The sequence below is a fragment of the Canis lupus genome, chromosome 14 (genome assembly GCF_011100685.1).
Source record: "Canis lupus familiaris isolate Mischka breed German Shepherd chromosome 14, alternate assembly UU_Cfam_GSD_1.0, whole genome shotgun sequence".
In the NCBI taxonomy this organism is placed as follows: domain Eukaryota; kingdom Metazoa; phylum Chordata; class Mammalia; order Carnivora; family Canidae; genus Canis; species Canis lupus.
In genome coordinates this window covers 12,084,646-12,228,824 of record NC_049235.1, presented here as the reverse complement: position 1 = coordinate 12,228,824, position 144,179 = coordinate 12,084,646, and the positions used below count along the sequence as shown (strand labels likewise).

At 35.3% G+C, this 144,179-nt stretch overlaps 1 protein-coding gene and 1 long non-coding RNA gene across 2 annotated transcripts; one reads left to right on the top strand and one right to left on the bottom strand.

Moving 5' to 3' along the window:
- The first annotated feature begins 41,256 nt into the window (after positions 1-41,256).
- On the top strand, positions 41,257-131,146 carry LOC111098738. The gene is made up of 4 exons (XR_005369161.1): positions 41,257-41,438; positions 55,247-55,332; positions 90,863-90,941; positions 130,906-131,146. It is a non-coding gene; the product is annotated as an uncharacterized LOC111098738 (long non-coding RNA).
- Positions 127,421-129,569, bottom strand: LOC482280 (zinc finger protein 300-like). Its single transcript, XM_038556376.1, is given in 1 exon segment — positions 127,421-129,569. A coding segment is annotated over 1 exon segment (1,782 nt). The 5' UTR covers positions 129,512-129,569; the 3' UTR covers positions 127,421-127,729.
- Positions 131,147-144,179: the final 13,033 nt, after the last annotated feature.

Here is a 144,179-nt window from a genome sequence, read left to right as displayed (position 1 = left end):
AGTGGCTGAATAATATTCTAATATATATATATTAGATATATATGTGATATATATATATATATCACAACTATTATCCATTATTTTGTATGGTGACATGTGGTAATTATATTTATTATGGTGAATATTGTGTAATGTATAAAATTGTCAAATCAGTACATTGTACACCTAAAACTAATTAACATTGCATGTCAACTATACTTAAATGAAAAAGAAATAAGTCTAACACATGGAAGGCTTCAAAATGTAATATTTGACTTGAGCCCTATTTCTCAACTATATTCTGAAGTAGAGGCTTTAATTTTAATGTATAATAGCACTTATGTAATTCAATTAGGCTCTACTTAGTTGATTTTGTTTCCTAATAAAAGAGTTATCAGCTTCTTAAATGAAAATATATTGTTAAGATAGGAATTAGAATATTCATACAGTTACAGTAGGAAATATTGCTTAGAACATAATGTCTTGCCTTTAAGTACTATTGTAGTGAGTATCTTAACAAAGTAGAAAAATAATATGATTAGCAAATACCTAGTTACTTAGTAATGTACAATGATATTTCGTTAGAATTTTAAGGGTTTTTTTTTTAAAGATTTTATTTATTTATTCATGAGAGACACAGAGAGAGACAGAAACACAGGCAGAGAGAGAAGCAGGCTCCATGCAAGGAGCCTGTAATGAAACTTGATCCCAGGACTCCAGGATCAGGCCCTGGACTGAAGGCGGCGCCAAACCGCTGAGCCACCCAGGCTGCCCAGAATTTTAAGTTTTTTTAAATGTGAGCACTGAATGTTATTGTGAGTGATAAGTCACTAAATTATATTCCTGAAACTAATATTACACTATATATTAACTAAATTTAAATAAAATAAATAAAAATTTATTTAAATAAGTAAATTTTAAATAAAATTCAAATAAAAATGAAATTGCAAAGAAAAAATGTAAATTATCAAAAAACAAATGAATGTATACCTATACAAGTCCCATTGAACATACTTTTAATTTATACTAGAGCAAATGCACTGTGAGAGTTTATTTCATGCTACTAATGCTTACTTAATAATAATATATTAACTATTAATTGATATTTATTAATATATATTTTATATTGTTGTAATCTATAATATATAACAATATGTAATGTAATATATAATATAATAATATATACAAGTGTATATAACATTCTATATAATACATTTGTCAATTAATTTATGAGTTAATTAGTAATATATGACATATATTACTAATAATATATAACGTAGGTTATATGATATATATAATGTGCAAGATTGCTCTAATCTGGGGAAGGAAATAGGTATCCAAGTCTAGGAGGCAGAGAGAACTCTCCTCAAAATCAATAAAAATTGGTTAACACCTCTACATATAATAGTGAAGCCTGAAAATCTCAGAGACAAAGGAAAATACTGAAAGCAGCTCAGGACAAGAGGTCCATAACCTACAAGGGTAAAAACATAAGACTGGCAACAGTCTTATCCACAGAGACCTGGTAGGCCAGAAAGGACTGGTGTGATATATTCAGGGTACTAAATGAGAAAAATATGCATCCAAGGATACTTTATCCAGCAAGGATAAAGTATAATAAAAGGAGAAATAAAAAGCTTCAGGACAAACAGAAGAATTTATGATCACAAAATCAGACCCACAAAAAATATCAAAGGGAATACTTTAAGCAAGAGAGAGCCCAAAAATAACATAGACCAGAGAGGAACAGAGACAATATACAGAAATAGTGACTTTACAGGTAATATGATGGCACTAAATTCGTATCTTTCAATAGTTACTCTGAATGTAAATGGGCTCAATGCCCTAATAAAAAGACACAGGGTATCAGTATGGATAAAAAAGCAAGATCCATGGATACATCCATGGATATACTGTCTGCAAGAGACACATTATAGACCCAAAGACACTTCCAGATTGAAAGCGAGGGGGAGGAAAAACATTTGTCATGTAATAGCCATCAAAAGAAAGCTGGGGTAGCAACCCTTTTATCATACATATTAGATTTTAAACTGAAGACTATAATAAGATGAGGAAAGATACTATATCATAATTAAAGGGTTTGTCCAACAAGAAGATCTAACAATTATAAATATTTATGCCCTTAACAAAGAAGCAGCCAATTATGTAACCAATTATATAAACCAATTAACAATAAAATTAAAGAAACACATTGATAATGATACAATAATAGTACTAGGGGTGTGAAAGTCCTCACTGCAATGGACAGATCATCTAAATAGAGGATCAACAAGGAAACAGGGGCTTTGAATGACACACTGAACCAGAATATATCTGGATTTCACAGATACATTCTTCGCTAGTGCACATGGAACATTCTCCAGAATAGATCATATACTGGGTCACAAATCAGGTCTCAACCATTACCAAAAGATTGGGATCATTCCCTGCATATTTTCAGACCACAATGCTTTGAAACTGGAACTTAATCACAAGGGGACATTTGGAAAGAACTCAAATCCATGGAGGCTAAAGAGCATTCTACTAAAGAATGAATGAAAACCAGAAAAGTAAAGAAGAAGAAAAAAAAGTAAAGAAGAATTTTTAAAAATTCATGGAAACAGATGAAAATGAAAATACAACTGTTCAAAGCCTTTGGGATGCAGCAAAGACAGTCCTAAGAGGGGAGTATGTAGCATGACAATCCTTTCTCAGGAAACAAGAAAGGTCTCAAATACACAACCTAACCTTACACCTAAAGAAGCTAGAGCAAGAACAGCAGCAAATAAAGCCTAAACCCAGCATGAGAAGAGACTTAATAAAGATTAGAGCAGAAATCAATGGAATGGAAACCAAAAGAACAGTAGAACAGATCAATGAAACTAGGAGCTGGTTCCTTAAAAGAGCTAATAAGATTGATAACCCCCCAGCCAGACTTATCAAAAAGAAAAGAGGAAGGACCTAAATAATAATAATAAAAAAAACATGAATAAAAGAGAAGAGATCACAACCAGCATCAAAGAAATACAAACAATTCTAAGAACATATTATAGCAACTATATGCCAACAAATTAGGCAATCTGAAAGAAATGGATGAATTGCTAGAGACATATAAACTATCAAAACTGAAACAGGAAGAAATAGAAAACCTGAACAGATCCATAACCAGAAAGGAAATTGAAGGAGTAATCAAAAACCTCCCAACAAACAAGAGTCCAGGGCTGGATGGCTTCCAGGAGAATTCTACCAAACATTTAAAAAGAATGAATACTTATTCTTCTGAAGCTGTTTCAAAAAATAGAAATGCAAGGAAAACTTCCAAACTCTATGAGGTCTAATAAGGTATAATTATGGATAACTGGTGTATTTCCCTTACCGGTTTTCGTGGTCTCTCTGGTAACGATGCTCTGGTTCTTTTTTTTTTTTTTTTTTTTTTCTTCAATGCTCTGGTTCTCATTTTCACTTCCAATGAATTGAATAGGGCTTCAAATACTCTTCTTCTCCAAACATGAGCAAATATCCAGTCCTGACTAACAAGCCAGTGTATTACATTATTCTGGCCCTGGTGATTAGGTGAGATGTAGCTGTGCAATCCAATCTAAAGCAAATCAGATTCCATCCCAAGAATTTTGCTTCTTTCTCTCCTTGAGTTCATTACATTGATAAAATTTCAAGCCTGGAGTTTCTTTTGGCCACTTATGGTTACATAAATAAAATAGAATCATATCTGAGAAGGAAGCCACAGGAAAAGAGCATCCTAGGACTGAGGAATTGATGTCTCTTCTTTTTGAGTATCTGGATCCAGACATCTCTAAAGCCATATTGTTCTCTGCACTCCCTAATTAAATAAAATAATACATTATTTTTAAGCCAATTTGAATTGTTCTGTCCAAATATAAGAATCCTCACTAATACATGCAGAAGGAAACTTTGTGTCCTATATATGACAAAATGGAGCACAAAAGATGTCTAGGACAACACTGAATAAATACTTAACTATCGGCATGTCCAATATGCCTTTAGCCTCTATATTGTTTAATATAAGGCTATATTTAAAAATAAAATAAACAGTATCTAAAACATAAAATTTCCATAAATTAACCAGAAAAGAAAAATACTTTTTATGTATTTTCTTCTTTAAGCTGTATTTTTTTCAGTGGTGTATTTGTTTTATTCTCCAGGGTGCATTGTATTTCTGTTATTAAACACATCAGGTTTCTACTAACCAGTAGAAATATTAAGTATCTTAAAGAAACCAATTTCCTCACACATTTAAAGAAGTTATTGGACCTACTGATTTCTCACATTCCTTTCATCCCTGAAATAAGACTAACAAATGCAAATTTATGCTTATAAACAATGGTTTGCCTAGTTGAAAATGTTCCTAAATTACCTGGCTACTTCCTTTTGAGAGTTTATAATTTTTGCAATGCTCACCATATACTCTATGAAAATGTATTGTACTAGGAAGTTATTGTATCATCTCATTCTAGAAAATATTTCAAAAGAAAATTTTAATAGAAACGAATATTATATGGAATTAAGTTATAAGTAAATGGTGAAAAAGTTGAACTAAATAGGTGCCTAAAGAAAGCTCTTATGGATAAGGGAAAGAGAAATGGGAAAGATCATTTGGAGATTAGCCAGGTTGCTAGGAGTTGTTGACTGGACAATATTGCAAAGAGTATGTAGAAAGATAATGGGGAGAGAAAATAGTCAACTTCAAAAGTATCAGGCTTCTTGATGGATAGGAGTCCTCAAAAAAATAGCAGGGTTTGGAATAAAGTATTTGCACAAATTGGGCAAAGTACCAATAAAAAATATTATTTCAAATATAGACTAAAAACAGAATGGGTAAAAATACAGAAAAAAAATTGAAGTAGAAATCCATGAGACAACTTTAAGTTAATGTCGCATATGTCTGAATAATAAAGGTGAGGTAGGTATTGTATCACAGAAAATGAAGGTATTGATGGACAATGTTTTGTAAAAGTCATCACATGGAATAGAATAGGGAATCATCAAAAGGAAATCACTGGAGGTTATTCAAACAGCCTTCATTTAAAGGGCAGCCGATTAGCTTGGCTTTTATGCCTTTATTCATACAGTCTCATCAGGGTGAATGATGAAACAGGTAGTCTTACCTTGAACTAGGAATTAATTGGCAAGATAAAAAAAAAAAAAAAAAAAAAAGGCATGAGGGATCCCTGGGTGGTGCAGAGGTTTGGCGCCTGCCTTTGGCCCAGGGCGCGATCCTGGAGACCCGGGATCGAATCCCACGTCGGGCTCCCAGGTGCATGGAGCCTGCTTCTCCCTCTGCCTGTGTCTCTGCCTCTCTCTCTCTCTCTGTGACTATCATAAATAAATAAAAATTAAAAAAAAAAAAAAAAGGCATGAGCCAAAGAAATCTGAGTAATACTGAACAAAAAGTGCTGAAGTGACAATAGTATCAAAACCGGAAGTCAAAGCCAACCTGAGGCTCCTTAGAAATAAGTTTTTATCTTTTTTTTTTTTTAAGGATTTTATGTATTTATTCATGAAAGACACAGAGAAAGGCAGAGACCTAGGCAGAGGGAGAAGCAGGCTCCAGGCAGGGAGCCCAGTGTGGGACTTGATCCTGAGACCCAGGATCACGCCCTGAGCCAGGGGCACATGCTCAACCGCTGATTCACCCATGTCCCGAAATAAGTTTTTATCTTGCTCAATCACCTTCTGCAGGCCAAGCAAGATGTTTGACATATACAAAATGCTAGTTCGCTTTGATTAAAACCAAACAAGGGGGCAGCCCGGGTGGCTCAGCGGTTTAACGCCTCCTTCAGCCCAGGGCCTGATCCTGAAGACCCGGGATGGAGTCCACGTCAGGCTCCCCGCATGGAGCCTGCTTCTCCCTCTGTCATGTCTCTGCCTCTCTCTCTCTCTCTCTCTCTCAGTTCTCTCTCTCTCTCTCATTAATCAATCAATCAATCTTTAAAAAAAGAATGATTGATGGAAACTGTAGGGAGACTATAGGGTAGCATGTAGTAAAGGTTATAACTGGTGGCATATGAATCTTATTCTATCATCAGACATATTTTGCTCAGAACTCCCAATATTTAAAGAACTTGTTTTTGAAATTCTTTATGGAGAACCTTTACCCAATAGTTCAGAATATCTCCACCTATCCTCTTTACCATATGCCTTGCTTGATTTATAAATTCATGAAATTTAGGTATTCCATTAATGCATTCACTTGTAGCTTTAGTCATGTGACTTGACTGGATCAACATAAATGTTACAGAGAAGAAAAAAGTGCTCATGAGTTGAAGAATGCCTGAACTTGCTGCTCATAAGAAATTCTGCTATCTATCATGTGAATGAGCCAAACTGCCTGAGGATAATGAGAAACACTAGTCAACTCATCCCCACCCTCCTTCTGCTGCTGACATTGAATCAGGTGCCAGACAAGGTTTGAGGTAGCATAGATCCAGCCAGGCTACTGCTAACCAGTGATCAGTTGGGCTGCCTAAATTAGAACTTCCCTGTAAATTCATAGACTCGGGATAAAACACACACACACACACACACACACACACACACTATATATATATATGTATATATATATATATATATATATATATATATATGGTTGATGTTAATCAACAATTACATCTGTTGATGTAAGTCACAAGAGTTGGGACGATTACATACTCAAAAAAACTTAACTGATATACTTGGGAAATAGGAGCTTCTCAGGAGAGTCATACTAGAAGCCTAAAAGTGATTGAGAAGACATGTTCAAAGCAATTTCACATCCTTTGAAGGACAGAGGATTTTTTTTTTTCACATTGTGCTCATTGAGAACACAGTTGCTATTTATTTTTGTGTCCTTTGATTCAGAGATGTTTGTAACAACACAAAATGAAGGGAAAATAAAATAAATTAAAGAGGAAAGAAACAAGTAGAAGTGTGTTGGAGCCACTCAATTTACTTCACACATAAAGTATTTCTTATTGGCTAAATATCTGAGGTTGAATTATAATTATTTATTATTATTTACCCTATCTCTTAGGTAGCTAGATTCATCCTAAATGATGAAGCTTGTTTTAATGCATAAATGAAGCTGAAAACTTTTGCATCCGTTCTCCAACATGCAGCTCTCCTCTCCGAAACAAACAAACAAAAAAATTAAACATGTATTCTTTAAAGTAAATAGCTTTTCAGAGGACATTACCATGGCCTTTTGGCACTTCGGAGATTTAGTGAGTTATTTTTAGGGCTGGCCCAAATCATCTTCTCTATTTTCCTATCAATCAAATCTACAGAAGTTGGCTAGCACTTGTCATCACAGCAATCCCAGTAAAATAAATGAAATAAGAAATGATGGAATAGACAAAGACATTTCAGTCCAAGAACAAGAAAAAGATCAGAAATGGCATTTCACAGAAATAATATTTCAGAACATAAACTACAAAATAACTAAAGAGGGCAGCCCGGGCTCAGCAGTTTAGTGCTGCCTGCAGCCCAGGGCCTGGTCCTGGAGACCCAGGATGGAGTCCCACGTCAGGCTCCCTGCATGGAGCCTGCTTCTCCCTCTGCCTCTCTCTCTCTCTCTCTCTCCATGTCTCTCATAAATAAATAAAATCTTAAAAAAAATAACTGAAGACAAATTTATATGAAATAAGAGATAGAGATAACATACTTTTCAAAAGTCGGTAGGGTTAAAGTGATAAAAGTCACAATCTTAAAGAAAATATTAAGTTTCCCCTGTTTTCAACTGGATTGGCTGTGAACAGCTACAGCTGCTTAGAAAGGCTGTCAGTGCTAAGACCATGAAGTTCTGAATCTTTGTCCCTCATGCTAACACTTGATACCAGCTGCAAAAATGGCACCACCAATTAGTAGCACCAACTGGCCAGCTAACTCCTAAATTCATTTTGTCTTTAGTAGAAATCATGGCTAATGTCTCAGGTATGTACATGTTAATTCTACAATATCTACCTAGCTTTAATATAAAAAAGGCTTTCAGAGTGAGTGGAAGAGTATTAATTTTCCTCTTTCTCTTTTTTCTCCTCCTGCCTTTCCCCCTTTTTCTTCTCCATCTTCTCCTTTTATTTCTCCTTTTTGGACTCTTTCCTCAAAATTTATAGATATAATTTCAGTGAGAGCTGGACACTATATTCAAAACTACCATGAGCTTCTCTGAACCAAAGAATCTGTAGGAAGTAAATCTGATTTACAAATCTCTTTTTAAAGTCTCATCATTTTGAAATATGTTCAAAGTGCCATTTGACCCACTTTTCTAATCTGAGAAAATAGTGGATATAGGATTGGATTTTTACAGACTTTGGAAATGAAAAATAGCACTTTCTACTCATAAGAGAAAATATAAAAAGGAATGGAAATAGATCATTCTAAAACAAAGGGCAAGTTTTAAAATATGTCTTTAGTTCTAGAAGGGTTGTGGAGTACAAAGGAGACAGTAATTTTAATGGAAATTTTTGGAGGTAAGAAAAGGTTTGACATACCCAAGATTCCTATTACCTGTCACCAGAGACCTGGGTCATGATTCTTTTTGGTAGCAAATATCTAAGGGGTTTGATCAGCACTGAGGCACCCTAGTCTGGGTGAGAAATTGTCTAGATATCGCATCCTTTGGGGTGGAGCAAAATAAAGGCTTCCAGCCTCAGTAAGAACTGGGTCTGAACTAATGAGATCAACTCTTAGAACTGGGGTCACAGAGAAATAAGAAGAGCCACAAGCATTAATGTTTCCGTCTGTGAACCATTAATCTTTGCCTGGCTAAAAACCTACTAAATCAGAGGCTGACACTGATATAACTTTGAAAATTACAATAAATAAAGTAGCAAATAGTGAATATTCAAGTAGTGAATATTTAAACCATGTCATAATACAGATTGTTAAAGGTGACTATGCTGGAAATAGGCAAACATTTCAGTTTATGTTAATCAAATTTTTAAAGTTTAGAATTTAAATGACAAAATATATGTAAATATAGGTGTTTACGCATATAGAAATTTACTAATAAAGTAAAACAGACTCCAATAAATAGTTTTTATTTTTAAAAGGATGAAAAAGCTGAGTACAAAATGATAGATAATTCAATAAAATTTGTTGATGATACTTCAAAAGCATTCACAAAGCTCCTCAACAGAGGGGAAAATAGCTAGCAAGTTTTGATGTTGAGATTTCAGGCTATTACACTGAGAATAGATAAACTCTGTATTGAAATTTTGTAAGACCTATCATAAAAATATGTTAAGAAAAAGAAGCTCCCATAAGTTTCTTGTTTTTTTTTTTCCAATGACCCTTAAATAAGTGAAAACCTATGGCATTCTCTCCAGTTGTAAACCAGAGGTTGGTATTTAGAACTAACTATGATAAATACAAATTAGACCTATAAAAGAACTGTGTTTATATGTCTGATACTTGCTATAAAATTAAATAGGAAAAATCACAATCTTTTGCCCATTAGGGATCTGTCCAAATTCATCTCTACATTACTCAGAGAGAAAAACAACAGGAACAAAAACAGAATGTACTCTTATTTTAGCTGCTCTTGGATTATGAACTTGGTCTAGGCAATATATCTAGTCTCAGTAACATTCATTCACATCTTAGTTTCATTCCCTTAATTTCTTCCTGGATTGGCTGATGAATAATTTCCAGTAGAAATATGTCAAACTGGTCTTACATTACTGTTTGCAATTTCAGAAAATCACTTGCCTATGTATATGGAAATGCTGATCATATGAAATGAGTCTTAACATTGATCAATTGGGCTACAGTAATCTTACTATTGAGTTTCTCCCATAACTGGTATTATTTTTAGGTCTAATTAGTAAGGTTATTTCTCCTTTGTAGCAAACATTTTTTTCTATTTTCCTTTTATGTGAGAAATTTTACAATTCTAGTGGGTCAATAATGAGAATCTTTCTCAAGCCATTTCCTGAAAGAAACACTTCAACTTTCGAGAAAATACAAACCTGTGCCTGTGAAAATCTGGAAAGAAAAATAATGTTTTTGTCATCCACTGAATGTAATTTAACTAAATCAAGAAGCAGATATATATGGCTATCACTGCGTCTGTGTGTCTGTGTGTCTGTGTTGTGTGCGTGTGTGTGTGTGAAATAAGACATCATAGAAAATTATACTGACTCAGGAGGTATGGCAAGTCTTTTCCTTTTTTTTTTTTTTAAGATGTATTTATTTGTTTTAAAGAGAGACAGAGAGCATGCATGCAGTGGAGAAGTGGAATGAGAGAGGGAGAGAACCTCAAGCAGACTCCCTGCTGAGCACAGAGTCCAATGCAGGGCTCAATTCCATGACCCTAGGATCATGATGTAAGCTGAAATCAAGAGTCAGATGCCTAACTGATTGAGTCACCCAGGTGCCCCTCTGGCAAATCTTTATAAATGAGAACCTCTGGCTTGCTATCACAAGATTTATGGTAACAGTTCTGACTTTTCAGTATGGAAGAACATTTACAGAAGGTATTTCTAAATTATTAGAAATATCTTCAGGCTAATTTACAATAATCATGAATAATTTTAAAATGTACTTTTCCAGGTATGATAAATGAGAAAATATTTAATTGACATGTGAGAAAATATTTAGTTTTCATAGAATTTTAGTTTAATATAACATTGCTGCACCTTGGGAAAATACAGTTTGCACTTTAGATATAACAGAGCAAGGAACATGAACAAATGTATTTTTCTAGGATTCTTTTTTCCCAAGTTAGCTAATATTGGCATAGTTGTTAGATTGTTGACTATAGGTATTATCACAAGTCACCATTTAAGAGCAGAGAGACAGAGCTGGATAGTAGAAAGTGCAAAGTAGAAAGTCCATTTTCTAATAGAATAGCATATGCAATTTTTACTGTCATTAAAAATTTGGGGTAGATTAGACTATGGTTCAGAAAATATGGGTTCTTTAGTTTTACAACTAAACTGGTTATAAGTGCTCTAAAACACTATATTTTTGAAAAGCCATCTTCAAATATCACTGAAAAAAATTAACTCTATAGACGATGTGAACCTAAATATAATATCATGAAGAAAAATAAGTTTTTTCTTTAAAATATTATTTTGAGAGGCAGCCCAGATGGTTCAGCATTTTAGCACCACTTTCAGCCCAGGGCCTGATCCTGGAAACCGAGGATGGATGACCCGGGATCGAGTTCCACATCGGGCTCCCTGCATGGAGCCTGCTTCTCCCTCTGCCTGTGTCTCTGTCTCTCTCTCTCTCTCTATGTCTCTCATGAATAAATAAATAAAATCTTTAAAAAACAAAAACAAAGCAAAAAATATTATTTTGAACTAATTTTGAATACCTCTGGTTGTTCAGTGTGCTCATTGTTACAGAATCACTTACGTATTCATTTCTTCAGTTGAAGAAAGACTAGGGAAAAATATTATTGTTAAAATTGCTTGTCATTTTGAATAATGGACTGAAATCACATAACTTATATTATCTGTTTCCTGAAAAGAAAATGCGTGAGTTGCAGGGAAATGGAGCCATTAACAGGAGGGAAACTAACTCTCCAAGAAAAGTTTTGCTTTTGGTCAAGGAATCAAATATTGATCTATAGCTATGAACAAGAACATCATTGACAGTGTAATTTCTTTATGAGAATGTTTGACTGAAAACATATTTTTATTATTTGCAATATTTTATACAGAAAACTATTTTTTAGGATTGTGAAAATTCAGGAGAAGTAACAATTGCTAAGTACATAATTAAAATACTCATATCCCTTCATTCAACTATCAGAACCAAGAATAAGAATAAAAGTATCTTTCAAGCAATAGTATTACTTTATGCAGACTATATACATAATCACATTCCAACTCATTGGAAGAATACATGTCATTGAATTTTTTAATATATAATTCCAACTAAACAAGAGAGATTACTTACCCTTTTATTTCACTTCTTTGCTAGCTTGAATGTCTAAAATAGCACTACAATCTCTGAAAACCTATAATGAATGTTGCCATCTTTCTGGACTCAAACTTTCTATATATACAGAATAATGTCACCTTTTCCTCATATAGCTACTGCTCATCCTGAAACAAACAGGGAATAGAAATTTCAAAAATTCAACATCCCTTAATATTTATCCTTTCTATGTTCATTGGTGCTCTCCTAGGTAACTTCGGATACTGCTAGTAAATCAACTTGGATTCTCTATAGACAAATTCCCCTCCTATGCAAATAGAATTTCAAGAGAATGGCTAAAGACTGAGTGGGAGGAAATCCTCCCAGAATGCAAACTGTGGAACCCAGGGTGAAGTTCGTCTCACAGGAAAAACTTTGGCATCTATCCAAAGGGTTTAGGCAAAGCAGCAGAAGCCAGACAAGATTCAATATCACAATAATCTTGTAAAGAGTCTACAAAAGGAGTGTTAGAAAGTTCTAGATCAAGGTACATGGCACTCTTGGAGTGTATCCATCACAGACATGTACATATTTATGTATGTATTATGTATGTATTTAGAACACATTGTCTCAGGAATGGACAAGAAGAGTACACAAGAACAGTAAGCCACTTAATTGAGGTTTCTTTAATTTCCATGGGTATTCTTTTTTTTTCTCAAAATATTTATTTATTTATTTTAGAGGGTGGGGGGATGTGCAGGAGAGGGAGAGAGAATTCCAAGCAGACTCTGTGCTGAGCATGGAGCCCATCTTAGCCATGAGACTAAGATCACAACCTGAACCTAAACCAAGAATCTGAACCAAGAGTCTGACACTTAACCAAGTGTACCACCCTGATGACCCATTTCCATGGGTATTTTAAATTATTCTGTACCTTCAGATCACTATTTCACAAATCACAACTGCTTAGGAGATTTGTGTATCCCATAAAAGATGGGTTTTATATATTTTTCTACAAAAATCTTATAGCACTGTTTCTCAAACATCTTACCTTTGATAGTAGGAAGAGTGTGGTATTGAGATAATAGATGATTGATAGATGACAGATAGATAAAGATAACAGATATGAACTCTCTGTAATTTATCTTACCTATGGCAGAAGCTATAGATCACCTAAATGTCTATGAAGGAATATCCCAAACACCGATATCATTAGTAAAGAGTCATATTCCATGCAAAAATTCAAGAACCATTAATTAGATTAAAAAGTCAATTATTCAATCCCTGATTTTATACGGGTTCCTTTTATGTGTTTTTATTTTGTTTCAATATTTATGTTTTTTATTATTAAAATCATTGAACCTGACAATAGGTTTCTTGATGTATATCTGTACACAGCATTAAATGCACCTTCAGTTTTCAGGAAGTAAATCCTGGTGGCAGTGAGGTTGATTCATTCTTTTTTAAGAACGATTTTGCTGTGGACTCCTGTAGTTCAATATTTATTGAGTGCCTAGTCTCTGAAGTACTGCTTTGTATTAGACACCTCATTGTTAGACTATTTGCACGTGGAAAGCACCCGGGCAGAGTTCAAACTCATTTGACGGGTTTCTTGGTCATGCCTGCCCTCTCATAATAGCAATTTAGGAGGATGTCTTCTGTATTCCATTAAATGATACACTTCAAACAAGCTTGAATATAATTCCATGGCAATCAAACATCTTAGATATCAGGAAGAGATGCTGTAGGGCTTGAACTGTTTTAGACATACTATGATAGAATTGATTCAAAGACAAGGTTAGAGAATGTGCTCCTGTGTCCAAACACTTCAAAGCTTTTTTTTGCTTTTTTTTTTTTTTAAGATTTATTTATTTGACAGAGAGAGAAGGAGAATGGGGGAAAGGAACAAAGGGAAAGAGACAAGCAGACTTCCCACCAAGCACAGAGCCAAATGAAGGGCTCTAACCAAGGACCCTAAGATCCTGACCTGAGAGGAAATCAAGAGTCAGACACTCAACTAACAGAGCCACTCAGGTGTTCCAATTTCAAAGCTTTGAAAAAGAAGTACATAAGCACTACATCAGAATATATTTTGATCTAGTCCAGCAATGAGCATCTAAATACTTACATTATTGATTTTTTGATATAACTGTTATTTAATAATATGGTTCCACAGGAAGAAAACTGAACTATTTAGTAAAATCTGGGTGCTACGAGGTCCTCTCACCTCTTACACTGTGTGAAAGGCTTCTACATCAGTTTTCTGCAATTCTTTAATTGTAAAATAGTACCATTTCCTAGGAGAACACCATCTAATATGGCTACATATAGTTCTAATGTCCTCAGCCAGTGATTCTTACATTGTGCCTCTTTGTAGAGTCTGTTTAAAAGACAGATGACTTGATGCCAGCCTGTAGAAATTCAATATTGAGATGCAGAAGTATCCCAAGTTATATGGCTTCTATATTCACTTCTCTCATAATTCCTGTCATACTTCATATAATTCCTGAAGAGCCAATCGGAAAAAAAATATGAATACAGCACTTGTTAATCAATACCTTACTATGATCTATGCATGAAGTTGTGCAAAGAAAATTTGAATTGATTTCCTAGCAGCACCAAACTCTCCCATGATCTACAGGCTTTCCATGTGATGATCACTATTCTCTCCTCCTGCTTAATTTCTCATTGCTTTTTTTCTTGTGTTTTAAGCTCTAGCTGAAACCAATTTGCAATTTCTTTTAATGTTTACCTTCTACTATTTGCCTCATTAAATTCCTATGGACTAGAATGTACACTGTAAATGTAAATCATCCACTACAATGTTTAGTTCATTGCCATATAACCAGCACCAGTCTCTGGCACATAGTAGATTCTCAACAAATATTTTCTGAAGAAATGAATAAATAAATGAATGTTTTAAAAGTTAATTTTATAGGAAGTCTTCCCTGCTCCTCCCCCAATACCTTCAAGCTAAATTAGATGCCCCTCCAGAGTGTTCCCATAAAAATACATATATTTTTCTGTTACTGTATATGCCTAACCTATTTGTTTACCCCTAAACAATGAATTCTTTGTTATTATTTGTTATTTTTTATTTATATTGTTTTTCAATTTCTCACACCTCATAGGACAGATGACACATATTGGGCATTCAATACATATATTTTGAATAAATCATGAATAAATTCATACTTAATCCTAAAAGGATATGTGTGTGTGTGCGCACATGTATTCATCCAGTTCAATTCTATCCAGGTTTCTTCTAGGTTTTGTCAAGGTTAAGCATGCATTTGCTTTCTGGAGTAGATTCTACTTTGGCTCTTTTGATCAAAGAGAAACAAAACTTCTAGATGTCCAAAAGAGAGAGATTGTTCCTTTCTTTTTTTTTTATTGTAGTTGTTTTATTTACAAGCACTTTATTCCTTTTCAAACTGAATGCCATAAAAACATTAATATATTATCCATATTTTTTTCCAGCCTCCTGTTGAGATATGAGAATTATCAGAGTTCTCAATGATTGAGTGGTTATCAGTCACACCTTCCATTATGTGTCATATTGCAGAGATGCCAAGAATCTATATGTAATCTGGACATTATTCAAAGGGTGTCCGTGACAAAGATTTGCAAAGATTTTTTATATCTTAAAATATGATAGGGAAACAGGAAAGCACCTGACAAGTGAATGTGCAGATCAAGGCAGAGATGGATTTGTTAACAGAAGTTAAAATGACATGTCCAGAAGAAAAAGTCATGGAAAAGTCCATAAGGTTTGTTTAGTTTTAGCAGCAACAAAGAAATATTCTGGAATGGATAGCATGTGATGCTAAATGATTAGAAGATGATCTAAAAGAACTACAGGGAATAGCAACAACAAGTAATAAATACTAAGATCTTCAAAAAAAATAAAACAAAATGCCTGACACTAAGGTTATTTTATATAGTTGTTCCAGATGTTGTTCGGTTGTTTTCATTCCTCTCTCATTCAAATAAGAGTAATTAATAAATAAATATGACCTAAAAGTCTGTGCAGAATTATAATTAAAACATTTAAATGTCTACTCTCATAACAAAACCAGCAATAACCATAGTTACAGAAAACTTCAAATTTTTATCTTTTCTATATTCATATTTTATTTTTTAAAAAGATTTTATTTATTTATTCATGATAGATATAGAGAGAAGCAGAGACACAAGCAGAGGGAGAAACAGGCTTCACATAAGGACCCCAATATGGGACTCGACCCCGGGACCCCAGGATCACACCCCAAGCCAAAGGCAGAAGCTCAACCACTGAGCCACCCAGGCATCCCTATATTCATATCTTAAAGTGGAATGATCTGTTTATTTATTTTTACCTTTTTATCTGAGACGAAAGTCACAGACCATAAGAGTATGGGTCCTTGAAATGTTCACAAACAAAACACACCCATGTCACCAGTCCAGATTATGACCCAGAACCTTCCTGGGAATCCCCCCTTGTATTTTGTCCTGGCTGACTCCACTCCTTCTTAGAAAGCCACCACCTGAATTCTCACTCAGACATTCTAAACATGGAGTTTCTGATACTTATGCATCAGCAAATTTGCAGTTCCACCATCATTTGAGGAAATCAGATCTGACAGCTCTGGGCCAGCCCTCCCTAGAGAAGAGACTGGAAGGAAGGGACAGCTGTCTCAAGGGTGTGGCCTCTCCAGTCCATCTCCTTCACCTCCTTGTTTTTCACCTGCCTCACCCTCTGGTGTGAGAGTTTGCAACACCTGCCTTTTTTCATCTCCTAATCCCAACTTCAAGTCTTTGTGCTGTTGACCCCCCCTGCTTGTTTTGTAACATGGGGCCATTAGAGAAATAAAAAGTAAATGTTTTAAAAAGTAAAAAGAGTTTCCCTTTTTCTCAGCTCACTGAATTACACTTCAGTGTAATGAAGAACATTATTTCAAAACTAGAATGTTTATAGCCATCTATAAATAAAGCTATGTGAAAATATGCTTCCTCTATCAATTACAGTAATCAGGATATTTAAAAATATGATATGGGTGTGAAGAATTTTGGCTAAATCAGGATTCTTCAATATTGTGGATGAATATTGAAGTATAAATATTTTGATTCTACTGTTTTGAAACCATCTGTCCAACTGGTTGTAACTGGCTACTGATTTTTGCTTCTTAGGTTGTTACCCAAGGGGCAAAATAAAGAGCTGGATGAGTCCTGAGTTACAGTGTGTAATTTTCAACTGAGTTAGATATTCTGAGGAAGGGATGTTAGGTAAGATCTGAGAGTTCTCTGGCAGAGGCAGTCACTCTGTTAAGTGGTTTTACCAGATACATGAATATATTAGACCTTGTTTGCTATTATGTATCTGCTAAACAGAAAACAAAAGAAAAGCAAAAAACAAAGTAGGGTTAAACAGTAAACCAACTAAAGGATCCACTCCATTTCTTTTATTGTATGCTGCAGCATACAACACTCCCTTTTCCCACAGTAGTTTAGACACAAATGAAGAGAGAGTTGGAGATCTTTCCAAACTGAGATCGTAATTTGCTTGGCCTTGTTTTTTGAGTTTTTGCTGAGTTTGAAGTATATGGTAAAAGGCAATAATGACAACATCCATGGGAAAATCTGGAACATAGGAGGCACTTGATAAATGTTTGCTAAAAGGATGAATAATGTAGAATGAAAAATAAACACACAAAAATATAAAATAGGATTCAGTTGCTTAAGAGGAAGTCTTCACAATCCATCAACTAGATACTTTTATTCAAAAGCAAAGATGCTTTGAAAGAGATTTAAGCATTTCCAGTAAAAACAATGGATTTGGTGATAAGAAACCCAAGTTGCTGACATTCTATTATTTCTTCCTTCTCAGATGAAACAGCCACACTGAATAAATGGGAATTTTGACTATGAATTTTGAAAGTTTTTTTTTTTTTTTTTTTATACATCAAGTAATGGAAGGCCTTGAGAGCAGAGAATGTGAAACTGAAGCGTACATATCAACTCCTCTCTCTTTCTGCCATCCGAGTAGGATATCTGCTGTCACTTTGGGGCTCTGGGATAATCATGGGCAGATCAAGATTTGTCCCTAAAGGGAATTCCATGAAACATTTCCTACCTAGAACAGAAACTAGATGTTCAAGTCTTCCGTGTACCTATTTAAAATTCCCCGGTCTTGGTGAGGACTGTCAAGGTTGTACAACCCGTAATAGTATGTCTCTCTCCTCTTAACCACAACAGTGCCAAATAGCTGTTCTACTTTTTAGTACTCATTCCCTGAAGTCCATCTCTTTCTTCATGATTTTCCCATGGCTTTGTTTTTTTATGGCATGGTAAATGTTTTTAAAATTTATCATTCAGCTGTCAGACAACCCAAAGAAGCAAATGAGTGACCAAAAAGAGGCAGTTTGAAATTATTAAATTTTCCATGTTCTTGTACGGAAAATAGAGATGTGACCACAAACAAAACAAAACAAAATAAAAAAATAAATAAAACAAACCAAAGGCACTTTTTTCTTTTTAAGATTTTTCTTTCTTCTTTCTTTCTTTCTTCTTTCTTTCTTTCTTTCTTTCTTTCTTTCTTTCTCTCTTTCTTCTTTCTTTCTTTCTTTCTTTCTCTTTCTTTCTTTCTTTTCTTTCTTTCTTTCTTTCTTTTTCTTTCTTTCTTTCTTTTTCTTTCTTTCTTTCTTTCTTTCTTTCTTTCTTTCTTTCTTTCTTTCTTTCTTTCCTTCTTTCTTTCTTTCCTTCTTTCTTTCTTTTTTTTTTTCAGAGAGAAAGAGAGAATTTGTGCCCATGAGTGGTGGGGAGAAGCATTGGGAGAAGCAGACTCCTTGCTGAGCAGGGAGCCAGACAGGGCTGGATCCGAGGATTCCAAGATCATGACCTGAGCCAAAGGCAGAGGGTTAAAGGGCAGCCACCCAGGCACACCCAAAAGCACCTTCCAATGCAATATTCCCCCCAGGAACAATGGCCTGGAGTTAATGACAGCCACTTCACTATTTGGGTGCCCCTTGCCATGTTTCTTTGTGCTTGGAATGGAGTTCTAAAAGCAATTCTCTCAATTTCATCTTCTGTCCCCATAACTTTTGAATTAAATTAAATGTATTTCACCCCAGCCCTTTTCATAAAAGCATATTCCTTGTTCTGGGTCTCAAAACAATAAGAAAGAGAAGAAAATAAATGCTGTTTCCCACTAAACTCTTCCAGTACAGGCCACTCCCTGCCCAAGGCCTCAGACTGTCTTTTCACAGAGGACTTTTTCTTGCTGTGCTTTCCTGTGTGCCTCATTTAATCCCTTTCTCAGTTAATACCATATGTTCTTAACCCTCACTCATCATATCATTATAAAATGATACCTTTAACACTTAGTGTGTCCTAGGTACTAGGACAAGCACAAATTTAATCCTGAAACAACAGTAGGAGCTAGGTACCCATTTCTTCTCAGCTTCCTTGAGATATGATTGACATAGGACACTATGTTTTGATACACTAGCATATTGGAAAGTGAGTGCCCCCAGAGTGTTAGGTGATCCTTGTATGGCAACTAGAAGGTGAAAGTGCTAGAGGCTGGAGGGGCAAGGTCGGGTAGAGGTGAAAGAACCAAACATTCCTGTTAAAAGATGAATATATCTGGGGATCAATGTCCAGCACAGTTATAGTTAGTAGTACTGGATTATATACTTGAAAGTTGCTGAGAAAGTAGACCTTAATTATGTGAAGTACCTATTTTAAAGATGGGAAAATTAGTTCAGGAAGGTGAGAAAACTATTGTTCAGGGAGGTTTGAAAAACTTGCCCCAGGTCAAGAGACGGTAAGCATAAAAGTTGGAATTCAAAGTCAGGCTGTCTGGATGAGGAAATGTCACTGCCAGAGTGTCACTGCACTCTGTCATTTGTCCTCAAAACTTCTATTATACATGTTCTTTTTCAGTATAAGTTGTCTTCTCTCTCTTTTAGAATTATTTCTTGCTTATATTTCTCATATTTTATTACTCAGATTATGAGCATCTCTATATTCATTTCTGTTCCTTCTGAAGAAACTTAAAATTCCTCAAACTGAATTTCTACCTCATTCCCTAATATTAAATTATGAGTTACAGCAAAATTCTAAACTTTTAATCAGTTTAGAAATGTTATTCCTAACTCCTTTCTGAATGCTAAGAAGTAAGGTCCCAAGCACTTATGTCTGATAAATTTTTTGTTCTTCAGAATGTGAGGATTTTCCCAAAGTACCAGTTATATATAAAAGAGATATAGTCTATCCAGTCAAAATCAGAAGTGCATATCAAGCAGATATAAAGCCTACGGAGCTCACAGTTTAGACAATCAGGGTGTTTAGAGAATAACTTTTTTTTTTTTTTTCTGCAGTGTAATCATCTCTGGTTGGGCAAATGCCTCTCAATCCATGTTCAAAAATTAGGAATCAGAGGCTGGTACTTTGCTGAAAAGGAATATATAGCTCTGGTATCACTGACTTGGGCTATCCAAACCAGTGTTTCGATAGTTTCTTCACAATGAGAGCAGACACGCAAAGTGGTCTGAATACAGTTGTTCGTTGGTCAGTTCTGTTTTTTGATGGGAACATTGTATTTATTTAGGAAAAAAAATGCCTTATTCCTCCAACTGGAGCCCAATGAGACACCTGGAGCAGATGCTTAAGTATGAAATGGTGGTTATTGTTTCTCAAAGCAGTGAAATAAAGAGAAGAGAATTTAAAGTCTCTAAAGGAATATCCAGGAAGGAGAAAAAGAGCCAAAAACTTTTGGAATCTGTTTGAGAAGTGAGAGAGGGTAACTTTTCAAGAGTCAGCCAGGATGGCCCAAAAAGGGCACATGAAAAAATGTGTGTGTGTGTACCTGTGAGACAGAGAGAGAGAGAGAGAAAGAGAAAGAGAGAGATTGATTTTCTGTACTGTGCAATGTGACCCATCCCTCTTACCTTGAGTATTTTTAACAAAGACTACAAAAATATCTCAATATCTGGTGTAAATAGATGTCATTAAAATCAGTGATGGGGCTGGATTTTATATCTGAGACATAGCAAATAAATATAAATATGGTGCTGGAAGATTCCAGGCTGCCACCTGGATTACATGAATGATACATTTTTCATCACTGAGCAAGTCAGCAAGACACAATTGGTTTAGGTCTAGATGTCAGTAAGCAGAAATCCTCACTTGAAGGCAAGCAGGGAAAAACAATTTAAGATGACCAATGAATTGACAGACCAAGGAATACGGTATCCCTAATCACTTTTTTCTTCCTGGGGCATATATGCATCATTAAAACATCTTTTTGCAAGGACTAGGGGACCAACGGGAAACTATGTTAATGGGCCGAATGGAGAAGTGAGTGTGGTGTTGTCAACATAATGTGCAGACTTCTACTTATACAATAAGCATTCTTCAGACTTAGCTCAGCAATTCACTTTTCTCAAGGATCATTTGAGAAAAGACTAGTAAGACTTTTACCAAGCTTCCTCTGGGTACTTGTTTTTGTATTCCTGTATAACAAATCACTATAAACTTAGTGGCTAAAACTGGCATGTATTTATTATCTCACAATCTATGGGCCAGGAATTACAGCTTGACTTACCCTAGTCTTCTGCTCAGAGTCTAACAAAATGCAATTAAGGTGCCAGTGGAGGCTGTGGGCTCATCAGAAGCTCAAGATCACATGGTTACTGACAGAATTAAGCTTTGTGCAGCTGGAAGATTGAAGCCCTCTTATCCTGCAATTTCAAGCCACTTGGCCCTCTTCATAGGCAGTGCATGTCATAGTAGCATGCTTCATCACGACCACCAGCATCCAACAAAATATTGTTTAGCTTATTTTATATTATTTGCCAAAACAATCAAATACCTTATGACTAACTATGTCAAGTAGTTTTATGATTTAACTTACTCATTTGAATTCCTTTCCATACTTTCTATTTATTAGCTAGCTTCTTAGAATCCCCACCAACTATTAGTTTCAACTTCTTTTTGAACATATATTTTGAGATATGTTATCCCAAACTTCTAGATATTCAGTATGTCAAACCAAAGGAAACTACCTATATTTACATCATAGAGGAAACAGAGCAGTCATTCCTTCATAAATTATATTGGACCTCCCAGAGCACCCAAAAGAGAACACTGCTTAATCTTTATCACTCTTTTTTCTCTTGAATGTATCCAATTTCTGGGTTTCCCTCCCTCCCCAACTCTAACTTTATCATACTCCCATTACACATCATTCTGTGAAAAATTTGGTCAGTATAAAAGTTCGAGCTTATCGACACACTATATAGAGCACCATATGTGTCATTGAAATCAGTTGTGTTTTTGGGGGTCCCTGGATGGCTCAATCAGTTAAGCATCCAACTCTTGATTTTGGCTCAGGTCATGATCTCTGAGTGTGGGATTGAGCCCTGTGTTGGGCTCTGCACCGGGTGTGGAGCCTGCTTAAGATTTTCTCTCTCCCTCTCCCTCTGCCCCTCTGACCACTCTCTTTCCCTCTGTAATAAAAAAAAAAAAAATCAGTTTTGCATTTTCAGATCTATTACATTCACACTGTAACAGAAACTGCCTTGTGGGTTCTCCCAACCCACCACTCCCACCTCACAAAGCAAAATCAAAAACTGAATTTATTGTCATGTTAGAGTCAGTAGGGACAATACATCTCAAATAATAAACAATAAAAGTTCATTTTTTTATTCGTTATTCAATCAAGAACTTGTTTTCTAATAAACTCAGAAGATGACCTAATTCAGTCTGCTTTGTTAAGGTATTTCATTTAATCTTAATTATTACTTGCAGCTGTCAGCATTTTAATCTAGATGAGTCATTCTAAGGCATTTCTACTCTGAGCAACTTCTACTTGTCAGACCCTTGATTGATACAATCTTCCACTCATCGTTCTTCTGCTTTACTACAACAGATAGATGTTCCAATGAAAGTCCAACTTGTAAAAATCTTATTTGATTAGGAACTGTCAAAGTCCATTACATTTTCTGTGTAATTGATTTTCTTAGAATACTCACAATAATTTGTCTTTTCAATGGACTTAGACAACTGAACTGAATTATATGCTACAGGCCTTGAATTAAACTTGTATAATAAAAGACATGGTATGCTGGCACATAGGATCAAATGAGGTGGCTATCAAAAGTTGTTTGAAAATTTTTATTAATTTAAAAAGAGAAACTTTCTTAATCAAATAATTATTGTGTTTCTGAACATGAAGTGCAAGTAGTTTTTTTTGGGGGGGGATCTTTTCACCTTAATAATTTAGACACATAAAAATGAACACATGCATACATCTTGAGAGAGAGCTGGTTTGGTAACCAGATTTAGTCCTGGGCCTTCCCTTGCATAGTAACTGAGACAGCTCACAGAACTGGTGGAGTGGATGGAGTGATAGAGGGCTTTGAAAAAAGAACTAGTAGATTCAAAGGACATTTTCAAGGAACGGGGCACAGACTGCTCTTCTAGTTGGAGAAGAACATTTGATGAGGACAGGAATATAACAACCAACTCCTAGCTGGTATTAAACTAATAGTCTGATCTTCCTTATGAGACAAGCATTTAAATGATTTTTTTGTTTGTTATAGAGTTCTCTCAGGGTTATAGGCAGAACAGATTGTAGGATGTTACTCTGACTCCTGGCTCAAGATAAATTTGAGTTTGTATATCTGCAATGTATGTGCATACAGTTCTCAATATCTTCCATAACTTATCTCCTCACATTTTGTCCATTAAGTGTTTAAAATTCAAATTGCCTAACTTTGCACTAAGCTGTCTTATTCTGTAGCCAGTCTAATCCCTGGACTTTGCATTAGCAGGTAGTTGTGCTCCTACATTTTCAAACTCTACCTGAACCTATATAATTTTCCCCACAGATACTGACATGCTCAAATTTCTGTCATCATAAAACAAAATAAAATGGAACTAACCCATTCTGCAAACTAACAAACCGCATTAGCTACCACCCTATCCCTTTTCCTCCTCTCAGTGATGAGCTGCTGGGTTCATAACATGGATATCAATGTCAATACTTCCCAGGAGATTGGTACTTACACAAATATTTCATGAAAGAATTGCAAGATCCAGCAATTTGGAGAACATTGGATTATATAAAGTAAAACATCACATCTTGTTGAAAGATTACCCAGAACCGTCATAGAAAATTTTTCAGTGTTTCTAATGACCATAAAATGACCCTACTTAAATATTTACTTCCATCAACTTAAATATTTACTTTCCATCCAACAGATTATACATTTTACCACATCAACTCATTCTCACTGGCTCTGGCAATTGTCAATAATGTCTTTGAAATTGTAGGGATGGGGGGGGGGGGGAAGAAGAGTGAATGGTCTTTTCAGTCCTTAACTTAATGTGCCACAGTATTTTACACCAGTGACTCTTCTCTTCCCAACGATCTGTCTCAGTCTCTAACCTTCCTGCTTTCCCTCTGCCATAATTCTCCTATGTTTCCATAGTTTCTTCTCAGCCTTTTTGGCAGGCTCCTTGTCTATTTACCTGTTGGTGTTCACAAAAGGTTAGTCTCTGATAATCTATAAATTCTCTGGATTATCTAATGTATTCTTGGAGTTTTTAAAATTTGTAGTCTCAAGACAGTAAAATTGCTATACCCAAAGTTTTTCAGTCTTTTGATTCACTTATCTAGCTGCTTATATCTCTTTCTGGGTTTTCCTGGGAAATCCTCAAGTTGAATATGTACAAAAATATCTATTTTTTTCCTCCTGTCTGAACACATGGTATCACCATCTGTTCATTCACCCATGACAGAAACCTGAAAATTCTTCTTGAGATAAATAGATGAGATAAGTAGATGACTTGGGATAAATAGATAAATGAGTTTCATTGGTTCTGGGTTTGGTTTGGTTTGGTTTTTTTGTCACCTTGCAATGCCATTCCCTTATATAAAACTTAAAGGCCATTGACTTAGTTCAGTGTCTTATCCTTCACATGATTATTGCTAGAAGCTCATAGCCTTTTCTTTTTCCAGCCTTTGTATTTAAAAAGGTTCTCAGAATTTTCTAGTTCAAATGCAAATCTGACCATGCATCTGTGCAATGAAAATTATTCAATAATGGCTATTATGTAGAGGATGGTCCAAAGTCCTTTTAAGGTAATACAGTATTTCAGTTCTTACATGACCTTGTGGAAACTTGTCACTTCCTAAACAGTACATGAGTCCTGTTTCCCCTCCAACTGAAACCGTATGGTCTACTGTGATTGCTTGGATAAAGGGAATAGAGTAGCAATGATGCTGTTTGAGTTCTGAGGTTAAGTAGAAAAAGCAATACACTTCTCCCCAGCCCTCTGCTAGGATGCTCATCATTGGAAACCAGCCACCATATTGTAAGCCCAAGCTATATGGAGAGGCCATACCTGGACCTTTCAAAAAGCCTCAACTAAGTTGACAGCCAGCATCAATGGTGATGTGTTAGTGATTATACTTGACTGAACAGACTTTCAGATAGTAAGTCCTTAGGCAATGAGTCACTCCCACACAGCTTAATTAATTATCTCTCTCTCTATATATATATATATATAATATATTATATACTAATATACATATATATTAGTGCAAATGTTCGGTACATCTGTTGGAGGTACCTAACAGTAGATTCGATTTCTCAGAAGGTACATCTTCTTTTAACTGTAACAGATAATGGCAGCTTTCTAGGCAAATTTATCCTCACAATAAGAGCTTTTGCTATAGAATCTCATCAACTTTTGATATGGCCATCAAAAGACATAAGTGTTTATACCTTTATTATTGATCCCTAGCTTTATTGGACTGTGACTACAGAATATATTCTCTCTAATATCAATCATTTAAATTTTAGTGAGGATTATTAAATGACCCAACATATTATCAATTTTATAAATATTCCATATGTGCATTTAAAATGTGCATTCTATAGTTAAATGAATTGTTTTGTATGCACAGAATTATGTTAATCATATGTATTAGATTACTTTTATAATTTTATGAATAATATTTTAGGTTATAAGAAGGTTATATAAAATCACGCTCAAGGGCTATTGGATTGTCTGTCTTTTTAGTTTAGTAAATTTCCAGTTCATATATTTTGATGCTATTTTATAGGTACACACATATTAAAATTTTCATCTTATTGGTAAATAGAATTTTTTTAAGATTTTATTTATTTATCTATTCATAGAAACACAGAGAGAGAGAGAGAGAGAGAGAGAGAGGCAGAGACACAGGCAGAGGGAGAAGCAGGTTCCACGCAGGAGCCCGACGCGGGACTCGATCCCGGTCCCCAGGATCACACCCCGGGCGGCAGGTGGCGCTAAACCGCTGTACCACCAGGGCTGCCCGGTAAATAGAATTCTTAATACAGCATCCCTCTTTAAATCTCAAAGCTTTTATTTTTTTAATTTTTAAAACTTAGTTCAGTAGATACTAAGAACTGCTAGCAAACAGAGATAAACTTAATCTGATTCTCTAGTTAAGATAATATGAAGCAGGGCTGTCCTCTCTACAAATAGTATACACTCTCTCCTGGAATGCAACACTTCGACGCATGGGGTTTAACAAGACAAGCTCCTTGGCATGTCTTACACTCTAACTTTGGTAACCTTAGAACTGTAAAGTTTTGCTTACCTCCTCAACCTCTAAAACACTTATTTGGGATGGGAGGGGTGTGGAAAGAGTGGGATAATAAAATGATCTTTTCTTTCTTCTCTTTCTATAACTCCATTTAAACCTATATGAGTCCTCATATTATCCACAGTATCTCTAAATTTATCTTTTCTATTTCCTATGGTTTTGTATTTCTTCACTGTGTTCCACATAGCCTTTTCTTAGCTATTTTTTCCTGTACACTAGGTCTTTATTTTTCTTTCATAGTTAGCCCCTAACCCATCCTCTGAGGGTTTTATTTTTTACTTTTTAGTAATATTATTATTATTAATTATTATTATTATTTTAGTAATATTATCAATCACATGTTATGTTCATGTATAAAAGAGTGAAGTGTTTTTTTGGTGTTTTCCAAATCTATTGTGTCATTTTGATATTTTTCTGCTCTTTATTCATCTTTTTTTTTTTTAATTTTTTATTGGTGTTCAATTTACTAACATACAGAATAACCCCCAGTGCCCGTCACCCAATCACTCCCACCCCCCGCCCTCCTCCCCTTCCACCACCCCTGGTTCGTTTCCCAGAGTTAGCAGTCTTTACGTTCTGTCTCCCTTTCTGATATTTCCCACTCATTTTTTCTCCTTTTCCCTTTATTCCCTTTCACTATTATTTATATTCCCCAAATGAATGAGAACATATAATGTTTGTCCTTCTCCGACTGACTTACTTCACTCAGCATAATACCCTCCAGTTCCATCCACGTTGAAGCAAATGGTGGGTATTTGTCATTTCTAATAGCTGAGTAATATTCCATTGTATACATAAACCACATCTTCTTTATCCATTCATCTTTCGTTGGACACCGAGGCTCCTTCCACAGTTTGGCTATCCTGGCCATTGCTGCTATAAACATCGGGGTGCAGGTGTCCCGGCGTTTCACTGCATCTGTATCTTTGGGGTAAATCCCCAATAGTGCAATTGCTGGGTCGTAGGGCAGGTATATTTTTAACTCTTTGAGGAACCTCCACACAGTTTTCCAGAGTGGCTGCACCAGTTCACATTCCCACCAACAGTGTATGAGGGTTCCCTTTTCTCCACATCCTCTCCAACATTTGTTGTTTCCTGCCTTGTTAGTTTGCCCCATTCTCACCGGTGTGAGGTGGTATCTCATTGTGGTTTTGATTTGTATTTCCCTGATGGCAAGTGATGCAGAGCATTTTCTCATATGCATGTTGGCCATGTCTATGTCTTCCTCTGTGAGATTTCTCTTCATGTCTTTTGCCCATTTCATGATTGGATTGTTTGTTTCTTTGGTGTTGAGTTTAATAAGTTCTTTATAGATCTTGGAAACTAGCCCTTTATCTGATATGTCATTTGCAAATATCTTCTCCCATTCTGTAGGTTGTCTTTGAGTTTTGTTGACTGTATCCTTTGCTGTGCAAAAGCTTCTTATCTTGATGAAGTCCCAATAGTTCATTTTTGCTTTTGTTTCTTTTGCCTTCATGGATGTATCTTGCAAGAAGTTACTGTGGCCGAGTTCAAAAAGGGTGTTGCCTGTGTTCTTCTCTAGGATTTTGATGGAATCTTGTCTCACTTTTAGATCTTTCATCCATTTTGAGTTTATCTTTGTGTATGGTGAAAGGGAGTGGTCTAGTTTCATTCTTCTGCATGTGGATGTCCAATTTTCCCAGCACCATTTATTGAAGAGACTGTCTTCAAACTCTCCCTCTTCGCCGATGACATGATACTCTACATAGAAAACCCAAAAGTCTCCACCCCAAGATTGCTAGAACTCCTACAGCAATTCGGTAGCGTGGCAGGATACAAAATCAATGCCCAGAAATCAGTGGCATTTCTATACACTAACAATGAGACTGAAGAAAGAGAAATTAAGGAGTCAATCCATTTACAATTGCACCCAAAAGCATAAGATACCTAGGAATAAACCTAACCAAAGATGTAAAGGGTCTATACCCTCAAAACTATAGAACACTTCTGAAAGAAATTGAGGAAGACACAAAGAGATGGAAAAATATTCCATGCTCATGGATTGGCAGAATTAATATTGTGAAAATGTCAATGTTACCCAGGGCAATATACATGTTTAATGCAATCCCTATCAAAATACCATGGACTTTCTTCAGAGAGTTAGAACAAATTATTTTAAGATTTGTGTGGAATCAGAAAAGACCCCGAATAGCCAAGGGAATTTTAAAAAAGAAAACCATATCTGGGGGCATCACAATGCCAGATTTCAGGTTGTACTACAAAGCTGTGGTCATCAAGACAGTGTGGTACTGGCACAAAAACAGACACATAGATCAGTGGAACAGAATAGAGAATCCAGAAGTGGACCCTGAACTTTATGGTCAACTAAGATTCAATAAAGGAGGAAAAAAAAAAATAAAAAAAAAAATAAAGGAGGAAAGACTATCCATTGGGAGAAAGACAGTCTCTTCATCTTTTAAATTAATTTTTCTTTATGTCCTTAAACAAAATAAATGTTTGTACAACCCACATAGTGTGAATTTAGTCCAATAGTGCATGAAAGGATTAGATGGTGGTTACACATTCTCTTGATTGCTTTTCCCCCTCTATTCTGTGCCAGGGCTTTATAAGGGCCTGTGGGTAGACAGATTGGGTTCTAGTTCATCTCTCTCACGACTGCATATCATCATGAGTACCTGGTTTTGAATGAGAAGGGCAAGGTAGCTCTGTATTAGATTTTTAACTTCAAATATTATTTTAAGCATTTTACTTTACATTTTCCATATTCTTATTTCTCTTTTCAGACCTAGTTGAGACATAACTAATCCTACAAAGCATCTTTTGACATACTAACAACATAGAATTGATCACTTCCACTTTTGTGTCTACAATAAATACAATGCATATCAAAAACCAAACCTATATCTTTAAAATTTATTTATCTAAGTATCTCTTTCTTATCTTAAGTCAAGACTATGTATAATCCATTGTTTTATATTCATAACACCTAGCACCACTTTTAAATGGGCAGGTATAGTTTCCAACTATATTGATATATTGATTTCTAGATGCAGAAATAACTTCCATTTCTGATTCACAGAGATTATTCTAATGGACTCCTGTTCCTTCTTATTTAGTATACCCAAATAATATCTTCTTAATTTTAAAATGACTTCTATTGTTATAATAGAAACTTGGTTTACATTTTGTAAAACAGAATAACACATTCAATCAATAAATAATTTCTCAAGTGACTATTACATGTCATAATTTATGCTGGGTGCTAGCATTACAGAAATACCATTATAAATCAATCAGAAGGGTGTGGATAGAAACTAACATTATTATTTTCTCTTTCCTTTCCTCTATCCCATTTTTTCCTGACCCTTAGATAAAATCTAGGGCAAGTTCTATGATTTATGCAGTCATGCTCAGATGATAAAAATTCCTCCTGTCACTTCTAATCACAAGTATAATCACATTACAGGAACAGTAAAATCTGCAAACTTTACTTGAATGCAGTATTTTTCTCCTGCTCTACTTTTTTAGTAGTGGTAAAAGGGGGTCATGACTGGCTGCTGCTTTATTCTCTCAATTAGACTTTTTATACCAGTCTTCTTGTGGCATCTGCCTAGGTAAGAGAGGAGTGAGAAACCAGGTATTGTTTAAACTAACATTGATTTCCTCTGGCTGTGGCAGAAGCTGAAAAATACCATTTCCCTTTCAGAGTGTTTTGTGGGCTCTTTGCAGACATCTTCAGATTGCTTGTCACCACTTACCTCGTGCACTTCATAGTAGGCAAAGAACTCTACTGTACAGTTCTTCATTTGTTATTCTCCTGTGGCTCCCTTGTCAGGACAGTTCACTTAGACTCAGAGGGTCTCTATGAGGACTCAAGATCTAAGAAATCTTCTACATCAGAATCATTTAAGACAGTTACGGACAAGTTCTCTCTTCTTTTCCTCACATGGCCATGTTTGATCTTTGGGAAACACACTTTCAAATCTATGTCCACATTTACAGAAATGTCATTACTTGTCTAAGTACAACTCTCCATTCTGTTGTCACATGTAATTTCTGTCCCACTCACACCCTTTTATTTTCTATGTATGTATCAGTTTAGAGTAGCCCTCAAATGCCAGAGGACATATATCAAACTCTTCAAGTGATCTCCTTAAAGCTGCTCTGGCCACATTTAAGATGAAAAAAAGTAACTTTTCCCTATTGGAATATGGGCTGTTATTCAAGACAAAATTCTTTGCAATAAAATATCCCCAGCTCCAAATGCCTTTTTGAACCATTAATTTCATAGCCAGAAAATAAGTAATAGTTACAAAACCCATTTTTATCCATCTCCTATGCAAATTCAATATTGGTTGCTTACCAGAGTCTTGGAATATAAAAATATTCAGTAACTGCTATTTTAGGATCTCAGCTAAAACTGAGAGACAATCCCATTTCTATCATCCTTTTATGAAATGATGACTAAGCAGTTACTATATTGAAATTCACATTGTAAGGGAAAATAATCACTGCCAACATGATACCTGTTTTAATATATACATATGTACCATACATACATACATATGCATATATTTAACATATCCTTATACACCATACTCTGAGAGTCCAAAAGAGTAGGAGCATAACTGTCTGGTTATGTAAGATAACTTTTAAAAGACAGATAATATTTGAGGGATACTTAAAATATAGAAGTTTGGCAGGAATAAAATAGCAGATTATCCAACAGAGAAAACTCTATGTTCAAAAGCAAATAGTAGTGAGAGAGCAATATTTGGGGAAAAAATAAACTTTTGGTGTATCTAATATATGACTAATATATGAGGTATGGCGGCAAGAAGTGAGGGGTAGAAATTATGCTGGCCAAGTAGTTTGGACAATGTATAAATGACCTTATCTCATGTTTTTAGGAAGAGGAGTCTATTGATAATTACTAATCAGAAGAGTAATATGATGAGATTTGGATGAGAGTAAAAGGGAAAAAAAAAGGTATTTCTCAAGATGTGCTGCATGGAAAAACGGTCCAGGGTAAAGAGACAGAAACTCTGCAAACACAGTCTCTAGAGTTAAATATGTTTCTCTATATTCTCTAACCATGCAAACTAGCCTACTGAATAATCTGATAATCTCTGAGGTAAGAGAAACTTTTAGCATTGATTTAACCCAGTATCAATCAAATGTGCTGGTACATATAATTTTAACAACAAAAATGTCTTACAGAGATAATGAATAGGAAAAAATACCTTCCAGATAGCCTAGTGTTGATGACATTTTCAAGTGTTTCAAGGCTATTTAGAAAGTTATCATAATTGTTTACATGACAGGTTTTGAGAGCTCTTATTTAAAAAAAATGATAGTTGGAATGACTCAGAGTACCTGTGTAAAGCATTTATTCTACGAAGAACCATGGATGGACAGTGAAAAAAAAAAAGTGAAGTTTTGCTTTGAGAGCTCCACATTTCATTTATCTGTGATTGTTAAACCATTCACAGACAATAAGTTAGCATACCAAACTTATGTTTAAATTGTAAAGTATAATTTAAAAATAATAGTTTGATCATCTCTGAAGTATTCAGCATTACATCTGACAAATACTATTTTATTGTCTGTCTAAATATGGATCCCACTTGCTAACTCAATTGGTAAATGTTTGGGAATTAAACCCTACACCCACAGCAGAATCTTATCTCAGTCAGGAAATATCTCTGAATAATTCCTAGATTAAAAAAAAATTCAGTTGTATGAAATAAGAGCCCTGCTTACATCAGAAGTGATATATTAGGGCACCTGGGTGGCTCAGTGGTTGAGCATCTGCCTTTGACTCGGCATTATCCCAAGATCCTGGGATTGAGTCCCATATCAGGCTCCCCATAGGGAGCCTGCTTTCCCTCTGCCTATGACTCTGCCTCTCTCTCTGTGTCTCTCATGAATAAATAAATAAAATCTTTTTTAAAAAGTGATATGAAAGTTTTTAATGATATTTTATATTTTCTTTCTGATACTGTCTATAATTTTAAGAGGGGGCTTACAAAGACTTCTTAAAGTAGTTGTATTTACAGATTCAAAATAAAACTTCCTATTTTTTGTTGAAAAGCTCTATTGCAACTTCTATTTCCAGTAACAGTGCTGACTATACATCCAGGAAAAAAGAAAGAAAAAAAAAAACTACTGGTGTAAAATACACAGAAATGCTATTTCTAAATGCATAGCTGACCTTGCAAGATGTTGAGGGAAATAGGGAAATCCCCAGAAGCTGAAAATGAAAAGGAAGCTGAAAACAATGGTGTTAAGTGAGCCCTGAAATCATCAATACTCTGAGGGCATTTATTGAATTCAGTGGCTGAATTTTGAGTTAGAGTGTCTACATAAGGGAGTCAATATATAACAAAAAGTTAATATATAACAACCAATTATATACTTATATACCAGTAAGAAATAGCTAGAAAATATAATTAAAATATTTTTAACAATAATAAAACTATCTACATTGTTTTTATGAGCCAAATTACCTCTGTGAGAAAAATGTCTGCCATGATAGGACCACCTTGTTGGCATTTCATATTCACTATTCATAAGCTTCCCTTGGGTTTCCTGATTTCACTGTTGCTCACATTCTTTTAGAGTAGAGTAGAAAAGAATTAGTAGAGTCATAGACCTCAGTTTGTTAATTAGAATTTAATTAGTTTAATTTGATTTGAAACAGTTCTATTAGATTTTTAACTACTTGAGTGTATAGCACTTCCACCTAATGGTATGAAAAGGTGGACAGTCCTTTCCTGAGAGAACGACTAGGAAGATAAATAATATTGTCAAAACCAATTATTTCAGCATTCTGAACCAAAAACATACAAAGAAGCATTTATTTTTGAAAATCACTAGAGTTTTCATAGAAACAGGGTGATTCTGTAGTGTTCTTGGTGAGGACCATTGCCACACTTCACCCTCAGCTCTGTCTGTGTGAATCAATATATGTGGTTCAATAACACAGAGAGTGTGTGTTGGGGAGATGAGAGGTAGAAGGGTAAAGAAAGAAGAAATGTTGGGGATCCCTGGGTGGCTCAGCGGTTTAGTGCCTGCCTTCAGTCCAAGGGCATGATCCTGGTCCCGGGATTGAGTCCCACATTGGGCTCCCTGCATGAAGCCTGCTTCTCCCTCTGCCTGTGTCTCTGCCTGTCTTGTGTGTCTCTCTCTCATGAATATATAAAATCTTTAAAAAAAAAAAAGAAAAGAAAGAAAAAGAAAGAAAGAGAAATGTGAGACCACTTGGCAGAAATTACAAATAAGGGAAAGATTCAAAAATGTCCAGGAGTTTGAATGCACTCCACAGTACTCATAAAGATCCATCTTCAGAGAGTATAAGCCTTGTTGACTTGTAGGGTTTGAGCACGGCGTCTGTCAACTTTTGGCTGAACATAGGATGTGCAAACACAGGGAAAATCCTAGGAAGCCAGACTTAAAAATAAACATAAGAATATAAAATTGAAAAAAAAAAATAAAAGAATATAAAATAGGCAAGAGATTCACACAGATACACATCATAGTCAAGGTAATAAAATCTAAAGAAAAAAAGCAAATCTTGGAAACAGGAAGAAAAAAACAACTCATCATGTAGAAAAGAACAAAAATACAATTAATGATTGACTTTTTATTTTAAAAAAATGGAGGCACAAAGGCAGTGAAAAAGCTTTTTTAAAGAGTGGAAAGATGGGGATCCCTGGTGGCTCAGTGGTTTAGTGCGGGCCTTCGGCCTAAGGCATGATCCTGGAGTCCCAGGATCCACTCCCACGTTGGGCTCCCTGCATGGAGCCTGCTTCTCCCTTTGCCTGTGTCTTTGTCTCTCTTTCTCTCTCTGTCTCTCATGAATAAATAAATAAATAAATCTTAAAAAAAAGTGGAAAGAAAATATATTTATCTTTAAATTTTAAGGAACAATAACAGATAAATAAACTGAGATAATTTGTTACTATCAAAACTTTCTTACAAGAAACATTAAGAGATGTCCTTCAGGCTAAAAAAAAAAAAAGAAAAAACAAGTGATACCAGAAAATAACTTGAATTCATAAGTAAAAGTGAAGAATGTCGGATATGGCAAATATAGGATAAGTATAAAAGACTCTATACATATATTTCTCACCTGTTTCATCAGTCTATTATAAGCTTACATAGAACAATAAGTGTAAAATTCTAATGTGAGGTTTAAACATATAAGATGCATATACAATAAAGCACAAAGAGAGGGGAAGAAAATAAACTGAAACAAACTTGTAAATTTTATCAAAATTATTTTTTAAGGTTTTATTTATTCATGATAGAGAGAGAGAGAGAGAGAGAGGCAGAGACATAAGTAGAGGAAGAAGCAGATTCCCTGTGGGGAGCCCAATGTGGGACTCATTCCCAGGACTCTGGGATTACACCCTGAGCCAAAGGCAGATGCTCAACCCTAAGCCCCCCAGGCATCCCATTTTTATCAAAATTATATCAGTAGTCTGAAATAGAGTATGATATGTTAAGATCAATTTTTAATCTCTTAAGCAACAACAAAGAGAATAGAAAAGGTAGTTAGTCATCAATAAAATGGCAGACAGAAACATTTTTTAGACACAAAATCAGACAGAGGAAGAAGGGAACAAAAAAGGCATGAATAAAATAAAAAGCAAAGAGAAAAATGAAGTCTAACTGTAATAGTAATGATTTTAAGAGTGATGGACTAACCTCTCCATTTAAAGGAGACATCAACAAACTTGATAAAAAACGAAGAGTCCACTATATGCTATCTAGGACAAATACTACTTAGCTACAAAGACAGAACACATTGAAAATAAAAGGGTGGGGAGATCCCTGGGTGGCTCAGCGGTTTGGCACCTGTCTTCCGCCCAGGGTGTGATTCTGGAGACCCGAGATCGAGTCCCACATCAGGCCCCCTGCATGAAGCCTGCTTCTCCCTCTGCCTGTGTCATGAATAAATAAATAAATTTTTTTAAAAAAAGAAGAAGAAAAGGGTGAAAAACTAACTATGTGAAGAGTACCCATAAGAGAGATTAATGGTTATATTAATATCAGACAAAATATTTCTTAAAACAAAAAATATTCTAAAAAAATGATAAAATGGTTAATACATAAGAAAAGCATAACTTTAAATGTATATGCATTTAATAATAGAACAAACTATAAAGCCAAAACTGATATAAAAAAGAAATAGACAATTCAAAAAACATAGTTACAGATTTCAGTATACTACTTTCAGGAAATGATAGAGCAACCTGATAGAAAATTAGTGAGGAAATAAGAGACCTCAGTGATATTATTGACCAATTTGGCCTGACTTCTTTAGAAAAGTCCACTCAGTGACTATAGAAAATGTATTCAAACATAGATGGGAACATATTGTAGGAGAAACCACATTCTATACCTCAAAAAATAACCTCAGTAAATACAAAAAACTTTAATTCATACAAGGTGTGTTTTCAAACCACAATGGAATTAAATTAGACATCTGGAATATTTAGAAATTAAACACACTCCTACATAACCCATAAGTACAAAAGGAAATGATAAAAGAAATTAAAATATATTTTATCTGTGTGAGAATGGAAATACAACATATTAAAATTTATTAGATGCAGCTAATTCACCACTTGGAAATTTGTAGCTGTAATCTGTCAATAAAAAAAGGTCTCAAATCAATAAAATAAGCTTACTAGAAGAAAATAGGGGGAAAAAAACAAATTTCAAAGTAAGCAGGAAAAATGGAAAAGTAAAGATGAGAGCAGAATTTAATAAAATAGAAAACAGAAAACAATAGAGAGAAATTAGTACACCAAAAAAAAATGTTCTTTGCAATTAATCCAGAAGATTGTCAAATATTTAGCCCTGTAAACCAGAAAATAGGAAAGCAGATACAAATGATCAAAAACAGAAATTAAGAAGAGGAAATCACTACTAACCCTATTGAAATTTAAAGGATTATAATGACATGATATGAACAACATTATGCCAACTAGTTAAATAACTGAGATGAAATGGACGAAGTAGGTGAAAACATAATAAAATTGAGTAACAAATGAAAATTTTGAATAATATTGTGAGTAAAAAATTAGTTATTTAAAATCTTCCCACAAAGAGAAATCCCAAACCAGACAGCTTCACTAGAGAATTCTATGAAATGTTTAAAGAAGTAATACTGGGTTTAAAAATCTTGAGGAAATACGTTGCTGAAATTGAAAAAGAGAAAGAAGAAAATCAAAAGAAGAAACAAAATTAAGTATCACAATGGGTAAAAATCTTGCTTGAAGTGGTTTTCAATTCAGATCATGATGATTCTCAAAATGACACGTAAACATTTCCATTTATCTGTACTGTCCAAGTGTTCTGCAATAAACTTCCATGTTTTTCTTTTAAAAGAAGTAATATTGGTATTTCAAAAACTCTTTCAGAAAGCATAGAACAAGTGAACATTTAACTCCTTCTTTGAGGCCATTCTTATCATTATAAAAAAGACAAAGATATTGCAAGTAAGAAAACTATAGATCAATAGTCCTCATGAGAACAGTTGCAAAATTCTTTTAAAAAAATATTTATTTTTGAGGGGGAAGGGGCAGAGCAAAAATCTCAAGCAGACTCATCGCTGAGTGAGAAGCCCAAGGCAGGGCTCCATCTTCCACTGTGTGATCATGACCTGAGCTGAAACCAAGAGTTGGTCACTCAACCAAATGAGCCACCCAGGTGCCCCCAGATGCAAAAATTCTCAATCATATATTAGCCAATTGAATCCAGCAACACATGAAAAGAATTATAGATCATGACCAACTGCAATTTCTATCAGGAATTATCAGGGGTGCATCAATGTCAGGAATAGAACAAGCGATAAAAAATACATGATTCTTTAAATAGACTCAGAAAAAGCATTTGAAAAAATTTTCTATATTTTCATGCTAAAAGGCAAGATTTAACTAGAAATAGCAGGGAACTTCTTCAACCTGATGATGGTCATTTTTAAAAGACTTGAAGTTTATATCATAGTAAATGGTGAATGAATGTTTTCCCACTATATTTAGGGACAAAGAAAAGATGTTGACTCTTGACATTTCTATTTAACATTGTACTGGGGATTCTAGCTAAGAAGGGAGGAAGGAAGGAAGGAAGGAAGGAAGGAAGGAAGGAAGGAAGGAAGGAAGGAAGGAAGGAAGGAAGGAGTGGGGAGGGAGGGAGGAAGGAAGAAAAGAAGAGGTAGAAAGAGAGATAAAAATAAGGACAGATGAGTGGGAGAGAAGGCAGGAAAACGGGAGAGGGAGATGGAAGGGGAGGAGAGGAGAGGAAAGATATTTTATATGTAGAAAATCATAAGGAATTCACAAAAATATTGCTAGAACTAATAAGCTAGATAGGTAACAAAACAGTTCAATATATTGATATGTATTAGCAACAAACAATCCAAGAATAAAGTCAATAAAATAATTTTATCTTCATAGCATCAACCTTAATAAAATTATATTATTTATAAAATTATATTATTTATAAAATTATAAAAGTGCATACAATATTTATTCACTAAAATCTATCAAATGTTGCTGAGAGAATATCAAGAAGATATAAATAATAGAAAGACTGTCTGTTGTCCATGGTTTGGAAGACTCAATACTGTTAAGATAGCAGTTATCCCAAAACTGATCTACAGATTCATCATAATCACTATCAAAGTTCCAGCAGCAAGTTTTATACAAATTTGTTAGCTAATCCTAAAATATATATAGAAATGCAAAGGACCTAGAATAGTCAAAAAATTTATTTAAAGAAGAACAAATTGGAGGATTTCTACTACCAGATTTCAAAACTTACCATAAAACTACAGTAATAAAAACACCAGATGGATAGAACAAAGTTAAGAGTTCAAAATAAACCATTACACTTATGGTCAATTGACTTTTGACAAAGTGCTAAGAAAAATCCAATTGGGGAGAATCTTTTCAATAAATTGTTCTGGGACCATCTTTATATCCAAATGCAATAATATGAACTTAAATACTTTCCTCACACTGTACACAAAGTGACTCAAAACAGATCATTGACCTGAATATAAGAGCTAAAAATACTAAAACTGCCAGAAGGAGTGGAAAGGATAAAACCATCATGACCTTGGGATGGTAAAGATTTCTTAGATATAATATCAAAAGTACAAACCTTAAAAAGGGACAAAAAAATAATTTGGACTTCTTTAAAATGAGTATTTTTATACTCAAAAGATATCATTAAATAAATCAAAATACAAGCTACCATCTGGGAGAATATTTCCAATTGATATGTGGTGAACAGATCTTATGTGGCCCCCAACAGTTTCCTCCTGGTGTCTATACCTTTGATTCCTTCCCATTCGGTGCAGGCAGGCCCTTTTAGTTGCTTTCATGTTAGAGAATGTGGCAAAAGTGATAAGATAGCACTCCTACCATGTTATATAACTCTCTTTTAGGAGCCCAGAGCAAGAGATTTTCCTTACTGGCTTGATTAATCTGGAACTAGAAACATTCACTCCAAACTAGTACAAAAAGAACATCACTCCATGAAATCTGAAACTTGAGAGAAAAGAGAATTGGGCTTAATTTGAATTTAATCATATTCCTGCTCTCCCACCTCTTTCTGTTATAGGGTTCCAAGGAGTATTAATTAGTTCCTGTTTTACCTAGTAGTTCTTGTCATCTTGTCTATAATGGCCTGTTCATTCTCCCAACCAATGCATTTTTTATCTAAATCACAGTAGTTTTCTATGATTGGCAAACAAACACACTTAGCTAATAGAGAATTTAAATTTAAGATATGCAAGTGCTATAAATTGATGAGAGAGAATATATCTTTAAGTCACTTATTCTACATTATTTATGACAATCTCTAGATCTTTAGTAACTCATCTTCAGCATCCATAGACAATAAAGAAGTTTAAAAACTTGGAGGATTTAGAAGATAAAATCTTAAAGCTATAAAAATGAGTATGATTCAATCGACAAATACAAAATTCTTGCTAAAAAAGCATGACCGAATATTGATTATCTCTAAAGGAAAGTGAATAAAAGAAAATGTTTTTCAAACATCTGAAAATTATGAAACTTTCTGATCATGGATCACTAAGAATGATCATGGAAAGTGTCTCACCTAAGAATTTGAATACAGTAAAGGAATGAAAAACTATGATTTAATTGCTTTTCTATTAAAAGGCAAGGGTTGCATTAATAATAGCCTTGACATTCTATGGGTTTCTATTTTCTTTTCTGCATACATCTAACACTTTCTTTCCTTGCTTATAATGGTTCATCTCATGCATTGCAGTAATTTCAAAGGTTTCAAAAATCTGTGGAATAATAAATTTACTCTTTACCATGTTCCAGATAAGAAGGCAGACAGTGCCTAATAAATACTACTAATAGATTAGATAGATTCTTCTTTTATCTAAAAGTCCTCAGACCTTGGGATAAATAGAGTTTGAAACAGAGTACATAAAGCAAAGTTTAAGATTGAAAAAAAAAATCTCATTTCCAGAACTCAACAATGCAATTTAAGGACTTTTACTCGATGGCATTTTTAATAATCCTTTGAAGTATTGGATATAGAACCCTCTAGAAAATTAAGAAGTCCTAATTAGTTTTTAGATATCTAATAAAATGATTGATGACTTTTATATATCTCATTTATTCATAAGCTTCAAATGTATTATAATTATCTCCATTTTATATTTAAAGAAAATATGACAATAAGAATATATAGTTATATAATAATAACTTTTTAAAAAGATTTTGTTTATTTATTATAAGGAGAGAGAGAGCATGACCATGGGGGCAGGCGGAGGGACAAGCAGACTCCCCACTGAGTGCTGAGCCTGATGCAGGACTTGATGTGGGGCTTGATCCCAGGATCACAAGATCATGACCTGAGCCAAAGTCAGACATTTAACTGACTCAGCCACCCAGGGCCCCAGAGTAATAACATTTATTGGTTAACTAGTATAGGCCAAGCATTGCTTTAAATGCTTTATGTAGGGATCCCTGGGTGGCGCAGCGGTTTGGCGCCTGCCTTTGGCCCAGGGCGCGATCCTGGAGACCCAGGATCGAATCCCACATCAGGCTCCCTGCATGAAGCCTGCTTCTCCCTCTGCCTGTGTCTCTGCCTCTCTCTCTCTCTCTCTCTCTCTCTCTGACTATCATAAATAAATAAAATTAAAAAAAAAAAATAAATAAATGCTTTATGTAATTTAACCTTCATAAGTACCCTATGAAGCAACTACAACTGTCATTATCTACTTAGGGAAATGAGAGAAAAGGAGAGAGAGAGAGTGAGAGAGAGAGAGAGAGAAAGAGAGAGAGAGACTTAAAGAACTCAAGCAAGTTGGTCAAGTTAAGAGCCAGCTGTGAATTTCACAGCTGAATTTCAGTGAAGGCAGTATGGTTTGATATCTCAATTTCTTAATGAGAAAATGTATAGAAAATGTATAGATTCTCCCCAATAATCCTGTATATGATAGCTAAAAACTGGCAGAGGCACAAATGGAAGATAGTTATTTGCTTCCTAAGTTTTTTTTTTATATAGATATATATTTTTTACAACATGCCTCTTCCCTCTCAAGGGTACTAAGTGTGCTGGGATTGGGGATTGGGCACATGAATGACTTTGTATGTGTGTATACTTTAGATGGGATTGAGGAAATGGAATGAAACTGAAGAATGGCACAGAACCATTGTTACCTGTGACCTCACAATCCTATGACACAATTGTTGGGCTGCCATCATCTCCTAATTTCCTCTGAAACAATCCTTTTTCCCCCTCCAAGTCCACGATGGTGGTACACAAGGATATGAGATTCCTCTCTGTGCCAGACTGGATGACTCCAAATGAGTAGGCCTTCTTAGCTCCAAACCTTCTCTGCAATTAAAACTTTTTCTCCCTGTAGGTTCATTGCTCACAATCTAAGGTATGATCTCTCACATTCCCATGTCCTGTTGTACTTATCTCTCAAATATTATCTCAAAACAGTGTGCAATTTATTTTCAGGCAAGTATTAATTATAACGACCCCACATAAAGTCATTTTGTAATATAAGAATAGCTTTTACTCCATTGCACAAAAGTAATTTTCTCTGACACCTTAACCTTCACTGAACATTTCTCTAATTTTATTTAGGCAGTATCAAATAAGTGGAGTGTGAAGTATATTTTACAAGGAGCTTTTTTTTTTAACCTATTAGAAACTTGTGAAAAAATAGAGAAAGAAAGAAAGTTAGTTTTGCATTTTAGTATTCCCTCATTGTTTCTGTTTTACCTTGTGCCAATTCTAAATCAATTCTAAGGATTGAAGAAACCATCCTAGGGAATGAAATAAACTGCAAAAATCTGAAGTTTGTTCAGAAAATGTTAATGGCATCAAAGGAAAAATAATTGGATTGAATTAGCAGCTCTTTCAAGGTTTTACTCATTGAAACATTTTTTACTATCAATTTTTGCAGCTTTATTGAGATATAATTGACAAAATTATAAGATATTTAAAGTGTACATTGTGGTGATTTCACACATACACACACACACACACACACACACACTTTGTGAAAGGATTCCCATCATGTAGTTAACTAACACATTATTTATTTATTTATTTATTTATTTATTTATTTGAGAAGATCTAATCTCTTTGTAAATTTTAATTATATAAAATAGTGTTATCCACTATAGTCACCATGTTTCACATTAAATCTTCAGACCTCATTAATCTTATAGCAGAAAGGATGTATTCGTTTACCAACTTCTATTTTTCCCATCCTCAGCCCCTGGCAACCACTTTTCTATGTTTCTATGAGTTTAACTCTTATCTTTCCTTCCTTCCTTCCTCCCTCCCTCCCTCCATTCCTTCTCTCCTTTCTTCTTCCTTTTTATTAAGGTCCAAATACAAGCAGTACCACACAGTATTTGTCTTCCTCTGTCTGATTTATTTCACTTAGCATAATGCCCTCAAGTTCCATCCATGTGTTACAAATGGCAAGATTCCCCCTCTTTCCCATGGCTGAATAATATTCCACTTCACATATATATCCATTTTCTTTAGCCATTCATCTGTTGATAGACGCAAGTGTTTCCATACCTTGATCATTGTCAACAATGCTGCAATTGACATGATAGTCCCCATAGCTCTTCAAGATCCTATTTTGTTTCCATTTCCTTTGAATATATGCCCAGAAGTGAGTTGCTGGATTATACAGTAGTTCTATCTTTAATGTTTCCATACTGTTTCCATATGCCTGCAATTATTTACATTCCCCCCAACTGTACAAAAGTGTTGCCTTAAAAAAAAAAAAAAAAAGGTTGCCTTTTTTCCACATCTTCATCAGCCTGTTATCTCTTGTCTTTTTGATACTCTCCATTCTAACAAGTGTGAGGTGATATTCATTGTAGTTTTGATCTGCATTTCCTCAATGATAATGGTTGAGCACCTTTTCACATACATGTTATTATCTATACATCTTCTTTGGAAAATAGTCTATCTAGTTCCTGTGCCCATTTTTAACATGATTGCTTGTTTTTTGGCTATTGAGTTGAATTAAAATTTTATTACAACAGATATAAGAAGTGTGTAAGTGGAGTGAATATGTATGAAATAGACACAAAGGTCTAAAGTCCCATCTCCTTGGCTTTCCTCTCCTCACAAAGCAGTCCCAGAGATATCTAAGTGTAATTATACAACTCCATGTAACACCTTTTGAAAACCAGCAAAAGAATTTATTATAAATCTCAGAAAAATTACCTCCAGATCTAAAAGTAGGAGCTACCACTAAAAAGGCACCATCAGAATAATCTGCTCATAAAAAGTTTTTTTATGGGGTTGAGGAAGCCAAAATAAGAATGTGCTCTGATGAAATATTCACTGATCTGTAGCAAATCAATAATGAATACAGGTTGACAATAATAGGAAAAAATATTTAAACTCTTATTTTTCTCCTAATCTCCTTCCCTATCCTCACTCACCTTTCCCTCTTTAAACTTTTCTCACTATTTTCTTGACTTAAGTCCCAGCCATATGGACAGCCAGGCTGTGCTGCTATAATAGCCACAAAGATAAGCCTTGTTAAGAGAAAGTTGTGAGTGGGCAGTTGACCTGTTTTTGATGATTGTGGCATAATCTCAAGGAGGAAAGACAAATTTTTCTCTACAGAGCCAGATAGCAAACACTTCAGTCTGTGCACACTACACATAGTATCTATTGCATATTTTTAAAATTTGTTTGCTTGTGCAATCTTCTAATGTAAAAACCATACTAAACTTCGTGGCCTTACAAAACAAACCACAAGACTGAGTTCCACAGGTCATAGTTTGTGAATTCATGATCTAAGGAATCTCTTCTTCATTGTCAGACAAAAATTGTAAGTGGGACCTCTGAAGCCATGTTCTATAATAACTAATACTCTATTCACTATGTATACTCATATACAAAACCAATGAGTATCAATATCTATAACTGCTGCCCTAGAGGAACCATAGGTAAAAATTATCTATCTTTTCTGGTTTGATTCTCAGATAGGGCTTTTGGAAATCTGTGGAGTCATTTTAGCTGCCACCTTGACCACAGGAGTGGATGGCCTGGAGCGGATGGAGGGGACTTGTAACAGGCATCTATTGTCTGAGGTGTATGCAGGAGTGGGGAATGCCATATATACTGTAGTGAAGTTTCACCCATAATGAAAAATTACCATCTCAATGTGCTAATAGAAACAATGTTGTGAAATACTGGACTTCGGGGATCAATTCTTTTACCCAACATTTGGAACAGATTCTTGTATTGTAGGACCTGAAAACTTATGCAGTTTGAGGGATCTCATTTCAAAAACAAAATTAGTACAAAATTAGGCATGAAATGAATGTTTTTTTTTTCAGAATGGGAAAATGAAAGACTACTAATTACAAATTTTTAAAAAGCTAATAAGTACTTAAATGTCACAAAAACTTTAAAACATAAATAGTACTTACTTGTCTACAATTATAATTTTACAGTTATAATGATTATTTTTCTCTGTAATTTTTGCCTTATACTCATTGAGATTCTCTTCATATGACAATTTTACAATCTTTCTGTGAAATGTATAGAAATAAAATAAAGTTTAATATTTCTTCTGGCATGATTGAGTGATATCTGTTTCTTTGTTAGTGAAAACCTCAGCTCATCACTGTATGATGTGTCAACTGTCTTTATTTTTTAAGTAAACTTATTTTTTTTTAAGTTTCTTGTTTTTACTTAAATTCCAGTTAGTTACTATACAGTGTAATATTGATTTCAGGTGTCCCATTTAGTGATTCATCATTTAGGTACAACGCTCACGGTCATCATAATAAGTGCCCTCCTTAATGTCCATCAGCCACTTAACCGATCCCTTTGCCCACCTCCCCTCCAGCAGCCCTCAGTTTGTTCTCTATAGTTAAGAGTCTGCTTTATGGTTTGCCTCTCTTTTCCCCCAATGTTCATTTGTTTTCTTTCTTAAATTCCATATATGAGTGAAAATATATGGTATTTTATCTTTCTCTGACTGACTTCACTTAGCATAGTACTGTCTAGCTCCATCCACATTATTGCAAACAGCAAGATTTCACTCTTTTTAAGGCTGAGTAATATTACATTATATATATATATATGAGAATTCTTCTTTATCTGTTCATCAGTAGATGGGCATTTGAGCTCTCTTCATAATTTGGCTATTGTTGATAATGCTGCTATAAACACCAAGGTGATGTATCCCTTCAAATCATTATTTTTGTATCTTTTGGGTAAATACTTAGTAGTGCAACTGCTGGGTCATAGGGTATTCTAGTTTTAACTTTTTTGAGATACCTTCATAGTGTTTTCCAGAGTGGCTGCACCAGTTTATATTCCCACCAACAGTGTGAGAGGGTTCCCTTTTCACTGCATCCTCACCAACATCTTCTGTTTCTTGTGTTTTTAATTTTAGCCATTCTGACAGGGTGAGGTGGTAGTTCATCATACTTTTGATTTGTATTTCAGTGATGAGGAGTAATGTTGAGCAACTTTTCATGTGTCTGTTAGCCATCTGTATGTCTTCTTTGGAAAATGTCTATTCGTGTCTTCTGCCCATTTCTATTTTTTTAAGATTTTATTTATTTATTTGAGAGAGAGAGAGAGAATGAAAGAGAGAGGGAGAGCACGAGCAGAGAGAGCGGCAGAGGAAGAAGCAGACTCCCTGCTGACCAGGAAGCCTGATGCAGTGCTCAATCCCACAACCCTAGGATCAGGAGCTGAGCTGAAGGCAGATGCTTAATCAACTGAGCCAGTTGGGTGCCCTTCTGCCCATTTCTTGACTGGATTATTTGATTTTTGGGTGTTGAGTTTGATAAGTTCTTTATAGATTTTGGATACCGACTTTATCACATATGTCATTTGCAAATATCTTCTCCCATTCCATAGGTTGCCTTTTAGTTTTGTTGATTGTTTCCTTTACTGTGAAGAAGCTTTTTATCTTGGTGAAGTCCCAATACTTCATTTTTTGCTTTTGTTTCGCTTGCTTCTGGACTCAAATATAATAAATGCTATGGCTGAAGTCTTGGAGGCTTTTCCCTGTGTTCTTCTCTTGGATTTTGATGGTTTCCTGTCTCACAATTAAATCTTTTATCTGTTTTGAATTTATTTTTGTGTGTGGTGTAAGAAAGTAGTCCAGGTTCATTCTTCTGCATGTTGCTTTCCAGTTTTCCCAACACCATTTGTTGAAGAAACTATTTTTTCTCATTGTATATTCTTTCTTGTTGAATATTAGTTGACGATAGAGTTGTGGGTCCATTTCTGGGTTTTCTATTCTGTTCCATTTATCTATGAGTCTGCTTTTGTGCCAGTACTATGCTGTCTTGATCACTACAGCTTTGTAATAGAGCTTAAAGTCTGGAATTGTGATGCCTCCAGCTTTGCTTTTCTTTTCTTTCTTTTTTTTTTTTTTTTTTTTTTTTTTTTTTTTTTCAGCTTTGCTTTTCTTTCTCAAGTTTGCTTTGGCTATTCTAGGTCTTTTGTGGCTCCAGAGAAATTTTTCAACATCCTGCCTTGTTTCTGAGTGTAGAAGAAAAGCTCTCAGTTTTTCCCCATTGAGGGTGATATTAGCTGTGGGTCTTTCTCATATGACCTTTATGAGTTGAGGTATGTTCCCTGTATCTCTATTTTGTTGGGTTTTATCAAGAATGGATGCTGTACTTTGTCAAATGCTTTTTTTGCATCTATTGGGAGGATCATATGGTTCTTAACTTACCTTTTATTAATGTGGTGTATCACGTTGATTGATTTCTGAATATTGTACCACCCCTGAGGCCCAGGAATAAATCCCACTGGATTGTGGTAAATGATTCTTTTAATGTACTATTGTATTTGATTTGCTAGTATTTTGTTGAGAATTTTTGCATCCATGTTCATCTGGGATATTGGCTTATAATTATTTTTTAGTGAAGTCTTTGTCTGGTTTTGGAGTAAGGTAATGATGGCCTCATAGAATAAGTCTGGAAGTTTTCCTTCCATTTATATTTTTTTGGAACACTATGAGAAAAATAAGTATTAACTCTTCTTTATATGTCTGGTAGAACTCCCTTAAGAAGTCTTCTGACCCTGGACTAAGTATTTGTTAGGAGATTTTTGATTATTGATTCAATTTCTTTTCTGGTTATGAGTCTGTTCAAATTTTCTAGTTCTTCCTATTTCAGTTTCAGTAGTTCATATGTTTCTAGGAATTTATCCATTTCTTTCAGGTTGTCCAACTTGTTGACATAAAATTTTTCATAATCTCATAATTGTATTTCTGTGGTGGTGGTTGTAATATCTTCTCTCTCATTTATGATTTTATTTATCTGGGTCATTTCTCTTTTCTTTTGGATAAGTCTGCCTAAGAGTTTATCAATTTTATTCATTCTTTTAAAGATTCATTCTTTTTATTCTTCTGATTTCATTGATCTGTTCTGTGGGTGTTTTTTGTTTGTTTCTGTATCATTTATGTCTGCTCTAATCTGTACTACTTCCCTTCTGCTGGCTTTAGGCTTCATTTGTTGTTCTTTTTCTAGCTCTTCTAGGTGTAAGGTTAAGTCGTGTATTTGTTTTTTGTTTGTTTGTTTTTTCTTTTTTTTTTTTTTTTGCTTCTTCAGGTGGGCCTGTATTGTTATGTATTTCCCTCTTATGAGCACTTTTGCTGCATCCCCAAGGTTTTGTACCATTATGTTTTCATTTCCATTTGTTTCCATGTGTTTATTAAAATTTCTTCTTTAATTTCCTCACTGATCCATTCATTCTTGAGTAGGGTGTTCTTTAGCCTCCATGTATTTGTGGTTTTTTCTTGTGATTGACTTCAAGTTTCATAGCACTGTGACTGGAAAATAATGTGTAGTATGATCTCACTCATTTTGTGCTTGTTGAAGCCTGATTTGTGACCTAGTATGTGATGCATTCTGGAGAATGTCCCATGCGCACTTGAAAATAATGTCTTCTGCTGCTTTGGGATGGAATGATCTGACTATATCTTTTAATTCCATTGGGTCCAGTGTGTAATTCAAAGCCATCATTTCTTTGTTGATTTTCTGCGTGGATGATCTATTGATGTAAGTAGGGGGTATTAAAGTCCCCTAGTATTATTGTATTATTTTCATTGAGCTCCTTTATATTTATTATTAATTATTTTATATATCTGGGTGCTCCCAAGTCAAGAACATAAATATTTACAATTGTTAGGTCTTCTCGTTGGATAGACCCCTTATTATGATGTAGTGTCCTGCTTCATCTTCTTGTTGCATCTTTGGTTTAAATTTAGCATCTGTAACATTTTTGTAGATTCTTGTTTAGAAGGTGCTTCCTGTAGAGGCAAAGCTTTGGGAAACTCTCTCCCTTTGATCATGTCTGGCAGCGTTTCCAGATATAGCTTTGCTCCATATTCTCTGACCCAGTTCCTCCATCATGCCCATAGGCAGTCTGATCTCAGCAAAGACTGAACAACATTATATTCATAACTTTCCTGGCATCAAGAAGAAACTTTTGGATGCTCCCTTAGCTCCAGCAGGGGCAGCTTACCACTGGAGTCACGTTTCATCTGCCCTGCCCATCCCCAATTACAGAGGCAACATTACAGCTGAGATGGTGACTTTCATGCTGGGCCAGTGCTACAAACCTCTGGCTGAGGCCTAGAGCTGCTGCTTCCTCCATGTGTGCCCCCAAGCAAACCTTGGGGTGCCTGATCAGCTGAGGAGCCCTAAATGTTAAACTATATTAGGTTCGTGTAAACTCATCTATGCCAGCCTAGATCTACCCATGTGGGTCTCATATTATTTGCCATGACATCCTTTCTGGAATATGTGGTACTTGTTGACTTTTTTCTTTGCTTAAACAAATACTTATCACAGACTTAAAAGTCAAGTTATGATCAATCTATTCGATGGAAGAATTCGTTTCTAACCCACTATGTACACATTAGTTATTTTCTTTTTTCTCTCTCTTTCCTCTTCTCACCTTTGAAACTTGGTGTCATAGATCTGTCTATTACCTAGAAGACATTTTTTTCTGTGTAAGTGCAGCAGACTCTGGAAATACAAGAGGATTATTTCAATTCTCTTTATTTGATAAAAATCATTTCCAGTATAAAATTGACTTTCATTGTGCTGTTCCATGATACCTCCAAACTTCATATAACTGAAATTCAAAACACGCTAGCAGCCAAAATGCCTAGGAGTATTAGTATTCAAAAATAGTGATCCTACCCTCATAGATGTTGAATTTTCATTCTTTAAAGAATTTTAATCACTATGTTCCTAGTTTCTTACCATAACTCTCTTCTTAAAACACCCTAAATTCTATACATGCCAGAAACAGCAAATAATATCACATTAAAGCAACCTTTAACTGTAATCACTTTTGTTTTTCACAAAATAAAGTTAAATTAAAAGTAAAATTAAGAGATAAATTTATGAATATAAATAAATATATATATGTCTTCAAAGCAATTTAAAAAAGATAAAATCATAGATCGTCAATCAAACCAAGGAAAACTCTATGTCAATAGATAAAATATTTGGTCTGTTATACTTAACTGTTTCTCTAATGAAACTTCCATCTTATTATTACAATGTTTCTTCTCGTGTTTTACATATATAGCATTTTATACAAAGTAACCCGCACAGAATGATGTATATAGGGAACAAGAGTTTTCAGTTTTCCTAAGGCAAAAGTCTGGGGCAGAATCACTAAAACAAAAGCATCCTACTCTTCCACAAACAATAAAGACACAGTGTTGTTTTTATAACTTGGAAACCCAGTATCTATTACTTTCAGTATTCAAGTAAAGTGCTTCCTGAATTGGTTTATCTGTTAAGTGGATGCTATCTTTTAATGCCTGCAGTGCTTGCTAGCATACCTCGTAGCACTCACAAATGTTCTTTTGTCCTTCCTTTGGAAGATCTTTCAAACAAAGAAAAATACATATATGCAGCACAGTATATATGGCCAAATATATCTACATTTTACCTCCACTTTACCTCCTACATTTTACTTCTAGATGTTTCTCTAGAGCATCTAGAAAACAAGAATTATTGTTTTAAAGGTGTCAAATTTCAAAGAAAAAAAATGGTCTTTATGTAGTAAAAGAGAGAGAGAGAGAAGCAATGTAGAATTCACTATAACATTTAAATCTTAAACTGCATAATCTACAGAATTTTCAAAATATATTTTTAATTTACCCAATAGTCATGGTGGGGAGTTATCATAAAAACAGTTTGCAGATGATATAGGCAGTGATATCATATAATGCTAGAATCTAAAGACAACCACTCCTGATATTTAAATCCCCTTGAACACCATTAGCGACTCATATTCAGTGATCAGGAAATTAATCTCATAAACTTACCTATTTCATTTTTATTAGAAAGTCCTATAAATTATAAGGTTCTTCTCCATATTAAGGTGAAATTTACTATCATTAGCTTTGAATCCCTAAATCTGTCCTCCCCACGCATGTGTAATTACTCTTCTATATAATCTCTTGCACATCTTTGCAGTTCTAGTTCGAACCCATTATGACATTATTTTTTCAATTTTTGCAGAGGCTTCTGAGAAGTGTCCCAGAAACTCTTTTGGAGATGGGGGTGGCAGGGAGAAGCTAAACTAGGAAGTGGGAGTGAGTGGAAAGAGTGGTGTCCTTTTCCATACCCCTAACTCTGCTTCATTTAGATCTTTGCATTTAGCTCTTTTTTTTAATTGTGTTCCCTCCCATGTGAGACTTCAGTTTCAATACAAATATTTAAAGTCGATATTTCATACGTCAATCCTAAGCATTTCCAAGTTATATAGAGGTTTTGATTCTACAATTTATGGATAGCGATTTTCCTTACAATATGACAGTGCAGCCATTTCAAAACGGTGAGATCGACATGAATATTATGCCTCACATACCTTGGGGTTGAAACAGAATCTTAACATTGGTGGAGACTCAGCTTTCCATCAGTTCTGTTCCAAATAGAGTCTCTTAGAGATCTTCTAAGTAGTTAACAAGCAAACAGAGCTGTCTTCAATATGCAAAGTACTTATAATTGTCTTCTGTGGCAATTCTGGCATCTCTAGGGACAACGCTTGCTTTTGCTTCATGCAAAACATGAAAGCTCTATACAACTGACCATTAACGAAAATGTCTTCACTTCTCATTACTGTCAAAGCAACAGTTTTCTTGCTGATATCTAAGACAAGGCTGTCAGCACTCAAGAGATTGATGCATCAGTTAAGGGCGATGAAGCCCATGAACCCATAGTTAGCACCCTGCTTTCCCTGTCATCAGAAATGGCATCGCCATCCATCCTGGTGTTGCCTTCTTATAGACAAACTCTGCCAATGTGGCAATTTCATGATTAATATTTCCATGTTAATGCTGTTTCCACCATTAGCACTGTTAACAGCATGTTTTCAATGCCACTGAAAGCAGTTTTCAGGTTCTCTAAAAATATAAATTATTTACAAATCCTATTATTTTGACCAAAAGAGCCCATGTATTTTGATCATCCAGGAATTTTATACAATTTTCTAAATTTCAGGATTATCTTTTTTTAAAAAAATATATTTTTAAAGGTTTTTTTTTTTTAAGATTTTTATTTATTTACTTGTGAGAGACACAGAGAGAAGGCAGAGACATAGGCAGAGGAAGAAGCAGATTCCCTGCAGGGAGCCTGATTCAGGACTTGATCCCAGGACCTGAGCAGAAGGTAGACACTCAATCACTGAGCCACCCATGCCCTAGGATTATCTTTTTTAAGAATATCTGCTCTGTAAATTTAAAGCCAGCAACACATTCCCATCTCTCTTGAAGCAAAGCTTAAATATTTGATACAGGCTTTGCAGATTGCATACAATCCATAGTTTGTTGATTAGGAGAAAAAGGACATGAATGAAACTCTTTGTAGAAACTACTTCCATGAGCATGGTGGACAAGTAGCCAGTGTGCAGGTGTGGCAATGGCCAAGGTCATAGTAAGAGTGCTCTACTCGTGGCTGTCATTCTTATGCTCAGCAGCAGCCACAGTAGATTGTTTATTAGGGCAGTGTTACATGTTGGTGATTATTCATGGCTATGTAGATGCCTGGCCTGATTCTCTAGCACTGAAGGAAATTTGATGGACTCTCTTTATATTTTAATGAATTTATCTTTTATTTAAAATAGCTACAGTGGGGTTTGTGGTTTTTAATTATGTCCTGACAGACACGGTCAGTATATTAAACACTTGAGTGAATATAGAGCAAAACTATATAAAAAGCTAATTATTTATGTTTTAAAGGCAAAAATTCAAGCTAGGTTAGAGCAAAGTGCTCTGAAATTTTAAGTCTATATTATTACAACATAATTTTATTAATATTAATAATAATAACCACAACCTTTTAGGACAAACTTATTTTCCTCTAAGTTATAAATACTCTATTTATATCTGGAATAAAATATGTTTAGAGTTCTGCTATTTATTTCTTCATTTATTACTTGCTTTATGTGAAAAAATGATGAGAATAACACAAGATAATTGGAAATAGCTAATGAAGTAAGGGTTTAGCAACATTTTAAAAATATTGTTTATCTCTAACTGTCAGAACATATTATTCCTTAATACACAGAATAAATTACCAAAAATTGATTAAAACAGTTGGTAGAAAAAATCTACAGTTCAAATTTCTCTATTACATATTGAATATGATAGTTACTCCTTTTCTCTTAACTATGTCATGAGTGTTATATCTGTGTTAACATACTTCATATGATTCTGGTGGGGGAAAATAACTACTATAACAGTAAAAATCTTATTTTACATTTGTTGAAAATTTCTGTCCAGCAAGAACTAACTTGTGCCATTTTTATCAGTCATCAGAAACAGGAAGAATAATTGCTGACATAGCACATGTTCAAGAGCTGGGTTATTTATCATAATGAATGTCATGCTGGTATTCAATAGGTTTTGTGTTGGAAGGAAAAAAATGGTGAAAAGTCAAATTAAAGCATATGTATTCAGAATATTTTTTTTACATTCCAGCAAACTTTGCTCTTATTTAGTTGAAGTACATTTTTAGAAACAGGAAAAAGTAAACTATAGTACAATTTTTTCATAAGTAGATGATGCTAATGAAGATAATGATGTAATTTGACTAAGAACTCTATTAATAAAGAAGCATTCCATATCATAAGTAACTGAACTAACAAAGTGATTTTTAGGAAGCAAATAAGAAGCTATGCTGTGACGTAACATTTATGCACACATGTATTTATGCGTGTATATGTATACACAGAGATGGAAAGAGAGAGAGGGAGAGAGAGAGGAGGTACAAAAATCCCCAACTGCACATTCAAACAGAGAGATATGCATGAAAATTTTACTTTAAAATTCACTTTTCAGCAAAACCTGAGTTGAACAATCAATAGTCTATTTATAGCCTTTTTTGGAAAAAAAATCCCATTAATTGTAATTGCTCACACATTTTGCAGCAGAAATATTGAGTCTGATTACAGGTTACTGCTACAGATCCCTCTGGCAGTGTTAGCTATTATACAGTATATGCTCTACATCTCCTGCTTAAAAATAAAATAATGAATTCCAAAGCACATCTTTCCTCAGAGAATTTAGATGAGGATTGTCAACTTATTTCGTTAAACCTTTGACTCTCAGATGGTAGGGCTTATTTCCCCTTAGTCAGGTGATTAAATCACAAATACCTGAAAATCATCTTGAATACTTGGGGAAAAAAATAGAGAAAATTTCTTAGTACTGAAAAGATTAAAAGAAGCATAGTCTCCACTTGCGTCTGATCACAGTGTCATCAAAGCTCTAAATTCTCCTGGGATTTTCTGTGTTCTGAACCTTTCCTGGGCTAGCTCTAAAAAACACTTGTAGTAGTAATGGGGTGTGTGCACGTAGAGTAGCAGTGCTCTTTGCTCCCACATGTCAAGCCAATATCGTGATTTACACTCTAGGTTGAGCAATTTAGGTCATAAGCTTGGATTAGGGGTGAGATACGCTATTTGGTTAAGCCTCTGTCACCTGCTCTACTTTAGCAAGAAGATAAAACCACCAGTTTCTGCAAGTTAAAACTATGGGCTATTGGAAAGAGAAAAGAAAGAAATTAGTTCTGGGGACTTGCACAACATGATCACAATATAATCCACATTGCAGAATGGTGGAGATTGAGACTCATACAGCCTAAAATAGCAAGAGATAGATCTTAAGCTGAGATCTATATGACACCAAAAACTATCCTCAGCTTCACTAAGCTATACTCAATTCAATATGGATTTATTGGTCTTTGATTTTCTGTAGTTTAAATCTCTTTCCGAAGAGTTTCTAGTACAGGTAAAACTTCAGTTTCCAGCTCTATTTCTGAAATATATTCAAAAAAGATTCATTTATTTTTGAAACGCTTTCAATACTTTAAAATATAAAACTAGCTTTTACATGGTAATATGTAAGATTAATATATAAGAATCCATAAATATGAATAATAAAATATAAAAAAGCACATATAAGTAGTTTGTTTTTCATGTAAATGAATATTGCAGAAAATGTAATGAAAATAACAAATGGTTATGAAATTATTATACTGAGAAATCAAATGTGCTGAAATAATATTAAAGTGCATTAGATAAATTTTCCAATTATTCATTTAAGAACCATTTAATAATATAAAAATTCAGTAAATTTGATATATGCAATAAATGTATATTGGCACCATTGGAAGCAACATACAATTATAGTGTTGTCTAATAATGACAAAAAGTGAATAGTTCATAAATCTCTTGATAGTATAAATGAATACTGGACCAAAAAATTACTTCAAATAAGACTTTAATACTGCCATTGTTGAAGCTAACACAGTTCTCTATGTGATAAATTTGTATGGAGTAATTGAGATCATCTAGTTTAGTTCTTTCTCTTTTTTATAGTTTTATTTTGTTTTAATGGGTTTTTTAATTGGAAAAGAGATCCAAAGGAAAGCCAAATGATAAGCTAACCTTCACACAGTGCCAAAGTAGCATCTAGGATCCAGCATGCTACACTTTCAGGAGTAGTGTAGCAACTCATTTTCCCTCCCTGGTTCAGGAAAACTAATCTTGAGCTTTGGAAAGAAAATTTGCTGACACGGCACACACAGTGTTTCATGTCTAGTTCATAGGAAGTGGCGACCTGGTGAAACAGCTAAGAGTGAAGGCCCTAGTGAATGAAAGCCTAGGTTGTAATCTTGCTACTTATTTTTCCACCAGCTTGAGAAAGTACTCACCATACATCAAAACTTAGTTTTCTCATGTGAAAGATGGAGCGACCAGCATGTAATACAAACTCAAACAAGGTGAGTTTAGTTTAGTCTAAGTAGCTCTTATCAAGGTTGCATTCATCATGTGTTATCCGTAAGGTATTATCCTTTGGATGCATATTTCCATATTTTCTTCATTCTTCCCACTCACTGTCTTCTTTTTCTGACAATCTGTCTATCAATGGCAATACAACTCACGTAAGGTATAAGTATTGAGAGTGCAGAAAATCCTTATTATCTTCTCATGTGCTTGATAATATTCTAAGATGTTTATATGTATTTCATCCATAGAGAAAAACCCCCAAAACTTTTAGAACAAGTTTCTATTATAAAATCCATTTTGCTCATAAGGAAACTGATCAAAAAGAGGTTAAATGACCTGCATGAAGTCACAAAGCAAAGAATTTTGGAACTTGGATTCAATATGAGCACAAAGGCATTATTATTCTGATGTCTTTAAACTTATTACTATCTCACTATCTTCCAGATTAGCTGTCAGCAAATATTTTCAGAAGAAATAAACAGTAATTAAATGTGTATTTTTCAGTAATTTTCACTTGCCATTGCAATTTCAAATATGTGTTTAAACATTATCATATCCAAATTCAGGGTGTACAGCCATTTCTCTAAATTCTACATGACTTTTTAGCAGCTTCAGATCCTGTAGGAACTGATTGGAGTATATATAAATTTTAAAAAGTTTAAAGGCTTTTAGAAAATATTTAGGAGGTAATCAAATGGAAATAAATGAGAAAGAACTATTCATCTAACAAAACTGGAAAAAATATGGCAATAGAGGCATGACTTATAACCAGCTGTGCTATATGAAATGATTTGCCATATTTATTAATGATTAATAGTATTCTCATAAATTGCCTTAAATATGTAGGAAACACTTCTCAGTGTATAATTAAATTGGGTTAAGCAAGTCATGATCTCTATAAGGAGGATTGCCATGAACACTGGTTTCTAAAAACAAGTAGATCAAACTTCCCTGAATGCCAGTGCCCCAGAAAATGTGAAGTAGCACTGCAATTAGATAACTGGCAAATTATATCCATCGACTTCTTTTGATCTTTCCACATTATACCAATAATTCACTTAGTGATTTTCACTATAATATTTTTAAGACAGTAATAGATCACCTGTCAGCAATTGGAATAGCTTTATGGATGAAGAAACTTATTGCAAGAAATGGATTTGCTAATAGTCATTTGTTGGGGACTCTGAAATCTCAGAGTTCAAATAGTTGAGCATGATAACAGTTTCCAGTCATGGGAATTACTGTACTTCCATCCTTCACCTGAAACATTCATGTATAAGGTCCACATTCTTTAAGTTCAAAATTATCTAATAAGTACAATTCAATCAACTAACTTTTGTTGATGATGACTATGTTAAACTCAGTATGGAGGTTCTGGGTATGCAAGGAAGACCAGTATGGGTTTATGTTGCAGTGAAAGAGGGATGAGAGAAGTACAAATTGACCGTAGAAAAAGCCTAATCGTAGGATCCCTGGGTGGTGCAGCGGTTTGGCGCCTGTCTTTGGCCCGGGGCGCGATCCTAGAGACCCGGGATCGAATCCCTCGTCGGGCTCCCTGCATGGAGCCTGCTTCTCCCTCTGCCTGTGTCTCTGCCTCTCTCTCTCTCTCTGTGACTATCATAAATAAATAAATACCTTAAAAAAATGTTAAATAAAAAGAAAAGCCTAATCACATGAGTATAGAGAGTAATGGGAATAAGAGACAGAGAAAATTATCTTTTTTAAAATTAAAAGTAATGAGTCTCGGAGGAGGGGCAAGATGGTGCAAGAGTAGGGTCCCCAAACCACCTGTCCCCACCAAATTACCTAGAAAACCTAAAATTATCCTGAAAATCTATGAATTCGGCCTGAGATTTAAAGAGAGGCCAGCTGGAATGCTACAGTGAGAAGAGATCGCGCTTCTATCAGGTAGGAAGACGGGGAAAAAGAAAGAAAGAAACAAAAGGCCTCCAAGGGGGAGGAGCCCCGAGGAGCCGGGCTGAGGCCGGGGCGAGTGTCCCCAGGACAAGAGAGCCCCGACCTGGAGAAGCAGGGGCTGCACCGACCTTACCGGGCGGAAAGGGGCTCCAGGGAGTTGGAGCAGGACCCAGGAGGGCGGGGATGCCCTCGGGCTCCCGGGGACACTAACAGACACCTGCGCCCCGGGAGAGTGCGCCGAGCTCCCTAAGGGCTGCAGCGCAGGGCGGGACCCGGAGCAGCTCGGGGGGCTCGGGGGCGGCTCCGCGGAGGGGGCTGCGGGGCGGGAGCAGCTGGGGGGGGTCGGGGGGCGGCTCCGCGGAGGGGGCTGCGAGGCAGGAGCGCGAATCCAACAGCCCAGGCCCCGGAGCACAGGGCGCCGGGACACAGCCCAGGATCCGGCCTCCCCCGGGACAGGCAGAGGCCGGGAGGGCCCAGGACCCCAAGGACGCTCCTGCCCCGAGCTGAGCAGATCAGCGGCCCCGCCCGGAGCCTCCAGGCCCTGCAGACGGAGAGCTCTGGAGCTACTGCGGGGGCTGACTCCAGGGCTCCAGAGCTGGCCCCGCCACTGGGGCTGTTCCTCCTGCGGCCTCACGGGGTAAACAACCCCCCTGAGCCCTGCACCAAGCAGGGACAGAGCAGCTCTCCCAAGTGCTAACACCTGAAAATCAGCACCACAGGACCTTCCCCCAGAAGACCAGCTAGACTGACAAGTTCCAGGGGAAGTCGAGGGACTTACAGTACACAGAATCAGAAGATACTCCCCCGTGGTTCTTTTTTCTTTTTTTTTGTTGTTGTTGTTGTTTTGTTTTGTTTTGTTTTTCTTTTTGATTTGTTTCCTTCCCACACCCCCTTTTTTTCCTTTCTTTCTCTTTCTTTCTTTTTCTTCTTTTTTTTCGTTTTTTTCTTCCTTTTTTTTTTCCTCTTTCTCTTTTCTTTCCTTCTTTCTCTCCTCTCTTTTTCTCCTTTTCCCAATACAACTTGCTTTTGGCCACTCTGCACTGAGCAAAATGACTAGAAGGAAAACCTCACCTCAAAAGAAAGAATCAGAAACAGTCCTCTCTCCCACAGAGTTACAAAATCTGGATTACAATTCAATGTCAGAAAGCCAATTCAGAAGCACTATTATACAGCTACTGGTGGCTCTAGAAAAAAGCATAAAGGACTCAAGAGACTTCATGACTGCAGAATTTAGAGCTAATCAGGCAGAAATTAAAAATCAATTGAATGAGATGCAATCCAAACTAGAAGTCCTAACGACGAGGGTTAACGAGGTGGAAGAACGGGTGAGTGACATAGAAGACAAGTTGATGGCAAAGAGGGAAACTGAGGAAAAAAGAGACAAACAATTAAAAGACCATGAAGATAGATTAAGGGAAATAAACGACAGCCTGAGGAAGAAAAACCTACGTTTAATTGGTGTTCCCGAGGGCGCCGAAAGGGACAGAGGGCCAGAATATGTATTTGAACAAATTCTAGCTGAAAACTTTCCTAATCTGGGAAGGGAAACAGGCATTCAGATCCAGGAAATAAAGAGATCCCCCCCTAAAATCAATAAAAACCGTTCAACACCTCGACATTTAATAGTGAAGCTTGCAAATTCCAAAGATAAAAAGAAGATCCTTAAAGCAGCAAGAGACAAGAAATCCCTGACTTTTATGGGGAGGAGTATTAGGGTAACAGCAGACCTCTCCACAGAGACCTGGCAGGCCAGAAAGGGATGGCAGGATATATTCAGGGTCCTAAATGAGAAGAACATGCAACCAAGAATACTTTATCCAGCAAGGCTCTCATTCAAAATGGAAGGAGAGATAAAGAGCTTCCAAGACAGGCAGCAACTGAAAGAATATGTGACCTCCAAACCAGCTCTGCAAGAAATTTTAGGGGGACTCTTAAAATTCCCCTTTAAGAAGAAGTTCAGTGGAACAGTCCACAAAAACAAGGACTGAATAGATATCATGATGACACTAAACCCATATCTGTCAATAGTAACTCTGAACGTGAACGGGCTTAATGATCCCATCAAAAGGCTCAGGGTTTCAGACTGGATAAAAAAGCAGGACCCATCTATTTGCTGTCTGCAAGAGACTCATTTTAGACAGAAGGACACCTACAGCCTGAAAATAAAAGGTTGGAGAACCATTTACCATTCGAATGGTCCTCAAAAGAAAGCAGGGGTAGCCATCCTTATATCAGATAAACTAAAATTTACCCCGAAGACAGTAGTGAAAGATGAAGAGGGACATTATATCATACTTAAGGATCTATCCAACAAGAGGACTTAACAATCCTCAATATATATGCCCCGAATGTGGGAGCTGCCAAATATATAAATCAATTATTAACCAAAGTGAAGAAATACTTAGATAATAATACACTTATACATGGTGACTTCAATCTAGCTCTTTCTACCCTCCATAGGTCTTCTAAGCACAACATCTCCAAAGAAACGAGAGCTTTAAATGATACACTGGACCAGATGGATTTCACAGATATCTACAGAACTTTACATCCAAACTCAACTGAATACACATTCTTCTCAAGTGCACATGGAACTTTCTCCAGAATAGACCACATACTGGGTCACAAATCGGGTCTGAACCATACCAAAAGATTGGGATCGTCCCCTGCATATTCTCAGACCATAATGCCTTGAAATTAGAACTAAATCACAACAAGAAGTTTGGGAGGACCTCAAACACGTGGAGGTTAAGGACCATCCTGCTAAAAGATGAAAAGGTCAACCAGGAAATTAAGGAAGAATGAAAAAGATTCATGGAAACTAATGAGAATGAAGATACAACCGTTCAAAATCTTTGGGATGCAGCGAAAGAAGTCCTAAGGGGGAAACACATCACAATACAAGCATCCATTCAAAAACTGGAAAGAACTCAAATACAAAAGCTAACCTTACACATAAAGGAGCTAGAGAAAAAACAGCAAATAGATCCTACACCCAGGAGAAGAAGGGAGTTTAAAGATTCAAGCAGAACTCAACGAAATCAAGACCAGAAGAACTGTGGAACAGATCATCAAAACCAGGAGTTGGTTCTTTGAAAGAATTAACAAGATAGATAAACCATTAGCCAGCCTTATTAAAAAGAAGAGAGAGAAGACTCAAATTAATAAAATCATGAATGAGAAAGGAGAGATCACTACCAACACCAAGGAAATACAAACGATTTTAAAAACATATTATGAACAGCTATACACCAATAAATTAGGCAATCGAGAAGAAATGGATGCATTCCTGGAAAGCCACAAACTACCAAAACTGGAACAGGAAGAAATAGAAAACCTGAACAGGCCAATAACCAGGGAGGAAATTGAAGCAGTCATCAAAAACCTCCCAAGACACAAGAGACCAGGGCCAGTTGGCTTCCCAGGGGAATTCTATCAAACGTTTAAAGAAGAAACCATACCTATTCTCCTAAAGCTCTTTGGAAATACAGAAAGAGATGGAGTACTTCCAAATTCGTTCTATGAGGCCAGCATCACCTTAATTCCAAAAGCAGACCAAGACCCCACCAAAAAGGAGAATTACAGACCAATATCCCTGATGAACATGGATGCAAAAATTCTCAACAAGATACTGGCCAATAGGATCCAACAGTACATTAAGAAAATTATTCACCATGACCAAGTAGGATTTATCCCCGGGACACAAGGCTGGTTCAACACCCGTAAAACAATCAATGTGATTCATCATATCAGCAAGAGAAAAACCAAGAACCATATGATCCTCTCATTAGATGCAGAGAAAGCATTTGACAAAATACAGCATCCATTTCTGATCAAAACTCTTCAGAGTGTAGGGATAGAGGGAACATTCCTCAACATCTTAAAAGCCATCTACGAAAAGCCCACAGCAAATATCATTCTCAATGGGGAAGCACTGGAAGCCTTTCCCCTAAGACCGGGAACAAGACAGGGATGTCCACTCTCACCACTGCTATTCAACATAGTACTGGAAGTCCTAGCCTCAGCAATCAGACAACAAAACGACATTAAAGGCATTCAAATTGGCAAAGAAGAAGTCAAACTCTCCCTCTTCGCCGATGACATGATACTCTACATAGAAAACCCAAAAGTCTCCACCCCAAGATTGCTAGAACTCATACAACAATTTGGTAGCGTGGCAGGATACAAAATCAATGCCCAGAAATCAGTGGCATTTCTATACACTAACAATGAGACTGAAGAAAGAGAAATTAAGGAGTCAATCCCATTTACAATTGCACCCAAAACATAAGATACCTAGGAATAAACCTAACCAAAGATGTAAAGGGTCTATACCCTCAAAACTATAGAACACTTCTGAAAGTAATTGAGGAAGACACAAAGAGATGGAAAAATATTCCATGCTCATGATTGGCAGAATTAATATTGTGAAAATGTCAATGTTACCCAGGGCAATATACACGTTTAATGCAATCCCTATCAAAATACCATGGACTTTCTTCAGAGAGTTAGAACAAATTATTTTAAGATTTGTGTGGAATCAGAAAAGACCCCGAATAGCCAGGGGAATTTTAAAAAAGAAAACCATATCTGGGGGCATCACAATGCCAGATTTCAGGTTGGACTACAAAGCTATGGTCATCAAGACAGTGTGGTACTGGCACAAAAACAGACACATAGATCAGTGGAACAGAATAGAGAACCCAGAAGTGGACCCTGAACTTTATGGTCAACTAATATTCGATAAAGGAGGAAAGACTATCCATTGGAAGAAAGACAGTCTCTTCAATAAATGGTGCTGGGAAAATTGGACATCCACATGCAGAAGAATGAAACTAGACCACTCTCTTGCACCAGACACAAAGATAAACTCAAAATGGATGAAAGATCTAAATGTGAGACAAGATTCCATCAAAATCCTAGAGGAGAACACAGGCAACACCCTTTTTGAACTCGGCCACAGTAACTTCTTGCAAGATACATCCACTAAAGCAAAAGAAACAAAAGCAAAAATGAACTCTTGGGACTTCATCAAGATAAGAAGCTTTTGCACAGCAAAGGATACAGTCAACAAAACTAAAAGACAACCTACAGAATGGGAGAAGATATTTGCAAATGACATATCAGATAAAGGGCTAGTTTCCAAGATCTATAAAGAACTTATTAAACTCAACACCAAAGAAACAAACAATCCAATCATGAAATGGGCAAAAGACATGAAGAGAAACCTCACAGAGGAAGACATAGACATGGCCAACATGCATATGAGAAAATGCTCTGCATCACTTGCCATCAGGGAAATACAAATCAAAACCACAATGAGATACCACCTCACACCAGTGAGAATGGGGCAAATTAACAAGGCAGGAAACCACAAATGTGGAGAGGATGCAGAGAAAAGGGAACCCTCTTACACTGTTGGTGGGAATGTGAACTGGTGCAGCCACTCTGGAAAACTGTGTGGAGGTTCCTCAAACAGTTAAAAATAGACCTGCCCTACAACCCAGCAATTGCACTGTTGAGGATTTACCCCAAAGATACAGATGCAATGAAACGCCGGGACACCTGCACCCCGATGTTTATAGCAGCAATGGCCACAATAGCCAAACTGTGGAAGGAGCCTCGGTGTCCATCGAAAGATGAGTGGATAAAGAAGATGTGGTTTATGTATACAATGGAATATTACTCAGCTATTAGAAACGACAAATACCCACCATTTGCTTCAACGTGGATGGAATTGGAGGGTATTATGCTGAGTGAAGTTAGTCAGTCGGAGAAGGACAAACATTATATGTTCTCATTCATGTGGGGAATATAAATAATAGTGAAAGGGAATAGAAGGGAAGGGAGAAGAAATGTGTGGGAAATATCAGAAAGGGAGACAGAACGTAAAGACTGCTAACTCTGGGAAACGAACTAGGGGTGGTAGAAGGGGAGGAGGGCGGGGGGTGGGAATGATTGGGTGACGGGCACTGGGGGTTATTCTGTATGTTGGTAAATTGAACACCAATTAAAAAAAAAAAAGAAAACAGCAAAAAACAACAAAAAATAAATAAATAAATAAATAAATAAATAAATAAATAAATATCCTGAGATCATGACCTAAGCCGAAACCAAGAGTTAGATGCTTAATCAACTGAGTCATTCAGGTGTCCCTTTCGGTCTTTGGCTTTTAAAAGTTTGATTAAAATGTGTCTCAGTGTGAAAAAATAAAAATAAAAATAAGTAAATAAAAGTAATGAGTCTCTTAGCATAATACCCTCTAATTTCATCCACATTGATGTCAATGGTAAGATTTCATTTTTTTGGATGGCTGAGTAATATTCCCAGATGAGGGGGATGGGATGACTGGGTGATGGGCATTAAGGAGGGCACTTGATGTAATGAGCACTGGGTGTTATATGCAACTGATAAATCACTGACCTCTACCTCTGAAACTAATAATACACTATATGTTAATTAATTGAATTATATAAAATAAAATAAATTTTTAAAAGTAGAGTCAATTTGCTTTGACTAAAGCCATGAATTTGTTTTTTAAATCAAAATTTACACCCTGCTAATACTGTTTTAAAAAGTACTTATTATTTTAAGAATATAATTGGCAAATTTTTAGGGCCTCCTTTTTTTAATGCCAAATAGATTCTACTTTTGGAGATAACGTGCCCCTTATTTCACTGGAAAGGACATACGCACTAAAAAAGTAACTTTGATTTAAGTGCTGCTAAAACAATCAATATACTTGATAGGGTATTGCACATATGTTCAAATATGTCTCTAGACTAAATTAAAACTAAGACAGCTGGGACACCTGGGTGGCTCAGTCAGTTAAACATCTGCCTTTGGCTCAGGTGGTGATCTCAGGTCCTGGGATCAAGTGCCAGGTTGGGCTCCCTGCTCAGTGGGGAGTCTGCTTGTCCCACTCCCTCTGCCCTGCCACCTCCCCACCCACACTTTCTCTCTCAAATAAATAAATAAAATCTTTTTAAAAAATAAAACTAAGAGAGCCTTCCTCTGATTTCAGGTGTCAGGGTATAATCTGGAGATCTATTAGAGTCCTGGAGGGTTCTAAGTGGCACCAACACTTCACCGATAATCTGTATTTGGTCACCAGACGCAGTAGATACATGTAGAAGGGTAGGAGCTGGTTAAAAGCGTTAGACTTTACTGAATCCAAGGAAGAGCTTATGCAGATCTTTTATTATTCTTGAATATTTTATCTGGATCTTATTGTGCTTTCCTTCTTATTAACAGCATCCATCTTTCACCTTTAAAAGGTTGCTGAAAATCTTAAATAAAAAAATTTAAAAACACTTTTACAGTAATATGGTGTGTTGGGGTGCCTGGGTGGCTCAGCGGTTTAGCCTTCAGCTCAAGGCATGATCCCGGAGTCCTGGGATTGAGTCCCACATCAGGATCCCTGCATGGAGCCGGCTTCTCTCTCTGCCTGAGTCTCTGCCTCTGTCTCTGTGTCTCTCATGAATTAATAAATAAAATCTTTTTTAAAAAAAGTAATATGGTGTGTTATATTTTTAAAGGGCTCTTCATGTATATTATTGCATGTGATCCTTACTAAAGCGTTCTTCATGTCTATTATTTCATATAATTTTATAACTATTCTGTGAAGCATGCAGAGCAGGTATTACAATTAGTGTCAAGTAAGAATACAGAACAAAGAATGTGCATATGAGGACTTATATTTTTAAATTCTTGAGTCATAACTTTACTAATATTTATATTTGTAATTATTATGGTACACAGTGGTCTTAGGTGAGGAAGAAGATGACTAAAGATGGAAAGTCTCTAAAAGATTTAATAAAAATCAGTTAGATTAAGTAGTCACCAAATTAAAACTCTATATGCCTCTATCAATGCATATTTGTATCAATTTGCATTTGTACATATTTTAAATATCAAGGTCCCCTCATCAGTGGTTTACCTTATTTTACCTCTTAATGGTGAACCAGGAGTTGCAGTTATAGAAATAAATTTATTTATAAATTTTATAAATGGTATAAAACCAGCCATTTCTGAAGGATAAAACAGGAAAATCCTATCTGAAAGGTAAGAGCCAGCAGCAGCTCCTTCTGCCCATAGGCCCTGTCCCATGCTTAAAAAAAAATGTCCTTTTGCACCAGAAATAAATATATTTATTTATTAAATTAAAATAAAAGGAAAGAGCCAATCAATAATCACTTTATGGCTTGGAAGAGAGACAAATGATTTAAAAAAATATTTTTTTTAAGTTTACATTACACTATGGAAGAAAACGAACAGTGTTGAATGCATTCTTAATTCATTATAACTGATTTTTTAACGCTTTATTCATGAGCTTTGCTTCAGTAATGACAATTAACTGTGTGCACAAAGCACATTAATCATAATATGTACAATTGAACGTATATGTTTTTTTCTGACCTACCTTTTCTTTTCTTTCTTTTTTAACCAGTTGGTTTATTGGCTCTACTTTAATAAGTTTTAGTTAATTATTGGTTTTTTGTTTTTTGTTTTTTTTTTTTTAATTTATTTATGATAGTCACAGAGAGAGAGAGAGGCAGAGACACAGGCAGAGGGAGAAGCAGGCTCCATGCACCGGGAGCCTGATGTGGGATTCGATCCCGGGTCTCCATGATCGCACCCTGGGCCAAAGGCAGGCACCAAACCGCTGCACCACCCAGGGATCCCTTGTTATTTTTATCTATATTATCAACATCTGTTTGAAAGAGAAATTCCATAAATCTCTCATTTGAATTAATTCTATTTAAATTTTCCTTTTGAGCTTTATTATCATTTAAAGTGTGAAAATCAGAGTGGTATGTAACTCCAAAATTCTAACCTCCTATGAATTTAGGACCTTCACACACCACCCCTGGGATCTTTTAGCGTTTTGAGGGAGAAGCCAATAATTGATAACAGAAATTAGAAAAAAAATTTCAAAATCAAGATTATCATTATTAATCATGTAAAAAAAGACAATAATTATTAAGACTTAAGATTTAAATCTATACTATTGCTCATAATATTGTCAAAAAAGTGTCTTAATTTATCCCAGGGAAGCTGGCAACTAACCATGTATAATGATGTTAATGGAATGGTGTGCCATAATTCTTTATTTCCATTTTTAAAGTCTCTTTCATACCAACCACTACATGGATAAGTCATCTACCAGTAGCAGATCCTTAACACTAATTATTTCAAATACAATTTTTTTAAATTTCTACATACTGACAGTAACAAAAAATGAGAAAAAAAAAGTAGCAGGGAGTTTTTCCCTTCTTAATCTATTACTTGAATATGCCAGAAAACCACTTTACTCACTAAAAATCACTTGTTAAAATGGACCAGTACAAGGAATGAGAAGAAACACCTAAGGCACAAAAGAGATTATCTAAAATTAGCATAAAAATAATATTGACTTTCTTATACGAAATGCAGTATTTTAGAAGACAATGGAAATATTATTTTGAAGATAAGAAAAAATATATATATTTGAATCCTAAAGTCTAAATCTATGCATTCATGAAAAAGAGCCAAATAATTTTTGTTTGAATATGCAAGGAAGAACATTTACCTCTGAAGCATTCTGTCTTAGCAAATATCTCACAAACCAAGCCATCTAAACTAGTGACTTAAAACATGAAAGTGGAAGATATGAGATCAGGAAACTGTGACTTCATTGAAAAGCAGTAAAGGGAGGTCCCAGGATGATAGCTTTGTATCAGACCAAAAAAAAAAAAAAAAAAAAAAGATTAAATCAGTGATTAAAGTATGTAGAAATAAGACAATGAGCACATGGAGGGAGATCTCTGGTGGTAAAGAGGACTCCTGAGAAAAGGTGATATGATTTATCTTTTTTAAATAATTAATTATATAAAACAGAAATTGTACAAGTTAAAAAGGAAAATCCAATAAAAATTCTAGGAAAACAAAAATCTTGAACAAATAAGGGACTACAATGGTCTCCTAGTTATCTTTTGCAGCATAAAAAAAATCCTGAAATTTAGTGACATACAGCAACAATCATTTGAATAAACCTCACAATTTTATAGGTTAGGAAAATGGGCATTGATTAGCTAGACAATGCTGCTATTTCAAATGGCATCAATTGAGATTATGCAGTAGTACTCAGATGGTGGCTGAACTGGTAAGAGGGGTACAAGACTGATTCATTCCTAAGTCTATTGCCTCAAAAGAAATGGATGAAAGCGCAGGTCCCATTGTGACTATCAAAGTGTCTACAAGTGATGTATCTTCAGCATTATGGCTCAGGGAAGTCAGACTTGCTTCCATGGCACTTGAGGAATCACAGATGGTCTAAGACACAGAAGTGAAAATGGCAATCTCTTAAAATCAGGGCAGAAGGGTTACACAGCATTGCTTCTGCCATGTCCTATTTGTCACAACAGTCACAGAATCCAGGCAGATATAAGCAAAAAAGTCTTTAATTACATTGTTAATGGAAAGAATGTGAAAAAAAAAAAAAAAAAAACAGAACAAAAACAAAAAACCCTGCATGGCCATCTTTAATTTACTGATCGTAGTACACTATTTGGTTTGGCTGTCCTGATTTTTGTATAGGCATATATGGTGAGACAGTTTTTGTTAATTTTAGAATTTGAGTCAGCACAAGCATAAAATAGAAAATATTTTATATGATTTTAAAATAAAATGGAAATACTACTGAATGTAGGTACATCGGAGAAAAAGCACAGACAATAGAATTTAAGAAACAGGAAGAAAGGGAAAGCAAGATTGTAGAAAAAGAATGCTAATATCTTTGTTTTCTAGAGTGAAGTTGCTATGGTCTGAAAGCTTGTATCCCTCCCCTCCCCCACCTCAGCTGTATATATTGAAACCCAACCTCCAAGGTGATTTATGGTATTGAAAGTGAAACCTTAGGTCACAAAGGTACAGCCCTCATGAATGGGATTAGTATCCTTATAAAAGAGACTCCAGAGAACTCCCTAGACTCCCTTCCATCACATGAGGACAGAGAAAGAAGATAGAAAGAAAGAAGATAGCATCTATGAACCATGAGAGGGGTTCTCACCAGACTCCAAATCTGTTAGTGCTTTTATCTGGGACTTCTCAGTGTCTAGAACTGTGAGAAATAAACTTCTGCTGTTTCACTGAGTTTATGATATTTTGTTATAGCAGACAAAATGGACTAAGACAAAAATATATTTTAAAAAACCACTGTTCACACTTGATGTGATAAAATATATTACAAATATTTAAATATATAAAACTATTGATAAGTGAAAGGTATATTTTGGGATGTCTGAGTGGCTCAGTCAGTTGAGCATCTGCTTTCAGCTCAGGTCATGATCCCAGCGTCCTGGGATCCAGCCCCTTGCTGGCTCCCTGGTCAGTGGAGAGTTTGCTTGTCTCTCTACCTCTGCCCCTCTGTCTCTCCCCCTGCTCATGCTCTCTCTTTCATTCTCTTGCTTGTTCTCTCTTAAATAAATAAATAAATAATCTTTTAGTAAAAAAGATCCAGCAATTCCATTTCTGGGAATATATCTAAAGGAAACAAAAACACTAACTTGAAAAAAGCATCTGCATCTTCATGTTTATTGCAGTATTGTTTACAATAGCCAAGACATGGAAACAACCTAAGTATCTAATGATGGGTAAATGGGTACAGAAATTGTGGCATATATATATATATTATTCACCCTTTAAAAATAATGAGGAAATTCTACCATTTACAGTAATGTGGATGAACCCTGAAGGTATTCTATATTAAGTGAAATAAGTCAGATAGAGAAAGACAAATAGTGTATGATACCATTTACAGGTGGAATTAAAAAAAAAAACTCTCATAAAAAAGAGATCAGATTTGTGGTTACCAGGAGGTAGGGGGAAGGGCAGTTGAAATTCAAGAAAGGAGGTCAAAAGTGCAAACTTCCAATGGCAAGATAAATAAGTATTAGGGATCAGTGTGCAACACGATAACTATAGCTATAGGAAATATGTTAAGAAAATAAATTCTAAGAGTTCTTCTCACAAAGATAATTTTTCCTGTTGTTTTCCATTTCTTTTTATTGCATCTATATGAGAAGATGGATATTAGCTGAATCTATTGTGGTAATCATTTCAGAACATACGCATATCAAATTATCATGCTGTATGTCTTAAACCTATACAGTAATATGTCAATTATTTGTCAATATAACTGGAAAAAAAATGTAGTTCAGCCAAAACAAGGGCAACCCCCCAAATTCAATACAAAAATGGGCAAAATACTTACATAAACATTTTTTCCAAAGACAGACAAACATTAATCATCAAGAATATGCAAATCAAAACCAAAGTGGAATTATGACCTCACTCCAGTTAGGATGGCTACTATCAAAATAACAAAAGAGGACAAGTGTTAGCAAGAGTGTAGAGAAAAGGGAACCCCTGTATAATAATTGTACAAGGAAATATAAATTGGCACAGCTTCTATGGAAAACAGTATGGAGGTTCCTCAAAAAATTAAAAATACAACTACCATATGATCTAGCAACTCTACTCTACTCCTTCATATATATCCAAAGGAAATTAAATCACTATCTTAAAGAGATATCTTCACTCTGTGTTCACTGCAACATTATTTATAACAGCCAAGGCATGAAGTAATCTAAGTGTTTTTCTATGGATGAATGAATAAAGAAAATGTGAGATACAGATATAGAATGGAATATTATTCAGCCATAAGAAAGAAGGAACTCCTGTCACTTACAACAATATGGATAGAATTGTGGTCATTAAGCTAGCAAAATAGGTCCAAGAAAGACAGATCATGTACTGTTTCATTTATATGTGGAATCTAAAAGAGCTGAACTCATAGAAACTGTGATATGGTGGTTACCAAGGGTTGGGGGAAACAGAGAGATGTTGGTCAAAAGGTACAAACTTCTAGTTATAAAATAAATATTTTCTGGGAATCTAATTTACAGTATGGTGACTATAGTTAACAATACCATATTGTATACTCGCATGTTGCTAAGAATAGATCTTATATATATTCTCACCGCCCCCTCCCCGCCCGCCCCACATACACACACAAACAGGCAATTAATTGAAGTGGAAAAAAAAAAATTGAAGTGGCAAATATGTCAACTAGCCTTACTGTAGTAATCATTTCACAATATATCAAACTGTGTACCTTCAAGTTACACAGTGTAATTTATCAATTATTATTTCAGTAAAGTTAAGAAACAAAATTGGAAGGCTGGAGGATCTGTGTGGATGGTAACAGCATTATCATTAAAAAGAAAAATCAAAGCCTAGTAATTTTGAAGTGAACTTAAAAAGATAAAATTATAATGGGGTTCTAACATTTATTACCAAAAATTCCATACTAGCTATTGATACAACCCTTCAGCCAGGAAATGCTTGGGGAAATAAATTTATCTGTTGTCCTATTTTTTTCTAATGTGTCACTTCTCCAATTTTGATGCATCCAATTAAGTTTCTTATCAAGTGGTCATACTCCTGTATGAAGACTGTCCTTGCAAATGCAGAAAATGCTTAGTCTCTAGGGTTGGAATTGATTCAAGTACCGATTTTAAGAACTGTTTTCATCAAGTTCATTTCTTAGCTCTAGTTATTTCTGTTCCTATTTGTTATGCACAGATCTTTGCAAATTCTCGAACTCCAGGAGGTAGAACTCTCCTCCAGTTCTGCTAGCTACAGCTGCTCGTAAATACCACGGAACGTATGAATTTAAATGCCTGCTGTTGTAGGAGGGCTTATATAAGATTTCCTGGCTCTTGATAGAAAGAGAACAGTCTTCCAATTTGAGAAGGAGAGAATTATTCTCCTTCTCTCCACTTCATATAGTCACAATTTACTTAACAAGTCATTTGTGCTATAATCTTTCATGTATTTGGGGTTGTGAGAGTTATCATTTTATTTTCTCCGAATTTTTAGTTTAAAATATTTGAAGCATATTTGCTGCCTATTACCCTAACATCAACTTCTAAAGATTCTGGAATATCTAAAGATTATAAGCATTTTCAAATAAGAAAATTACTCTCCTAGAAGTTTTCTAAAATAAAGAAATCACAAAGAAACACAAAAGGTGCATAGAATATATTCAATAGCTCACATAGTTTGTTGTCTATTTTGTCTTATCTCCACTTCAGGTTTACAAGGCCTGATTTATTATTTTCCTAATGATTGCTATTTATTCTCCAACCATTACTTCAGTATAAACAGATACATGGAGAAAATTCACTCATTAGAAAATAAATATTTTAAAACTGCTAGTAGCTGTTAATGTACTATACGAGGTCTGGATACAGTCATAATCTTTGAGAAACAGTTTGTGGAGGGGAAGACAGATTTACACTAATGAATTTTATGTTACAACATGATATAATGTCATAGAAATACATTCCATTAGCCACAGATCCCAGATGAGGAAATGCCTAACTGCTAAGCAAGTATGGAGAACGCAAAATGTGTTTTTGGTATTATAGTACCTATGAATTGAACTCTGCTATTGACATACATAATTCTCCATTTCCATAAAAAAAACAACACATGCAATATTGTAAGTCTAGTGATATTGTCTCAGTGAGTGTATAAAACTGGAAAATCAACTATAAACCAATAACTATCAAGCTGAGAAAAAGTTCCTAAACTATTTGCCCTGAAGCTATATTATGTAGAGAAGTGATCTCATCAAATCCCAGGAGAGAAGCATCACTCTAATCTCCCAAACATTCCCAAACTAAAAGGGATTACCTAAATTTTAGTCCCCGACATCTACTGCAATGGCTTTGGTTGCTTTTTCATTTGCATTTTCAATCAAGTTGTGAATATTAGGATGCACAGAGAAGCTAATGTAGTTAATGTAGAAGATCTGACTGTGATGCTTTGGAAGGCCTGCTTATGAGATCGGTACTTAGCTGGCAGCTGCTAACTTGAGTTTTAGGAGGGTCCCAACATTAGTGGAGAAGAGTGTCTTGTTGTGCCTAAAGTCCTTAAACAAACAATATGATTTATGTTGAAGATCTGCTTTCGTTCTGAGAGTCTGGAATTTGAGAATTTGTCAGATAGGCAGTGGCTATGTGAGCAGCCCCCACTAAAAGCTCTAGGTACTGAGTCTCTAATAAACCTTACACCTGTGTGCTCACAACACATTACTGGGGTGATTAAGTGTGTTCTGTGGACTCCACTGGGAGCTTCTCCACTGGGAGAAGTTTGCTCCTATTTCATCGAGACTTTACCTTATGAGGCTTTCCCTTTGCTGATTGTGCTAGGTACTCTTCCATTTTAATGCATCAGCAGTGACTATGACTATATACCTCCTAGTAAATCATCAAACCTGAGGATGACCTTCGGGACTCTCAACAAATAAAGTATATATTAAATTGGAAGAGTTATATCTTGATAATCTTTCTGAATTTTTGCCAATGCAAACTCATAATACAGAAAAATCTGTGTACAGAAGAGAGAAGGAAAACCTCCTGCCCAAACATAAAGAACTTAACTATTAGGGTGCCCTGGATGGCTCAGTCTGTTGGACATCTGCCTTTGTCTCAGCTTATTATCCCCAAGGTGCTGGGATTGAGCCATGCATCGGGTTCCCTGCTCAATGGGCAGCCTGCTTCTCCCTCTCCCACCGCTTCTGCTTTCTCTCTTGTACACTCGCTCACTCAGTTTCTCACAAACAAATAAATAAAATCTTTATTTAAAAAAAGCATTTAAACTACCAGTTTTCCAAGAGTAGTGATTTTCTTAGCAAAGTCAAATATTTATATATTAATTCCATACATAAATTGTACATAAATTGTATATGTACATAATAATATCTGTGTGTGTGCCACCTTTGAGCTATTAACTCTAAGACAAAGTACTGCCTAAATTCTAAGACAAAATTCTGCCTAAATTATAGTCAATAGAGTGTAAACTCTTTGAGCCCAGGGTTTATCACCTCTTAGAGTCCCAGCACTACCATTAACCTACTAAGTGAACTGGAACAAGTTCCTTAATTACCTTGAGCAAAGTCACTCATTTTACCTTTTCCAGCTGAAGCTTAAAATGTTGGAATAAGTAATTTCTAGAATGTCTTTCCTTCCTGAGTTCTAGTCATTATGTGAATAAAGTGTGTCCTTGACGCTCACTTTGCTGTCTATCTAAGACTAAGGATGATTTGACTGACCCAGCTGGTGTATGCATGATCCTGTACTCTCTCAAAGAGCCATGTGTGTCCTACCAAGCTGTCCAATTTTTCATACATGGAAAATACCCTAGTTACATAAAGGGTAAGTCTTCTTTTGATGATGTATCAGTCTGGGTTCAGCCAGGGAAAGAGAGAACTAGGGATATTAGAGAAACAAAGCAATTTGATAAAAGAATCAGAACTTCTACATATGTAAGAAGAGCAGAGATTAACACTGTGGGAGTGATGGTCTGGAAAGAAGGAACGATAAGATGATATAAAAAATCATGAGAGACATCTGCCTGAACTATAGGAGAGGGCGAAACAGGTGCCACCACTGAGAGGTGGAGGCTTGCCAAGCGGCTCCTGCCTCACTTCCTCCTATTGACAAACTGATGATGATTCACATAAGGAAGAGAATTACAGGATATTAGTTCCCAGCATTTGAAGGAATGTTGGGTGTGCCTCACTGACACAAGACAACCTAGCACAGGTGGAATTCTGATTGATGAGAACCCCTACAAGATTCTCCACACATAAATGGCTAAAAAACATGTGAATCTGTAGTTTTTAAATAAAAATTTGAATGCTTTATAGGATATTAATAGGCCAGTGGTACTTGTGGTATCTTCTATTTTAAGAAAAAAAGGGAGGGAAATAATTGATTTTCTAAGGTTTATTCAAAAGTTTTTTACAAACACAGGATTTATATTTTATTTGATCTACATAAATACTTTACAAAGTGTCAACCTATTTTCTATCGTATGAGACAAAGGTAGTGACACATTTAGCTATCTTGCAAGTGAATTGGAAATCTGTAAAATTATTGCCATAGCTCAAATCGAACTGTTACTTATTCATGATGAGTAGAGCAGATAATTAACTGACATTATGATATGATGCCTCTATTATAGCGATCTGGCATTTAGATATTTTTGCCCACTGAACAGCTTATTTGGAACACAGATTCTTCTTCAGCCCTTCTCATATTTTCCAGCTATAAGCTACTAGATGAATCTTCTGTGTCTTATAAAACTGTGGTGCCAAATTTAGGGAAATCATATTTACAAATTCTAATTGAAAAGTTAGTTTTCTGTGTATAATTTGTATAGGTGGGGGAGCTGCAAGCCTCAATGTATACTTTATTTTACTTACCAGTAGATATTTGGAAGGAAATATTATCAGAACATATGTTTATGTTCTGAACAGTCTTCCAAATTTTTCTAGATGTATTAGATTTTCTACAGCACAATGGTGTTATGGACCAAACAAAATCAGTATGCCAATCGAAACTGTTAAATAAATGAACAACTGATAATCTTGGGCAAGTAACCGACCTAGGGGAAGAAGTATAAAGGTCTAGGTTTGCCATAAATGGGTCCAGCAAATATACGAATGCTTTAAATCGTGATGGATGTGCCTAGTCATGATCAGAACACAGGAAATAGGAGTCAACAGCCATATCGTAGCAATCATTCATTGTTCTGCCGCACAGTCTGAGTGAAGGTAGTAAAAAGAACAGTCCAAACAGGTGAGTATCTGTAAACTTTAAATACATTTTGAAACCAAGTCATCCTCTTTGTTTGACCTTAGTTTTCTTGTTAAATACTTCAGAGCATACTTTTCTTCTTGTCTTTAAAGTTTTGACTCTTCTTGATGCACTTCTTGGATCCAAACTACCTTTTTCTTCAAGGACTCATTTATCAAAGAAAGTTAGTAATTCCTTGTGTTGAATATAGTACACGTAGATGTTGCCAATGTTTAGTCAATACCATTATGTTTCAATGACCTTAAATATTAGAGATCCCCAATAAGATTCCTATTTGCTATTCATTAAAAAAATTTTAATTAGTTAATTTATTTGTTGTGGGGAGCAGAGGGAAAGGGACAAACAGACTCTACACTGAGCATGGAGCTCCACCGGGAGCTCAATCTCAACACCCTGAGATCTTGACCTGAGGTGAAGTCAAGAGCACGACACTTAACTGAGCCACCCAGGTGCCCCTCGCTATTCATTTTTGGCAGAGTTGTCTAGTTAATTTGAAACTTAATCATGCTAAATCACAATAGTTTCACTAAATATATACAAAGGAGAATAAGTGAGCATTGCAAAGGGAGATCTAACAGACAAGTTAGAAAAGAACATATCAGGTCATATTTCCTAAAAGAGGGGATCTTTACTCTGAATCTTGAAAGATTCACAAAGTGATAATCACTTGCCAAACTGAGAAAAAGACAATGCAAAGGATAGAGCTATCAGAGTGTGGGGTGTCCATTCATTTACAAGTTAATGGGACTTGGAACAAAGGCAGGGTAGCAGCTGGAAATGAGCCTGAATACTGAAGAAAAGACAAATAACAAAAGATCTTGACTTTTATTTCAGGATTAGATTTCTCTTAAAAAGTTATGGAAAGCCACTTGAGGTTCTTATGTAAAATATAATTATTTAGGAATTTAATTTTAAAAATGATTAATCAAATCCTTGTACTAAGAATACATTTAAAATTAGAAAAAATGTTAAGAGACCAATCTAAGTGGAAAATTTTGTATGAATATAAACTAAAGCAAGAAGAGGAGATATAAAATTTTAAGTAATAAAATACTAAATTATATTTACATAAATAATAAAAATAAACTAATAAACTTTAGTAAGACCATAAAATACACAAGTTTGATTCACTTGAAATGGAGGAAAAATGAAAGATAAATTTTGAGTTGATGTTGAATTTCTTATTTGTTTGACTGGATATATCATGGTATTACCATAAAGATCCAGGTTAGGAATAAATATAAAGAGAGAGAGAATATATTTAAAGATGAGGATGTTTTAGTGTAATAAATTTGAGATGTCTAAGTGGAAATAAACCATTGTATAAATAGGCCTAGAACTCAGGAAATTTTTTTCTAGAAAACATTGATTTGAGAATCAGCATATTGGTGAAATAGTGGTTTTACACAGTAAGGTTTCAATAATATATTTCATTACTCCCTGATAGCCAAAAAACAATCTATGCCTATTCACAACCCAGTATAAATTATAGTCCTCCTCCCACATCAACTCATGTCCAAGAGTATGTCCCATATCTACGTATAGAGCCTTACATCTCACCCATGCATCAAAATTCACATCACACAGCATGATCTATATGACTTTCAAGAGTTATGTAAAACTCATTTGCCAATAACATATTTTGCTCTTCAAAATTCCCTTCCTAGGCAAAATGGGACCATGTGGTTAAGATCTCAAATTTACAAAATAATAAAATGTCCAGAGGCAAAGAAGTAGGAGAATTTAATGATAGCTCTGAGTTCCACAAAAACCAAGTCATTTAACAGACTGCTTAGAAATTTTAAATTTCTGTATATTAAGTGAGGTGAATGGATTAGTTCAACTCTAAAATTCCTCTTACCGCTAAATTTCAAGTGGTAAGAAATTAATCTTCAAATTAGAAAATTATTTAATTGATATATTTTTACAGTAAAAATAATACTATTGCTGCTAATTTTGAATAATATATGTGCATATGTGCATTTTTGGTATATCACACCTAACCATCATTCTGCACACAGCCACATGCAGAGATTGACTTACTAAAATAATGGAAAAAACCATTTCCAACTATTAGCAAACCAATCCAGGTTTTATGGCAGCACATTATGGATATGGATAGCTCATATTATCAATTATACTCTCAATAATACCTGAGCAAGCAGTTTCATTTTAATACCATAGACAATGTATACATGCATCATAAACTGATAGAAATGCTTTACAAATGGAATAAGAGTACTTTCACAAGTTCAATTATCAATTCTCTGCACTTTGAATTCATGCACTATTTATTTCTTAAGAGGTATATAAATTCAAATTTTATTTAGCCTTAAAACTAAAGCTCAAGTTTACTAACCAGCAGTCATAATATATTTCAATTCAAAATAACATCTATTCATTAAACTAACATTTGGTTTCATTCAACATTATCATAGTTGCTTGAATTTCATTTTACTTAAATTGTTCATTGATATCACTCATATATTCACATATATTTACAACACACATATGTACAATTCATATATATGCATACCTACATTTGCATTTATACACACTTTCTCTTACACAAACACTTGCACACACGAACACACGCATTTGGGTTTTTCTTCCTCCTGCTGCCTCACTCAACTTTTTATATTCAAGACTTATGGAAGAGAGGGTAGTCCAGCTCTGGTAATGAACAATTATTGAACAGAAACAGTTTTTGTCTTTTATCGTTGAATCTTTCCATACGCTGTAAAAACTTCAAAAAAATTAATAACCCCTTTAGCACTCTATAAATTTTGACCAGGATAAAATGGTTTAACAAATACTTCTTGCTTCAATTTCAGGGTCTAGTTTAACCCTTCTTAGCACTACACAAAGCAACTACAAAGTAAAAGATACTTTAAACCCAAAATATATGTCCCTAAAACATTTTCTTGCCAATCTGCCAAAACCCTCCCTCATCAAATAGCTGCAGTTTAGAGGGGAATGCCAAGAAGCCACAAATCTTCATAACATTTCTTCCTAGGGTAGTTTTTCTTTTCTTCTTCCTATTACAATTCATTCTCTTTGTCAAAGTAAGTATAGAAAGGGAAACATATTCTAAAATAATAAACCCGACTGTATAACAAACAGCTAGCTATTTTTCAATAATTTAATCTACAGAATAGTTCTGTAGTATAGATTTTATTATTATCCAACAAAGAAAACTGAAGCACCGAGTTTTTTCCCTTCTACATCACACAGTTGATAAGTGACACTCTAAGTATACAAAACCAACTTCTTATTTCTAAATTTAGAGTTCTTTCTACCTCACAAAGAGATAGGAGAATATGCATCAAGCAGATTTTTCAGTTTAATGAAAAAATTCATACAATCCACATAGTTTCACAGCTGTTTAAATGTAGAAACCTCAAACCATTTCTTGGTGAATTCAGTATATTCTTTCCTAGCTGGCTTCCCTCATTCAGAATTATTAGTCAATCATTAACCTTGGGAAGACAATACAGAATTAGTTTTAGCATGAGTAGTAGTTCAAATTCAATTTAATAAAAGAATTTTGGACAATGAACTCTTTTGACTATTGATTTCAGGCTTGTTTAGGAAACAGATGTGCCTCCCTCACTCCTGGAATTTTCACAGATGCATTAACTATATACCTGTTAGCCAACAAACAGCCATGGCCTCTCATTGCACCTACTTTAATTACTCAAAATGATTACTGACTTTTAATTTTTGGTGTCTCTAGGTCTCTCAAAGTAAATAGTACCATATAACTTAACCTATATTTCCAATTAGAATATCTCATTCTCAATTCACTAATAATTTATCTTTTAATGTTAAACACAAAGACAGAAATTTTATAGAAATATATTGAAAAAACTTCATGATTATTAAAATGTATGTTTACTTGTAATAAAATCAGTCTAACTTTAGGTCTGCCCTACATCAGTGGGAAGATTTCTATTGGTGCCTCAATTGGCCCATTATCACTAGAGTCCTAAGAGTAGTCATCCATGATAATATAAAGCCATTTATAATACTGTTTCAGAGAATTGCTTCAAGTCCTTCCCTGAATCTACTTGTACCATCATTCTTCATACTTTCTTTCAGAAACAATTCCTGTTTTCTGGCTGTTCTTGTAGATTAATGGATTCAGACTAATCCTTGCTTCCTAGTTGTACTTTAACTCAGAACACAAAACTCAGGTTCCCTTTGCCTCAGGACTACCATTGTGTGTCAGTGCTAACATATTTCTTCTCTAGACCCAATTCCCTGTCCACGTTACAGTCCCATACCTCACATACCAAACATCAGTGGGAAATTATCTACCAACTGCCCCTAATTTTAGTATTTCCCTATTCCTGAGGCTTGTTTTCAGAATAACTTTAGACTCAACCTCTGTAGTTGACCAAACCATCCTCATCTTTAGTTAATTTTCAACAGTAAAAACTACAAATAGAAGAGCTGCCTGGATTTTTCTTTTTTTTTTTTTTTTTTAATTTATTTATGATAGTCACAGAGAGAGAGAGAGAGAGAGAGAGAGAGGCAGAGACACAGGCAGAGGGAGAAGCAGGCTCCATGCACCGGGAGCCCGACGTGGGACTCGATCCCGGGTCTCCAGGATCGCGCCCTGGGTCAAAGGCAGGTGCTAAACCGCTGCGCCACCCAGGGATCCCTGCCTGGATTTTTCAGCCATGAGTTTCATGGCCTCAGAATCTGGCAGTCAGTTTCCTCTGAAGTGTCTCTGATAGACCCAGCAGTAATCAAAGCAAACAGAAGAAAAATGACATTCTACTACACCAACAGTGTCCTCAACTCTTCTACAGGAAAATTAATCTATTGGCTTTTTAAATGCAGATGGGTTCTTCCTTATGTGTATACTCAGGAAACAGTAAAATCTAGATTTATGAGTATTGGACATGAAGGAGTTGAAGTGTAAGTTTTTCTCATTTTGGAGATTGAAGGAGAACAAGAAAAACAAAGAAGGATACTCCAAAAAGAAGAAAAGACAATTTTAGCTCTTTGTCCAAGATTATAGGAGAAATATAAGAAACTATTATTTCAATTCTTAGGAGTCCATCAACTGTTGCATACTCTAATCTCTGTTAGCTGAATATGGTTGGCAATATGATCATACTTTCTTAAACCCATTAGGTAATTTTGCCTGTTCTTTCAATATTGAGAGGCTGAGAAGTAGGGAAATTCATTGAAATTTCTGAAAAATTTCCATGGTAAACTGTCTTTTATGAAATTACTTTCAAGGAGGTAGGATTATATAGTGATTTAATGCAATTCTCAATGAAACAAATTTGAATTAAAATATTGGATTCATCCAAGAGACAAGCTAATGTTGCTTAACTCTCCTAAAATTAGCTTCCTAATTTGTAAAATGGAATAATGATTCTTAACTCATAACTGTGTTGTGAGAACTAAGTCGGATAACATAAAGGACTTAGTACTAGGCCTGGAATAGAACATAATGAACACGAGTGATGAACATTTAAATTTTTTATTGTTATAAAAATTATTGGGGAAGGTAATTTGCACAAGGTTGTTTCTAGGTAATCCTTGGCCAGTTTGAATATATAGAAATGATCTACTCAACACCATGACCAAAGCTTGGTAAATTTTACAAAACTTAGTAAATAAAATCTCATAATCTTCTTACTGGGATGAATTATGGTATCACTGAGAACAAAAACATGAAGATAACTCCCTTGACTTTGTATCTCATGAGTCTTCAGTCCTATCTGTCCAAAATTACTATTAGCAACGTTGCTTTCATGCCAATCCCACAAGTCATAATTCTGAGAGTTGAAATAATTCATTCCAGTCGACAAGTATCTGGTATCACCAGATTTGAAATGCTAGTTCTAATTAAGCAAAAATAAGAAATTCTGGGATTATAATAGCAGTTTATTCCCTACTTTCCTGGTCCGCAGTACTTGTACTACTTCAGCAAGAGGAATAGAGTTTGATGCACTATTTAAGCAGCAGAAGATATAATTTATAAATTAGAGAGGGTTAATATATAAATTTTGAAGAACTTTATCACAGAGATCACTTCTTTTGGCTACCTAATGTCTAATTCTGAAAATGTGCTTCTACTGTTTCATTTAGTTTACTGTTTCTGGGAGTAATTTAACAAAAACAAAAAAATTCAAGACTTGTGTGCCAACCCTGTAGTATCTAATACACTTAAAAATATATCATATTAATTGATTGAAAGAATCAGCATTGCTAAGATGATTATCTTCCACATGTTGATCTATAGATCAAAGCAATCCTGGTGAAAAAAAGTTGCAAGGCTTTTTTGAAGAAACTGACAAGCTTAAGCTAAAGTTAATATAGAAATTCAAAAGACCTAGAATAGGGGAATCAACCTTAAAAACAAAACAAGTACATAATTTCAAGGCTTAGTATAAAGCTGTAGAAATCAACTATATGGTATAGTGTGAGGATAAACAAAAACATTAGTAGAAGAGTATAAAGGATGTGACAGTTAAATATATACATAGTCAAATGATTTTCGACGGAAGAGCCTAGGTAATTAATAGGGAAAAGACAGCCTTTTCAACAATTGGTGTTGCAACCACTTGATATTCCCATAGTTGAGAGTAACCTCGGTTTCTAACCTTATAAAACATATAGAAACAAATATAGGAGAATATTTTCATTATTGTGTTTTAGACAATGTTTTTCTAAGTAGCACAAAATAGTACTACAAAATGAAAATAAACTTCATTGTATTTATAAAAATTAATTCTGCTCTTTTAAAGCTGGAGATGGTGGACATTTTCTGTAGTGTCAAAGAGAAAGTATTACAAGCTTTGTGGGATACATGGTCTTTGTCACAAGTACTCAATTCTGCTTTTGTAGTGGGAAAGTAACCACAGGCAATATATGAATGAATAGATAAAATTGTGTTCCAATAAAAGGTTATTCATAAAAACAGGCAGCATGCTGAATTTTGCCTATAGGCTATAGTTTGTGAGCCTAGTTCTAAACACACCTTTACAAAAATGAGAAGACAACTGTCTCACTTCCTATATATGTTGGACAAAAGGCTGATATACAGAACATATAATGCTCTCTTACAACCTAACTATAATAATAATGATAATAATAGCAAAATGCCAAATAAAAGTGGGGGAAAGACTTGGACACTCTAGAAAGAAAATATAGAAATTTCCAATAAGCCTGTGAAAAGAGGAACAACTTCATAATCATCAGGAAAAAAACAATATTAAAGTATCTAGAATTTTTAAATATCATACCAATCAGAATGGAGGGAGACTGATACTAAATGTGAGTGAGGTTGTGGACTGTGGAGCAACTGGAACTCTCGTTGTTGAGAACAGAAAATGATGTCATTTGGAGAACAATTTAGGACTGGGGTGCCTACAATTCCCTTTCTAGGTATTTTCCAAAATAATGAAAACATATGACCACAACATATACAAAAAGTTCATAATAGCTCCAAGATGCAAGTATCTCAAATATTCCCTACCAAGCACATACATGAACAAATTGTGGTACATTGTTATAATGGTAAAATATTCAGCAATATAAAAAATGAATGATAAACATTCTTGATAACAGGGATGAATCTTAAAACAGTAGACTGAATTAGTTACAGAGGCAAATTTATAGAGATGTGAAAATATATTATTTGGAGTGGTGGCTTCATAAGTGTTAATTTGTTGAAATATATAACTGTACATATAAAATCTGTGCATTTATTAGAAAATTATGTCTTCAGTTTTTAAAAATTGTTCTTGTTATACCTAAAATACCATATAATGTTTTTGTTTTTTGATAAGTTGAATGCCACAGCTATGAAGGAAGCAGGGAACATTCTGAAATTCTCTGAACCAAAGAATATTTTCAAAATGTGAGAAATTATATTAAGGAAATGCAGGACTGGCATTTGTCAAAACTCTAAAGTAATTAACATTTGTCTTCTATTACTCTATCTTCCTCTTATTTAGGCCCTATCACATATTTTTTCTTTCTGTAATCAAATCTTGTGTCTTTTATATTCCTTTAATCATATCAAAATCTACTCAAAAGGAAGTTCAATCATTTTACCTTACTGTCAGATTAATCTATGTACTCTCTCAGAAACATATAGCCTCAACCATCCCTCATTTTGCAGTGAAAATAAACTCATGCTAAAGTGTATTTGTAGGCATTTAAAAACCTACTGGACTGGGATATACTTTGACAAAGATGATTATGTCTTCCCAGGTAGTTGATTATGAGTAAGAGAATACTAGGGCTTCTTTAATTTTTAGGAAAATGTCACAAAAATTCCCAGGATCTTAGAGATCTTCTACTGGTAAGGCTAATAAGTATGAGTTGTCAAAAGAAGTTTCACAGCCCTTGAAGACAATCAGGATTTGTCCTTGTCATCAATGAATTTCAGTTTAACTGCATAACACAATCTCATAGACAAGTTTACATATTCTGGGGAAAAAAAAAGATAAATTCTGGTTTCCATATTATCTTTCTACCAATACCTTCATTGTTAGTAGAATGAAAATAGATTATATTGACCATTGAGCAATATAGGTTTAAACTCTGTAGGTTCACTTATACGTGGATTTTTCCAGAGATTTGCAAAAATTAAAAAAAAAAACAGATAAATGATGTGACCTAGAAATACTTAAAAAAATTAGGAAAAGGGTATATCATGAATGCATAAAATATAGGTAGCTATGAGTCTATTTAATCATTTACTACCATAGTATATACAAAAATCTATTATTAAAATTTTAAATTCATCAAAAACTAGTGAAAATAGGAGAAAGAGAAAAAGGAGAAGGAGGCAAACCATTAAAGAGACTGTTAACTGTAGAGAACACACTGAGGGTTGCTGAAGGGGAGGTGCGTAGGGGAGGTGAGTAGGGCTAAGTGGGTGACAGGAATTAATGAGGGCACTTATGATGAGCACGAGGTGTTCTAAATTCTACCCCTGAAACTAATATTATGCTATATGTTAAATTACTAGAATTTAGAGAAAAACTTGAAACATGAAAAAAATAATAAATAAGACCTATCAAAACTTAGGCAGGCACACAGATTCTACATGGTGCCATTCTCAGTTGAGGAAATTATAAACAAATATAAACATGCAGTATTTAATCCTAACGGCATAAAATTAACTGTAATTAATTTACATTACATACATTACATACATTACATATTGTCATAATGGCATAGCCACTTCCGGTTGCTATTGTGGTGAGCCCAAGTATTCCAAGTATTTTCTTAAAATGCCATGTGATGCTAATCATCTCTACATGAGCAATTCATATCAAAAAAGTCAGACAGAAATGAAGATGTGTTTCTGTAAAGTACATCAAATGTGCTTGCCTTTCTGTTCTCCTCCCACCTCTTCTGTCTCTGCCACCCCTAAGACAGCAAGACTAACCCCTCCTCTTCCTCCTCCTCCTTTGTTTCCTCCAAATGAAGATTATGAGAATGAGGACCTTTATGATTCACTTCCACTTAATGAATAGAAAATAACCATCATACTGTACTGCTAATAAACCTATTTGTTGTTTATGTGTGTAATTTTCTTCACATGAGAAATCTAGTAAGTATAGCAAGAATTGAATGGGACATTTCTGTGTCATTATCATCATCATTGCCTAAATATTCATCACGTAAAGCATCCTGTACAAGACTTGTGTGAAAGTGGATAGCCTATCCTTACATGGGAATAAGGTGGGTGGTATTTATTTATTTATTTATTTTTATGATTTTATTTTATTTATTCATGAGAGACACAGAGTGAGAGAGAGGCAGAGACATAGACAGAGGGGGAATTAGGCTACACACAGGGAGCCCGATGCAGGACTCGATCCTGGGATCACACCCTGAGCCAAAGGCAGACGCTCAACCACTGAGCCACCCAGGTGGCCCGGTGGATGGTATTTAATAGAACATTAATAATGTGTTAGTTTTCTTACTGTGTTATAACTTTCCTTTCCAAAAATTACATTACCATAAAATATGACTCTTTCATAATTGGAGAAACTGTGTGTCAGCCTAGCATTACAGGTAAGTAGTTTTAAAAAATGTAACTATGTTTCTAATATTGTGTTATGAATTTAACTATTGATGTGGAAAATAAAGACGAAAAGTTATTAAATTTCCTTACTACTAGCAGCCCATTGACAAGTCCTTGAAACAGGCAGAGTGGGCAACCCAGGTGGCTCAGTGGTTTAGCGCTGCCTTCAGCCCAGGGTGTGATCCTGGAGACCCAGAATCGAGTCCCACATCAGGCTCCCTGCATGGAGCCTGCTTCTCCCTCTGCCTGTGCCTCTGTCTCTGTCTCTCTCTCTCTCATGAATACATAAATAAAATCTTTAAAAAAGAGAGAGAGAGAAACAGGCAGAGTGATATTCCTCTAGGAACTCAGCTGCCTCGATGTTAATACTCTGCTCTTTTGCCCTTCTAGTAGCTTGGTAATATTAAGCTCTTCACACACAAAGCCTTTGTGCATCCTATTTATGGTAGAGATTGTTCAGTTTAAGACTTAGCTTGGGTATTTTTGGTAACTTGTCAATTCTGCTTACCCTGTGAATTTGTTTCCTCTGTGAAAAGAAGAGGTGTATCTGTATTGGCTTTGTTTCTAACTAAAATTTAGGTTCATGAGAACAATACTTTAGGTAATGCACTCAGGATTTAGCACATTTCCACTGAGAATTGTATCTTCTAATTCTAGAAAAAGCATATTAACCAGGCCAAGTAGAGCTAATCCTTTACTTTGGTTCAAGAATGAAGATAATGTGCCTTTGTGAAGTATTCTTTATTATGGTAACTATTAATAGGCAGGTGAAAATAGCTTTATTTTTCTAAGTAGACAGGAAAACTATTCTTACTGAGAATGCTATTTGATGTGGAAATGTTGGGGTTTGGAGCAAATGATCAAGAAGGAATTCTTAAGATGTTTTCACTGCAAAAAAAGGTGGTTTTATTAAAGTATAGGGACAGGACCTATAGGCAGAAACAGCTGCACTGGGATTGTGATGGGTCACTGATTATATGCTTTCAACTTGGGAGGGGATTAGGGATAGCACAAGTCTCTAAGGATTTTTGAAAGAAAGGCTTCCAGGACCTGGAGGGGTCTAGGTGTTATTAGGAAAAGGTCATCTATTACTGTCCAATAAAACCTTAGTCATGAGATCCTTTAGATGTTTAGATGCATATTGGTAGGTCATATGCTTAGAGGCAGATTGTCTACATATATTTTGGGGTGGAAGAGTAGAGATAAAAGAAGTTTCCAAAGGAGTTTCTATATGTTTAAAGTAGATTCACAGGATCCTGAGGAGTTGGGTAATGAATGTTAAGCTAAAATTGCCTTTTGCCCTTAGCAAAGTGTCAACATCGAAGACTTGTCATGGGCAGTAAGCAGCTAGGAAATTTAATTTTTTCTTTTTCCTTTGTTTCCCACATCACTATCTACTGTGTATTTATGAAATATAATTTTGATGATTATAAAATGTCAGAGTGTATTCTTAAATATACTATGCTAATGGTGGTTATTTACATTGATTGACAGAACTCATAACTGAAAGTCCTAGCCCTTCCTGAGTTAGTCTTAGGAATCTAGATGTAAGGAAACTATTTTAAATTATCTCAAAAGAAATTTGTTTTGGGATGCCTGAATGGCTCAGTGGTTAAAGCGTCTGCCATTGGCTCAGGGCATGATCCCGGGATCCTGAGATCGAGTCCCACGTCAGGCTCCCTGCATGGAGCCTGCTTCTCCCTCTGCCTGTGTCTCTGCCTCCCTCTGTGTGTCTCTCATGAATAAATAAATAAAATCTTAAAAAATAATATTGTTTGATTAGCGTGCCTTAAGGTTTTACTGGCTAGACAGCTGAGTAGTGGTAACAAATCAACTTGGAGTTAATAACTAGTTCAAATAATCTTTGAAATGACAGACCTGCACAGGTATAGCCAAATTAATGATATTTTGCCAGAAATATGCAAAATTAATGATTTGGAATTGATGAGATCTTAGGTTCTTTGCTTTCCTAGAATCTGAAGATTGATACTTTCAGTTGCAAATAATTCTGATCAAATCACTTGCAAATAATTCACATCAAATCCAAAGTGGTTATAAATTATCTTTGCTTATTATTATTACACCAGGGCAGCCCTCAAACAATATTATTGAAAAGAAAAATAGTAAGGTAAATTTGGTGACAGGAATAATTATGTGTTTTAATTAATTATAAATGAAGGGATTTATTTTTATCTTGGAACAATATATTGTAACAATACTCAATATGGAATAACATCCAACATCTGGTTTTCTCATCACCTTTTTTCAGATGCATTAAAACAAAGCAGTTTAGAGCTTTATATTTTGTTATGTTCTTATAAATTCATATATATATTGCAAAATTTTGATTTTATGACATGCCTAGCAATATGGAAAGAAGTTATAGGTAGTGATATGTGTGGATGTGTGTGTGCACATGCATGCATGCATGTAAAGTGATTAGCTAATCAGCAAAGTGGAATTCACATGATTGCTAACATATAAAACTAGTTAGAGAATATTTACTTTGATAGCCTAAAACATTCTTTTGTGTATGTAAGAAAACAAAGAAAAATTGTGAAATAATCCAGTTTTGTCTTCGATGTGAATTGTTTCATTTCACTGATCTTTTGTTTGTAAGTTTGCTTTAGAGCAAGACTTCACTGATGAAGGAAGAAGTATATACTTTACATCTTGACACCGGATCCTTATATTTAGAAGAACTTACTCTTAACTACTATCAGATAGTTAACTACTCTCAGATAATATATGTGGAATTCTTAGCATTAATATTTACATTTTTTAAATCTTAAGAACTCAAATTTCAGGTAGTCTAGTTATTGAATTATTTTATGGCATTATGATAGATGAGGAAAATGCCCAAGGGCAGTTCATGTATAATGTGGCTTGGTGTACAGGTGCAAACAAAAAAAGTATTGCTACTTGATTACTTATGCAATCAGAGGTGTCTCTGAAAGGTAATGCTGATGTCTTAGTATATGTGCTGTCAAAGCGAGCACTGGAAGGTAATGCTGATATGAAACTCTCCTAATGTGCTGAGCTTAACTACTGCACATAGTCATTGACTTTTGCTAAATGGAAGTAGCTTATCAGAAGAATGAGCACGGAATAACAGGGAGTGTTAAAATGGCTTGGCTGGATAGGAGACCTGAAGGAGAATGGTAGAATGGTGAAGGATAAGAAGGTATGGAGAAGAGGTTTATGGATGGCCAAATGGATGTGGCCATAAAGTTTAATCATCTTTGAGTCACATGCTAACATTCCAAAGAGCATCCAGCATGGAAGAGGCACAAAAGAGCTGTATGGACATACAATAACTCACCCGGTTGATGTCAACCTGACCCTTTGCTACTTTAGCTCTCTGAGAATAATACACTAATAACCATGATCACTGGAATCTATACATGTGATAAGCTGCTTAGTCTTTCATTCTCCAAGGTAGACTTAGCTGATGTTATTGCCTCATGTCAAAATTCTCAGAAACAGAAAACAATGCTGAACCCCTAATCAAACATCATTCTTTGCAGATGCAAAAGCATCTAGTGATTATTGATTACACCATATACTTTACACCCTGGAAATGCAACAATTTTTACTGACTGGAATGAATGTGACACATATCTCAGGAATTAATTAGACTTTTCTACTAGCGGTGACATGAGTAGAACTGCTATCTAAGATTAATAAAACACATTATTCAGGACATCATATAATATAATATCACCTGTGGCCAAAGAAGCTACATTATGGCAAAAGAGAAATGGTGATATTGGTACATGGTCATGGGTATAGTAGTTATATCATATTCCACATCTGCCAGAGGTGCTGGCCTGATGCGCTAATACAGGATTTCTCAACCTGAATATCATTGACATTTGGGCCAGATAATTTTTTGTTCTATGGGGCTCTTATCAAAATTGAAAGATCACTGTACTCTACCCACTAGAGGTCAGTGGTACTTCCAACCAACTGTGAAAACCAAAAATGTTTCTAGACATTGCAAATGTTTCTGGCGGGAGTGGACAAAATCAGCCCTAGTTTAGAATCACTGAGCTAATGAACTAAACTTTTCAAAGGACAGCTATGTTGCCAACTTTGAGATACTAACCCTATGAGAATAGGATGCTATCCTCCAAGATGTTCTGTCTATCATCTATCTCTCTATCCATCTACCTACCTACCTATCTACCTAACTACCCACCCACCCATCCATCCACCCACTCATTCACCCACCCACTCATCCATCCATCCATCCATCCATCCATCCATCCATCCATCCATCCATCCTAAATCAATGAATATTATATGATGTTACATCCTTAGTAGATGAAGATTAGAATATATGGGTCCAGGAACAAAAGGGGCATAAATAGGAGTATCTCTACTTACTGTCAACCCCATTGGCCCACTTGGGTGATTTGCAACTCTAGACTCTAACTCTACTCTGGTTTTGAGAGTAAAAAATACTTCCTTTAGAGGATATAGTAAAAGTTTCATTAGTATTTAAGCTAGAGCCATCCCTGGTTGCACCGGGTTGCTTGTGGCCAAGAGAGGTGCAGAAAAGGAACAAAATCACCATAGTGAAAGGAATAATTAACTCTGATCTTTAGGAAGAGGTAGTACTGCTGCCACAAAACAGGAACAAAGATGAAAGTGTGTTGTACTTATTTATTTGTATATCTCTTGTTAATCTTGATATTCTCAAAATCAAATTTTGATAGTCAAAATATAAAACTAGAAGAACATAATATCCAAGACCTCAGAACTCTCAGGGATGAGGGTTCTAGGTCATTGCATATGGTAAGCCACCTAGAATAGCAGAGATGGTAGAGGTGAGTGAGATGGTACACTACTCAAATTTGCCCTTCAGGATAAAGGTACTCATGCACTGGGTTTTGAGTTGCCAATGGCTCATAGCCTAAACCATTATGAGAAATTGTACTTAATCAAATGGAGCTGCTTTGTCCTATGTTTCACTCATTCTCCAGGAGCAGACCACATCCAACAGTTGGCCAATGTGGGAATAGAAAGACATGTCTCCCTTGCCTCAACTCGGGACAAATCTTAAGAGCTAATCAACCTCCAGAGCCCCTTATAAGATTGTGTGCTCTCTTCTAAATGCATTGAAATTCTACTTCTCTGTCAAAGTCTGCTTCCCTTATTCTCTCACAGAAGTTTATCCCAAGAGCTCTCTCTAATAAACTCCTTGCATAGAGTATCCTCTCCCAAGTCTTTTCCATGGGAAACCTGACCTAAGATATGGACAGATTCCAAGTATATCTCTAAAGTTGCATTGAATAGTTTGGGAGGATGTAAAAAAGGATGAATTTTATATAAAATTTTGGGAATTGGTCTGCAATGATAAAACTAAAACTAAAGTAAGATTGAAATTAAAAGTTTCTCTATAAAAATAAAAAAATTCATAACTTTGTAATTTGACATAAAATATTGTATAAATTGGGGATCCCTGGGTGGCGCAGCGGTTTGGCGCCTGCCTTTGGCCCAGGGCGCGATCCTGGAGACCCGTGATCGAATCCCACGTCGGGCTCCCGGTGCATGGAGCCTGCTTCTCCCTCTGCCTGTGTCTCTGCCTCTCTCTCTCTCTCTCTGTGTGACTATCATAAATAAATAAAAATAAAAAAAAAGAATTCTTAAAAATATATATATATTGTATAAATTAATAAAATTTAAAGTGTTGATTAAAATGATTTTCCTCTGAAGCCTAACTATAATTAATTGGAAATTGTGAATTATTATTTGCACTAAAATTGTATCCCTTATATCATGCTTACTGGGCACTGACTCAGTTTTTTTCTTTATGCTTAGTCCTTGAAAATGGGAAGATTAAACTGAAATACATCGAGGGAAGAGTGAAGAGAAAATGTTAAGAATCCTGCTTGTATCAGTAAGAGTCTCTTTGAATATTTACCTGTAATTTTTATTTCACTAAATATGTATTTATGCATCTGGGGTATTTTAAAATATCCATAGTTGTGAGGGATAAATCACATTTATTTCAGAAAAAAATCAGCATCTTTCTTATAACAAGGAAAAAGTCTACTATTCAAACTTTAAATTGAGTTTTGCAGCATATTTCTCTTCTCCAAATCTCGTGGTTTAAAATATTTTATGTTTTAAGGATGAATTTTGAAATCCATGGATAATCTCAAACTCAATTGTCTGACATCAATCTTAAACACGGGTGACTTAGCTCTTTGATGTTAGCTTAATGCAAGAATTTTCAGGTATTGGTAATATAGCTTAAGATTATTTGAATATTTTGTTTCCCAGCAAATAATTGGCCTTAGTGGTTTTTGGAGATCCACGCAATCTAAATAAATGAAAAAAAATACTCTATTTACATAAATAATATGTGGAATACAGTTGCATGTCACAGTGGACTTTCTGAAGTTAATCTCAATTATTGTTTATTATGTCTAAATGATTATTTCAATATCTTAGCTAATTTTGAAAGAAATTTAAGAATACATTTAGAGTAAACACAATTTAAAATTTAAATAGGATTGAAACACACATACACATTCAAAGAAGTAACTGAGCACAGCAGAACTCAACCCATTATCTGAAGTTGGCAAGGATATTTCATTTCATATATCATTTAGACACTAATTTGCCAACAATGATTCAATAAATTTAGTAGCTCTTAAGATATTAGTGGAATGAGAAGGAAAAAACCCAGCACATTTGTGTTTAACAAATATCTGTATGCCAAGATGCACAGAGCTGGTGAACCCTCCAGTCCTGTTAGGGATATATTCACATTTGACTAAGCTAATATGCCTGACTTTTTGTAAACTCAAAAGTGAGATAAAACCACCACAACAAAAAAACTTATTTACTTCAAAAGCAAGAGTTAATTTTAATTTAGCTTGAAGTCTCCACAATATATTTAACAGCACCTAAATTAGAAGCTGGAAAGTAATAAATCATTCCTTGCCAATATTTTAATTCACAATTACATTTCCTCTGGGGACAATTTAGAGATAAGATAAATGAAAAAAAAAAGGGGGTCCAAGTGTCCTAGAAAGATAATTCAATGTAAAATTCTGGTTACAGATCTGAACTTACAAATTATATGAGATATGACAAATAATTTATGAATTTGTTGATTCGTTAATTACTTCTCACAGTACTGGTTAAACTACCCATATGCCAAACTTTTTCAAATGTATTAACCTCTGTATCATCAAACAAGATGTCAATCAATAACATTTAGATTAACCAGGGCATCTAGGACCCTCATGAGATATAAGAGAAATAAACATCTAGGTCATTGTCTTAAAACAGATACAGTTTAAAATAGGAAACATCAGAAGCACTTAAATATTTGATAAGTACAAAGATGTAGATTAAATAGGTATGTGATATGTGATATGTGATAAATAGATCGATAGGTAGATAATAGATATGTATTAGATATACATAGATGAACAGAAGGATAGAGAGATACCTATCTCTCTATACCTAGGTATGGATGTTACTATGTAGTTTGTTCAAGTACCTTTCTAAATATGAATTTTTAACCTACTGAATCCTCATCAAATCCTGTTTTATTATTGGTGTTTAATTAATGAAATAAATGAAATAGTAGGGATTTTTAAAAAATACATTTGATAAAATCCCAATAGTTAGGAAATGATCAAAAAGCACATCCAACTTTGCCTGCTCAGGTTTAAAGCAAGGACTCAACCATGATGCTTGCTAACTTTCATCTCTATATTACCTTTAACATTAAAATGCTGGAATAATTTGAAAGAAGCCATAGGGATCCCTGGGTGGCGCAGCGGTTTGGCGCCTGCCTTTGGCCCAGGGCACGATCCTGGAGACCCGGGATCGAATCCCATGTCGGGCTCCCGGTGCATGGAGCCTGCTTCTCCCTCTGCCTGTGTCTCTGCCTCTCCCCCTCTCTCTGTGTGACTATCATAAATAAATAAAAAATTTTTAAAAAAATGTATTTAAAAAAAAAATGAAAGAAGCCATAAATGGATTATTGGAGATCATGACTATGTACCCAGATTCTAACAAGGTCAGGGGGATTAGTAGGACTCCACATTGCTTCATAAGCATACCAGACAAGTCTGTTGTAGTTGCTATCATCCACAGTATGAAAGCACTTACAAAACTCACCATATGGCTATAATTTAAGGCAAAGGTAAAATCTCTGTCACTAAGAGAAAATAGATAAACACGACAGGGAATTAATTTTATTTGTGTTTTTATAAAAAGCAGCTCCAATCTCAGAAAAAATAGAGAAGAACAATTCAAATAATATAATCCATGAACTCAGAAGCTATCTTTCCAAGGATTCTCTCAGTGTTCTAATTCACACTGTAGCTATTCAATCTGCTCTCACCTTCTCTTCATGAGACTAACAGCTAATGTTTTTTTAATTTTTAATTTTGTGGGGTGCCTGGGTGGCTTAGTCAGTTGGGCTTCCAACTCTTTATTTTGGCTCAGGTCGTGATCTCAGGGTTGTGAGATCAAATACTGTGAAAGGCTCCACACTCAGTGGAAAGTCTGCTTGATATTCTCTTTCTCTCCCCCTCCCTCTATTCCTCCCCCCACTCGTGTATACTCTCTCTCTAAAATAAATAAATAAATCTTAAAAAATTAATTATAGAACAATTCTATTATTTCCCAGCAGTTGTGAAATAGAATACAAAAAAATTCCATACATCATTCAAGAAGTTTCCCCAATCATAATATTTTGTATAACTGTAGTTTAAGATCACAAACATAAAATTCATATCAGTGTAATCCACTCACCTTATCCAGATTCCACTCATTTTACAGGCATTCATTTTTCTGTGTTTGTATTTAGTTCTAAGAAGTCTTATCTTATGCATTGATTTCTTTGTAACCACCATCACAACCACAGAATAGTTATATTACAAAGATCCTACATGAAACCCTTTTATGTCCATAGCCACCTCCTTCCCTGGCTCCTTTCATAATTCCTAACAACCATGAATTTGTTCTCCATCTCTATAATTTTGTTGTTTGCAAAATGCTATATAAATGGAACAAGAGAGTATGTAGCTTTTTGAAAGTGACTTTTTTCACTGGGTATAATTCTCTAGAATTCAGATACATCCAAGTTGTTGCCTATATTACTGGTTTCTTCTTCATTGTTGCTAAGTAGTACACCATAGTATGGGTATTCCATGTTGTGTTTAAGTATCACTTGCTATTTCTAGTTTGGGACTCAAATCAAAACCCAAGAGTCATCCTTGATACTTTTTTTTTTTTATTTGATCAGTTCCTGCATCCAATTATTGAGAAATTCTTATCAACATTACTTGCAAAATGTAACTCAGATCTATCCACATGTATCCATCTTCACAGGACACACAGTCAAACCTACCATTATCTCATTCCTGCAGTGCAGTCACAAACCATTCAATTGTCTATTTTTGTTCCCCCATAATCTACAGTGATCAAAGCTAGTCTTTGTACTGAGAGTTTCTCCATGATCTGCTCTCACTCTTATAGCTTACCAATGGCATCTTCACTCTGTGTCAATAAGATTTAGCCACAATGGTCTTTTTCCTCTAAACTCATTGTTTCAGGGTCATTGCAAGTGCTGTTCCTTTGCCCGAAGCATCTCCCATCCTTGCTTGCGTGTGGTGAACTCAAATGTCACCCCCTTAGTAAAATGTTAAGTATCTTAGCCTCCCAACCTAATGCTTACCACATCCATTTCATTCGCTTGCTGTCTTGGGAGCTTGTTTATTTTTTTTTTTTAGGATGTATCGCTACTGCAGTAACCTAATGTGTTTATTGTCAATCATCCACTTAAGAATATTAGCCACTTGATAGCATAAAAATATTTATTTTATTCACTGCTATATTTCCAGAATCTGAATGGTATGGTACCTGGAATATAGAACTTACTAAACACTTGCTTTATATATGTAACTATAACTATCATCTATCTATTTATCTATCATCTGTCCGTGTATCTATCATCTATGTATATCTATCACTGATCTATCAAATGTTCTTTAAAATATGAACCAAAGTTAATTTGATAGTCTTTTTCTTGTGACAAAATTCATGTCTTGTATGATTTGAACACAGATTTTTCTCATTTTTCCCTAAATATACTATGTTCTTCCCCATTTCCTTTTCTTTTCAAGTAACTTTTTCTTCCCTCAACTCTATAACCCTTCTGTATGAGAAACTTATTTACAATATCTTGAGCTAAATCAGGAGCAACACTCTCTGAACTTACAACAAGATTCTAAATGTTAATCAGGAAGGAGTAACTTTGGGCTCTTTTAACAATCAGTATTTCAGTTGTTTTGCTGCTTGAGCATCAGAAAGAACATTATCATATTACAATACCCTCATGTTCATCACACTGAGATATGTCATCTTGTGACATGTCTTTCAAATTTATCTTTAAAGATATTTCAAATGTCAGGATTTGGTTGAGCAAGGGGTGAAGGCACTTGAAAAAAGTTTTCAAACTGAAGTTCTTAGTCATCATTCATTGTTTGTAACCTTATTTCTTACTTGGCATACACTGCTGTTATTCTCTCTCTCTCTCTCTCTCTCTCTCTCTCTCTCTCTCTTTTTATTTCACCACCAACATCCTGGCCAGCTATCCCACTGTCATTTAAAGCAAGGTGCCACTATCCATACGGTAAGAATGTTAACATAGAAAAAAAAAATGTCCCTGGTCAAATAACACTAGTACAAAAAGCAAGATAGTTATAAGAATGGACAAGGAGGCTGCCCGAAAAAAGTATTAAAAAAAATCTTTAAGTGTATAAATATATTTTTGATAGCAGGGAACTTTATGTCAGCAGCCTGTTTTATTTAGAGGAAGTCTTTGACAATGTTCATGCTTTGGTTACCTAATAGTATTCTATCAGGAGTAAATTGGGTTTCTGGTAACACACTTGCTCTAAAAACAGCATAAAAACTAATGACCGTGTCAAGCTATGTACACTGCCGACAGCTACAGTATGCCAGGCTAATTGCTTAAATTGGATTTCTGATACTTTTGCTCAGTCAAAGGCTGTGTTTTGAATACTGGCCGACCAGACAATGAACCCATCAGGCATTTTGTGGAAAGATACAAATTCAGAAACAGGCTTCTATCCCTTCAGAACTCTGATTATTTCAGCAATGGTAATGTCCCCTTGATTTTCCAATCTGTCATTCCATTACAAGCACAAATCCTTTCAAACTATGGAATGAAAAATGGTGGGGAAAGGCCAATTGGAGAATGGGTTTTGGAGATAAAAGACTTCTTATACACTTGTTAGAGTCCTAGTTTTAAATAAATACTATTGTGTCTGAAGGGAATAATATCAGCCTTGGATGCTAGTAGATAATAATGTGCAAGTTTCATTGACTTCACTTCCTAAAAAGGTATCCTTTCTCTTCTTGCATTATTCATAGGCTTATTCTTTAATACGCCCTATCATTCTTTCATTTCTTCCCATATTTTCCCTCCTTTTTCATTACATGTCTTTCTTCAGTAACATTTATACTTGATGTTGGATATCCATTTACAAAGTACGATACACAAAAATAAAGGAAAGATAGGGATCCCTGGGTGGCGCAGCGGTTTGGTGCCTGCCTTTGGCCCAGGGCACGATCCTGGAGACCCGGAATCGAATCCCACGTCAGGCTCCCGGTGCATGGAGCCTGCTTCTCCCTCTGCCTATGTCTCTGCCTCTCTCTCTCTCTCTGTGACTATCATAAATAAATAAAAATTTAAAAAAAAAAAAAAAAAAGGAAAGATAAGGACTTCCCCCACATAAACAAAATCAGAGAGACTTTGTCCCCCGTAGACCAGCAGTGTATGAATTGCCAAAGGAGGTTCTTCAAGCTGAAATGAACAGATGTTAAATAGGAACACCAAAGTATATGAAAGTACAAACCTCACTGGTAAGGGCAAATATATAGAAAGACACCAATATTGGAACACTGTCATGGTAGCATGGAAATCACCTTTAAGTGTTAAATACAAAAGCATAAAGAATAACCATAACCACAAAAATTTGTTAATGGATATCTAATATAAGAATAAGGGAACTCTGACATCAATAACAAAGTAGGAGTGATGAAAGTAAAAGTATAGGGGTTTTGTATGAGATTGTAGTTTTCTGTTTAAAAATAGACTGTTTTAACTATGAGAGGTTTGATGCAAGACTAACCACAAAGGAAAAATTTACAGTAGACATATAAAAGATAAGAATAAAGCATATCATTACACACACACACACACACAGCCACAAAGACAGTAAGAAAATAATAAATAAACAAGAGAACTACAAAACAGACAACAGTTAACAAAGTGGTAGTCATAGGTCCTTATCTATCAATAATAGTTAATGTATTAAACTCATCAATCAAAAGACAGAGCGGATGAATGGATAAAAAACAAAAAACAAACAAATGAGAACAAAACCCCACCACCTACACAGGTGGTGTCTATAAGAAACCTATCTATAAGAAACTCACTTTAAATTTAAAGGAATACATAGGCTGAAAATAAAGTTATGATTCCTGTTTTAGAGAGATTCATTTGAAGTCATTCTGGAGCTTTTGGGAGTTCTCAATTTTAGTTCTGTCATTATGTCTCTGTATTTTTTCTTCTGTACTCAACATCTTACAGAAATCATTTCTTCCCCTGGGTTTGAAACATGGTACCTCCCATATGAGTCACAAATCTACACAAGTAATGTCATATCTCCAAAATTTCTCTTCACTTAGTCAACCTCAAATCATCCAATGACTACACTCATCAGTTATCACCTCTTCTTCTACCCCAAGCAAATACACATTTTGCTACCAGTCGCTTTTCAATATGCCAGCCTAAACCATGTTTTATGTTTTTTTTTCTTTAGCTCTAACATATAATCACCACCCATTTCTATTTTGCTAATTTCACTTTGCTTTAATTTTCAGAAGGTTCATTAAGAGGGATTAGAGCAGAATCATTTCCACAGATAAAGTTATTTGGGAGCATGGATAGAAAAAATAGAAACAAGGAGAGCTCAGAGTCATATTCTTAGAAGTTTAATTCCCTGAAGACAACGATTTATTTAGAAATTCAGCAGCTTATATCTATATCCCTGTAATAGCTAGCTTCTTATTCATATCTTCTCATTTATTTAACTTTTATACATTAGAAGGAGAAAAATTTCAAGCATGTTACAGAGTGAAACCTGTGGCTGACCAGAGGCCAGAGGATGGGGGGGAACTGTAAGCAAATAGGACCTGCACTTAAGCCAAAGACAAGGACTTGTCCTTATATTTTATAGATTCCAAATTCACTTTATCTATTCAGCAAGTTTGTTTTGAGAATGGTGCTCATCAAACCAATAGGAAAAAAAAAACTGTTGTATTTACTAAACAGAAGCATTTATAGATTTATAAAAGCCAGATATCAGCTAGATCACCTTCTGCCTCTTACTGATCTCATTAACCTGGCTTAAGCACTAAATTCAAAGCCTGTGACTGTCACAAATCTTTTTTTCTTTTTACATTATTTCACTGACTTCCATATGCTTTTCTGCTTTCTTAAATATGTGAGCATTGCCTGTATTCCACCTAGACTAGCACAACAAGTGCTATTTGTTTGCCATTTCCAGACACTTCCAATATTATGAGGCCTTGGTACCTTTACTGAAGACTAGGATCTTGTGTTTGGGTGTGTAGGGTGCATACATGCCACAATAAAGAATGTAAAGGTCATGAGGAAGACATGTGGACTGTAGAGACTCTCTATCTCTCTGGTTTCATCTTTCCCAGTTTAAAATCTAAAGTTCTCTCTGCCTTAGGTCGGCTCACACCTGAGCTTCTTCATTTTGTAGCCTAAGTTCCAAGTTGTTATCGGAGTTTTTTACTCCAAAGATTGTCTCATTTCTCCAAAGGAGTTCTGATAAAGTTTAATGCTTCTAGACAAAAACTAGCTTAAGTGTGGGGGGCGGGGTAGGGGATTTAATAGTCTTAAAAGATTTATGGTTATATAAGCTGTCTCACAAGTGTCTTTCCTTCTGGTGACTAGAATATACATGTACACCAGATAGTGTTCCTCTCCTTTTGTCAATTTTTCTGAAAAACTGACATAATTAGTTCCTGATTTTGTAGAATGTATACATATCTCAGCACATGCCTCTACTTCTTTTTCTCTTCACACATTCTTTCTCCAGAAACACTAAGTTATGTTCCATCCAGCCCTGAGGAGACCCTCATTTCATCTTGATATTTTTCAGATCTCCTTACTTTGCACAATTGTAAGCATTGTTTTATAATAGACGATTGATACAGATAGCAATACTCTTTCGTTACATATTATTATTCATTTAAATATCACCAAGAAATGTATTTTCAATCTCTGGAGCAGATTCCAGTAATCCTTTCTGTGCTGACTACATGGAAAGCTCTAGCAGTGGCTTTTATGGCTTTTGTATGACTGTACCATGAATTCACAATGATAATATCCAGAACAAATTTCAGAAACTATTTTCTCAAAAGGATATAATGAACAAGTATCTAACATTATTTAGAGTCATGGGGGGAAATACCACTGTCATGTAATTAAATGGCTATTTAACATATATAGGTATGTATTGTGTATGCATGTATTTAGAGCACACCCTACTTTTTCTGAAGTGAACCTATGTGTATCATGATGAAATAGTAAGCTTTTGTCACTTGTTTACCTTTAGCTCTGGGAAGAAAGAGGACAAAGGTCTATATTATAAATTTATTGGGTCAGTTTGGGACCACTGCGACATTCCACCAGGCAAATAATAGCAGATCAATTCTCATTCTCTAATCTTTCTTTGGATCTCTGCTTGGTACATGAAGCTTTCTTTTAAATGGATGTAAGTGATATAAAGGTGAAGAGACAGAAAACCTAATGCTTTAAAGTTCACTTATCATTTATCTAACATAAGTTCTCAAGGGAAGAGAGTTCACTGAATGCTTATCAGGCCTTCCTATTATTTGATATGTTGACACCCAATTAACTGGGGCTTTAAAGGTTTAGCTCAACTTGAAAAGGAAGAAAAGGACAATCCTTTATTATTTTTTACTGTCCTCAAAACATTATGCTATAAAAGGCATAGTTTATCACATCATACTTATGCATTTTTAAACTCTCAATTTTATTCATTTTGTGGAAATTACATCTTAACTAATATCTACTCAATGCTCAGAATAGCCTGAAGATAAAAACAAAGTATTTGGAATAAAGGCCACTCTGGGCAACCCAGCTGGTGTGAGTGAGTTGAATTACTAAAATCTCCAGTGCCATGATCCTCAAGGCCTAATTAACTTCTGTGAGAAATGAATATTTCCTGGGGATTTACTGTCTTGACATAATTCAAGCCCTCATAGCTATTAACAATGAGTGATCTCAAATGGAGCAATGGATTACAGGGCCACAGTATCAGTTTTTAATGTGCAATACAATTAATTTAGGGGTCATATACTTGTTGAATGAAACTACTGGGTGAAGTGTAATTAGTTGTAATGTTTAGGCTTACATATTTTATTTGCTTTGGATTTTCACATGTTTCCTGTGCATGAGTGCCATTACTGTTTTCTTTCTTTCTTATACTTCTTCAGTGAAGACGCTAGTTTTGCAGTCATATTTTTAAGGAAGATACCTGGGACATGATACATATTAATAGACATTTTATTTATGAATATTTCTAGTTTTTAGAGACTTTTTAAAATTGGAATAATATATCTTATGCCAGGAAATGTTAGCCAGTAGATTTGGATCTTTGTGTCAGTTCTATACAGTTACTGCTCCCTGAGATTGAATATATCTACCCAGAATCTGTACATTATTCTGGCTTTCTTTAGTAACCCCTGATGCCTCTCAGGCTCCAGAAAAGAATCCAACTGTATTTCTGAAGTACACACTATTTTATGTACTGAACCTAAAGATAATTTGATCACCAGGGATAACATACAACTCACAGCAATCTTTTCTTTCTCTCTTTTTTTTTTCTAGCTGCCAAGAAACTCACACCAAATTTGAACTTTGATCCTTACAAATATATTGACCCTATCATTGAAGTTTGGAGTAGAAAGTTTTTGAGTTGGAAATGCTCACTTAATAAAGAAGGACACTAGGATACAAAATTAAGTAACCTGACATACCACAGATACTTGGTGGTAGTTACATTAAATTATATTAAAGAAATACAGCATGATGTTGGATAAGGATCCTATGAAAACAATTTAACCAATGGAAAGCATTTCCTTATAATTTTTCTAGTTATATAGTCTTGAGATCAGCAAAGAAGATAGTCCACTACAAATATAATTTTCAAAATTTTACTGGTCTTTTTCATAGTTTTGTTTTCTATAAGACTTATAGGCTGATTACTTTCTTTTAATAACTAACATCTTAATTAAACCTACATAGAACCTAATTCTAAGAGTGATGAGAAAAATTCTGGTACTAAAATTAGTTATGAAACATAGCAAGAACTTTTATACCAAGTTTTATTTAACTTTGATGGTTAATCATGGAAATGATGGTTAATATTTGAAACATGGCAACTTAAATATCAAAATGCATCAAAGGCCTCAAACTTTTAATTATGCTTTATCCTTCAATATTTATTTGTCAATACTCCAAGTAAGCAAACACAGGTATAATTTTTAACACTAATGAAATTAAAATATAATACTTAAGATATTTTATTTAGAAAGTCCGTTTCAAATAATTTGAAATATCTTTGCTCTTTTTCATCCTTGGTTGCCTTTGAGATATCTCAACCTAAGGCTGGCCTCTAACTGTCTTACACTTCAACATTTACCACTGACTTGGCATTGATTACTGAAGGGAGAAGAATTTGCCATCCCAAAATATGTCTCTTTGGCATAAAGATTATTTTAGGATGATTATTTTTAAGAAAAGCAGACATGGAAAAAATGAGTGGAAGTTACTCTTTTGTAAGACACATTTATCTTTAAAAGGAAAATCTCCATTTTTAAAGGGATATCTCTCTCTTTACCAGGAAGAGAAGGATCACTAAATCTCTAGAAACTCTAATCAATGGGGAAGGCAAAAATCTAAATCTGCATAACAGCCTTATCCTTAACTACTGTGCTTCTCCTGGTAACCTCCCATAACTGGCTCCCACTCCTCAACATCTTTTGTTTTAGCTGGAGATAGTATGGTGGTAAGATGATGGCTTAGGCCATTGTTGGGCATTGACTGTTTTTCTGGGTATCTCTCATGTATACTGGAGATACATATATTATTAAGTTTCTGTTTGTTTTTCTCCTATTAATCTGTCTTTTATAACAGTTCTCAATCAAGAACCTAGGAGTTCTTTGTTCAGAATGAAAACAAGCTGCTTCTGCAGGAAGTTTATAATTTAATTGAGTTATTATCAAAAACACATATGTGATTGAAATTAAAACGTGTGAGAAGTAGAAAACAATATGAAAAATAATCCCATAGATTCAACCAGGTTTCATGTTTTAAATTTTACTCACCATTCACAGAAGCAAAATGCCCATTGATTTCTTATTGATCTGACAAAGCCTATATCCATAGGGAAATGGGTAAAAGGAAAAAGGGAAAAAGTAAATCCACTTATCTTGAATAAAATCCTACATTTTACACAATGACAACTCTATTTAGTTTTTAGCAGCACACTATGAAAAGTACAGACATTGCATATGGAAAACGTTATATTGAAAGACAGATGCTCAGTGAAATTAAGCATTCTGCCCACAGAGAATTGAAAAACACTTCTGGGAGAGGATTTAGCTGATATTAAAGTGCCCTCTTGAGGATGAAAACTTGACTACATGACAAAAAAGTACTACTGAAATACCAAATCCTTTCACTGAATTATCAAAAGAAATTTCTTCAAATGGTCAAATGTGTATCAGAACTACTAAAGAAATTCTTTCTTTCTTTCTTTCTTTCTTTCTTTCTTTCTTTCTTTCTTTCTTCTTTCTTTCTTCCTTTCTTTTCCTTTCTTCCTTTCTTTCTTTCTCTTTCTTTCTTTCTTTCTTTCTTTCTTTCTTTCTTTCTTTCTTTTCTTTCTTTTGTTCTTTCTCTTCCTTTCTTCCTTTCCCTCTTTTTTTTTTTGTGTGTGTGTGTGTGTAAAGCAAATGATAATTTGCCTGCCTTCTTTCCTACTAACTCTCTTTAAAGGGGAGGAATTCTGCAAGAACAGCTAATAAATCTAAAGAGTAGAAAGTTTTATCCATATCTTACTGTTGAATACATAGAATATCTGTTATTGTGGAAGAAATATTACTTTCAAGAACTCATTTTAATTTCTGACAAGAAAAAGAGCTTCCTGTGAATTGATTCTATTTCAGTTTCAGGCCTTGTCAAGGCTTAGCTGTGAGTAAGAGAGGTTGTGTGTTTCTTTCATCAGTTCATACAGATTACTGCTGAATCTCCAGATTGTTAATCCAGATTGGTCAGGTAGCTCTCTTGAGGCTACCATCTAGCTATGATGCATGCAGATTTCAGTGAGTTCTTAAGTCCCTGGCTGCTAGAATGTTTTGTGAAGCTTTGTTTCAGAGTGGTTTTGCTACTTGCACAGCAACCCTGGACAGGTCTCTCTTCCTGGGCTTTCTCTTGTCTTTAAGGAAATACCTTTATTTTTTTGCCAGATAAATATATATATATTTACACTTGTGTGTATATATATATGTGTGTGTGTATGTGTGTATATATTTACACTTCAACATATATATGTCCGTATACATATATGTACACATATATATTTCTTTTGTTTTTTCAACATGTTCATTATGTACCTGACAGTTCTCTTCTCCTAAGAGTTTAAGTTTTTAAAAATAAATGCAAAGACATCTATAAGCTCTTTCTTCTTTTCAGTTCTAACATTCCTCTCTTATGACAATGAGCATAAAGCTTCCCACCAGCATAAAGAAGAAGAAAGCAAGTGGAAAATTACAAATGAGAAAGACATGATTTTATCAAAATAGCATTTAAACAAAGATTAGGATCCTTAGAATACTACTAAATATGTAGTTATAAGTAGTCATGAATATATAGGCAAGTAGATGACACATACACTAAAAGCAAATTCTATAAAATTCAGATGCCATATTATTACATAATATATACACATATATATGATTACACATGTAATATATTATATATACATATATAATTACATTTTTATATTGTTTTTCCCAGATCAAATGAACATTTTCTTTTCAGACGTTGGTCTAGAACAAAATATTAATATGGTAACTTTTTTGATGAAATTACGAAATTGCTAAATTAAACTTAGACTATAAATATGGATGCTCCCCTGCATGATTTTAATCTAAGGATGTATTAAGTTTACACACTTGCAAATGTAAACTTATTAAGAATACAAAACTATAAGGATACACTGTGTCTTAGAGGTGAAAACAGTGGTGAAAAGTTAAAAATTAGGAGATTTAAAAAGAATAGACTTGTGAGCTCTGTGGGGGAAAAAATGAATGATAAATCAAGCAAGTGAGAAGTAATATCACCTTAGAAAATCTTAATATCAGAACTAGAGAGAATATCATTTGAAAAGCTAAACCCAGCTTAAAGAGATTTTTGCTCTAGGGTAGGATATAGGCCTGGTGACATCTTCTACATGGAAGAACTAGAAAAGCTATGAAAAATACTGAAATCATCTTTTTTGAAAGTAGTAGTACTGACAAGGCTGAGTTCTGTGTACACAGGGGGAAATCTATATGATGCTTACAAAAAAAATGATGAATAGAGTTTTGAGAACAGAACCAAGACAAGAAAGGTCAAAGAGTCTTAGAGGATGTTGGCGTCTAGTGAAGCCAGGGTAGAAAGATTCTATTAATACTTCTTTGAGACTCCAGAATCCAGCTAGAACAAAAACATTCTATGTGGGAAAAGGACCACATCCTGGAGTAAGATTTGCTCTCATATGGCATATTTCATTTTTCCTTTCAAGTTTATAAGAACTTCCATAACATAGCACCCCATCTGAAGTTCCTTTTATCTTCCAGTCCACCAAAGCCCTACGTTCAGATCTTATTGCCAGTCCACTGGCTACTGCTCAAGAAATCATTAAAGCCATACCATGTTAACATTGTCATTATTTTGTTTATTTGATGCCACAAACTTACTAATGTTAATTCTACTTAGTCAGCAGATCTATCCTTTCCATTGACACATGACAGTGGGTGCACTGTAAAGCAGCTGTTTTCCAGGCTGAGTGCCTGTGATCCACTGTCCACTCTTGAGCTATTGTCCTTAAACCCTGATGAATACTTGGCATCATCCAAAAACTAATTATAGAGATTGGCCCATTCAGCTATGGGGTTAGAAAACTCTTGAAGGGGGTGAGTTGTGGGCTCAATGGCATAGCAATCATCTATTCATGTGTGAAATGGATACTTGCAGTGGTCCCCTGACATACATTCTTGAATATGTCATTTAATTTAATAAGGAACCTCTTCTGCTATATATCCTTCTCTGTTGGAATGATGATCTGACATAAATTAAGAAACAATGGATATTTCAGTTCTCAAGATAATCTTATGGCTTTCTTAATTGAATCAGTTGCAACTAATATTCAGGAGTAGACCAAAATTGTCTTTCAAAAGCAGTGTTATCTGGAAGCTGTGTTAAGTAAGTTTCAGAATCTCAAGAGCTATTACTTGTATGTTTGGGGCTTTTCCTAAGGGTTCCAGTCAGCATGTCAATGTTGTAGAGGCACTTCAGTATCATTTGAGAATAGGGAATCAGAAGGACCCAGAAAGCATCATTGTGCTACAGCTCTTTGGAACTCTGAGAGTCTTCTATCCTTTGCACTGCATGCAAATTCAGTTTTTATTCTCTGGTAAATTTGGAAATAGAGATTAATAAAATGTGGTCTGTGAATTCTCCAAAAACCAGATGATTCAATTAATCTCTAATATTCTTGCTTTGCTTTTTGAACTGGCAAGAACAATAACTTATTACTGGTGTTTGAGAGACAGATCTTTGTCTCTTGTAGCTTTTGTCTAAGTTGTACATAAGAATTTCTCCAGTTTCTCTGGCTCTGTACTTTATTTGGATTATTCAGATATCCTATCTAGTTATAGGACTATTGAATATTCACACTTTAATTTTGAACTTTGTCTTCAGACTGAGATATCAACATTATATCATCAAGGGAAGAAAAATATTCTCCAGTTCAATCAAATCTCAATCACTTCTTGCCAAGTTGAGGTAGTAAACAAGATAATTTAAATATCCTTGTGGGAAAGTAGTATTTGTGTACTGAATTCCATACTACATAAATTCAAACTGACCCAACTAGCCAAAGCTTTCTTTCAAAATAGAAATTGAAAAGACAACATTAGCCAAAATGATTAGAGAATATTAATGTTCTGTAGCATATCTCACAGTTTGAGTTGTTAGTACCAATCAAACATGGTCAGTGTTATTGAGGGGACATAGGAATTACTTTATTAAGACCATCAATCTACAATATGCCTCTAGGATCTATCAGTTATTTTTACAGATCATATGGGATGATACAAAAGGGATTTATGGGTATGAATATACTTGTATATTACAGATTCTTAATTAAAACCAACATTGTCTGGTGCCCTCAGATACTGATGTTGTTATAAATGAAAGACTTGAGTGGACTTAGGTAATCCTAGATATTTCCATCAAGCATGCATGATTAAAATCAAAAAGTAAATTTGCATTACATTTTTTTTCGTGGATGATTTTCACACATGAAGAATTCACCATGCAGGCATCACATTTATTCTAAAAGAACATTCAGGTAGGGGTAAGAACCATATAAAGCTTTAATTATAATTTTCTATTTTGAACCATGCTTTCATAATGCAAACTGCCTACAATTGTTTTACCAAATCCTGCTAATTGAAATATTGCTTTTTAGCTTTATTTTAGCAAGTTTAGATATAGCCATTTACCATGTATCAGGATTCAACAAATCCTCCAGTCATTTTAACCTTATCAATGCAGAGTACCCCTGGTCCTCTGATGGAGGAGTGCCAAGAGATCTTGGCCCTTCCTTCACTTAGAATCATAATCTTCTCCTTTACTGAACACTATTTTATTTAGAACTAGCTCTTAAGGGATTGTAGATTTATCTTTATTATGATCAGAATTTTAAAACCTTAAGGCTAGCATAAATTAAATGACTCTTTAGTGGTTCTTTTAGTTTGAGGAGTTGGCGAAACACTAGACCACTTGATCTCTTACAGTAATCCCTTAGAATTTTAGATTCACTTTCTTTCCCTTTCCGTAATATATTTAATCAACCATCAGTGGGTACATTTTTACCCATTTTATTATTTTTTTCCTTTTTTCTGAATAATTCAAATCCTTTTTTCATTTTTCAGCCCCACTCAAGGCAATTTGGCATGATTCGTCCTTACACACAGGGAAAAGTCATTTGGTATAAAGTATCAGTTATGCAAGATGTATTAGTTCTAGAGATGTGCTGTACAGCAAAGGGTGTACAGTCAACAACTATCATGCACTTAAAAATTGTTAAGAGGTTAGATCTCATGTTAAGTGCTCTTACAACATACATATACAAGTAAACTTTTGGTGATGAGGGATATTTTTATTATATGGACGATAGCGATTGCTTCACTATGTATGCATTCAGCTATGAAGTTTTACATATTAAATATGGGCAGGTTTTGTACGTCAATTAGACTTTAATGAAGCGTTAAGAAAAGAAAATGTCAGAAAAATGTTCTCTCAATTATTTTAATATATTCTATATTTCCATACATTTTATGATACTTAAAAAGTGATGTTACATTTTTTTTGCCTTTTATTTAACGTGCCTGAAAATAAGGCTGTATTATGGATTAAATAGGCTGAGAATGTAACTATCACTCACAATATAGTTTTTCATCAGGAAAATATGTTTTGAGGGCTAAACAATTGGTCTGTTAATTATTTTGATAGATAAATCTATCTTGGAAACTTAACTTCTTAATGGATTTAAATTATGGAATTTTAGTTAAAAAGAACAACTGAAAGGTTTATGATAAGGAAATAAAGGTGAACTGACGAGATGACAACTAATATCAAAACAAAGTCATAGAAGGAGCTGGTGCCAATTTTAACATAGCATCAACTATCACTTTTGGAAAAAAAAAAAGAGAGATGGATTAGGAGAAACTACCACAGTGTCATAAAAGTAGTTCTAAATTGGTTGCAGTCACAGGGTTTCAATAGCCTTGTAAGGAATATATTTTTTAATATCTACAGAAAGTTGGGTGGTTTCCGTTGTTGTTTTAGGCTGTGTGTTACATACTTCTACTTTTCTATAGCTTAGCTGACTAGAATTGACTCCTTTTCTCTGCACCTCTGTAAGAGGTGAATATAAGTAAGGGTCCTGAGCAAGTCTGACAAACATTTGACAGCATCTAACACGGGACAAGAGCTTCATTCTTCCAATGCAAAATCCATTTCAACAGGGGGACAGAAAGGAATCACTAATAAAGATTCCATCTTTCAAAAAACAACTAAATCTCTTCTCCTATGACCTGGATAATTATTTTATTTACTACACATCTAACAGGAATCATTTTTATTGAAACAAATATTTACCAACTCCCTTTTGGAAATGAATTGCCTTTCCACACATACACTGAATCACCTGTGGTAATTCTCTGGTTCCAGCATTCTTGGACTAGCTCTAGGTTCCTTACATTTTTGTTGCAAAAGACAAAAGCAGCTAAGACCTCCTGTCCATTATAATGTGGTTAATGTAGACATTCCCCAGACCTGGGATCACTACCGGTAAGTGGCATCCATATGCTTTTCAGTGTCTGCACAGCAGGGACCACCCTGAAGCCATCTTGGCCATGCTGGTTTCTCACTCCTGTTGCCCTTCTCTTTCTTCCTCCCACAAGCCTCAGCCATTACTTAAATTATTGAGTCAGGAATAATTACAAAAAACACCATAGTGTGAACTGCAGAGATTACACAGGTCATATAATTGACAGAACTCATGAACCTCTGCATGAGGTTCTAAGAAAGGCAAATGACACTGTACAGAATAGAAGGAAAGCACAGGTCCAAAGTGACAGGCCCAGAATACTTGAAGCTTGACTCCCCTGGAACATTTCTCACTCATACAATGCACTTTGTCTCTAGACTACAAACCATCTAGATGTGTGTGGGTAGCTGTATTAGTTTCAAGTATCTGCTACAACAAATTACTACTGACCTGGTGCCTTGAAACAACAAAATATGTGATATTTTACAGTTCTGAAAGTCAAAATTCTGAAGTCAGCTTCAGTGGGTCAAAGTCAGGTTTTCAGCAAGGGCTATGCTCCTTATGGAGCATTCTAAGAGATAATCTGGTCCTTGCCCCTTCAGCTTCTGGTGACTGCCATTCCTTGGCTACCAATGGATAAATAGGTTGCCCAAAGTGACTGTGTCACTCCAATCTTTGTCTTTGTGGTCACATGGCCTTCTCTTCTTTTGTCCTCAAATATTCCTCTACCTTCATCTTATAAGGATATATGTGATTGTACTCATTTGTGTTGTCCAAGATGATGTCTCCATCTCAAGATACTTAGCATAATCACATTTCTAATTTTTTCTTTCTTTTTTTAAAGATTTTATTTATTTATTCATGAGAGACACACACACACACAGAGAAACAGAGACATTGGCAGAGGGAGAAGCAGGCTCCATGTAAGAAGCCCGAAGTGGGACTTGATCCCAGGACTCTGGGATCATGCCCTGAGCCAAAGGCAAACACTCAACCACTGAGTCACCCAGGCATCCCTTTTTTCTTTTCTTCTTTTTTGCCATATAAAGTAACATAACTGGGGATCCCTGGGTGGTGCAGCGGTTTAGCGCCTGCCTTTGGCCTAGGGCACGATCCTGGAGACCCGGGATTGAATCCCACGTCGGGCTCCCAGTGCATGGAGCCTGCCTTTCCCTCTGCCTATGTCTCTGCCTCTCTCTCTCTCTCTCTCTGTGACTATCATAAATAAATAAAAATTAAAAATAAAAATAAAAATAAAAAAAAAATAAAGTAACATAACTAGTGTTCAGGGATTACCATGTGGGTATCTTTAGGGGGCTATTATTCAGTTTATCACAGGAATCTTGATTGCAGGGAAGTCAAGCAGTTCTCCCACTGTGGTCTCTCACAGTCACTGGTCACGTAAGCAGGACAGGCTAGTTAAAGATTTGTGCAAGCAATAAGTCAATAAACAAACTAGCCCTCTATGCTACCAAAGGCATTTCAAATGTTGAACAGTACATTTTATATCAATAAGTAGCCCATTCATCCAGAAGCACATCCAATCAGTAGCAGGATTCCAGGTACTCATAGCTTAAACATGGACTATCCCAAACCAGCAGTAAGATAATTCTTTTTTACCAAGGGAAATTTAAGAGAACAAAGAGAACAATTTAAATGCTTTTATGTGTTTCAAGAAGCAAAAAGAGATTCAGGTAGAAAAAATTATGAGATGAGTGCTCACATATCAGGATGAAGACAATATACAGAGCTTTTGTTCAAAATTAGCATTCAAGACCAGTAACAGTATTCTCCCCAACTAAATGGAACCTAACCAACTATAAAAACCACAATAACAGCAGTAAAACTTTAAGCATTGTAATTACACTGTAATTCTACACCAGCAACACCTATTGAGAATGTTGAAAACCTGGCTATAAACTTTGATAATCATCTGCTACTCTCCACCTTTTTGATTCATCTAATCAGCAAATTTTCCCACATCAGAAATTCTGTTGTTTCTCATGCTTACTTTTTTATTTTACTGCCAAGGCTGTTTTTCAGGTCATATTTTCAGGACAAGTGAACTGTGCTTGCTACTATAATAACTGCAGCCTTTCCCTATGTTTTAATCTGTTGCTAGATTTTCCTAAAATATAGATTATTCCATATTACTTTCATCTCAGTAATATTTTCCTGAATCTTACCTTCAAAATCTCTTTGAAATATTCTGCTTGCTTTGTGCTTTTTGTAGAAGGACTTAAGAGCCCTTTTATTTTCTTGCATAAGTTATTATATGATTAGGTCCATGGTTATTTATTAAGGGACCAATAAAAGCCTGTTTGTCCTCATCTCATTGATTATGGGCAACAAAGCACACACAAAGGTAAAGAAGTTTAAATCTAAATAGTCTAAAAGCCTAAAGTGATTACTGAAAGCACAGTTTTACCTGATATTATCTGCTTTTCTTCACTACCACAACAATTAAGAGAGCTGAGAGTAGCATATAGTCCGCAATAACCAAATAGGTAAATGTTAACTATTTTTGATGAGTTCAACGAAGCTACCCTGTATATGAGCTAATTAAATCTACTTGCTAAATCCTAAGGACTGTTTCTCATAACTTCAAAGCATAATAGTCTTTCTTGCTTATCTTCCATAACACTGAAATAATTAGAAGTACAGTAATAGATTCATAAAAATTTCTATTATCTTTTGCCATAGCTTTGGAGGTACCAAAATTCTTTTAAATTACCATAAAGACTCCTAACCAACATTGTTACAGAATAGGCTTGTATATAAGGTAATTTTATTGCTGATATAAATTTATTTTTTAAAAGCTTATCTTTATTTTAAAAAATAACCCAGCATTTATAGATTTTCCCAGTATGTGTCTACTTAAATATTTGTGAATAAATATGTTAGTCTTATCTTAATGAGGTAAGGTATCTTTAAAACTATCAAATGTTATAATGAACAGCAAAAGAACAAAGGTCTCAAGAGCATGTAAACTCTTTGAAACATGTTGAAAATATTAATCTTTTTGCCTTTCCGAAAAATGACCTTTTTGTGTGTTTTGATTTTAGTAATTACTTTCATTCACAGTAAAGGTATCCTTATCTAAGTAGTGAGCTTCTAAAGAGCAAGACTGTTTCATTAATCATCCTACATCTCCCCCATATCACTTTGATCTGTTTACCACCAGCAGCTACTGAGTTCTGCCCAATCCATCTTATTTACTATTTATAAGCTTCTGTGAGCTGGGAAACTGCCTTATCAAACTTGCAAAAAAAAAAAAAAAATCAGCTGAGAACTGTACTAGGCTTTATTTTTTTTTAATTTTTTATTTATTTATGAGTCATAGAGAGAGAGAGAGGCAGAGACATAGGCAGAGGGAGAAGCAGGCTCCATGCACCGGGAGCCCGACGTGGGATTCGATCTCGGGTCTCCAGGATCACGCCCTGGGCCAAAGGCAGGCGCTAAACTGCAGCGCCACCCAGGGATCCCTGTACTAGCTTTAAAACAGTTGTCTGAGATACTTCTCTTAGTACGTGGACTTCTTGACCTCAGTACTGACTTCTACCTTCCAGGAGCCCTGTGGATAGATGAAGTTGCCATACTAGTGAATGTACTTGGGTTCAAGCAGTTTAAGTTATATGGTTTGTTACATACATGTCTGGTTTGTATGATAGTTTAGATGTTACCCACACTTTGTAAATTATACAATGCTCTAGGCTGTCTGAGTTTTAAAATATTACCTTTGAAAACTAGCTTAAATAAAGCAATAAATAATCCATAGAGGATCAAAATCTTTTAATTCAAATAATGACACTGCATATCTCCATTTATCAAATACGTCCACAAACACTTTTGCAATGATTTGCAACAGAGCACAGTATTCCTTCTGACATTTCCATACATAAAACCAAAGAAAGTGGGCTCACACAGATCACTTTTCATATAGTTTTACTGCACCAGATGAGAGCTAATACCTTCATCTTGAAAAACACTTGGGAATTGCCCCTGTTTCTTTATTAGACATAAGATGTGGTACAACATATGTAAAGTTGACAGTGGCAATTGTTTAATTACTGTTCAGAGTAAGAGCAAATATGGCATTATTTATTATTATTGGGATTTAGATCAGCATTTTCTTTAGCGGTTTTTACTGCTGAAACAATGAGAATATTTCCTGCTTAATCTTCCAAAAATGAATCAGGAAAAAAAATGAGAAATCTAACAATCAAAATTGAATTGGTAGTCAAAAAACTACCAACAAACAAAAGTCCAGGACCAGAAAGATTCACACTGGACATTTAAAGATTTATTTATTTTTTTTTATTATGATAGAGAGAGAGAGAGAGAGGCAGAGACACAGGGGGAGGGAGAAGCAGGCTCCATGCCAGAAGCCCCATGTGGTACTTGATCCAGGGACTCCAGGATCGTGCCCTGGGCCAAAGGCAGGTGCCAAACCCCTGAGCCACCCAGGGATCCCCCACAGTAGCCGTTTAAAGACAAGTTAATATCTATTATTCCCAAAATATTCCAAAAAATAGAAGAGGAAAGAAAGGTTCCAAATACATTTTATGAGACCAGCATTACCCTAATGCCAACAACAGAAAAAGACACTATCAAAAAAAGAAAAGAAAGAAAATTATATGCCAGTATGTCAGATGAAGCGTGGATGCAAAAATCCTCAACAAAATATTAATAAACCACATTTAATAATACATTAAAGGGATATTTCATTACAATCAAGTGGGATTTATTATAAGGATGCAAGGATGGTTCAATATTCACAAATCAAACATGATATATCACATGAGCAAAATAGAGAATCAAGATTATATGATCATCTTAATCGATGAAGAAAAAGTATTTGAAAAATCTCAGCATTCAGGATAAAACTCTCAACAAAGTGTGTTTAAAGGAAAATATCTTGACATAATAAAGCCCTTATGTAAAATACCCACAGCTAACATCATACTCAATGAAAAACTCAGAGCTTTTCATCTAAGATAAGGAACAAAATGAGAATATCCACTTTGGCCATTTTTACTTAATATAGTACTGGAATTCTGAAATTTCTGAGAAGAAAAGGAAATAAAAGGCATCATACTAGTAAGGAGGAAGTCTTTACCTGTTATTTGCAGACGACATAATACCATATGTAGAAAAACCCTGAATACTCCACCAAAACCCCTTTTAAAGTAATAAATGAATTCAGTAAAGTTACAGGATACAAAACTAATATACAGAAATCAACTGCATATCTATACAATAATAATGGAGTATCAGGAAGAGAAATTAAAAAATAATTCCATTTATAATTCTATCAAAGGGAATAAATATCTAGGAATAAAATTAACCAAAACAGTGAAAGACCAATGCTCTAAAAACCGTAAAACAGTGATCGAAGATATTGATGATGACATTGACAAATGGAAAGATAGTCCATGCTCAGGGATTAGAGGAATTAACATTAGTGCCCAGAGCCATCTACAGATTTAATGCAATCCCTATCCAAATAGTTTCAACATTTTTCAAAGAACTAGAATAAATAACCTTAAAATTTGTATAAAACCACAAAAGAACTCAAACAATAGTGTGAAAGAAGAACAAAACTGAAGGTTTCACAATCCCAGATTTCAAGATATACTACAAAACTGTAGAAATCAAAGTAGTATGGTACTGGCATGGAAATAGATGCTGTGATCAATTGAACGGGATAAAAAAGTTCAGAAATAAAACCACCTGTATCATTAATTAATCTATGACAAAGGAGGCAAGAATATACAGTGGGGGAAAGACCATGTCTTTAATAAATGGTGCTGTGGAAATTTAACAGCTGCATGCAAAACAACAAGGCTAGGCCACTTCCTTACATCAAGTGCGAAAATAAACTCAAAATGAGTTAGAGAATTAGAGAATTTCAGGTCTAAATATAAAACCTGAAACCATAAAACTCCTAGAAGAGAACACAGGCAGTAACTTTTTTGACATTGACTGTAGAAACATTTTTCTAGATATGTCTCCTCAGGCTAGGGAAACAAAAACAAAAAGAAACTATTGGAACCAAACCAAAATAAAAAGCTTCTGTACAGTGAGGAAACTATCAACAAAATGATAAGGCAACCTACTGAATAGGAAAAAATATTTTGACAAATCTGAAAAGGAGTTAAAATTCCAAATATACAAAGAACTTACACAATACAACATCAAACAAACAATCTTTAAAAATGGGCAGAGAACCCAATAATTAAACAATTGGCCACTGTCAACTTTACGTATGGTGTATCACATCTTATGTCTGATAGAGGAACAGGGGCTATGGATCCCCAAGTGTTGTCCAAAGAAATGGCTAACAAACACGTAGAAATATGCTGAACATCACCAACCTATGATTAAGTGGGGTTTTTTTTTGAAATTGCTATTTTCATGTTTTTCTTTCTTTCCCTATTTCTCTTTACTAGCGCACCCACTTACTTCTATCTATATGCCAGTAGTATGTCAAAATTTCAGATGAAATGTAAAAAGATGGGACACCTACTTTCAGATTATTTTCAATATTTCCTTGCTTTTTATCCCTGCAGCTGTCATTCTTTCTAATGGTTTCACTTAACTTTGATTAATTGGAGGTTCAGCTATAACACAGGAATATAAATGGCAATGTAGGCAGCCATTAGCTTGCTAAATATCAAGGGGATGTTTGTTTCCCCTACTTTCATTTGAATCCCTACTGCTGTGATTGAGAATTTTCTTTACCCTGTCTTCATACTGAGTTCATCTCTTGACCTCTGAATTCCATTCTCCAAAGGATTAAGTCACTAATACTTGTTGCTATTTCTCTCCATTATTAGAAGACCAGCAACACATCTATTTTTGATTTTCTCATTCATCTATTCCAGCAAATTATTTGTACATTGGTAATTGTGTCATCTGTTATTTCATGGTTTTAGAAGAATTTTCAGAATCCTTTTTTTTTTCCCCCCTTTTACTTCTGTCTCTATCTATGACCATAGTACTGGAATATCTATTAAAACTTTTTGTAGTGTGGTCTATCTCAAAATCACCAGAGCTCCTCCCTGATAGATATACAGAGCAGAATATTGGTTTTGAAGACCTCTCTTCAGCCAAATTTGTGGTTTATTCAGGTTCTTGTTTATAAAACATTATGTTAATGAATATTGCAACTCTCTTTGGATTCTACATACCCTTCTTAAATAATAAATTCAAAACTGATAATAATACATTATTAAATTATATTGTTATTTAATATAGTTCACTAACTCTCACAAATTCCTAAGGCACCTAAATAATAAAATAGTAGTGCTTAAGCTTATTTTCCTCTAATGTTTACCTCAATTGAAACTAGACCACTCTCTTTCACCGTACACAAAGATAAACTCAAAATGGATGAAAGATCTAAATGTGAGACAAGATTCCATCAAAATCCTAGAGAAGAACACAGGCAACACCCTTTCTGAACTTGGCCACAGTAACTTCTTGCAAGATACATCCACGAAGGCAAAAGAAACAAAAGCAAAAATGAACTATTGGGACTTCATCAAGATAAGAAGCTTTTGCACAGCAAAGGATACAGTCAACAAAACTAAAAGACAACCTACAGAATGGGAGAGGATATTTGCAAATGACGTATCAGATAAAGGGCTAGTTTCCAAGATCTATAAAGAACTTATTAAACTCAACACCAAAGAAACAAACAATCCAATCATGAAATGGGCAAAAGACATGAAGAGAAATCTCACAGAGGAAGACATAGACATGGCCAACATGCATATGAGAAAATGCTCTGCATCACTTGCCATCAGGGAAATACAAATCAAAACCACAATGAGATACCACCTCACACCAGTGAGAATGGGGAAAATTAACAAGGCAGGAAACCACAAATGTTGGAGAGGATACGGAGAAAAGGGAACCCTCTTACACTGTTGGTGGGAATGTGAACTGGTGCAGCCACTTTGGAAAACTGTGTGGAGGTTCCTCAAAGAGTTAAAAATAGTCCTGCCCTATGACCCAGCAATTGCACTGTTGGGGATTTACCCCAAAGATACAGATGCAATGACACGCCGGGACACCTGCACCCCGATGTTTCTAGCAGCAATGGCCACGATAGCCAAACTGTGGAAGGAGCCTCGGTGTCCAACGAAAGATGAATGGATAAAGAAGATGTGGTTTATGTATACAACAGAATATTACTCAGCTATTAGAAATGACAAATACCCACCATTTGCTTCAACGTGGATGGAACTGGAGGGTATTATGCTGAGTGAAGTAAGTCAGTCGGAAAAGGACAAACATTATATGTTCTCACTCATTTGGGGAATATAAATAATAGTGGAAGGGAATATAAGGGAAGGGAGAAGAAATGTGTGGGAAATATCAGAAAGGGAGACAGAACGTAAAGACTGCTAACTCTGGGAAACGAACTAGGGGTGGTAGAAGGGGAGGAGGGCGGGGGGTGGGAGTGAATGGGTGGCGGGCACTGGGGGTTATTCTGTATGTTGGTAAATTGAACACCAATAAAAAATAAAATAAATAAATAAATAAATAAATAAATAAATAAATAAATAAATAATAAATAAATAAATAAAACCAATCATACCTAAATAAAAATAAATTGCATTTATCTGAAAAAAATGAAAATAGTATAAAAACAAGTCAGTCATAATTTTGTTTTTGTTATTCATTTGTGAACTTGGAATTTCTTTTTTTTTTTTTTTTTTTTTTTAATTTTTATTTATTTATGATAGTCACACAGAGAGAAAGAGAGAGAGGCAGAGACACAGGCAGAGGGAGAAGCAGGCTCCATGCACCGGGAGCCCGATGTGGGATTCGATCCCGGGTCTCCAGGATCACGCCCTGGGCCAAAGGCAGGCGCCAAACCGCTGCGCCACCCAGGGATCCCGTGAACTTGGAATTTCATACAGTGAAATGATAAACATTTTATATACATTTAGGGATTCTTTTGAAATAAGAGAAATAAATATTTGGCTATAGATTGTTCTATGTCTATTTTGTATAAGTGTACAACTACTTGGTTGAATTATGTGGTAAATATAAAAATAAAAGTAATAATTGATAAATGTATTCTTACTAAATATTAGACAAACTGCAAAATCTCTAAAAGTTTCATTAGAAATTATGCATGCATCTCTAATTTTAAATGTTTAATACTTAAAACCTTTTAAAATTTTCCAGTAATTATAAATTTGACCTTTGTAAGGACAAATAGTAGAGCATCCATTTCAAGAATCCTAATTCAGAACTCAAATTAAACACTCCTAGTCATCTATGTAGATTAAGTGGTATGTATTGCTACCCATGGTAACCTATTCTCTTTATCTTCCTAATCTAAGAGGTCTGATCATTTTGTTGTTGTTATTGTTTAGGGAATTCGCCTAAATATTTCTTAAGACTCATGCTTCTTACCCTAAATGGCATACATGCTATGACTCTATGTATGCCTTTTTCCACTCTCTTTTTTATGACAGGGAACTGTTGCCTTTGTTAGGTAAAAAATTTTGGTCTCTTTTCATTTAGTAGTTGTCTTTACATGTCATTTCAATGTCTTTAATTTTTAGTGTCATAGATGAGAATAATGAGTTTCATTCCCTTCATTTAAAAAGATCTGAAAGAGTGTGCCTGGGTGGCTCAGTCGGTTAAGGGCTAAGCTGAGCCCCCAGCTCAGATTGTGATCTCAGGGTCCTGGGATCAAGTCCCATATCGGGCTCCCTGCACAGCTGGGAGTCTGCTTCTCTGGTCATGCTCTCTCAGTCTCTCTCAAATAAATAAATAAATCTTTAAAAAGAAAACCTTAAAAATTTAAAGATCTGAAAAAAATTGTAAGATATTATCATACTGAAGTAAGGAATCTTTGTATTGTGTATCTAGGTGTTCTTTTCTCCTCTTTCTTCTGAAAATTTGAGACTGTTTTCATTCTATGAATTCAAGTCTTTAGTTCATAGAAATACTATCTTTAATTAATTTTTATCTTCCATTTGTTCCATGTTTTATCCTCTGCATTAGTCTTCTAGGACACTTGCTTTTCTCTCTTGATTACAACACTTTTAATTTTTCTTATGTATAAAAATGTTTCTTTCATTGATTGTTCAGGCCACAAACAGACCTAAATAATGGCAATCCCATTATTCATCTACTAATTTTTTCAATGTGGGTATTTTAAACATAAAATATTTGTTTTATTTTGTGATTGAATTCTCTCTTAATACTCCATATTTCTCTGAGTTTTCTTTGCCTTCTATTTTGTCTATTCTTAGGATTGCTGTTTCTTCATTTCTGCTGGTGGGTCCTGTAAAGTGCTCAGTTACAGCTTTATAAATCTTTGGGGTATAAGTCCAAATGCTATGATATCTTACTAGGAATAATCCTATGAGGGAGGAAAGTCTAAACAATAGGTTTTTGTCACTCATCAAAAATCTTGAGGAAGCCTTTATTTCTAATCAGGTCCAGCTTCAAAATATAGCTTTGTTTACTTTGGAGGTAACAAAAAAATTCATAATGAGTTGAGGTCAAAAAGACCAGCAAGGATACCAAACATAGGACTCATTACAGGCTGATGCCACCCTTCCAATGATCCCCAGCATGGGTAATGTTTTACTTAGAAATTTGGGGTTTTAAACCTCTATATTTGGCTCCCTCTTACTCAGCAGAAGAGAATAAAAGTTGTGCCCTAGGTTTTTCCATTAGGAGAACCCTTAATACAGAGACTTAGCAGTTATAGATAGATATACCTCATACTTCAGCCAGCAACAGTAGCTCAAGAAACTGCTCAAACACATAGATAAAATTTAGAATATAGTTGGCGGCATCAAATACATTTTTAGAATCCAATGTCCCCCAAATCTTTTTTTTAAGATTTTATTTATTTATTCATGAGAGATACAGAGAGAGAGAGAGAAAGAGAGAATGAGAGAGGCAGAGACACAGGCAGAGGGAGAAGCAGGCTCCACGCAGGCTCCCATCCCGGGTCTCCAGGATCATGCCCTGGGCCGAAGGCATGCGCTAAACCACTGAGCCACCCAGGCTGCCCCAATGTCCCCCAAATCTGCCAAGACTTTATAATTTACTAACACCCCAAATGGAAAACCAACATTTTTAGTGTTGACTTCTCCATTGAATTATGAAGTGTAAATTATGTAAATGAAATTTACTTGGGTGCCAAATAGCCATTGTAAGCTTTTATATCCCAAACTCTTACTTTAGATATTTACTTGGCTACTTATTCATTTTTCTGCCTCTTCCAACCCCAGGGAATATATGCTCTGTGAAATCATGAAATTGATTTGTCTTATTGATCCTGTATTCCCATGCTAAGTAGGAAGGCTGCCCCAATATAGCTGCACAATTAATATCTGTTAAATGCATAGATTAATAAAAGGTAGAATATAAGTAAGGCATTCATAGAGGAACAGGGCAGTAAACTTGAAAAAATCCAGTCAGTGATAAATGTTAGAACAAATATAAAATACCAATTTTTACTATCTCATTTGAAAAGACTGAAAAGCAAGTAATTAAATCTAGCACATGAGAGTTATACATTATATATTTGTTGAATGAATAAATGCTGGATGGTGTTGGTCTGATAAAACAGTGGTAGGTGAGTGTACAAAATAGCTTGGCATTAAGGAACAAGAGCTTTGAAATAATTTATACTCTTTTTATAATTTCCAAGCATAGTATATATCTTATGGAAATAACAATGGATTTATTTATATATAAGAATAGAAAGAATTATGTATCAGAATATTTGTTGCAGTGTTACTTTGCAAAATAAGTCTAAATTTACAATAGAATGATTAAATATGTAAATATATGTGCTATAAATTTAACTTTTAAAAATGTTTTCCCAAACCCATTTGACAATTTATTCCATAGAAACTCCATAGGAAAGAAATGAAAAAAAAAATCTCAAATATAAAGACATATATCTTATTCACTGATGAAAGAGACAAAAGGAGAGAGATTAAAATGGAAGGAAGGATGGATGGAAAAGCAGGAATAATAAAACAACAAGGAAAAAACACAAGAAAATAAGTGAAAGGAGAATAGCCATCACTAAAGGAAAAGATAAATAAAATCAGTTACATCCATAAAATATTTTCCAGCCCTTTAAAATTATAAATTAGAGCTGTACCAATTGAGAAATATTTTCAAAGTAGAGCTGTGTGAGAAAAGCAAGTAGAGTATGCATCACATGACCGTATCATGTAAAGCAAAACCAAACAAAAATCAAAAAATGAAAAAAAAAAATCCTTACAACTATGTGTGTATCAGTTTCCATATGTGAAACATGAGAGTGAAATATACTGATAAATGAATAAATGTAGTTAAAAAAGGGTTACTTGGTGGAAATGAAGCAGGAGTTGCTTATACAGATGGAACAACTGACAGAGAGTAAGCAGAATGCCAAACATAATAGAAAAAGGAAAAAGTAATAAAGACAGCTCACATAAGATAGGAAACAAAGAAGGGCACCTGCATGGCTCAGTTGTTAAATCGTCTGACTCTTGGTTTCCAATCAGGTCATGATCTCAGGGACAGAGGCTTAAGCTCAACATGGGGCTCTGAGCTCAGGGGGATTCTGCTTGAAGATGCTCTTCCTCTGTCCCTCCCCCCTCATGAATATATGTGTGTGTATTCTCTCTCTCTATCTCTCTCTCTCTCAAGTAAATCTTTAAAAAAACAAAAAGAAACAAGGAAAATAAATTGTTTAACATTTAGTCCAAAGGAGGAAATTACATAATGTTTAGTGAAACAGAAGTCTAAAACCCTGCATATAGGGATGTCTGGGTGGCTTAGTAGTTGAGCATCTGCCTTGGGCTCAGGGTGTGATCCTGGGGTCCTGGGATCAAGTCCCACATCAGGCTTTCCTTGGGGAACCTGCTTCTCTCTCTGCCTGTGTCTCTGCCTATCTCTGTGTCTCTTATGAATAAATAAATAAAATTTAAATGACTTAAATTTTAAGTATATTTAAATAAAAATGTATAAAAATAAAATTATTTTAGAAAACATTATTTTATATATAATGTATAAAGTATTAATATTGAAGTCTATTTAAAATGATGTTTTGATAGCAATATCATGGTGGTATTTATTTTCAAATGAAATGTTTTTTTCTTATGTAACTATACACTTAAGCAAATTTAAAATCTCAGCAGGCTTTAAAAATCAGGTAAAAATATACAACAAGATAAATTTAAGGGTACTCAAGAGTATTCAGACTATATAATTTAAAAAGTACTTTGGTGTCAAAAAGTCTGAAATTCAGAACTTAGTACGAATGTAGGCAAATTTTTAAACTTCCTTATAAAATCGGTATAATAATAATAGAATTGCATAAAAGATTACAAAGATTAAATGAGATTACTTATATGAAAGTGTAAAATAGAAAAGTATAGCTAGATATACAAATGCATATGGACATAGAGATATAGATACATAGCTATACATAGTCATTTATTCACTTAGCAAATGTTTATTGAGCTTCATTCATAGTCCATGCATAGTAATGAACATACAAATGAGATTCCTGCATTCATAGAACTTGCATTCCCATGAATAAAAAAGACAGTAAGCAAAAATAAAATCATGTAGTAATAAATGTTCTAAAATAAATAAAGTGAAGTGAGATGACAGAGTGTGATGGGAATTGTTCTTTCTGGTAGAGTAGACTCTGGGTATTTGAAAGTGGCATGAAAACATAGATCTGTTTGAAGTGAAGGAAGAAGTCATGTGTATATTTGTTAAAATTTTTCACAAGATGAAACAGCAAGTGCCAAACCTTCCTGATGTCCTCCTGAATAGCAAAACTCAGTAGAGATAGAATTATATGAGAAAAGGTAACAGTGCTAGAAATTTTTGACAGAAGCAAGGACATACTAAACCTTGTAGACAATCAAGGTGATTGTGACCAGAGGCTTTTGAGCCAGGGGAGTTTAACATGATTTATGTTCTAAATAGTTGGTTTTTTTATGAAGATGATATTGAGTGTTGTCTTATAAATTTATCCATTGCCTTCTTCTTTAGAAGTAACAACTCAAATATAGACACTTTTCAACTCACATATGAACCATTACAACAGCTTTGTAGATTACTTTTCTTTAGGTTCTTGTTCTTCTAACCTTGAACAGCTAGTAGGATTCTTCTCAGATGCTATTGTATCATCAATTTCCAGTTTAATAACTCTCAGTGGCTTCCCCTTTCCTGATACTTTATATTATACTGGTTGGGTTATAGCTTTAAATTTTTTCTTCAGATTGCTTCATCTGAGTGTGCTTTGATTCCATAGAATTACTTAAACAGAAGCTGAGTGGATATTTCTTGTAGGAATTTCTCAATAGTCTGCTTCTAATTTAGGAAAATTTTCTGATGTTTAAAATGGTACATTTATGATCCAAACTAACACCATAGCTATGCCTATTTCTATCCTAGATATTTCTCTGTATGTGTAGCATCAGAGAAGAAAGAAGGAAGAGAGACAGACAGGGCCTATTCTATTTTAGCCCCAAATCATATTTTTTTTAAAAATAATCTTATTGATTTGAAATTATTGTGAATTTAAACTTCAGACCTTCAGGAGTGCCTGGGCAGCTCAGTCAGTTAAAGCTCTGCCTTTGGCTCAGGTCATGATCTCAGAGTCTTGGGATCCAGTCCCTAGTCAGGCCCCCTGATTAGCAGGGAGCCTGCTTCTCCCTCTCTTCCCCACTTGTGCTCTTTCTTGCTATCCCTGTCACTATCTCTGTCTCTCCCTCTCAAATAAATAAATAAATAAAATCTTTAAACTTCAGACCTCCCTACATACTACTTAATAAGTAGAAATGTTAAAAGCACATTTTTTTCCATTAAACATATTGGATCTGCTTCAAGGTCTTGCTCCCTCATCTCTATTCCTATTTAATATTGTATGCAATGAAAAGATATTCCATAAAGAATAAAAACAGAAAAAATTAGTAATGATATTATCTTTTTAAAAAATATTTAATTGAGAGAGAGAGAGAGAGAGAATCTTCAAGTAGTCTCACCAAACTGGGCTTAATCCCAAGACCCTTAGATCATGACCTGAGCCAAAATCAAGAGTCTACCACTCAACGAGATGAGCCACCCAGGCACCTGATGTGTTTATTATCAAATTCATTTGTATATTCATGAAAGTACCAGTAAGCTCACAACTGGTTAAGTAGATGTGTACCTTTCTTTAAGAAGTTCTTCAATTCCAGGGGCATAGACACTTTTTTGATAGTTCCTTAGTATATTTAGTTCATAAAATGAAGATATATCTGTATTTATATCTATATCTATATCATCTATATCTATATCTATCTCCATATATCTATATTGAACAGATAGGTCAAGATTAGATTGGAGATCCAGTCATCATTTACTAGCTACAGAGAAAAATACAAATCACCCACAGATCTCTATTTCCCAAAGCCTTCAGATTTTTCTTTGAGGACATCTCTTTTCCATTTGTAGACATAAAGTTTGAAGCAGATTGACAATAATCACAACTTCAGAGAGAGTCCTTTGCCAATATAATCTGAAAACCCCAACCCTTTATCAAGGTAATTAAAAGTTAATATGATCCAAGGTGACTCAGAGTGAAAATGAATGTTTTTGTTTAGTGACTGGGGGAATGATCCTCTTTCTCCCTTTCTAGTCAGGTATGTAAGTAATCCTGGAGAGCTTTGATGATGATAATTTTACCAAAAGGGAAGCTAGGTTTAGAATTAAGATATCGTAGAGAGTAAAGTTTAAGACTGTGACTGGGTCTTTTGTGACATCATTCATTCCATCAAATTGATCCTGAGGACCATCACATCTAAGACTATCCAACCACAAGCTGGTTAATTCTGTTTTCTGTTTCTTAATTTTCTGTAATTATTAGTAATTCTATGACATTGAACAAGCTACTTAATCACCTTGAATCTTAGTTTCTGTTCCAAAACATAGGGATTCCAGAGCATCTACAATAATTAGCACAGCACAAAGAATAGAACATTAATAAAGGAAATAGCATAGTCTTCACAATTTGATTTCAAAAATCCTCTAAAGCATAAGAGCTGGCATAATGTGAGAGTACCAATAGGAAATGGCTCCATTTATAGACCAATGCTGATGACAGATGTGCTCTGTAAACAGTGAAATCCAAAGCTGTAAAATCAAAGGATTTTCAACTGTAAGTTTTGTTTCCATCACAACCTCCTGTGTATATAGATTCTAGGTTTACTTAAGTATTTAGCATCAAACAAAGCAGTCAAACAAATTTTTCAACATCATTATTATAAGGGGCAAATTAAAGTGATTCTTGGTCCTTGGTGCTGAGGAGTTAATATTTGATAATTCACTGCTCCTTTACTTACTATGAAGAATAGTGATAACTTACAGAATTGAGAAGGCACTTATACTTTGAAACCATTAGACCTATTCTCTACAAAATATTGTTTTTCCTTTTTTTGAACTTAAATTACTAAATACTAACCAAATACTTTCTATGTATCAAATCATCTGCTAGGTGATATGCTAGCTAGGAAACTAGCTATATAAACATACAAAATCACATGAAAACTTGATTAACACCTCATTTAAGCAATAATTTGAGATGAGAATAGAAAGTACAAAGAAACACATATAACAATACTATTCTGCTAAAAATCAGATCACATTTGGTATGAATCACCTAAAAGTAATACCATATAAAATTATGAGTTTATTTTCTTGAATGTACCAAAATTATGGGAAAGATAAGGAATTGAATGGAATATATTAAAAGAATATTGCTTAACACAAAGATAATTTTAATACTAAAGTCATATTTGTTTCCAATATTTAATTCTTTTTTTGTGTTATCTAAAATATCTAAATAGATACAACATTTAAAATATAAAAAATATCAAAAAGGGAGACAGAACATGAAGACTCCTAACTCTGGGAAACGAACTAGGGGTGGTGGAAGGGGAGGAGGGCGGGGAGTGGGGGTGACTGGGTGACGGGCACTGAGGGGGGCACTTGACGGGATGAGTACTGGGTGCTATTCTGTATGTTGGCAAATTGAACACCAATAAAAAATAAATTTATTATTAAAAAAATAAATAAATAAAATATAAAAAATATATAAATGCAAATATAACTAAAAAAGGAAAAATTATCATTATTCATCCTCAAAGTATTAAGTTTTGATATTTTCATATCCCTATAAAACCTCACTATATTTTATGTCATTCATAAAACTGTATAGTCAAACTTCTAATCATTAACCCCTATTCATATGAGGTATTTTTTAAAAATTTGTTTTGCTTCAATTTCCTTAGTTTTCTTTTTTCTTTTTTTCTTTCTTTTTTTTTTTTTTTTGAGAGGGATAAAGAATAACCTCCAGTGATTTCTTAATCCTATTCTACTACAAGAAGTTATACTATCTCATTATAACATTACAGCTCATTTTTGGTCATTCTGTAGAAATTGCTTTTGACAGCCTCTTTTCATATACTTAGTGAATTTTGAAATCAGTTAAAATCTAGAATTTCTATTATTAGTTTCCCATTTTTAATATTTTTACGATGCTAATATATTAATATTCTCCCTGAGTAGATTACTGAGTAACACAAAATACATTATTCTATGAATGTTGGCAGTTTGTCTTCTACATCACTGAAATAGTTTCCTGAGTAAATGTATTATAATAAAGAAGAATTAACAATGAAGATAAAACTATAGGGAAAAGTGTTTTTATTAACTTTTTTATTATTTTTAACTGTTTTTATTAACTGTTTTGAGTTCTGTTAAAAAATAACTGTAATAAAAAAGAATTAGAAGTTAAAGGTAAATGAAATCAACCATAAATATTAATTTATCTGTAGTTAAATAAGAAATTTAATATGTTCTATTTTGCCATAAAAAATCCAAAAAGGAATAATTTCTCCATGTATGCTTCCATTTAGAGCATATAGTTAAAGGAATATAGATTCAATACTTAAGACTATTGAAATAAATCAATATAATTTTGGATACTTCTCCCAAGTTATTTCCTCACTGTCTTTCAAAAACAGTTGTCATTCTCTACACCATTCTTTCCCCTCCTTTAGAGTCTCCATGATTCCTAGTACATTACACTTTATTTGAAATTACTAATGTTGTGAAGATAATAGACAATGGGGAGATATCATGGAATGTTGGCCACATTTATGATTCCTGAGGATACTGTAAACCTTAGTAAGTTTAAACTGGACTACTGACTTATTGGCAGTCAATATAAAATATAACAATGCATTTTTTCTATTAAAATTATCCATCAATGTAATGCACACTTGGTGAACTATAGTTAGCGTTGATATGTGGTACCTATGAATGTTCTTTTTTTTTTTTAACAAAAAGACTACATTTGTTGAAACTTATCAATCCAGCTTTCCATCTATCTAAAAGAATAATTTCATAGGTACCTTTAGGAGAAACATATCTTTCCAAGCACAGTTACTAGGTTGTAGCATCTTTTGACTCAAGCTTTCTTCATGTCCTCTATGGGGAATTACTACACAGTCATAATTATGCTAAGCTAATGTTAATAATATTACCACATGTCCAATTCCTATTATGTAACATAATCATAAATATCTAATTTCAAAATAAGCTATATTTGTAACTTGTTATATTTATCATTCAGTTCAAATCTCAAAAGTCTTACATCCATCCCATAATGAAAATGCCCATTCTTTATATAACTGAGATGTCTGTATTATCTCTGATAAAAAAATTAAACACATTAGGAACTTTATTTTGCTTGTGAAATTTTATCAGTAAAGATGCCATCAAACTAATGAAACCCATGAGCTTTGTATTATTTATTAAGGCTTGTGCAGATACCTTAGACTTTTCTGGGCTTAGCCCATTCTTATGATTTTACCACTGTATGAATTCTCTGATGTACAGTGAGTTGTGACTTCTGAATGAATGCTTTCCCACATACAGCACACCGATAGGGTTTCTCCCCAGTATGAATTCTCCGATGTACAACAAGGTCTGACTTCTGGGAAAAGGCCTTTCCACATTCAGCACATACATATGGTTTCTCTCATGTATGAATGCGCTGATGCCCTGGGAGGTGGGACTTCTGAGAGAAGACTTTTCCACATTCACTACATACATAAGGTTTTTCTCCTGTGTGAATTCTCTGATGTCCAATGAGGTGTGACTGCTGACAGAAGGCTTTTCCACATTCACTGCATTTATAAGGTTTCTCTCCAGTATGCGTTCTCTGATGTATGATGAGCTGTGACTTCCGGGAGAAGGTCTTCCCACATTCAGTACATTCATAAGGTTTCTCCCCAGTATGAATTATCTGATGTATAATGAGTTCTGACTTTCTGCTGAAGGCTTCCTCACACTGAGCACATTTGTAAGGTTTCTCCCCAGTGTGAATTCTTTTATGTATAATGAGGTGGGACTTCTCACAGAAGGCTTTCCCACATTCAGTACATTCATATGGCTTCTCTCCAGTATGAGCTCTATGATGTATAACCAGCTTTGACTTCTGGGAGAAGGCCTTCCCACATTGATTACATTCATAAGGTTTCTCTCCAGTGTGAATTCTGTGATGTATAATGAGGGGTGACTTCTCACAGAAGGCTTTCCCACAGTCACTACATTCATATGGTTTTTCTCCAGAGTAAACTCTCTGATGTATAATGAGGGATGATTTCTGAGAGAAAGCTTTTCCACATTCAGAACATTCATAAGGTTTCTCCCCAGTATGAGTTCTCTGATGTACAATGAGATGTGACTTCTCACTGAAGGCTTTCCCACATGTACCACAATCATATGGTTTCTCTCCAGTATGAATTCGTTGATGTATTAGGAGTTGTGACTTTTTTAGAAAAGATTTTCCACATTCAATGCATACACAGGTCTTCTCTCCAGTTTCATTATTCACATTTTGAATAAGAGATTGTTTATTGCTGATAATTTTTCCACATTGACTACCTTCACAGGGTTTCACCCCATTCTGATTTTTTTCATGTTTAGAATAGGAAGAAATAAGTGTACTCCCACATCCAAAATTCTCATCAGTGTTTTTTCTTGCATAACCCCTAGTACAATGAAATAACTTTATATTAGGTTCCAAGCTCTTTTCAAATGAGTTACATTTACACAGTCTTTGTTTTGAAGCATCTAGGTCTGTGTAGTCATGAAATAGTTTTCCTAATGCCTTAAATGAATAGCCAGACTCTTCAACAACTGTTTTATGTTTGATGGCCATGACTTGCCTGAGAAGTCTGTTTTGATTTTCCTGATCTCTCTCCACCTGGTCATCATCCTGCCAGACCTTAAAAATGGAGTACAATGAACAATCTCTTGTTACACTTTCCAATATCTCCTTATGGAAGGAAACACCTCCAAGCATATCCAATTGAGGATTTTCGAGTCTATTCTCCCTCTCTGGATAGATCCAATTTGGTATGTCTCTCTTTATGATCCATGGCTCTTCTCCTTGTTCCAACTTTGAGATGACATCTGGTTTGGAAACTGGATGTCCCAATGAGACCAGGTGGCTGAAGTTCTCCAGCATCACATCTCTGTATAGGGTCCTCTGAGCAGGATCCAGTTGCTGCCACTCCTCCTTGGTGAAAGCTACAGCCACATCCTCAAATGACAATGGACCATGAGACTTGGTCATTTTCTGTTTTTCTTCCAAAAGAGCAGAGGTGTGAGGAATCAGGACTGATATATCTCCAGGAGCCATTTACCAGTCTGGTAAATTCTTCTCAGTCCCAGGATGGGTCACACAGAGAAGACTGAACTCATTCACAAGAAGTGAGTATTCCCATGAAAGGTAGATAGTTTCCTATAGGGTTATCCCAGGCTTGTTCAAAATCAACCTGGAAGGAAAACCATCAATGCTCCTCTCTGGACATCAAACTTTAGATTTGTTTGCTCTCACATTCGAAGGACGTTTTCTTCCTTGAGGACGCGAGGGATCCAGGGTGATGGGAGGTTTGAGAAAACATCTGAGGTGGGGCTTCACCTTGGGGGCGGCCTCGGACCCAACACTCATCCCACAGACATCCCATCAGAACGCATAAGCCTCCAATTACTGACTCCCGCAGACCCCCGCCCCAGTATTAACCCCAGACTTCCTCATGACCCAACCCATAAATCCCTCTTCTGACCCCCAGGCTCAATTATCAGCTGAATGTTCTTAAGAGAGTAGATCCTAACAGTTTTTATCACAAAGAAAAATATTTTTTTTCCTTTTGCTTTTCTTTCTTTCTTTCTTTCTTTCTTTCTTTCTTTCTTTCTTTCTTCTTCTTTTTTGCTATATATATAGGAGATGCTGGATGTTAACCTAAACTTATTGTAGTAATTATTTCACAATAATTATGAATTATGCTATACACCTTAAACTTACCAATTGCTGCATGCAACTATATCTTAATAAAAGTGGAAAACAAATTATATACATTGAAAAATTGCACTCCCCTCACATAAAAAAATATCCAGCGAAATCTTATTTATTTTGGTAAATACATAAAATTATCTAGTTCTCAGAGAAGAAATTAAGGGGGTGTTTTTCAAAGTTTTAATTAAGGTATCTTTAGTATTAATAAGAATAGATGCACTGTATTTATATTATCCAAAATATTGTTTAGCACACAAATAAAAGATGATGCTGTGCTTTGGCAATTATTTGAGTCAATTTAAGGTTATAAGGTGAATGTACTAAATACCATTAAATATAGAGTGTTTTCCCTTTGTCTTGATTAATTCAAATGTAAGTTGTAACTTAATCATAGAGTTTAGAAAATATTGAATAATAAAAGACAAATACATATAGCTAAAGAGGGAGTCAATAATGTCAAGATATCAGTTATTTTCATATCAATCAATATACAAAGAGATAGTCTCTCTCTTATATGTTTGATTCTTTATTAATAATTAGTTCTGATGTTTTATTATTGCCTTTATGTCAAAAAAGTAGTTGCTACACATGACTTGTTACTCACAAAAATGAGAGGGAGAAAGAGAGAAAGAACATTAAAGTCACCATACTCACACACACTTTTTTCTTAGGCTTCCTCAGCTTGTTGCATGAAATGTTTAAGAGAAGCTGAAGACACCTTAGCAACACAGAAGCACATGTTTCAGCTCCTCAATCACATCTACCAGTTGACCTTCCCCTGCAACCTGCCATACTGCATCCTATCTTGAACTACTATTGCACAGCTTGAAAGGATTTACATATGAAAGAAGATACTGTGTATTTAGCTGGTAGAAAGCCAGGTATTCAGTTAGAAACAATAAAAGTATTGAATGAAACACAGTATCTGCCTGGAGGACAGTCCTGCTTTTGTGTGTTGTGAATTAATCCACAGAGATCTTTGCCTTCCTAGAGAGTACTGGGTTTAATATTTGTAACATCAGATCATAACGTTCAATATTTTTAAAAAATATATATGCTTGATTTAATTTGTACAAAAGCTATATAATTCTTGCACTGAAGTCAATCCAGAGCATTTTTGAGGTGAAAACTGATTGTATCCATCCTTTCATTCATTCAGCCATGATATTTATGAAGTGCCTGCTACTGTGCTTTGTATGAGAATATAGCAGTGAATGAAAGAGTTAAATATTGTGTATTTTCCTAAAGTTTATATTCTAGACAATGGAGACAGTCACCAAACAAATAGCAGAGTCATAATAAATGGTATGTTCAGTAGTGATAAGTACCATGGAAGATAAAACAGAAAGTAAGGGACATGAAGAGTGGAACAAGGATGTTATAAATAGATTGCTACAGAAAATCTCTGTTTAAGATGATGTCTAATTATTCTGACAGAAGGACAAGAAGGAAAGAACCATGCGTGGCTGGGTCCAGGGCAGCTGGGGTAAATGAAGCAGGGAGTACAGTGGTGGAAGTATCCACAGTGTGTACAATAAAAGTAAAAAGGTGGACAGAGGGCTTGGAAAAGATTGAATAAGGGAGTACATTAGTAAATAATATCTGAGAGGCAATGTGGAGGCCAGATCTGTAGGCCATTGTAAACATTTTGGCCTTTCTGAAAGGTGATATGAGAGTCACTGGAAGTTTTAAGAAGTTGAGTAATATGATTAAACCTATGTTTTGAAATGATTACTCCAGTGCTTTATTGAGCTAAGACTGTGGAGGAGGGAATGGATGGGAAAGGATTAAAAGAGGGACACCAGCCAGGAGTCTGTTGCAGGTGGTTAAGGCCAACACGGTAGCTGTAGACATGGTGTGAGGTCATCAGATTCAAGTTACTTTTTTTTTTTCAAGTTACATTTGAAAGTTGCCAGTGAGTGTGGGGTGTGACACAAGAGAGTAGTGAAGATTTGGGGATTTTGGAAAATAAAGTATGAATTACCAGCAACAGAAATGGAAAATACAGGTGGGGCAGATTTGGGGGAAATTTCATTTACTGTTTTTGAACATGTGTATCATGAAATACCCATTAGTGTTCAAGTGGAAATACAGGGTAGGCAATTTGATACGTGAGGCTGGATTTCAGGAAAGACCTGAGAAACAAGAAGTGTGAATTTAAGTAGAATGAGACTATAGATAGTACTTAAACACTTCAGCACTGTCCTGTAAAGTGGTAGATGTACAAAGTGGTAGATGATCTACACCTGTACAAGTGGTAAATGATCAAAGATCAAGTTTTAGAAACTCAGAACATTACAATCAGCTCTAAAAATACCTGCTAATCTCACTCCTCATAGGATCATATCCAAAATGTGCCATTGTTATGAAATGTGATTAGCATAGAACTGAGTTTTTGTGTGACTCCTTTAATCATTGTGTTAAAATTTGAACCAGGTGGGTTCAAATAACTAGTAATAACTGGATATTTTGACAATTTTTTGTGGCTATTAATTTGTCTTAAGAATCAAAGGGTTAATGAAATAAGGACATATCCTTAGACCTTAATACAATATATTCACTTCAGATGGTTACCAGAGGAAATGGCAGGATGAGTGGTGGGGGTTAAGGAGGCAGGGGATTGTATAGAAGTGTTTAATAATTAAATTCTATACTTGAAACCAGGATTACACTGTGTGGTAACTAACTGGAATTTAAATAAAAACATGAAACTTAAAAGAAAAAAAAGAGATTAAGTTTACCTAAAAAAAAGGTGACAGATGCCACATCCTAGAGTATGAGCTGAGACCCTCACTAACAAACAGATGTTGCTCATGTTCTAGATGTTGCTGGAAGAAATATTAAGCTATTTTTTCTTTCTATAGATTACACAGAAAATATTGTTAAAATTGTCGTCACGAGGGGAGAACCTCAATGAGTAAATCCGGTTAACTAATTGGAATTTAAATTTAAAAAATTAGATGGCCAATCATTTGCCTCTTTTGTAACTTAGAAATAAAATGTCTCAATAAATATTCCTATTAAGTATTAAATATAATGCATTACTTCTAGTAATATTAGGTGCCATTTTGTATAATTTGTTTATATTTCTCACAAAGCCACTATTGCCTCCTTCAAGGATCGACACTGAAAATGTTTTATATATCTTATATTATCAAAATCATACAAACTTTCAATATTATTTTATAAATCGAAAAATCTATGAACTAAAATGGTGAAATTTCTATTTGCTGACACTAGATGGCGGTAGAACACTTTATAAAAGGTAGGACACCATCTAAATCAACAAAGTTCAAAGAATCAATTAAAATAAAATGGAAACAAAATGCCCAGAGAGTAAATGTATATTAATTTTTAATTCAGTACTATATTTTTGGAACCAATTCTTACAAAATTGGTTATTAGCACCTGGCAGGAATAACTCCTTAAATTTTATTTTATTTTTGTTTACTTTCGTTTTTCTTCTTTTTTAAATTTTTGTTTGAATTCAATTTAGTTAACATACACTGTATTCTTAGTTTCAAGGGTAGAATTTAGTGATTTATCAATTGTGTATAAGACCCAGTGCTCATTACATAAATGTCCTCCATAATGCCCATCGCCCTTTCCCCCACCGACCTCCTACTCCTTAAATTTTAAATAAATTCTGATTCTGATCACAGTTCATGAGACTTAAACCCATTTTTCCTCCTCTTGCCCCAGTTACTTACCAGAATGTTCTATCAAAGTTTTGTAACAAGATGGAGAAACCTCTGATGATTAGGGATTTACAATGCTTTTGTGATAATATTTTCACAAAAGACACATGAATTGGGGTAAATTATACATTAATAATGTGGAAAGGTAGATCTTTAAGCTGTGATAAGAGCACAATGTTTTTGGCAAGGCGAATCATAATGAAATAAAAATGATCATTTAAGTAGTTTTAAGCCACAAGCAAACATATCTGGGAAGTAGTAGTCATTTATTTTTCAAAAATGATTCAAGCAAAGATTTTAATCAATTTTTTGAACCACAAGTATCTCAGTGCAAATCACTTATAACTTCTTTATTATGTAAACCTATAAAGATTAAATGACTAGCTCTTTATTACTGGAAGAGGAGGACTGGTCAAATGTTCATTCAAAAACACCATTTCTGATATTTCCAATTCACTGTCCTCATGTTATGAGTTTATCTTTTGATATCCAGCACTTTATTTGTCTAGGGAAATAAACAGCATAGCCAACGTCTGGATATGTGTATTGCAGTTCATATTAGATTATTGTAAGTATACATTCAACATAAATGGAACTATCCCTAAGGCACTGCCATTGTTCTGTGCTCTACGTCCACATAAGGTTAAGACATACCATTCACTTTTTACAAAAACTGCATGGCTATAATATAGGGTACTTGACTTACTGCTTATGGTGTCTCTTTCTTTTCTTTTTTTTTTAATCAATTAATTTTTTTCTTTTTTTTAATAAATTAATTTTTTATTGGTGTTCAATTTACCAACATACAGAATAACACCCAGTGCTCATCCCGTCAAGTCTCCCCCTCAGTGCCCGTCATGCATTCACCCCCCCCCACCCTCCTTCCCTTCCACCACCCCTAGTTCATTTCCCAGAGTTAGGAGTCTCTATGTTCTGTCTCCTTTCTGATATTTCCCACACATTTCTTCTCCCTTCCCTTATATTTCCTTTCACTATTATTTATATTCCCCAAATGAATGAGAACATATAATGTTTGTCCTTCTCCGTTGACTTACTTCACTCAGCATAATACCCTCCAGTTCCATCCACGTTGAAGCAAATGGTGGGTATTTGTCGTTTTTAATGGCTGAGTAATATTCCATTGTATACATAAACCACATCTTCTTTATCCATTCATCTTTCGTTGGACACCTAGGCTCCTTCCACAGTTTGGCTATTGTGGACATTGCTGCTAGAAACATCAGGGCGCAGGTGTCCCGGGGCTTCATTGCATCTGTATCTTTGGGGTAAATCCCCAACAGTGCAATGCTGGGTCGTAGGGCAGGTCTATTTTTAACTCTTTGAGGAACCTCCACACGGTTTTCCAGAGTGGCTGCACCAGTTCACATTCCCACCGACAGTGTAAGAGGGTTCCCTTTTCTCCGCATCCTCTCCAACATTTGTGGTTTCCTGCCTTGTTAATTTTCCCCATTCTCACTGCTGTGAGGTGGTATCTCATTGTGGTTTTGATTTGTATTTCCCTGATGGCAAGAGATGCAGAGCATTTTCTCATGTGCGTGTTGGCCATGTCTATGTCTTCCTCCGTGAGATTTCCCTTCATGTCTTTTGCCCATTTCATGATTGGATTGTTTGTTTCTTTGCTGTTGAGTTTAATAAGTTCTTTATAGATCTTGGAAACTAGCCCTTTATCTGATACGTCATTTGCAAATATCTTCTCCCATTCTGTAGGTTGTCTTTTAGTTTTGTTGACTGTATCCTTTGCTGTGCAAAAGCTTCTTATCTTGAAGAAGTCCCAATAGTTCATTTTTGCTCTTGTTTCTTTTGCCTTCGTGGATGTATCTTGCAAGAAGTTACTGTGGCCGAGTTCAAAAAGGGTGTTGCCTGTGTTCTCCTCTAGGATTTTGATGGAATCTTGTCTCACATTTAGATCTTTCATCCATTTTGAGTTTATCTTTGTGTATGGTGCAAGAGAGTGGTCTAGTTTCATTCTTCTGCAAATGGATGTCCAATTTTCCCAGCACCATTTATTGAAGAAATTGTCTTTCTTCCAGTGGATAGTCTTTCCTCCTTTATCGAATATTAGTTGACCATAAAGTTCAGGGTCCACTTCTGGGTTCTCTATTCTGTTCCATTGATCTATGTGTCTGTTTTTGTGCCAGTACCACACTGTCTTGATGACCACAGCTTTGTAGTCCAACCTGAAATCTGGCATTGTGATGCCCCCAGATATGGTTTTCTTTTTTAAAATTCCCCTGGCTGGGATCCCTGGGTGGCGCAGTGGTTTGGCACCTACCTTTGGCAGAGGGCGCCATCCTGGAGACCCAGGATCGAATCCCATGTCGGGCTCCCGGTGCATGGAGCCTGCTTCTCCCACTGCCTGTGTCTCTGCCTCTCTCTCTCAGTGTCTGCCTATCATAAATAAATAATTTTTAAAAAATTAAAAATAAATAAATAAAATAAAATTCCCCTGGCTATTCGGAGTCTTTTCTGATTCTACACAAATCTTAAAATAATTTGTTCTAACTCTCTGAAGAAAGTCCATGGTATTTTGATAGGGATTGCATTAAACATGTAAATTGCCCTGAGTAACACTGACATTTTCACAATATTAATTCTGCCAATCCATGAGCATGGAATATTTTTCCATCTCTTTGTGTCTTCCTCAATTTCTTTCAGAAGTGTTCAACAGCTTTTAGGGTATAGAAGCTTTACCTCTTTGGTTAGGTTTATTCCTAGGTATCTTATGCTTTTGGGTGCAATTGTAAATGGGATTGACTCCTTAATTTCTCTTTCTTCAGTCTCATTGTTAGTGTATAGAAATGCCATTGATTTCTGGGCATTGATTTTGTATCCTGCCACGCTACCAAATTGCTGTATGAGTTCTAGCAATCTTGGGGTGGAGACTTTGGGGTTTTCTATGTAGAGTATCATGTCAACTGCAAAGAGTGAGAGTTTGACTTCTTCTTTGCCAATTTGAATGCCTTTAATGTCGTTTTGTTGTCTGATTGCTGAGGCTAGGACTTCCAGTACTATGTTGAATAACAGTGGTGAGAGTGGACATCCTTGTCTTGTTCCTGATCTTAGGGGAAAGGCTCCCAGTGCTTCCCCATTGAGAATGATATTTGCTGTGGGCTTTTCATAGATGGCTTTTAAGATGGTGAGGAATGTTCCCTCTATCCCTACACTCTGAAGAGTTTTGATCGGGAATGGATGCTGTATTTTGTCAAATGCTTTCTCTGCATCTAATGAGAGGATCAAATGGTTCTTGGTTTTTCTCTGGCTGATATGATGAATCACATTGATTGTTTTAAGAGTGTTGAACCAGCCTTGTGTCCCAGGGATAAATCCTACTTGGTCATGGTGAATAATTTTCTTAATGTGCTGTTGGATCCTATTGGCTAGTATCTTGTTGAGAATTTTTGCATCCATGTTCATCAGGGATATTGGTCTGTAATTCTCCTTTTTGGTGGGGTCTTTGTCTGGTTTTGGAATTAAGGTGATGCTGGCCTCATAGAACGAATTTGGAAGTACTCCATCTCTTTCTGTATTTCCAAACAGCTTTAGGAGAATAGGTATGGTTTCTTCTTTAAACGTTTGATAGAATTCCCCTGGGAAGCCATCTGGCCCTGGACTCTTGTGTCTTGGGAGGTTTTTGATGACTGCTTCAATTTCCTCCCTGGTTATTGGCCTGTTCAGGTTTTCTATTTCTTCCTGTTCCAGTTTTGGTAGTTTGTGGCTTTCCAGGAATGCGTCCATTTCTTCTAGATTGCCTAATTTATTGGCGTATAGCTGTTCATAATATGTTTTTAAAATCGTTTGTATTTCCTTGGTGTTGGTAGTGATCTCTCCTTTCTCATTCATGATTTTATTAATTTGAGTCTTTTCTCTCTTCTTTTTAATAAGGCTGGCTAATGGTTTATCTATCTTATTAATTCTTTCAAAGAACCAAATCCTGGTTTTGTTGATCTGTTCCACAGTTCTTCTGGTCTCGATTTCGTTGAGTTCTGCTCGAATCTTTATTAACTCTCTTCTTCTGCTGGGTGTAGGATCTATTTGCTGTTTTTTCTCTAGCTCCTTTATGTGTAAGGTTAGCTTTTGTATTTGAGTTCTTTCCAGTTTTTGAATGGATGCTTGTATTGCGATGTATTTCCCCCTTAGGACTGCTTTCGCTGCATCCCAAAGATTTTGAATGGTTGTATCTTCATTCTCATTAGTTTCCATGAATCTTTTTCATTCTTCCTTAATTTCCTGGTTGACCTTTTCATCTTTTAGCAGGATGGTCCTTAACCTCCACGTGTTTGAGGTCCTCCCAAACTTCTTGTTGTGATTTAGTTCTAATTTCAAGGCATTATGGTCTGAGAATATGCAGGGGATGATCCCAATCTTTTGGTATCTGTTCAGACCTGATTTGTGACCCAGTATGTGGTCTATTCTGGAGAAAGTTCCATGTGCACTTGAGAAGAATGTGTATTCAGTTGAGTTTGGATGTAAAGTTCTGTAGATATCTGTGAAATCCATCTGGTCCAGTGTATCATTTAAAGCTCCCGTTTCTTTGGAGATGTTGTGCTTAGAAGACCTATCGAGGGTAGAAAGAGCTAGATTGAAGTCACCAAGTATAAGTGTATTATTATCTAAGTATTTCTTCACTTTGGTTATTAATTGGTTTAAATATTTGGCAGCTCCCACATTCGGGGCATAAATATTCATGATTGTTAAGTCCTCTTGTTGGATAGATCCTTTAAGTATGAGATAGTGTCCCTCTTCATCTCTCACTACAGTCTTTGGGGTAAATTTTAGTTTATCTGATATAAGGATGGCTACCCCTGCTTTCTTTTGAGGACCATTCGAATGGTAAATGGTTCTCCAACCTTTTATTTTCAGGTTGTAGGTGTCCTTCTGTCTAAAATGAGTCTCTTGTACACAGCAAATAGATGGGTCCTGCTTTTTTATCCAGCCTGAAACCCTGCGCCTTTTGATGGGGTCATTAAGCCCATTCACATTCAGAGTTACTATTGAAAGATATGAGTTTAGTGTCATCATGATATCTATTCAGTCCTTGTTTTTGTGGATTGTTGCACTGAACTTTTTCTTAAAGGGGAATTTTAAGATTCCCCCTTAAAATTTCTTGCAGAGCTGGTTTGGAGGTCACATATTCTTTCAGTTGCTGCCTGTCTTGGAAGCTCTTTATCTCTCATTCCATTTTGAATGAGAGCCTTGCTGGATAAAGTATTCTTGGTTGCATGTTCTTCTCATTTAGGACCCTGAATATATCCTGCCAGCCCTTTCTGGCCTGCCGGGTCTCTGTGGAGAGATCTGCTGTTACCCTAATATTCCTCCCCATAAAAGTCAGGGGTTTCTTGTCTCTTGCTGCTTTAAGGATGTTCTCTTTATCTTTCAAATTTGCAAGCTTCACTATTAAATGTCGAGGTGTTGAACGGTTTTTATTGATTTTAGGGGGGGGGTCTCTCTATTTCCTGGATCTGAATGCCTGTTTCCCTTCCCAGATTAGGAAAGTTTTCAGCTATGATTTGTTCAAATACATATTCTGGCCCTCTGGCCCTTTCGGCGCCCCCGGGATTCCCAATTAAACGTAGGTTTTTCTTCCTCAGGCTGTCGTTTATTTCCCTTAATCTGTCTTCATGGTCTTTTAATTGTCTGTCTCTTTTTTCCTCAGTTTCCCTCTTTGCCATCAACTCGTCTTCTATGTCACTCACCAGTTCTTCCACCTCGTTAACCCTCGTCGTTAGGACTTCTAGTTTGGATTGCATCTCATTCAATTGATTTTAATTTCTGCCTGATTGGATCTAAATTCTGCAGTCATGAAGTCTCTTGAGTCCTTTATGCTTTTTTCTAGAGCCACCAGTAGCTGTACAATAGTGCTTCTGAATTGGCTTTCTGACATTGAATTGTAATCCAGATTTTGTAACTCTGTGGGAGAGAGGACTGTTTCTGATTCTTTCTTTTGAGGTGAGGTTTTCCTTCTAGTCATTTTGCTCAGTGCAGAGTGGCCAAAAGCAAGTTGTATTGGGAAAAGGAGGAAAAGAGAGAGAAAGAAGGAAAGAAAAGAGAAAAAGAAAAAAGAAAAAAGAAATAAAAAAGAAAAAATGAAGAAAAAAGAAAAAAGAAGAAAAAGAAAAAGAAAGGAAAAAAGGGGTTGGGGAAGGAAACAAATAAAAAAGCAAAACAAAACAAAACAAAACAACAACAAAATAAAAGAAAAGAAAAAAAAAGAAAAGAACCACGGGGGAGTATCTTCTGATTCTGTGTACTTTAAGTCCCTTGACTTCCCCTGGAACTTGTCCGTCTCGCTGGTGTTCTGGGGGAGGGGCCTGTTGTGCTGATTCTCAGGTGTTAGCACTTGGGGGAGCTGCTCTGCTCCTGCCTGGTGCAGGGCTCAGTGCGGGTTGTTTACCCCGTGAGGCCGCAGGAGCAACAGCCCCAGTGGCGGGGCCAGCTCTGGAGCCCTGGAGTCAGCCCCCGCAGTAGCTCCAGAGCTCTCCGTCTGCAGGGCCTGGAGGCTCCGGGCGGGGCCGCTGATCTGCTCAGCTCGGGGCAGGAGCGTCCTTGGGGTCCTGGGCCCTCCCAGCCTCTGCCTGTCCCGGGGGAGGCCGGTCCTGGGCTGTGTCCCGGCGCCCTGTGCTCCGGGGCCTGCGCTGTTGGATTCGCGCTCCCGCCCCGCACCCCCTCCGCGGAGCCGCCCCCGAGCCCCCCCCCCCGAGCTGCTCCGGGTCCCGCCGCCCACGCTGCAGCCCTTAGGGAGCTCGGCGCACTCTCCCGGGGCGCAGTTGCTGTTACTGTCCCGGGGAGCCCGAGGGCATCCCCGCCCTCCTGGGTCCTGCTCCAACTCCCCGCGAGCCCCTTTCCGCCCGGGAAGGTCGGTGCAGCTCCTGCTCCTCCGGGACGGGGCTCTCCTGTCCTGGGGACACTCGCCCCGGCCTCAGCCCGGCTCCTCGCGGGGCCCCTCCCTCTTGGAGGCCTTTTGTTTCTTTATTTCTTTTTCCCGGTCTTCCTACCTGATAGAAGCGCGAACTCTTCTCACTGTAGCATTCCAGCTGGTCTCTCTTTAAATCTCAGGCCGAATTCGTAGATTTTCAGGATGATTTGAAGGTTATCTAGGGAATTTGGTGGTGACAGGTGACTTGGGGACCCTACTCTTCCGCCGTCTTGCCCCTCCTCCCGGTCTCCTTCTTTTCAATAGAAGTACACAAAGTCAAAATGAGTGAGACAATACAGCACTCGGAAAAAGAAAACTAAAATTGAGGAATTCAATTAATACATGCCAATACAGTCACTACAAAGTCAGGAATAAATTTCAAATGGAACATATTATATTTGATTATCACTGTTAGTACTATTTCACCATAGTAGTACCACATAGACTTTCTTGTAATTGCCACCTGTTTTTATAGAATCAATCATTTCCCTAAGTGCAATACCTGGAACTCTGGAATTTAAAAAGTTCTATTAACAAAAACTTTGTTGGGGGCGCCTGGGTGTCTGTCAGTTAAGCATCTGCCTTCAGCTCAGGTCATGATCTCAGGGTCCTAGGTTCGAGTTCCACTTCAGGCTCCCTGCTCAGGGGAGAGTCTGCTTCTGCCTCTCCTTCTGCTGCTCTCTCTGCTTGTGCTCTCTCATGCTGTCTCTCAAATAAATAAATAAAATTATAAATAAATAAATAAATAAATAAATAAATAAATAAATAAATAAAAGCTTTGCTGTAAAGGTATGAAAACTCTGCACTGTCTACACCCAAGTGTCTCTACCACACAATATTTGTGACTCACAATATATATTAGCACATTAACAGAAACATTTAAAAAGCCTGTTGAATTCTATTTTAGGCCACTAGACAACTTGTTTTAACCCTAGAACTTATTTTCATAGAACACATTTTTGTTCTAATGGCCTTATTTTTGTCTTAATCCTCAACCTGTTATGTTCTCCTCAAATTAAATCACAGCACTTCTATCTACATCCTCAGGAGTCATTTGTGAATATTTAATTCTTTAAATATTTAACTTCTGAATATGTCATAGCATTGTATTTGTCACTCACACTATGTTCTTGGTATGCCATTTTCTTCACATTTCCTCACTATCTCAAGATAAAAATTTTAAATGCATATGTGAAAACAAAATCTGAGTCTTGACTACAATCCATATTTAATATGATTTTTATGTTATGTGATCTAAACACCATAGATAGTTACTAACATAAACACAAGTAACTGGGGGCACCTGGGTGGCTCAGTCAAGTTAAGCATCTGCTTTCAGCTCAAGTCATGATCGCAGGGTCCTGGGTTCAAGCTTCCTATTGGGTTCCCTGTTTAGTGGGGAGCCTGCATCTCCCTCTCCCACTCCCACTTCCACTCCCACTCCCCCTGTTTGTGCCCACACTCTCTGTCAAATAAATAAAACCTTTAAAACAAAACAAGTGGAGTTCCCTAAGGTTGGGAAATATTCAGCCCTCAAAAATTTATTCCTCTAACAAAGCACAGCATAAAACACCTTTCCTTCAGTAAAAGATTTTCTAATACACTGATCTTGGTTCTGCCAGTAAGTTTCCCTCAACACATACCCCTGCACTCACTTCATATAATTTAGGCAACAAATCAGGAGGCTTAGGAGGCATTGTGATCTGAAACAGATTTTCACAGTAAATTTATCATGAATTTACTATTTATATCTCATTACTTTTAGAAACTAGTTTAGGCAAATGGCAATACAATTCACATATTCAATACCACTGTTAAAACATCAAGAACCATGAGGATATTTTTTTTTTTAATTTTTATTTATTTATGATAATCACACAGAGAGAGAGAGAGAGGCAGAGACATAGGCAGAGGGAGAAGCAGGCTCCATGCACCGGGAGCCCGATGTGGGATTCGATCCTGGGTCTCCAGAATCACGCCCTGGGCCAAAGGCAGGTGCCAAACCGCTGCGCCACCCAGGGATCCCGAGGATATTTTTTAAAGTTAATTATCAAAGCCTAACATGAATAAATAATGTCTAATTTAATTAATTGTTTCATTTGGGAATATAAAATATTTGGTTTTCATTTTTTACTTTATATATATATATTTTTTTCTTATTGAAGTTCGATTTGCCAACATATAGTATAACACCCAGTGCTCATCCCATCTAGTGCTCTCCTCAGTCCCCATCACCGGTTACCCCAGGCCCCGCCCACCTCCTCTTCTACTTCCCCTTGTTCATTTCCCAGAGTTGGGAATCTCTCATGTTTTGTCATCCTCTCTAATTTTTCCCACTCATTTTCCCGCCTTTTCCCTATAATCTTTTTCAGTATTTCTTATATTCTCTGTATGAGTGAAACCATATAATAATTGTCTTTCTCTGATTGACTTACTTCACTTACTCACTCCAGTTCTATCCACGTCAAAGCAAATGATGGGTATTCGTCCTTTCTGATGGCTGAGTAATATTCCATTGTATACATAGACCACATCTTCTTTATCCATTCATCTTTCGATGGACACCGAGGCTCCTTCCACAGTTTGGCTACTGTGGACATTGCTGCTATAAACATTGGGGTGCAGGTATCCCAGCATTTCACCATATCCATATCTTTGGGGTAAATCCCCAGTAGTGCAATTGCTGGATTGTGGTATAGCTCTATTTTTAACTCTTTGAGGAACCTCCAGTTTTCCATAGTGGCTGCACCAGTTCACATTCCCACCAACAGTATAAGAAGGTTCCCTTTTCTCCACATCCTCTCCAACATTTGTTGTTTTCTGTCTTGTTAATTTTCCCCATTCTCGCTGGGATGAGGTGATATCTCATTGTGGATTTGATTTGCATTTCCCTGATGGCAAGTGATGTGGAGCATTTTCTCATGTGCATGTTGGCCATGTCTGTCTTCCTCTGTGAGATTTCTGTTCAGGTCTTTTGCCCATTTCATGATTGGATGGTTTGTTTCTTTGCTGTTGAGTTTAATAAGTTCTTTATAGATCTTGGATACTAGCCCTTTATCTGATATGTCATTTGCAAATAACTTCTCCCATTCTGTAGGTTGTCTTTTAGTTTTTTTGACTGTTTCTTTTGCTGTGCAGAAGCTTTTTATCTTGATTAAGTCCCAAATATTCATTTTTGCTTTTGTTTCCCTTGCCTTCATGGACGTATCTTAGAAGAAGTTGCTGTGGCCAAGTTCAAAAAGGGTGTTGCCTGTGTTCTCCTCTAGGATTCTGATGGAATCTTGTCTCACATTTAGATCTTTCATCCATTTTG